This window comes from Bufo bufo, chromosome 7, assembly GCF_905171765.1.
Source record: "Bufo bufo chromosome 7, aBufBuf1.1, whole genome shotgun sequence".
In the NCBI taxonomy this organism is placed as follows: domain Eukaryota; kingdom Metazoa; phylum Chordata; class Amphibia; order Anura; family Bufonidae; genus Bufo; species Bufo bufo.
In genome coordinates, this window is record NC_053395.1 from 13,841,768 (window position 1) to 13,943,014 (window position 101,247).

Here is a 101,247-nt window from a genome sequence, read left to right on the forward strand (position 1 = left end):
CTGTCGTGTGAAAGAGGCCTTAGGCTTATTGCACACGAACGTGCGCGCTCCGTGGCAGTATTGCGGATTCGCAATACACGAGCACCATTCCGTGTGCATATCGAAGTTCATTTTCTGGGGGATTGAAACACCGCAAAAGTTTAAAAAAAAAGTACGATTCACATGATATGTGTGTGCACCGCAGTGCAGATGGGAAATGAGGCGATGGACTCCCTGTAAACCAGTCAATTCACAAGCAGCAAGTGACTATTTTGTACTGTGATGGAAAAATGAGCGATGAATGGTCCTTTGAGGTCCATTGTCCCGATGATAAAACAGATCTGTTAGTTCTCCACGCTTGATGTACCAATGAAAAAAAAAATGGCGTAGTCCGGAGTTCACATAAATGGGAATTTGACAGAAAAGAAAAAAAAAAACATTTCTCATTTCTAAACTTTCAGTCTGAAAAAATATGAAAATTTTGAAATAAAACAAAAATGCCAGATACAGACATATAAAGAGGCTTTATTAAAAATCCATTAGATACATTAACGTCTCACAGTTACATATACATTGTAGTGGGTGATCGTGGTACCATCAATGCAGAGAGGGGGAACCGCAAAGGTTCATGTCTAACAAATGTGCTGCAGACATTTATGCAACTATTCCATGCGCCTGAATAGTGCAGACCTTTCAGATGTACAGAATCCAAATCTACTGTGTGTGAACACAGTCCAAAGGTGATCGGGCAGAATCAATGTTGGAATCAGAGAGTATCACTCAGTACTGCATTATCCAGTTAGTACGTTGCTGATAGAACTACAGCTCTGGAGGATTTCATTGTCACTTAGTGTAACTTTATACACATTCTACAGAAGTTAGATCTGTCTCATCATAGATGTGCTTTAAAACATACAGTATGTAAAATCATAAGAAAGCCAGACAAAGTCACATTACACTACACATACATAGCTGGTGAGGCAGAGATCGCTCCCAGTGTAGCTGCTGGTCAGGGCTCCTCAGCACTGGTATCACTGGTCATGTACAACCGGTACATTGTTGCTGTGAAGTTGGGGGAGCGTGTCCTGTCTGTTATGTATAAGGTTATAGGTCAGTACAGCTGCAGGTATGTTATATAAGGGCGCGGGTCTCCATTCTGGATAATACTGAGTGAGGACTTCATGTTACATACATGTTACATACTCACAGATCACGCAGACATTACATTATAATACTAGCTGCATGCTGAGGACTTCATGTTACATACATGTTACATACTCACAGAACACGCAGACATTACATTATAATACTAGCTGCATGCTGAGGACTTCATGTTACATACATGTTACATACTGACAGAACACGCAGATATTACATTATAATGCTAGCTGCATGCTGAGGACTTCATGTTACATACATGTTACATACTCACAGAACACGCAGACATTACATTATAATACTGTTCTGCTGGTGAATTTCATGAACGTCTTTGTCACCGAAATCTGAATAATTTAAAGAAATAACTTTATTTTGGACTATGTTAAAGAAGACACCATTTACACTGTATATTCTCCATATCTGACTCTTATTCTACAGGATGAAAAGGTAGCCGCCTCCAGCAGTAGTACAAGATGAACGAGCCACTTCTCCACAAGTCACAGAAGATGCTGGAAGTGGTCCCCGTTCAGGTCTCTGCATCTCTGGACAGGTCGGATTCTGTCGGCTGATACGGCTTGTGATGCTGCGGATGGTGTTTGTGAATGTGCACAAGTCTGGGGACCATAACCCCTCGCTCACAGTTTGGTCGTCCATAAACCGTTCAGGAACCCGTCCAGTGAGGTCTGTGAGGGGCGGCATGTTGCTCCATCTTGTTGGAGAAAGCAGGACATATTTTCTTCTGCAGCCTCACTGCTGAAGAGCTGCCATCAGTATCAGCCAAGATAATCCGACCGGCCCAAAGATGCCGAGACCTGGACAGGGACCACTTCCAGCATCTTTTTTGACTTGTGGGTAATTTTAAAAAAAACGATCCGCTTACTCGTTCAACTTGTCATAGCTGCTCGTCAGTGGAGGTGCAGAGATGCATTTACAAGCAGAGATCACCTCCACTGTGAGGCCCCTTTCACACGGGCGAGAATTCCGCGTGTGTGCAATGCGTGAGGTGAAACCGGACCCATTCACTTCAATGGCGCTGTGCACATGAGCGGTGATTTTCACTCATTACTTTAGCGTTGCGTGAAAATCGCAGCATGTTCTATATCGTGCGTTTTTCACGCAACGCAAGCAAGCAAGTGCGGATGCGGTGCAATTTTCACGCATGGTTGCTAGGTGACAATTGGGATGGGGACCCGATCTTTAACATGGTTATAAGGGAAAATAATAGCATTCTTAATACAGAATGCATAGTAAAATAGGGATGGAGGGGTTAAAAAAAAATACAAAAATTGAACTTACCTCATCCACTTGTTCGCGTAGCCCGTCTCGTCTTCTTTCTTCTTCTTTGAGGACCTGGGAGGAAAATTTGGTGACGTCACTGCGCTCATCATATGGTCCATCACCATGCGCAAAGGTCCTTTTCCTCCCAGGTCCTGAAAGAAGAAAAAAAAAGACAAGCAGGGCTGCACGAACAAGTGGATGAGGGGAGTTTTATTATTTATTTATTTTTTAACCCCTCCATCCCTAATTTACTTTTATTTACTATTATTTTCCCTTATAACCATGTTTTAGGGCACTTTCACACTAGCGTTTTTCTTTTCCGGCGCTGAGTTCCGTCCTAGGGGCTCTATACCGGAAAAGAACTGATCAGTTTCATCCCCATGCATTCTTAATGCAGAGTAATCTGTTCAGGATGCATCAGGATGTCTTCAGTTCAGTCATTTTGACTGATCAGGCAATAGATAAAACCGCAGCATGCTACAGTTTTATCTCCGGTGAAAAAAACTGAAGACTTGCCTGAATGCCGGATCCGGCATTTTTCCCCATAGGAATGAATTAGTGCCGGATCCGGCATTCAAAATACCGGAATGCCGGATCCGTCCTTCCGGTCTGCGCATGTGCAGACCGGTAAAAATGTAAAAAAAGATACAAGACGGATCCGTCTGTCCGCATGACAAGCGGAGAGACGGATCCGTTCTTGCAATGCATTTGTGAGATGGATCCGCATCCGGATGCGTCTCACAAATGCTTTCAGTCACATCCAGATTCAAAATACCGGAATGCCGGATCCGTCCTTCCGGTCTGCGCATGTGCAGACCGGTAAAAATGTAAAAAAAGATACAAGACGGATCCGTCTGTCCGCATGACAAGCGGAGAGACGGATCCGTTCTTGCAATGCATTTGTGAGATGGATCCGCATCCGGATGCGTCTCACAAATGCTTTCAGTCACATCCAGATCGGATGTGAAAATAGCCTTATAAGGGAAAAAAATAAAATTTACACAACACCTAACCCAAACCTGAACTTCTGTGAAGAAGTCCGGGTTCGGGTCTGGGTACCAAACATGCCAATTTTTCTCATGCGCGTGCAAAACGCATTAAAACGCTTTGCACTCGCGCGGAAAAATCACACATTTTCCCGCACCGTACCCGCATCTTTTCCGCCCCTCAAACGCGACGCCCATGTGAAAGAGGCCTAAGGGGCCAAGCGATGTCTAGTGCAATCACTCGTCCAAACACCGCACAATCTGCTGCCCTGAAACAGTGATTGCGGCGTCTGCACCAAAGATAATTTCACACAATGAAGGAGCGCTACGCTTTTTCTTTGGGTGATCTGCGGCACCTTTACAGGCTCGTACCTGATAATCTGCCCGACAACCGGGCAGTGTAAGTGAGCCATTAGTCACATGTTGGTGTTCTGCATTAGGGATTGTTATCTAAAATCTGGAGCAAAATTAACCTCTTAAGGGCTCATGCACACGACCATGCCGTTTTTTGTGGTCCGTAAATTGCTAATCCAGAATAGGAGGCCCATTATAGAAATGCCTATTCTTGTCCACAAAATGGATGCCTCTTGCCTCATAATTTTTGCGGGGCCACGGAACTGAGCAACGGATGCGGACCTATTGAAATTAATGGTTCCGTATACAGACCGTATACAGAATCAAAATATGGCCCGTATACGGAACGCAAAAAACGTTTGTGTGCATGAGCCCTAACAGTCACTTTAAAATTGGAAAACCCTCCCAAAAATGGCACTTTTTTTTATTGTATATTTTTTAATGTGTGTCTGCAGTAAATCTTGTTGGCACACAACTCAGGGGACACTATTGCATTTTTAACCCCTTTGTGACTTCATTAATTTTAGCCTTAAGGACCAATAATATTTTCCCCCTTTGTGTTCTAGCAGTCACAACTTTTCAATTTTTTCTTCTAAATGTTTTTATTTATTTTGCGTGATTAGTTGTAGGTTTTTTAGGAACCATTTTGGGGTACATATAATGTATTAAATAACTTTTATTATTTTATTTTTAGCGGGAAAGATAAAAAAACAGCAATTTTTACATTATTTTGTGCAATTTTTTTTTACGGAGTTTACTGTGTGGTAAAAATTATATAATTTTATTATGTGGGTCCGTACAATGATGATAATGTCACATTTCTATATATTTTTGCCGTTTTTTTCTCTCCTCCTGCAGCGGTCAGCTCTGCTGCTGCTCCCTCATTCTCCTCCACACTGAAGGGGATGGGGGGGAAGCTGCTTTTATCTCCGGTTTGGTACCAGCTAGAAATATTGTTTGGAAGCTGACATTCCACGCATTTAGACAAAACCAGAATGACAGCAATCTGTTCAGTACAGGGGAAGATATCACTGATAGAAATCGCGATGCAGTGAATGCAGATGAAAATGAAAGTAAAAGCAGGTTTTACCCCAGATTATTCCAGACTCAATTTCTAACAGTAATATCTCTTCTGTTGCTTAGACTTTAGCTGTCATGTTTCCATCATACCTTATCCTGGTGGAAGATCCACTCCTAATTTTGCATCATTATCATTCACTTATGCAAAACACTGACATGTGAATAAGGCCTAGGGGGTGTAGCTACTTAGGCCATACAAAGTAGACTCTGCAAATAAACGGCAAAATCTGCAACGATTCAGCAACAGAATTCCTGTGCATGCTGTGAATTTTGCACAGATTTTTAATGCTATATGTGGATGGGGTATCGAAAAACCCTTCCTCATATACCGGACTGTGAACTGTTGTAATATATTTGTAACATGTGAACTCACTCCAACAGATGACTGAGATGCCAGAGATTACCAATACTCTGCAGAGGATACTACTACAACTGAGAAGTGATGATGGATATTCAATGTATTTAAAGGGAATCTGTCACCACCTAGATCGCTTCTAACTGTTCATACTGCACTGTAGATCTGCCATAGCCTTTTTCATATACACCTTAATGCCCAGAACAATATTCACTATCCCCCCAAAACACGTTTTTATAAATATGCTAAATGGGTTTAAAGGAGCCCAACGGCTGTACTTAACCGTCTATGGTGGTTACAGATTCCCTTTAAGACTGAAATATGCAGGTTAATTCTGATTTTTATTTGATATCTATGGATAACGCAGCGTCTGATACTCACCAGCTATCTGCAGCGCTCCCGTACTCTTTTGCATGGGCTGCTCAAGGCTCGGATGTTCCACCTGGAAAATGAATTCTGCGCCCTGATCCGATTCCGCAGTGGGAGTGAAGATCAGACATGACTTATAGCAGTATGTATTACTGGGCTGTCGGCCTAACTCCTGGTTGCAGATCCTGTACGCCCCTTCTCCAGCTATAGGATGAGTCTCTCCGGATAGTCTGTCCTTCTTCAGCCACATCCCATTCAATACACCTGGAAAGCAGTTGGAGATTGTACATTCCAGGGAGGCCTCAGTGTTATTATAAAGAGGGGGCACCTGTATCTTCACTTCAGGATGATATGGGAAATCTACAGGAAATCAATGAATTCTGCGTGATTCACATGATCCGATAAAAATTACAGCAGTAACAAAACATAAAAAAAAAACTGATGACAATTAAACTACAATATAATTACAATGGTGCTTGAAAGTTTGTCCAGTTTCCGTTATGCAGTAGACTCCTCTCCTGCATAACGGAAACCGGACAGATCCGTTATGCTGGCCATAAGCTTCTAGTTCCTCTAATCATGGCACTCCGTTATGCAATTCCGTCATTGAATTGCGTTTTTGTCCATAGTAACGGAATCCATAACATAATTCAGCAAATAGCCAAACCTCAAAACTTAAAGTTCGCTCATCCTTATTTGTGAACTCTTTAGAAGTTTCTATATTTCTGCATAAATTGACCAAAAACTACATAACGCTATGAATATTTTAGAATGGCCAAGTCAAAGTCCTGACCATAATCCAATTGAAATGTGATGGAAGGACCTGAAGCGAGCAGTTCATGGGAGAAAAACCACCATAATAACAGAGCTGAAGATATTGTGTATGGAAGAATAAGCTAAAATTCCGATGTGCAGGAATAATCAGCAATTACTGAAAAGTTTAGTTGCATTTATTGCTGCACAAAGAGGTCACACCAGATACAGAAAGCAAAGGTTCACATAATTTTGCCACTCACAAACATGATGTTAAAGGGGTTTTCCGAGAATTTTATACTGATGACTTATCCTCAGGATAGGTCAACAGTATCTGATTGGTGGGGGTCCGACACACAGGATCCCCTCCGATCAGCTGTTTGAGAAGGCAGCGGCGCTCCTGTGAGTGCCATGGCCTTCTTGCTGTGCTTCCTGGGCCAGGGACATCACGTTCATCGTTCACGTGGCCTAGGAGCAGCTCAGTCCCATTCAAACAGCTGATCGGCGGTGGTCCCGGGTGTCGGTCCAACACCGATCAGATACTGATGAGCTATCCTGAGGATAAAATCTAATATTTTGACTTATTAGTTCGATTTGGTTATCTTGATCCACTTTTAGGACTTATGCAGTCAAGTTTATGCAGAAATATTTAAAATTCGGAAGGGTTTACAAACTTTTAATCACTGTATAATGTTCACAAATAGATGACAATTATCACTAGAGTAAATTCTACATTGCACCCCAGGAAGGTATGTACTTACTGCACAGCCACTTACCGCCACTCACATACAGTCACATTACATTATATTTCTGGCTTCATTGAGTCCTGAGCTATAAGTACTTGGCTAGATTAGATAGATATATCCTAATATTTATACAAATTATATATACCATATATATATATATATATATAAAAATATACACACACACACTGGGATAAATATTAGGTGTCACGTGCCGGAGGTCCCGGGGGCACCTCTGAGATGCATTGCGAGCCGGGCGTGGACAAGGCATCGCTTGGAACAGGAATTCCACCTCCGGGGAATTCATGGAGCCCCCTTTTGGAGGCGGACCTGGTACCGTCTGGAGCCGTGTAGGAGCGCAGCCATGATGTCATGAACAAGAAACGCAACCAACATGACATCAACCGAAACTGACTAGGAACGCAACCATCATGGAACCTGGAGCCGAATGGAACCGCCTAGGAGCGCAGCCATGATGTCATGAACAAGGAAGGCAACCCTCATGAAATGAACATAGAATGGAAACATAAACAGGCATAGTGAGGTACAAGACACGGAATGGAACAGAAGACAACAATGCAGAACCAGGCGGCCCATACCGAGACGTAGGTGGCCGGACAAAGGCAAAACCTGGCAAAGCAAGACATAGACAGACATGACAAAGCCAAAAGGGCATGACACCCATCAGGCATGGACATGAACAGACATGAACAAAGACATAGCAGGGTACAGACACCCTCAAGGTATCGCATGGCATGGCGTGGCATGGATAGCAGAAACAGAAACATAGCAGGGTACTGGGCAGCCTGAATTAACAGAACTGGCCCCCAGAATGCACACAAGAACAGGAACAGCCTGAATTAACAGAACTGACCACAAGTTATGTAGACTGAGCCCTGAACCTCCAAGCTCAAAGATAGAAGTAGCAGCCTAACGAGCGCACCTGAAAGGACACACCCAGCAGGGAGGTACCTAATCAGGTCAGGGGTAAACATGAAACCACAGCAGAGAAGCTGCGATACAGGACGTTGCCCCTAGCAACCAGCAACCACGGAACACCGCAGCCAGAACGCAAGGGCGCAACAGACATTAATACCCACTGGGAGACGATACCACCTGAGAGCGGGCACAAACCACAACGTGACATTAGGTTAGCTAATCAATGGGAATTTGAGGAACCAAGTCTAAAGCAAACAGATAAATAGATGAAGACAACTTAAGGCTATGTTCACATGTTTAGGATTGGAAGAGTATTAAAGGCTGTGTACACCTTTGCATTGTACTCATTTTGAGCTAAAAATCATTTTTTCAATTGGTCTTTATTAATTATATGGAGCCCTTTTCTCTGTACAGAGCTGAGATGCTCTAGTAGCAGCCTTTGGATTTTCTCTCCTTTATGTCAGACCAGGAGCTGATGGCTCCTTATCTCTGCTCTCTGACATTATACACACTCATTATAGCTCAGTTCTTACCTTACTGATAAGAATGTGGCTTAAATAAGTGTTTATCACCTTTTAGTAATTTACAGATAAGGATTATTAGATGACCGGCACAAAGTGAAAGTACCAGTCAGTTAGAAAAACAGTTAAACCTTTGTGACAGAACAGCTCAATATTTTAATAAAGGCCAATCGAAACTATGATTTTAGCCAAAAATGAGTAAAATGCAATCATAACAAATTGCCTCCGAAGGTGTAGATAGCCTTTAAGGTGCAGATTCTGTTTCAAAATTCTTAGTGAAACCGTTGACATTTCATATCCAGAGCAAGTGAATGGAATATTTCATATCCCATTTACATGCAAGAAAAAGTAACTGTGGAATATGTAGCCGGAGATTACACAATCTAGATTATTAAATGGGGTTTATCCTTGAGCGGATTCGCAGCACAAATCCGAGGTCCAGTTTTGGTTTTCTGCCTCGGATGTACAACACACGTCAAATTTAAGCTTGACTGCAGTCCCTAAAATAGTTCACATATTTACAAGGGCCACCTACCACCATTATCATCTTATTCTGCATCAGGTAAAATAGATAATACATTCATAATAGTTTCCCCTAACTTATTATCATCTGTATTATATTATTATGGACTTGCACAATTCCTCCCCCCATCCCCCGCCAAATAATGGTGACCACGTACAGTGGAACAGGAAGTGACATAAGGGAGTGTGTCTTGAGCCGTGAGCTGCACCATATTTAATGGATGGTACATAAAATCTTCATCTCTTTGGAGCAATGTTCTCCAGCCTCAGTGTCTTGCTCTCCATTTGTAAAGTCTCATTGGTATAATTCTAATTATACCTGTTCCCCTCTGTTCGTCTCTCACCTTTATCTCTTATAGACACCTCTCTGCTCCTGGGGTCATCCATGGACTGATGGCTCCACGTCACACAGGTTTTGAAGTTGGGGTTCTTCATCATCTCCTCAGACACTGTACATTCACTGGTAACAGAATATGTTTTATCCATGTTATTTGGATATCTTTCTGTTGATGGGCAGGTCTGTGTCTCTTGGTCCGATCCACAAGTCCACTTTATCTGGATATCTTTGGGATAGAATCTCTCTAGAATAAGAGAATATTTCACCTCTTCTCTGCCCAGCGTTATTTTGACTGGTTTTCTATTCTTTGGCTGACCTAGAAAATAATGAAAAGATTCAAGGAGACTGAGTTTAGTGTATTTTTGGGGAAGAAGGCATGCAAAAACTCTGCAGCCAGATCTGAATTGAAAGTATATGCTGAAATCTGAAAAAGTCAATAAACAAGTCAACAAACATGCGATTATACCCTAGAGAGGATGTCCACTCCAGATCCAAGTCCCTGCGTGGTGTCATGCACTTACCTGCCTATGCTCCACTGCCAATTCTCCTCTCAGACACCAGAGCAAACAGTAATGGCAGGCAGCGCATGCATAGAGCATGAGTCTCTCCTGCCAATCAAAGTCCTAGGCGGACTATTTAAAGTTGTTCAATACCGGTGTGCTTTGATACTTGAACCGCTGCGATCCAGCTTCCCCTACTACGGTTTCAAATTCTTACTCTACCACATCCTAATCCAGTTTGACCTCCATTACCTGACTCCATGGCACTGCATTATTGTTGTGCCCGACTTACATATCCATTCTTGCAGATTGCACAGCTCAGAAGAGAAGATCTGTGGGTTGATTCTATCCCTGGTATAGCAGGAATCAGATAAATGTGCATGGACATAGCACTGAATGATTCTAGATGTTTGAATGGACAATAAATAATAACACAGTATGCAATAAGCTCCTGCGCTCCCCCTAGTGGTGGCTACAGGAAGACACATTTTAATCATGAAAATCTATCTGAATGCAAAGGATTTGGAGCTATGTATCAGAAGAAAAGTTTAAATCCATATAAAGATATATTAAGACACTAATGAGCAGAAATTTGATCTAAAATTATGTTAATGGTTGGATGCTTTAAACTTCTTGTAAAATGGACATGCCCGATGCACTCACCCTGCACACGTAAGGGTCCGCTGCTGCTCTCTAGTGGTCTCTCCAGGCTGGGATGCTCCACTCTGCAGATGATTTCTGATTCCTGGTCTTTCAGAGTCGGGGTGAACAGCAGACTGGCTGTACAGGAGTATGTGGAGTCCGGCTGTCTCTGGGACTCAGTGACTGATGTCTTATACTTATCATTGCCGTGTAATGGAGCAGATTCCAGAGCGTCCTTCTCCTTCTTATACCAGCTCACAGTCACAGCATCAGGGAAATAGCTGGAGATGTTGTACTGGAGAGTGTTTAATTGATTCATCAGGACATGAGGTACGGGAACCTCCTGGATTACAGGATGCCACGGAAAACCTTGAGATATTGAAAGAAAGTGAGAGCGTCTGGCACATTTGTCTTCACTTTACACCTATACCACATAGAAACATGGATGTGCATGTTATAGTACAGGGTGGGTAGATGTATCACACACTGAATTATCTATAAACTGTTACTGATGAGTGTTGTCTTCATGAAACAGATTTGCCCCAGTTCTCACCTGTCTTAACTAGACATTAAAGGGGTTTTCCGGGACTTTAATACTGATGGCCTATCCTCAGGATGGGCCATCAATGTCTGATTGGCAGGAGCCCATCACCCAGCTCCCTCGCCAATCAGCTGATCTGCAGTGGCTTCAGAGCCAGAAACCTGTAGTGTGGTGGACGGAGCTGGTAACTGCAGTGCTGCTCCCATTAAAGTGAAGTGAATTAAACCTTTAAAGGGGTTATCCCATGACTTATGTTGAAAATGAAAACGAGATATCATATAGGACATGACAACCTCTTTCTAACAAAGCTAGAACCAGCCCTGCACCTCACATGGATCCAGAGATCTCCACATTCATTGCTCTGCTAGATTTATATCAAGCTGACAGCTCAAGGGGAGTGTCCTTACTGCTGCAGCTCAGGGGGCGTGTCCATGCTCTCCCTATCACAGCTCAGGAGGCAGTTAGAGGATGAAACTGAGCATGTGCGGCCATCTCACTGAGTAGGACAAAGAAATAAGAAAAAGAACTAAGGGTCCATTCACACGTCCGTTTTGGTGTTCCGCATCCGTTCCGATTAAAAACGGAACGTTATGCGGATCCATTCATTTTCAATGGAATCCGCAAATAATCGGAGAGCACTCATGGTGCTCTCCGATTCCGTGATTCCGTTCCGTTCCGTGGGTTCCGTTATTCGGATCCTGGAAAAAAAATATACACTGTCCTACTATATGTCCGATTTTGCGTTCTGTCATCCCATTCTAGTCAATGGATCCGTCAAAAAATCGGATGACATGCTAAAAGCATCCTCATGTCATTCAGATTTTCGGATCCGCAAAAAACAGAAACGTTTATCTGGAAAGGTAAAAATACTGACGTGTGAATGCATCCTTACAGCAGGTGGTGCTATGCAGATACATTTTATGGAATAACTCAGTGGCTATGCTAAATTTGTAATTACATGCAACTACAAAATAATTCAGATTTAGGTGCTGGTTTGAAAACTGTAGAATATTTTTTGTGGGACAACCCCTTTAAACGTGTTTTCCTAGAATTTACATTTATCATCTATACATAGGATAGGGAATGTTTCTGACCCCTGGGGACCCCACCACTGGGACCCCCACTGATCACAAAAACCAGGGTCCAGTGTCCCCCGTTCCTCTTCACTGCATCCCCTGCACTAAGGAGAAGCTTAAATTAAGTGGCAGTCCAGCATACATGCTGCTACTCCATTCCAAGTCTGCAGGACTGGTTGGGACACTCAACTACAGCACTTTGCTAACTTTGTCAGTGCCACAGACATTGAATGAAGCTGCACAGCATCTGCTCGACTGCCACATTCAAACTCCCCCTTACTGCTATGTGCAGTGAAGAGGAATGGGGGACATTGGCCAATGCCAGGACACTGATGAGGTACAAATCTTTCCACTAGAGATTTTCTATAAGTCGGCTTACAAATACTGATACGAAACATTGACCATAAGTGTGAAGAGGCCAGAGGACCACATTGATTGTTTAGTTTATGCCTGATTTTGGAAGTTGCATTTACAATTGTGCCAAATCTACACATTAATTGATGCCATTTGCCTTATTACACCAAAAAAAGAAAATTGACAAGAAAAGTTGGCATTGTCAAGATGTACATTTTTTGTAAGGCCTCATGCACTCTGCCGTTGTGCGGCCGTTCCATGCATTGAGGTTCCTAATGCACGGGCAACATCCGTGTGGCGGCCGGGACGGATCGAGACCCATTCAACTTGAATGGGTCCGTGATCCGTCCGCAGTGTAAAAAAATAGAACATGTTCTATTTTTTTGCAGTGCGGAGGCACGGGCAGAAACACCATGGAAACACTCCGTAGTGCTTCCGTTCCGCACCGCATCTCCCGGATTGCGGACCCATTCAAGTGAATAGGTCCGCATCCGTGATGTGGGGTGCACACGGCCGGTGCCCGTGTATTGCGGACCCGCTGTACGCGGGCCGGCCAACGGCCGTGTGCATGAGGCCTAGCGGTTACAAACCAGCAAGTCACTGGTGAAAATGTAAATTAACTTAAAGCTGGTGCAAAAAATTAAATAAAAAAATACATAAAAAGGTCATACAGTTCCAAATGCTCCACACTTAGGAGTGTGTCTTCTTAACAACTGCTCAATTTTTTTTGTGCAAAATTTCATTATTAATAAATGTGGACCAAGGTGGAAGAAATGGCCACCAGCCTTGTAAACATATGAGAGGTATAGAGTCTTTCGTATCTTTCTTACTGTTAGCTAGGTCTCTCCAGGACAGGACTCTTCTCTTCTCCTTCATGGTTTTGTGACTCCAGGTCACGCTCAGTTTAAAGTTCGGATCTTTAAAGAGACTTCCTTGGACAGTGCACAGGCTGCAGACATTATATGTGTGATCAGCATTTTCCTGGAAATCTTCTTTGGATGTCAGTGGATTTTGTTCTGTTGCCCATTTGACAATTATATGTTTTGGATAAAAGTTCTGCAGAGTCAGAGCACAAATCACCTCCCCGGACTCCGTAAGAGCTGCTTTTACAGGATCTAACACTTGGGGCTTAGCTAGAAGATAATATATAACATATCAGATACAGTATATAAATGTCTGCATTGTCATTGGCTAAAGAAAAAACAGATTATACATATGTGTACAGGATCAGTCAGCAGGAATGACTTCATCAAGTCGTATACTCCATCACATCCAGAGCTGACTTCAAAGTTCTGCTTCTTTACTATTAGTATTTCTGCTGCACTTCTGGTGCTTTAAAGGCTATGGACACCTCTACAGCTTCACTTTCAGTCCATTTGTGGACTTGCAGGCTCTCTGTTTCACAGTGAATCCATCAAGTTGCCGCTATAATGGCTCGATCTGTAGCCCTTATCTCTGAACGCCTGACATCATAAACATTCACTAAAGTTGATAAGAATATGGCATAAATGAGTGTTTATTAGCTTCAGGAGTTCAGAGATAAGGGCTACCCAAAAACTCTCTACGGATGGCTGACTTTGCTATATTGCATTGTCAAATCTTAAGGCTTGTTGGGAAGTTGGATTTGACTCATAGGGAGCCAGTTCCAGGAAGCGGTGCTAGCAAGTTGGTTCTCTTCCTTTGGAGATACCTCTTTGAATATTGAGAGACTCAATTTTTAGGGGTACAGATAGGGCGATCAGTCACAAAGACCGGGATCATCGAACGGTGTGTTGTTTTCCTGGCGCTCAAGTTCGACACATCGCGGATCGTGTTGACAGATTACTGGGAGGGGCTGGAGAAGATCCAGCAGTCATGGTCCATATCGGAACCAATGACAAAGTTAGAGGTAGGTGGAGCGTCCTTAAAAATGATTTTAGGGTTTTAGGTCAAAAACTTAGGGCAAGGACATCAAAGGTAGTATTTTCCGAAATACTGCCTGTACCACGAGCCACACAAGAAAGGCAGTGGGAGATTAGGGAGGGGAACAAGTGGCTCAAGAACTGGTGTAGGAAGGAGGGGTTTGTGTTCCTGGAGAACTGGGCCGACTTCTCGATCGGCTACAGGCTCTATCATAGGGACGGGCTGCACCTCAATGGGGAAGGGGCAGCTGTGCTGGGGAGAAAGATGGACAGAAGGTTGGAGGAGTGTTTAAACTAGGGACTGGGGGGGAGGGAAATTACATTATAGGAGGGGAAGATAGTGCAGATAGAGACCGGTAATGGGACTAGGGGACTAGGGGAGGAATGGAAGGAGGGACTAGAACAGCTCAGAAGGAAAAGTGTAGGGTAAAAAATATACATAAACCTCTCAAATGTATGTATACTAATGCCAGAAGCCTGACTAATAAAACTGGGGAACTGGAATTAGTGATGTGTGAGGAGAACTATGACATGTGGGAATAACTGAGACATGGCTGGATGATAGCTATGACAGTGGGAATAACTGAGACACGGCTGGATGATAGCTATGACAGTGGGAATAACTGAGACATGGCTGGATGATAGCTATGACAGTGGGAATAACTGAGACACAGCTGGATGATAGCTATGACAGTGGGAATAACTGAGACACAGCTGGATGATAGCTATGACAGTGGGAATAACTGAGACACGGCTGGATGATAGCTATGACAGTGGGAATAACTGAGACACGGCTGGATGATAGCTATGACAGTGGGAATAACTGAGACACGGCTGGATGATAGCTATGACAGTGGGAATAACTGAGACATGGCTGGATGATAGCTATGACAGTGGGAATACCTGAGACATGGCTGGATGATAGCTATGACAGTGGGAATAACTGAGACATGGCTGGATGATAGTTATGACAGTGGGAATAACTGAGACACGGCTGGATGATAGTTATGACAGTGGGAATAACTGAGACACGGCTGGATGATAGCTATGACAGTGGGAATAACTGAGACACGGCTGGATGATAGCTATGACAGTGGGAATAACTGAGACATGGCTGGATGATAGCTATGACAGTGGGAATAACTGAGACATGGCTGGATGATAGCTATGACAGTGGGAATAACCGAGACATGGCTGGATGATAGCTATGACAGTAGGAATAACTGAGACACGGCTGGATGATAGCTATGACAGTGGGGATAACTGAGACATGGCTGGATGATAGCTATGACAGTGGGAATAACTGAGACATGGCTGGATGATAGCTATGACAGTGGGAATAACTGAGACATGGATGGATGATAGCTATGACAGTAGGAATAACTGAGACATGGCTGGATGATAGCTATGACTGGGCAGTTAATGTACAAGGTTACAGTCTGTTTAGAAAGTATCGCCAAAACCGGAGAGGGGGAGGGGTTCTCCTTTATGTAAAGTCCTGTCTAAAGCCCACATTCCGGGAAGATATAAGTGAGGGACATGAACATGTGGAGTCTCTGTGGGTAGAGATACATGGAGGCAAAAACAACAATAAATTACTAATAGGAGTTTACTATAAACCACCTAATATACCAGAGTCCACAGGAAATCTACTACTAGACGAGATAGACGAGGCAGCAAATCATAATGAGGTGGTTATTATGGGGGACTTCAACTACCCAGATATAGACTGGAAAACTGAAACCTGTACATCTCATAAAGGAAACAGGTTCTTGGCAATAACCAAAGACAATTACCTTTCCCAACTGGTTCAGGACCCGACTAGAGGGACGGCCATACTGGACTTAGTATTAACCAATAGACCTGACAGAACAACAGACGTGCAGGTCGGGGGACACCTGGGAAATAGTGACCAGAAAGTAATAACCTTCCAATTATCATTCAGAAGAGCGTTTCTTCAGGGAGGAACAAAAATTCCAAACTTCAAAAAAGCAAAATTTAGCCAAGTAAGAGAGGCCATAGGCCTAACTAACTGAGACAAAGTCCTCAAAAATAAAAATACAGCCACAAAATGGGATATTTTTAAAAGCATCCTAAAATCTAATTGTGAGAGATACATACCTTATGAGAATAAAGGGTTAAGGAACAAGAAGAAACCAATGTGGATAAATAGAACTGTAAAGGAAGTAATAAATGACATAAAGAAAGCATTTAAATCACTAAAACAGGAGGTTAGCGAGGAAGCACTGAAAAACTATAAAGGAAAAAATTGAATATGTAAAAAAAAAAAATGCCAAACTAGAGACCAAGTGACTAATTGCCAAAGAGAGCAAAACTAACCCTAAAATGTTCTTCAATTATATAAATGGTAAAAAGTATAACTCTGAAGGTGTCGGCCCTCTACAGAGTAATGAGGGGGGAGTGGCAGAGAGCGACGAGGAGAAAGCAAAGCTGTTAAATATTTTTTTCTCCACTGTATTCACTGAAGAAAATAAACTGTCAGATGAAATGCAGAATGTAAAAGTAAATTCCCCATTAAAAGTGTCCTGTCTGACCCAGGAAGAAGTACAGCGGCGTCTTAAAAAGATCAAAATAGACAAATCGCCAGGACCAGATGGCATACACCCCCGTATCCTAAGAGAATTAAGTAGTGTCATAGTTAGACCCTTATTTCTGATATTTAAGGACTCTATACTGACAGGGAGTGTTCCACAGGATTGTCGCATAGCAAATGTGGTGCCAATCAAAAAGGGTAGGGTACAAAAACAGAGCCCGGAAACTATAGGCCGGTAAGTTTAACACCTGTCATGGGTAAACTGTTTGAAGGTTTTCTAAGAGATGCTATTTTGGAGTACCTCAATGAAAATAAGCAAATAACGCCATATCAGCATGGCATCATAAGGGATCGGTCATGTCAAACTAATTTAATCAGTTTCTATGAGGAGGTAAGTTCGAGACTTGACCGCGGCGAATCAATGGATGTCGTATATCTGGACTTCTCCAAAGCATTTCACACTGTACCGCATAAAAGGTTAGTATATAAAATGAGAATGCTCGGACTGGGAGAAAACGTCTGTAAGTGGGTAAGTAACTGGCTGAGGGATAGAAAACAGAGGGTGGTTATTAACGGTACACACTCAGATTGGGTCACTGTCACTAGTGGAGTATCTCAGGGGTCAGTATTGGGCCCTATTATCTTCAATATATTTATTAATGATCTTGTAGAAGGCTTGCACAGTAAAATATCAATTTTTGCAGATGACACTAAACTGTGTAAAGTAATTAACACTGAAGAGGACAGTATACTACTACAGAGGGATCTGGATAGATTGGAGGCTTGGGCAGAGAAGTGGCAGATGAGGTTTAACACTGACAAATGTAAAGTTATGCACATGGGAAGGAATAATGCAAGTCACCCGTACATACTAAATGGTAAATCACTGGGTAGCACTGACATGGAAAAGGACCTAGGAATTTTAGTGAACAGCAAACTTAGGGCTCTTTCACACTTGCGTTGTTCTTTTCCGGCATAGAGTTCCGTCGTCGGGGCTCTATGCCGGAAAAATCCAGGATTATCCCAATGCATTCTGAATGGAGAGAAATCCGTTCAGGATGCATCTGGATGTCTTCAATTCCGGAACGGAATGTTTTTTGGCCGGAGCAAATACTGCAGCATGCTGCGCTTTTTGCTCCGGCCAAAAATCCTGAACACTTGCCGCAAGGCCGGATCCGGAATTAATGCCCATTGAAAGGCATTAATCCGGATCCGGCCTTAAGCTAAACGTCGTTTCGGCGCATTACCGGATCCGACGTTCAGCTTTTTCTGAATGGTTACCATGGCTGCCAGGACGCTAAAGTCCTGTCTGCCATGGTAAAGTGTAGTGGGGAGCGGGGGAGCAGCACACCCACCGTCCGCGCGGCGCCCGGGGCGCCCCAGAGTGACGCCAGGGCGCCCCAAGCGCATGGACCACGCGATCGCATGGATCACGCGATCCATGCGCATGGGGCGCCCCGACGCCACCCCGGAGCGCCCCGGGAGCCGCACGGGCGGCAAGCACACTGCTCCCCCGCTCCCCACCACTACCATGGCAACCAGGACTTTAATAGCGTCCTGGCTGCCATAGTAACACTAAATGCATTTTGAAGACGGATCAGTCTTCAAATGCTTTCAGTTATCTTGCGGTGTTACGAATCCGGAGGGCACCTCCGGCAACGGAAGTGCACGCCGGATCCCAACAACGCAAGTGTGAAAGAGCCCTAAGCAGTAAAAAACTGTGTCAGGCAGCTGCTGCCCAGGCCAATAAGATAATGGGTTGCATCAAAAGGGCATAGATGCCCATGATGAGAACATAGTCCTACCACTTTACAAATCACTGGTCAGACCACACATGGAGGACTGTGTACAGTTCTGGGCTCCTGTGAACAAGGCAGACATAGCAGAGCTGGAGGGGGTTCAGAGGAGGGCAACTAAAGTAATAACTGGAATGGGTGAACTACAGTACCCTGAAAGATTATCAAAATTAGGGTTATTCACTTTAGAAAAAAGTATAAATGTATGTATAAATATATCAGGGGTCAGTACAGAGATCACTCCCATCATCTATTTATCCCCAGGACTGTGACTGTGACGAGGGGACATCCTCTGCGTCTGGAGGAAAGAAGGTTTGTACAGAAACATAGAAGAGGATTCTTTACTGTAAGAGCAGTGAGACTATGGAGCTCTCTACCTGAGGAGGTGGTGATGGTGAGTACAATAAAGGAATTCAAGAGGGGCCTGGATGTATTTCTGGAGTGTAATAATATTACAGGCTATAGCTACTAGAGAGGGGTCGGTGATCCAGGGAGTTATTCTGATTGCCTGAATGGAGTCAGGAAGAATTTTTTTCCCCTTAAGTGGGGAGAATTCGCTTTTACCTCACAGTTTTTTTTTTGCCTTTCTCTGGATCAACTTGCAGGATAACAGGCCGAACTGGATGGACAAATGTCTTTTTTCGGCCTTATATACTATGTTACTATGTTATATTGGTTTCCCATGGATAATTACCAATAATTCTCCATACAGGACTGGTCTTTGTGAGGAGATTCAGCACCCTGTCTGAGCCACATTCAGTGCTTAAAATTACATATAGCGATGATCATTCTAGGAACCCATCTAACACAAGGTTAATACAGGAGATTCATTCACATGCAGATAGTTTTACCATTAACTGATTTCGGCTGAAGATTCTTGGTCTTGGTTTCACCATCAGAGGTAACTGTGCAGGTGATAAGAGATCCATAATGTTTCCTCACTGTTGGTATAAATGTCATTATACTGGTGATATGAAACAGTCCTTGTACATCAGACTCATCGGTTTCCTTTACAAGGAAATAACCAGAAGTCTTCAGAGCCTCCCTCCTCCCGAGCGGCTGTGCCGCAGAGCTGGATAATTCCTGGACGTTGCCGTCCCCCTCAGTCACCGTCCACACGACTGTAACATCCTCAGGACAATAAGACACTGGACACTGAAGAGACAGCTTTTTCTTATGCGTCCACTGATCACTTCCTCTGATGTCCCCAACAATAAGTCGCTGGTAATCTGACAGAACAAGAGATAAATGACAAACTAAGGTCAAATGGTCAAAAGGTTAAGGCCTCATGCACACGAACGTTTTTTTTCACGGTCCGAAAAAACAGGGTCCGTAGGTCCGTGATCCGTGACCGTTTTTTCGTCCGTGGGTCTTCCTTGATTTTTGGAGGATCCACGGACATGAAAAAAAAGTCGTTTTGGTGTCCGCCTGGCCGTGCGGAGCCAAACGGATCCGTCCTGAATTACAATGCAAGTCAATGGGGACGGATCCGTTTGACGTTGACACAATATGGTGCCATTTCAAACGGATCCGTCCCCATTGACTTTCAATGTAAAGTCAGGAGTTAATATACCATAGGATGGGAGTTTTCTCCAATCCGATGGTATATTTTAACTTGAAGCGTCCCCATCACCATGGGAACGCCTCTATGTTAGAATATACTGTCGGATATGAGTTAGATCGTGAAACCTCATTTCCGACAGTATATTCTAACACAGAGGCGTTCCCATGGTGATGGGGACGCTTCTAGTTAGAATATACTACAAACTGTGTACATGACTGCCCCCTGCTGCCTAGCAGCATCCGATCTCTTACAGGGGGCCGTGATCAGCACAATTAACCCCTCAAGTGCCGCACCTGAAGGGGTTAATTGTACTATCATATCCCCCTGTAAGAGATCAGGGCTGCCTGGCAGCAGGGGGCAGACCCCCCCATCCCCAGTTTGAATATCATTGGTGGCCAGTGCGGCCCCCCCCCCTTCCTCCCTCTATTGTAATAAATCGTTGGTGGCACAGTGTGCGCCCCCCCGCCCTTCCTCCCTCTATTGTAATAAATCGTTGGTGGCACAGTGTGCGCCCCCCCGCCCCCCCCCCCCTTCCTCCCTCTATTGTAATAAATCGTTGGTGGCACAGTGTGCGCCCCCCCGCCCTTCCTCCCTCTATTGTAATAAATCGTTGGTGGCACAGTGTGCGCCCCCCCGCCCCCCCCCCCTTCCTCCCTCTATTGTAATAAATCGTTGGTGGCACAGTGTGCGCCCCCCCGCCCTTCCTCCCTCTATTGTAATAAATCGTTGGTGGCACAGTGTGCGCCCCCCCGCCCCCCCCCCCTTCCTCCCTCTATTGTAATAAATCGTTGGTGGCACAGTGTGCGCCCCCCATCGGCCCCCCCTCCCTCTATAGCATTAACAACATTGGTGGCCAGTGTGCGGCCCCCCCTCCCTCTATAGCATTAACAACATTGGTGGCCAGTGTGCGGCCTCCCATCTCCCCCCCCCCCCCCCCCCCCCCCCCGATCATTGGTGGCAGCGGGTTACTAGCAATAGTACAATAGTTAAAGATTCATACTTACCTGTGAGCTCGATGTTCGTGTCCGGCCGGGAGCTCCTCCTACTGGTAAGTGACAGTTCATTTAGCAATGCGCCGCACAGACCCTGTCACTTACCAGTAGGTGGAGCTCCCGGCCGGACACGAACATCGCAGCAGCAGCCAGCAGCAGGTAAGTATGAATCTTCTACTATTGTACTATTGCTAAGTAACCATGGCAACCAGGACTGTAGTAGCGTCCCGGTTGCCATGGTTACCGATCGGAGCCCCAGCGATTAAACTGGGACTCCGATCGGAACTCCGCTGCCACCAATGATGGGGGGGGGGGGGAGATGGGAGGCCGCACACTGGCCACCAATGTTGCTAATGCTATAGAGGGAGGGGGGGCCGATGGGGGGCGCACACTGTGCCACCAACGAATTATTACAATAGAGGGAGGGGGGGGGGCCGCACTAGCCACCAACGAATTATTACAATAGAGGGGGGGGGGGGGGGGAGGCCGCACTGGCCATCAATGATATTCAAACTGGGGAGGGGGGGAGGTCTGCCCCCTGCTGCCTGGCAGCCCTGATCTTTTACAGGGGGATATGATAGTACAATTAACCCTTTCAGGTGCCGCACCTGAAGGGGTTAATTGTGCTGATCACGGCCCCCTGTAAGAGATCGGGTGCTGCCAGGCAGCAGGGGGCAGTCTTTTACACAGTTTGTAGTGTATTCTAACTAGAAGCGTCCCCATCACCATGGGAACGCTTCTGTGTTAGAATATACTGTCGGTTCTGAGTTTTCACGAAGTGAAAACTCAGCTTTGAAAAAGCTTTTATGCAGACGGATCTTCGGATCCGTCTGTATAAAAACTAACCTACGGCCACGGATCACGGACACGGATGCCAATCTTGTGTGCATCCGTGTTCTTTCACGGACCCATTGACTTGAATGGGTCCGTGAACCGTTGGCCGTGAAAAAAATAGGACAGGTCATATTTTTTTCACGGCCAGGAAACACGGCTCACGGATGCGGCTGCCAAACGGTGCATTTTCCGATTTTTCCACGGACCCATTGAAAGTCAATGGGTCCGCGAAAAAAAACGGAAAACGGCACAACGGCCACGGGTGCACACAACGGTCGTGTGCATGAGGCCTAATGGTGACTACACATTTACAGCCATTTCTCCACTAGGAATGGGGACTGGACCCGCAGGCTTATGTTTGGTGGTGGTCACAACAGTCCGATCCCCTATAATGAGAGGTGATATAATTACTGGATATACCGTAGACATCTTTTATCGGAAAACCTTATTAAGTGCACAATCCAATTTGGGGGAATTTATCATTCCGCTTGAGCCAGAAAAATGTTATCAAAGAGTGGCAAATTTTGGTGCATGTTTTTCTAAATTTACATTATATTCACCACTTTTTGAAATAGTGTGCAGGTCTTAGCGTGACCTGATAGACTTACTATAATTTATAGAAGAAACTGGCGTAGGCTATGGTGCAGTGTTTTTTTGTTTCAAATCTACTCAGCTTAGATGTCACAGGGGCACATATTTATTATAATATTTATATGCCTGTACCTTTTACTTCTTATTCTGCACTTTGGACTAAGGCTGGCATATGAAAAACCAGTCTTACTAAATTTCATGAATAATAGAAGCTCAGTTCTCTTTCCAAAACTAATAATCAGCCAGCGAGTGCGATAAAGCCAGCCGTAGACACCTCACCAACACTGGCCGGCTATCAGAGAGATATTTGCTTACCCTCTAAACCCCGACCACGCGGTGCTTCTATCCACACCAAGGTCTGATTTTACCTACAGTATATGAAAAAAGCAGAAGTGGCCGATTGTCTCTACAGTGAGGCTTCTGATTTGGCTCGGCAGAAAAAGAAAAACAGGGCACGTGTGGCAATACAGCAGTAAGGGCGGGTTCGCATTGGTACACAGAATTCCGTTATAGCTTCTGTTATAACGGAATATAAAGGAATTTAGGACATAATGCAAACGGAAGCCTTTAAGAGGCATTTTCCATCATGTATAATAGATACAAACTGAACCATTACGCTTCCCCATAGACATGTATTAGGACGGAGCAAAACGGAATGCCTCTTAAAGGCTTGCTATTTTGCATTCCGTCCTTAAATTCCGTTATAACTCTGTTATAACGAAACCTATAACGGAATTCCATAACGCCAATCCGAACCCGTCCTAACACTTCTTAAAATCAGAGTTGCTTTTGCTGCATCTAGACCCAGCAGTTCTACCACAAGACTGAAACCTCAGGAAATTCAGTCATTCTGGTTCTACAGAAATCCTGTGATAACCACAAAGAGGAAGCAGTAATACCACAGCCCGTTCCTGTGCCCATGGAAAGCAGTGTATAAAATGATGACCATATAACAATCTCCTCTCGCTAGACTCGAGCGCAGCTCAATTACAACCTCAGAAAAAGGCAGGTAGAGGGCACTCATTACAAATTTAGGCTCCTAAAAACGTGACTTTACTGGTTTAGAAAGAGTTTATAGATGGTGTCCCCTGTTCAGGGCAATCATCAGAAAACAGCCACAGAGGACCTCTCTCTATATATATATCTATATAATATGGAGCCAGGGGGCGGATTGGTCATAGACCTTACAGGGAAATTTCCCGGTGGGCCAATGCCCAAGAGGCCACCTGAGCCCTTCTCACGGCTGGTCAGTGGAAGATTTTGGGGATGTATTTTGTGATGGACTGTGGTATTTGGTTCTGTGGGGGTGGTATAATGTGCCACAATATAATATTGCTAGGCCTGCCTACTTGTGTTGGCCCTGCCTTCCATCAATTTGGATTCAACTACAAAATGGGGCCACTTTTAGTATTTTTTCCAGGGCCACTTTAAGTTCCCAGTCCGTCCCTGTATGGAGCACACAACAAGTTGATTTCAATAGCAATTTAAAGGGGTATTCCAATTATTAAAAGTTATCTTATATCCACAGGGTAGAAGATAATTGTTAGAAATAGATTGCCCAAAAACTCACTTTTCTGTGGTATTATGGATGCCAAGTCCTGCACCCTATCATCAGGAGAAGAATCTGTTTGACTTTCTTCCAGAGGAGCAGAATCTGTTTGACTTTTATCCTGAGGTGGAGCTGAGCTCTTGACATCTGGAAAACACATCACACGTCCATCTTATGGCACTCCAGACATCCAGACTGCCTCCATTATGCACCGGCCACAGATCCCTTGAAAAAGGTCAGTTTTGACCGAAACGTTGGGACTTTCTATATGGCCAATAATCTACCTATTCATTCTTTATATCCTGATGACAATTGATTATGTAAAGATATAGCAGATGTATTAAAACTACACTGTGCAAGACAAATCTCCGGTGTGCCATAGATTATTCTGAGACATCTTATGGCACTGACCTCAATATGTTTCATGTTGCAGAGTTTACTGTCGAAACACCGTATGATGAAGGTGTCCAGGACAAGTCTCTCATCACCTTCAATAAGTGTTCTTTCCACTCAGTGTCACACAGTAAACCACCAATGTGGAGCGAGGCAGACATTTATTACAGAGAGGTGATAGGTCCTGGGAGAGGCAGCTGTCCGCTGGTTCCCACACTTTCTACTCTTCGTTTTGGGATGCCGGCAGCTGCACCAGCAGGAAGGAGTTGGATGTGAGTGTTGTTCAGTCTGACTATGGTATATGAATTAATCTGGTAGGCATTGTGGACGGCAGCTTTGGCTGGCATTGGGGGGGGGGGGGGGGGGCGAATACCATCATGAGGTATTGTAGTTGAATACACACAATGAATGCTTATGATTGACATGAAGCACCATAAAAAAAGAGGTGGCCCAGTTTGTTTAATTCGGGGATAATCTCTTCGACCATGGTATAATTCTTAGAATGTATACAAGGGGGTACATTATCACTTATGTATTTCACTATGTTAAAGGGTTTGTCCAGACCTCAGCATATTTTATAAAAAGTTTATAATACTCCTTACTAATACTTCTGTAACCGATCCCCCTAGGCCTTCATTGATGATGCTTTTGACATGGAAGTGCGACCGCCAAGCACTGATCCATGTCTGAACGTCCTTGCTGGAAGCCGTACTATACAAAATGAGATTTTTGTGAAAGTCACCTGTAAAATCTCTTTCTCGCGTAGTTCATTGGGGGACACAGGACCGTGGGTATAGCTTACTGCTGCCACTAGGAGGCGACACTAGGCTGAAAAAAGACTTAGCTCCTCCCCTGCAGGCTATACCCCCTCCAGCCTGGAGAGAGCATGTCAGTTTGTGCTCAAGCAGTAGGAGCAGTAGAAAACATATGCCAAGTAAAGGAGAATGCAACAAACACCGGCGGAAGCGAACCCGCTAAACACCCGACCGGCAACCAGACATCCCTATCAACAACAATAAATACTGGGTGGGTGCTGTGTCCCCCAATGAACTACGCGAGAAAGAGATTTTACAGGCGAGTTTCACAAAAATCTAATTTTCTCGCTGGTATCATTGGGGGACACAGGACCATGGGACGTCCTAAAGCAGTCCACGGGAGGGAAAAAAGTCCACGCCCATAGAGTAACATCTTCGAGAATGCTTAATGCACTACTGCCTGCGAGACCCGGCGGGCCCGAGCAGCACTGGCGATGCCTAGGAAGCACCTGGCAAAAAACTTGGTGAACGCGCTACAGGAAGACCAAGGCACTGCCTTATACAACCGCGAAGCTGATACAGGGTGAAACATGTATCTCACAAAGAGTTGACCACTGGTCAGATGTCCCAAACTCCACCGGGCAGTGCCTTGCCCCGGGAGCGGAATTCCTAAGCAGCCGCCAAAGGATCCACCTGGAACACCCTTTGGAGACCATCGAGCCCTTCCAAGGACCTCCCGGAATGACCAGGTAAAAATCCGCAAGGCGGAAAGAGCTAGTCATAGACAAGCAAACCTCTGAGCTCGAATACATCCTGACGGAGAGCACACTCTCTCGAGTGCGGGGGAAAGGGAAAAACAATGTCCTGTCGACATGGAAGGCAGCGACTACAGTCAGCAAAAAAGAAAGTAATGGGCGGAGCACTGCCTTATGCAAGTACCTGACAAGAAAAAAATGTACGTACAAGAAAAGGCACTCCCAACTCCCAAATTCGTGGGATGGAAAAAACTTGCTCCCAGGAATGCCACCTTCCCAGAAATAAAAAGAGGGGAAGAAGATTTACAGAGAAAGGTCATATTCCTCACTGAAAGGCCACCAAATGACCCATCGGCCACCTGGACGAAACCAGGTAGCTGGCCCTAACTCTAGATGCAGAACCAAAAACCCAGGCCACGGGATACACCCCAGAGCCGAAGAGGCTTGCGGGGAGACTGAAAAGCTGGTTGATAACCCACAGAGAAAAAACGCCTGAATCAGACACGGCCCACCGCGGGCCAAGGAATCAATAGATGTGAGATAGGTAGAGTAAAACTGGTGCGAGAACCACCGACGGCGAGGAGCTCCGTCAGTGACCATATATTGACAGCGTGGCAACGCCGCTCGACGAATATTTTGACTAGACCAAGATAAGAGAAATACCCCTGCTAGATAGAGTGCGATGACGACATCCAACGCCCCACCCGTATCATGGAACACCGGTCAGATAGGAAAAAAATGATGAGGGGAGTCCAGAGCAGCGCCACGCATGGCTACTGGTCAGGTAGATAAAAGGGAGACAAGCAACCAACGGTTCGAGGAGGAAGAAAAAATAGAAAAGGAGTTCCACTCCCAGAACGAAACGTATGATCACCATCGGACTGATCTGACAGACAATACTCATGTCGTAAAAGAGATAATTGTAGATACCGGTAGCACACCCAGGATCGATAGGAAGAATTCACCTGTAGAAGGAGGGTGTGAAGGCGTCACAGTCCACCAGCCGGGACCGGAAACAATACCCCGTGCAAATGCAGATGAGGGAAAGTAGTAACGTAGGAGCCACCAAGGCTTGCGGGGTGGCCGTGAACCTGGAGCCAGAGAAGGAGAGAAGCTCATTTCCCATCTGGGACTGGCACTATACAGAAGAAGCCACGGGATGATAGTGGCGGTGCCATACTCCGCCTAAGAAGGACTCTATACAAGGGGAACCACAAGACTATGGCTAGCATCATATTCCAGCTGAGGAGGGGGCCACACGGCAGAAGCCACCGAATGCGGCGTTAGAAAAAACCGCCACCAAATGAAGGAGCTGTGGAGGAAGAACCCCAGTATGTCGAGACCACGCAAAGACCCTCTCATATCATTGTAGTCACAGTATATCCTGTCAATGCCGAGGGGAAGGTCTGAGGACTTGCAGTATAAGTCATGGAACCCTACTGCCCCAGGTAAGCAGAGCTAGCCTAAAACACCCAGACAAGGGCGCCGAACAGGAGCAATCGCCAAGCTAGCGCCAGGGAAGAACCCCTACCTGAGGGGGGACGCCCACTGCAACGGTTACGACCCTTAGCACCAGCGTAAAAGGTGCCATGCGGAGAACACTGTAAACCTTAAACCAGAGTGTCAGCATAACCACTTTCCCAGATAAGGAGGAGTGGGACTAGAGAATACAGAGTCAGTACGACCCTCGACTCGTCGGAGCGGAATCACCATGTTATGTGCAAAGGCGTACGCCCTTTACATTGTAGAGGACAAATACCATGACCAAATGAGATGTGGTCTCTAGGACACTAACGTGTTGCCGGGTAACACCCTGAGAGGACAGAGGGTGATATATTCAAGCCCAAACAAGTAGCGGCAAGAAAAAAAAAGGCCACAACAGGAAAATAGCCACGGTATCCAATGTAGGTATCCATAGTTACCAGATGAAGAATCCAGGGCACCAAAAGAAGCTAGAGCATCTAGAGCCCTGGCACCGTGGAGGTGCCGCATCTCAAGATGCTTAGTCATCCATCCGTTAGCGATCATTAACGAAAGGGAAAATAACAGTAAGCATGGAGATGTCAATGTGACTAAAGAAACAACCTCCAGCGGAAGTGTAGCATTCCGCTCAAGGAAGGGGGTAGCGCACCGTCAGAACCGTATCCAACGGTACTGTAAGTACCCCATCAATGGAGTTTGACAATGCCTACGTCGAGCACTGCCTCAGTGGTAGTGCAACAATTCCGCCCAAAAGGGGGAACAACGCATACTGCAAGAACTGTATCTCGAGGAAGTGTAAGCACCCCTCCTAAGGAAAGGGGTGATGCATACTGCAGGAACTGAAACCAGTGGCAGAGAGAATATGCCACTTAAGGAAAAGGGTATGCATATCGCGAGTCTAGTACCCGGTGAAAGTGCAATTACTCCACCTAGAGAGGGGTAATGCATACGGGAAACACTGTGCCCTAACGGCACCTATGGAAGAGGCTAATGCATACGGTAAGTATGGTACCCTGCAATTCCGCCACCTACAGAAGGGGGAACGCCTACTGCCGGATGGTAATGTCTAAGGCAAGTACCATATCCAGAAATAGTGCAAATACTCCGCCTAAGGAAGGGAGTAATGCATACGACAAATACTGCTGCCTACCGTGAAGGCAAACTGGGAAGATTGCGCTGGGTAATGACAGAGTCCGAATCAGTGATCCCCCCACCCCCTCGGACAGAACCTTCCCAGGGAGGAAGGGTGCGTCTGAGCGTGACCCTGGGGAGGAAGGTTGGGGTGCGGGAGTGACTGAGGAGGAATACATCCTGCTCTGGTCCGCTTGTGTGCAATCTTGACTCTCAGAGTCTTGTCCATGGCAGCCGCAGACTGTCCTGGTGGGATTTATCGACCAAACTACCCGGGGGGTGGAATGGGAACTACCAGAGGATCACTTACCGGACTGCGTAGGCGATGTCTTATCAACCAAACGACCCCGCAGGGTGGATTGGGAAGGTACGGCGATCCTCCATTGGACTGAGCAGGCGGTGCTTAATCAACCAAACGACCCCGGAAGGTGAGTGGGAAGGTCCGGAGATGCTCCACTGGAGTGCGCAAGCAGTGCTTATGAACCAAGCAATCCCGGAGGGTGATTGGGAAGGACCGGAGGTCCTCCATTGGATTGCGCAGGCAGAGCTATCAACCAAGCGACCCCGGGGGGTGATTGGGAAGGTTCAGTAGTCCTCCATCAGATTGTGCAGGCAGTGCTTATCAACCAAGCGACCCCAGAGGGTGATTGGGAGGGTCCGGAGGTCCTCTATTGGATTGCGCAGGCAGAGCTATCAACTAAATGACCCTGGAGGGTGATTGGGAAGGTCTGGGGGTCCACCATTGGATTGCGCAGGCAGAGCTATCAACCAAGCGACCCAGGAGGGTGATTGGGAATGACTGGAGATGGTCCACTGGAGTGCATAGACGGAGGTTATCAACCACACGACCTCGGAGGGCGAGTGGGAAGGTCCTGCGCGGTTGGTGCTCATCAATCAAACAACTCATGATGGTGGATTGGGAAGACACAGAGGTCCTCCTCTATCCGGGATGCACTTTAGTTTTCATTATATTTATTTATGCATTTTAAAATTGATGCCCAGCCTCAAGCGGTCAAGAGGCAGGGAGGGGATAAAATGCCCATTAATAAAATCCCTTGCCCTGCAGATAGCATAATCATGTGCCAGCCTCAATGCAGTGGCTAGTCATGAAGGGTTAACCTCCTGGAGGACCGGGGGCGGGGCTCAGCGAGGTACTGGGGAAGGGGGGGGGGCAGGCGGGAAGGATTCGCGCCAGACCGCGCCCCCCCCCACTCCTCACATAACCATACGAAGGCTGCGGTCTAGTAGGCCGTGAAGCCGGGGGCTAAAGTTGTGGAGTGCGGCCGACCGGGATGCCACTGCCGGCCGGCCGCGATTCGGAGCCGCTGGGACCGGAAACAGAAGGGAGGTAGGGCAAGTGAAGCCAGGATCCGAAGCGGCGCGTGCGGTGCCTGCTGCCTAGATGGGTGGATACTGGTGCTGGGGAGCCGGGAACCTCCTCCGCTCCCCTCCCTGCATAACGCTGGCCATAAGGTCTGGGCCTCAGCAGCGCGGACGGACGGCCGCCTGCCCGCTGTGTCCGGCAGTGTGGGACATGGCCATTAACCCCCTATGCGCCGAGAGGGGTAGTGGAGGGATGCCCTCTGAAATCCTGGGCACAAAAGATGGAGCCCGGCGTTTGCCAAAGAAACGGTGGGAGTGGGGGTGAAGAGAGAGAAGAGGGAGCTCGGTACTTGACCAAAGAGGGAGGGAGGCAGGGAGAGGGTTAACCTACTTACCTAGTCCCGTGTACTCACCCCATTTTCCTCCTCTTCTCTTCACCCTCCCTAGTGGACCGGCAGGTCAGCTTTTCCAGCAGGGTCACCTCCTCAGCTGCTGGCACCGGAGTGGCAGTAGTCTGGCATGGCGGGAGGGTCCTCTTCTTTGGTGGACCTAGGTGACGCCTTGGCTGGCGGGAGCAGGGGAGCGAGGCTGCCCTGGTCCTCCTTTTTCTTCTGTGGGGAGGTAAGCGGTGAAATTTTTTCACCGGTTTTGCTCCCTGGGATAACGGAGAGGCTGTGCCATTCTGTTTCCCAACCTAAAAGAAAAACATAAAATAAAATAAAAAATAAGAAAGCCGCCCTGCATAAAGCAGGGAGGTCTGCCTCCTACGACACTAAGCTAAAAACTGACATGCTCTCTCCAGGCTGGAGGGGGTATAGCCTGCAGGGGAGAAGCTAAGTCTTTTTTCAGTCTAGTGTCGCCTCCTAGTGGCAGCAGCAAGCTATACCCACGGTCTTGTGTCCCCCAATGATACCAGCGAGAAATAGGCAGAGGGCCCAGACAGCAGCAGCACAAGAGTGGCGGGGGACTGGAAAGGGGAGTACAGTGGTCCTTCAAGTTACAATATTCATTGGTTCCAGGACGACCATTGAATTAGTGAAACCATTGTAAGTTGAGTCCATAACTCTATGAAAAACTAGTAATTGGTTGCAAAGCCCAAAAATGTCATCCCAGAATAAGAAAAAGTAAAGTTTTAAGAAAAACAGGCAGATAACCAAAGACATATAAAGCAAGTCCTTAAGTAAAACAGACAGGAATAGATGCTGGAAGTTGTAAATGGCTTTCTACATTGAGGGCAGGAGCTTCTTCAGGATCTTGCATAGTACATACATCTACCAGAAAAATAAAATTGAGTTGCTGCTCAGCTGGTATCCAAAAGAGCAGCTCATCCTGGCACAGACGGGGGGCAGAACAGAACGTTCAGTACCGCAGAGGAGCTACTAGACAACCAGAAATGTTGAGTCTAGTTTCAACTTACGATGTCCCAGAAAAGACCATTGTATGTTGAAAATATTGTATCCTGAGGCCCTTGTATCTTGAGGGAGCACTGTATTAGTTTGTTATTTTACACCTTTGTAAGACACACAACCCCTTTGAGCTGTGAAACTTTTGGCTTCTCATAAATTAGGTGTTTATAATAAATATACATTTCTATAAAGGCGATATGGAAATGACAATAGAATACATTCACATGGTCTTTCAGAATCACCTTGTATAGAGAGGGGTCCGGTGCGCTTTTCTGCTGGTTTCTCTAAACTGGGATGCTCCACTCTGCAGATGAACTCTGTTCCATGGTCCGCGATGATGGATGGAGTAAACTTTAAGCATGCTTTATATGTGAGTGTGTTATCCGTCTGCCGCTCTGGTGTAATGTCTGAAATGCTATATTTGTCAATGAGAACCAGCGGGAATAATTCTTGACTGTCCTTCTCCCTCTTCAGCCACTTCACATTCATTACATCAGGGAATACGTTAGACACCTCACATTTCAGTATAGCTGTGATACCACCAAGAAGGTTGGGAATGGAAATCTCTTGTAATTTTGGCTTCCATGGAAAATCTACAAGATGACAAAGAAATATACAATGAACACATCAACAACAAAATGCATTGTACAAAGTTTTATAGCTAAACATGGGACACAGAGAAACATCTCCCACTAAGGCCTCATTCACACGACCGTTGTTTTGTTCCGCATCTGAGACGCTTTTTTTCGCGGCTTGGATGCGGACCCATTCACTTCAATGGGTCTGCAAAAGAGGAGGACAGCGCTCCATGTGCTGTCCGCATCCGTTGCTCTGTTCCTGCAAAAAAACACAAATAGAACATGTCCTATTCTTTTCCGCTTTACAAACAAGTATAGTAATTTCTATCATAGGGCGGGATGTTCCGTTCCGCAAAATACGGAATGCACACGGCTGGTATTCGTGGCAATTTGCGGACCGCAAAACACAGTATGGTCGTGTGCATGAATACAGTGTAATTCCTGCTACATATGCCGATTCCTGTATCTGCTTACAAGGTTTATATCTAGAAACAGCGTCCACTTGTAGTAAATTCATGTAATGTGAACTGAAGCGATTATCCGGCCCCACTGATCAGCAGACGCTACACTTGTACCTTTATCCACAGCAGACATCTGCCTCCAGTCCCAGCCATCCATGGACTCATGTTTCCAGGAAACTTTCACAGTGAATTGTGGGTCTTTGAAGAAGCTTCCGGGAAGTTTACATTCGCTTTGTACGTTGTAAGTGCCACCTGCATTCTTAACTGTTTTATCTGGACTCGGATTTTCTTGATGGTTCCATTTTATCTGGATATCAGAAGGATAAAATTCCTCTATGTCCAATGCACACAGAACATCAGCTGAATCGGTCAGGGACAATTTTATAGGATTTAACACTTTGGGCTTTGCTGTAAAATAAAAAATAAAAAGTATTAAAAATTCAAACATCTACTTTAGTATACAGTTGCAAGAAAAAGTATGTGAACCCTTTGGAATGATATGGATTTTTGCACAAATTGGTCATAAAATGTGATCTGATCTTCGGGGGCGTGGCTTGGCCGTCTGGCAAGATGGCCGCGTGAGAGAGGAGCTCCGCTGCCCAGCTAACATATAGGAGCTATTACAGCACGGTGCCCGGGTTCCATGGGGAAATCCTTACCATCTAGAAGAGTGAGAGGTAACCCGGTACCCCTCTTGAGGAACCAAGACATCGCGGTCTTCCTGGATCGCCGCACCATCGGTCCGCCTGCTACAGGAAGCCTGAGGCGCGAACCTACGGCGGGAACCACTGCTGGAGGTGAAGGGAAGGAAGCTCTTCTGGCGCAGCGCTCTGCCCGCAGCGGCTCCCTGACAGTAAGTGGCTCTCCCCTGTCCCCACTTGCGGAGGAATTTAGATACAGGCCGAGAGGGCAGAGGGAAAACTGTACCCAAGTGGTCCGTGACAACACGAGGCATTTGGATGACTTGGATAATAGGGGCCGTAGGCATAATATTAGGGTGTGAGGCCTGCCGGAATCGGACGCAGACGAAAACCTATACGAGATCCTGAATGGGTTATTCAACTCCATCTTAGAAGCTCCGGCGACCCATATTATCAAAATGGACCGTGCCCACAGAGCCTTGCGACCTAAAAATTTGTCTGCGCAACCACGGGATGTTATTTGCCGTGTTACGGACTTTCAGGTGAAAGAAGCCATAATGGCTAAAGCTCGTGCGCTACGGGCCATAGATTTCCAGGGGACACCAGTACAACTGTACCAAGATCTATCATGGCTCACTCTACAAAAAAGACGCCAACTCCAGCCTCTCCTACTATCCATGAGGCAGAAGAAAATTCCCTATCGCTGGGGATACCCGTTTGCACTTATTGCCAACAAAAATGGAAGAGCCATATCAATGCGGGCTCATGCAGATCTGTCCACTTTTTGTGGCAGAACCTCCTATTGATGATTGGGAAGTCCCTGATCCGCGGCCTGCGCCCTTTCCGATTTGGAGTCAAGTGAAGAACAAAAATCGCAGGTCCCCTCCAAGAGAAGAGTCCAGGGGACTTACTATGAGAAATGAACTGACCTGACTTGCGGTAGCATGAATCGTATATTGATGCTCGCCTCCAGCAGTTAACGTTGCTTTAATGGGCGCTTGATGCTCCTCATTTGTTTCTAATACCTAATTGTTCAAGAACACTATATTGTTGGGCTTTCAGGGAGCCCAGTTGTTTCAGCATATTGTTCATTTAATGTTTGGCTATTATTGTCTGGTTAGCCCAACCACGTTACCACAGGGGGGGTTGATAATATTAGTCCTCTTCCTTTTCTCAGCTCTCTATAGAGTAGGAGAGAAGAGAATGGGCTGTACTACATGTTTCATGCCTTCTTTGACTGCCCCCATCTGGACGTCAAGGTCCAATGTCTGGATATCTCCTGTATGTATTTCTTGTTTGTACTTGTCTGTTGTGTCCCCTCACTCCCTTTTGTATCGTATGTTTTTTTATGTGCTAACTGTGTCTAACAATATTAATGGCGCTTTTTTTCAGATTCTTTATAAGAAGCATTGGGATGGGCCCTCCTGGGGGTATGACAACTACAGCTTCAATAGCAAGTATATGGCGCAGCCAGTTCTTCCACTATGATCAAGTGTATGTCCTTAAACGTTAAAGGCCTGAACTCCAATGTAAAACGGAGACTGGCCTTGACGGAATGTCGTGCCCAGAGAGCGGATGTAGTCTTCCTACAGGAGACACACTATGACAACACTGGAACATTTAAATTTGCTATAGGAATGTTCCCAAGGGCTTATTCAGCCTCTAGCGGGCAGAAAAAAGCGGGAGTAGCGATCCTTTTATCTGCTAACTGTCCGCTTCAAGTGACCAACCAGATCTCAGACCCGCACGGTCGTTTTGTGATTTTACAGGCCACCCTATATGGATCTCCTATGGTACTGTGCAATCTTTACGCCCCAAATACCAAGCAGATACCCTTTATCTCCAAAGTGTTTACTAAACTGTCGGGGTTATTACCAGCGGCACTCATTGTGGGGGGTGATTTTAACGTCTCCTTCTCTGAAATGTTGGATAGACAGGCGTTGTCAGGGAAACCCCCTTCCAGAGAGCAAGCCAGACTTTCACGCCTTTTTAGACGCCAGGTGAGACGATTTGGGTTGTTTGACCTGTGGAGAGTGAATTACCCTACATCTAAAACATACACGTTTTACTCCCACCCTCACAGTATACACTCTCGCATTGATTATTTCTTAGGTAATGTTCCCACACTACGTTTAATGGTGGATGCGGATATAGGATCTATCTCATGGTCGGACCATGCGCCTATTTTTTTGAAATTGAGTACTAAGCATCCGATCACTAAGATTTGTCACTGGCGTTTGAATGAAAATCTACTTTCTAACCCGATATCCAAACAGGAGCTGGGAGAGGGTTTGTCCGAATATTTTAGTCTTAATCAACAATCAGTCTCCGATGTATCCACTCTATGGGAAGCGCACAAGGCTGTATTTAGGGGTAACTGCATAGCTATTGGCTCTAAACTGAAAAGGGATAGGAACATGCAATATAGCTCTGTGAAAAAAGACTTGGAAAACCTAGAAGGGCAATTGGGATCCCGTAGTTCTCGTCACCTTTTAAGACGCATAGTTCTCTTGAGAGCTAAGTTAAGAGACCTGGCATTGGTAAAGACGGATAAGTTGCTCTTATACTCCAGACAACGTTATTATGCCTGGGGGAATAAGTCGCATACACTTTTGGCGAAACAACTGCGGGATTCTAATTTAGTAAACACTCCGACAGCTATGAGACAGGCTGATGGCACTATCACCTATGACCCCAATAAAATTATGTCCCTTTTCCAGAAATACTATGAGAATTTATACTCTCTCCCTCAGCAGGTAGCGAGAGATCCTACACAGCAACGTGACCACTTCTCTGCTTTTTTAAAGAAATGTAGGCTACCTAAATTATCTAATGACCTAGCTGCTACCCTTAATACACAAATTGCAGGGGAAGAAATAGCTGAAGTGATTAAGAGTATGCCAAATCGTAAGTCCCCGGGGCCGGATGGTCTGACTTATCTTTATTATAAAACGTATGTAGATATTCTACTCCCGCATATGATTAAGGTCTTTAATTCCTTTCTGGAGGGCTCCCCAATACCTGACACGATGCTGCAGTCTTTTATCACACTCATACCTAAACCAGACAAAGACCACATGGAATGTGCGAATTACCGTCCTATAGCCCTCCTTAATTCGGACCTAAAGATATTTACAAAGCTATTAGCGAATAGACTTGTTAGTTTGCTTCCGTGCCTAATACACAAGGACCAGGTGGGCTTTGTTCCACATCGCCAAGGTGGGGACAATACAAGAAGGACTATAGATCTAATAGATGCTCTTAATAAGAAGAAGCAGCAAGCATTAGTATTGGGCCTGGATGCAGAAAAGGCTTTTGATCGCCTGAGTTGGCCGTTTATGTTTTCGGCGCTGCAGAGTTTTGGTATAGGGGAGTCCTTCCTGAATGCTATAAGAGCCCTTTATACCCATCCCACGGCCTTTGTAAAAATGACACATGCTCAGTCAAAGAAGATTTCCATCCACAATGGCACGAGACAGGGGTGCCCGTTATCCCCGTTGCTCTTCATATTATGCATAGAGCCGCTAGCGGCTCTAATACGGGCCCATCCTGACATTCATGGGATAGAGGTAAATAGGGTAGCCTTTAAACTATCACTCTTCGCAGATGACATTTTACTAACACTAACTGATTTACATATCTCATTGCCAAACTTATTCCAGGTCATAGGGGAGTATGGGAAACTATCTGGGTATAAGATAAACAGGTAAAAAACAGAGGCATTACCTATTAATCTCCAACCGGAAACCTTAAGTAGTTTACAAAGCAATTATCATTTCAGGTGGAATGATACTACCATTAAATATTTAGGAGTGAAACTGACAAAAACATATGGTACCCTGTACACTCACAATTTTGTTCCACTTTTTCAAGAACTTGCTGCACTTATGGCTAAGTGGATGCCCTTGCCTATCTCTTTGTTAGGACGCATCGCAGCGGTCAAAATGACCATATTACCCAAATTACTATACATGATGGAGACTGTCCCAGTCCGGATACCCAATAAGGACTTAAGAGCATTACAATCCTCCATCCTGCGGTTTGTTTGGAATGGTAGGAGACATAGAATCCCATGCAGTACCCTAACTGCGCTCAAAACGCAAGGTGGTCTAGGACTCCCTGATGTTACGAAATATTACTGGGCGACGCATCTGCGTCGGATCCCGGCGTGGTCGTCTCTCCAGGCATTCTCTAGATGGATGGAGATTGAAAAGCTCTGGCTAGCCCCCATTCACCCCAATGCTCTCCTATGGTCTCCTCTACCAACTGATTGTTCTATCCAATTATTGGGCCCTATGTCACATACGTATGATATTTGGAAATGTTGTAAGAGAAAATTTCCACTGGTTTCGGACAGACCTTCTTTAACCTCTTTTTTATTCAATCCGGTGTTCAGGGTGGGGATGCAGGGAACGCTCTTTAAACCATGGTTCTCTAATAAGCTATTTAGATTTGCTGATATAATAGATTATAGAACTTTGGAAATTATGTCATTTGACTTGCTTAGGGAGAGATATAATCTTCCTGAGTCCTCTAGATGGCAGCATTTACAAATAAAACATCTGCTTAGCTCTATGTTCAAAGACACGAAGGTGTCCACTCCGACACAGTTTGAAAGATTATGCAAACTCTCGACCTCTACTAAAGGTCTTATATCGGATATTTATATTCTACTTTCAACCCCGGAGGCGCCTCAGGTCCTACGTCATGCATACATGTCTAAATGGGAAGGATACCTAGGGCGAGACGTTTCGTCAACTGAATGGCAGATTATTTGGAGAAGGGCTACAATGTCATCCACATGTGTGACCTTCAGAGAGAATTCATATAAAATACTAATGTTTTGGTATCATACCCCCCAGATGCTTAGACATTTGAATCCTGCGGTTTCTAGCGCTTGTTGGAGGTGTGACACGGGCCAAGGGTCTCTATTTCACATCTTTTCGGATTGTCCAGTTATTGTTCCATTATGGAAAGAAGTCCAGCACCTTTTACTGCAACTTTTTAATATTACATTCTCCTTGGATCCCTATATGTTTCTACTGAACATGCCTCCAACGGTGCTAAAGAAACCAGTGCTTTGTTTGACACTTCATGTTCTGTCGGCGACGAAACGCCTTATTGCTCAGTTTTGGAAGAGGCGGGACATACCTACTAAATTAGACCTGTTCACTAGTATAACGGAAATTAGACGAATAGAGTACCTAACGGCAGTTATTAATAACACGGTGGATAAATTTAACAAGGTTTGGCAACCCTGGGATGCTTTCTCTGATAAGAGCGACTGATTCCTTTCGTATGTCTATCCTCTTGTGTCTAGTCTTGTTTCTTATTTGTTCCCTTGTAGTATAAAATATTACAATAGAGTGCGAGATTCCTTTTCCCGATTATCGGGATTTACTGTGACACGATGTCATTTGATTGGAACTCATATATTTCACAATCTAACATTGTATTAGCACTGTTATTCATGCTATCTTTTCCACTTATTCAGTTGAATTGTCAAATGATTGCAAGAACAATTGTAATTGTATACTTTTATCGATAAATATACTTTTTCTCAATAAAAAGACAATTATACAAAAAAAATGTGATCTGATCTTCATCTAAGTCACAACAATAGACCATCAAAGTCTGCTTAAACTAATAACACACAAAGAATTAAATGTTACCATGTTTTTATTGAACACACCATGTAAACATTAACAGTGCAGGTGGAAAAAGTATGTGAACCCCTAGACTAATGACATCTCCAAGAGCTAATTGGAGTGAGGTGTCAGCCAACTGGAGTCCAATCAATGAGATGAGATTGGAGGTGTTGGTTACAGCTGCCCTGCCCTATATAAAACACACACCAGTTCTGGGTTTGCTTTTCACAAGAAGCATTGCCTGATGTGAATGATGCCTCGCACAAAAGAGCTCTCAGAAGACCTATGATTAAGAATTGTTGACTTGCATAAAGCTGGAAAGGGTTATAAAAGTATCTCCAAAAGCCTTGCTGTTCATCAGTCCACGGTAAGACAAATTGTCTATAAATGGAGAAAGTTCAGCACTGCTGCTACTCCCTAGGAGTGGCCGTCCTGTAAAGATGACTGCAAGAGCACAGCGCAGACTGCTCAATGAGGTGAAGAAGAATCCTAGAGTGTCAGCTAAAGACTTACAAAAGTCTCTGGCATATGCTAACATCCCTGTTAGCGAATCTACGATACGTAAAACACTAAACAAGAATGGATTTCATGGGAGGATACCACAGAGGAAGCCACTGCTGTCCAAAAAAACCATTGCTGCACGTTTACAGTTTGCACAAGAGCACCTGGATGTTCCACAGCAGTACTGGCAAAATATTCTGTGGACAGATGAAACCAAAGTTGAGTTGTTTGGAAGAAACACACAACACTATGTGTGGAGAAAAAGAGGCACAGCACACCAACATCAAAACCTCATCCCAAATGTGAAGTATGGTGGTGGGGGCATCATGGTTTGGGGCTGCTTTGATGGGTCAGGGCCTGGACGGATTGCTATCATCGAAGGAAAAATTAATTTCCAAGTTTATCAAGACATTTTGCAGGAGAACTTAAGGCCATCTCTCCACCAGCTGAAGCTCAACAGAAGATGGGTGTTGCAACAGGACAATGACCCAAAGCATAGAAGTAAATCAACAACAGAATGGCTTAAACAGAAGAAAATACGCCTTCTGGAGTGGCCCAGTCAGAGTCCTGACCTCAACCCGATTGAGATGCTGTGGCATGACCTCAAGAAAGCGATTCACACCAGACATCCCAAGAATATTGCTGAACTGAAACAGTTCTGTAAAGAGGAATGGTGAAGAATTACTCCTGACCGTTGTGCACGTCTGATCTGCAACTACAGGAAACGTTTGGTTTAAGTTATTGCTGCCAAAGGAGGTTCAACCAGTTATTAAATCCAAGGGTTCACATACTTTTTCCACCTGCACTGTGAATGTTTACATGGTGTGTTCAATAAAAACATGGTAACATTTAATTATTTGTGTGTTATTAGTTTAAAGTGCTTCTGTCACCCCCCAAAAGTCATTTTTCATTTTTGGGCTAATTAAAATCCTTATAGTGCGATTTATCAATATATAGTGCTCTTACCCTTTTCCGTTGTCTAGTTTCTTTAAAAAACGCCTGCGCCGTACCGGTCTTCAGTCGGCGCAGGCGCACTGAGAGGAGGACGCTCGCTCGGCCGCTCCTCCCTCAGTGCGCCTGCGCCAATGACGTCACATCTACACCCGGCGCAGGTGCACTGAGGAAGGAGCGGCCGAGCGAGCGTCCTCCTCTCAGTGCGCCTGCTCCGACTGAAGACCGGTATGGTGCAGGCGCGAGATTTAGAACGCAGACAGGGACAGCCAGAGGAGGAGAGCGCTCGCTGGCCCTGTCAATCAACAGGAAGAGGGGCGTTTTTTTGAAAGGAGGATGCGGCGGCTACCAGCAAGTAACCGCCCTACTTGCTGGTAGAGAGGTAATTTACATATTATAAAAGTGCGTTTTTTAAAGAAACTAGACAACGGAAAAGGGTAAGAGCATTATATATTGATAAATCGCACTATAAGGATTTTTATTAGCCCAAAAATGAAAAATGACTTTTGGGGGGTGACAGAAGCCCTTTAAGCAGACTGTGATTGTCTATTGTTGTGACTTAGATGAAGATCAGATCACATTTTATGACTAATTTGTGCAGAAATCCATATCATTCCAAAGGGTTCACATACTTTCTCTTGCAACTGTAATTGTATTAATATTATAAAATATCTATATTCAGACAACAGACATGACTATAGGATTATATTCACGAACATCAACATAAGGAAGATTTATTAATACATGGAGTACAGGCAGCTGGAGAAGCCAAATACAGTAAGGCCCCATGCATATGACCGTCTCTGTTTTGCGGTCCATAAATTACAACTCCGCAAAATTTAGATGTGGCCCGTGTTGCATCCGCATTTTTGGAGTGAATAGGTCCCATGGTCCACATTTTGCGGACAAGTAATAAGATCATCTGTGTGCTTTTCGCATCCGTATGTCTGTTCTACCAAAATATAGACTATATCCGCAAAATGTGGACCACAGACTCATTGAAAGCAATGAGTCCGCAAATAAAATGCAGACAGCACATGGAGCACATCTGTATTTTGCTGCTCTGTGATCTGTGGACCACAAAATGGATATGGTTATGTGCATGGGGCCTAATCCTGATTCTCTGGGCGACAGACATGCAGGCAGCAGAAACCCCTCCATCCTTCTCCTCCAGTGATCTGTGCATAATTTCCAAACCTTCTGACTCTCCAGTCAAGTCAAGAGCTTCGGTAGAGTCATCATCTCACACAGCACTGGCGGAAGCTCCACCATGAATATGCAGTGATTTAGCAGGAACTACCTTGCCAGGTTGACATTTTCACCTATTCTGCTCCCTGAAAGCAGCATTGTGTCCTTCCTTTTCTCTTAACAATCACTAACATGACTGAAATATCCAAAATCTTAAAATGAAAAATAAAATATTGTGAAGTCCATATTCAGGGATTATACACAACAGATTACTGATCCAAGACCCCTTACGTAACATGTTCCAATGTACGCGTTCAGTTCAAATATCTTCCTGAAAGAGGATTCCAGACAAAATTTGTTTTAGAAAATTCTATCTGAATGCTTAGAAAAGTTAAGGAGAATCTGCACCGCCAATATTGATCCCGTTCCTCTGACAGACTATGCCATTAACCACCTAACTGTTTTCCCAGGGTCCAGCTCCGGCAGTGGGAAAAGTAGCTAACTGTTCTTCTGGAGCTGGACTCCGGCAGAAAATGGAGGGGGGCGAGCTGCTTTAGATACTGCTATCTCCTAAATGGTAGCAGCTAGAAACATGCAACTGGTATTGTTTAAAAGCTGACACAAGCTTTCATACAAGACCAAAATGACAGCATTAGCCCAAGCAACAGAGGAGAAGTCACTGTTAGAAATCGAGTCAGGAATAATCACAGGTAAAACCTGCTTTTGCTTTTACTTTCAACTGCATTCACAGCATCTCGATTTCTATCAGTGATATCCTCCCCTGTACTGAATGAATTGCTGTCTTTCTGGTATTGTCTGGAAGCTTGGAATGTCAGCTTTCAAACAATACAAAGCAAACCAGAGATATGAGCGGTTAAAGCAGCTCCCCCCCCCCCTCTCAGTCTGGAGGAGAATAAGGGAGCAGCTAGAAATGGGGTATTATCATCAATGTACAGACCCACATAATAAAATTGCATTATTTTTACCACACAGTGAACACCGTAAAAAAAATTCTGCAAAATGTAAAAATTGCTGTTTTTTTATCTTTCCCCCTAAAAATAAAATAATAAAAGTTATTTAATACACTATATACCCCAAAATGGTTCCTAAAAAACCTACAACTAATCCCGCAAAATTAAAAAAACATTTAGAAGAAAAAATTTAAAAGTTATGACTGCTAGAACACAAAGGGGGAAAATATTATCGGTCCTTAAGCCTAAAATTTATTATGTCACTAACGGGTTAAAAATGCAACAGTGATCCCTGAGTTGTGCGCCAACAAGATTTACTGCAGACACACATTAAAAATCTACAATAAAAAAAATATAACATTTTCCAATTTTAACGTGACTGTTAGGAGGTTAATATTCAGTTGATAAGTTAGCGTTTTAAAGTCCTGTGTAAAACAAGTCACATCATCCTGCTCCACTCACCTTGGGGCTACAGTCCTTCTCTCTCCTGCCCACCCATACTGAAGTGCCTCCATCAGCCAGCGCTTGCCAATACATCCGCTTCCCAACCACTGTTCTGTTGGCACTGATTCTTTAAGGACCTGACCTATGGGTGAGCACCTTTGTGCCAGAACGCTGTCTGCCACCAACCTTTGCCTGACAAGTATTTACTACTTCCCGGTGTCATCTCTTGGTAATGTGGCTACTTCGGGGATTATCAATCCAGATCCGGCACAGGATTTAAAGGCTTAACACAGGGGAATCTCCTACACTTTGCATCTTTGTTTAGCCAAATCCGTTGCAACTATTGGACCCACATCATTTCCAGCAAGGAGTGTCACACCCATTCACAAATTAAAGCAGAGTCGAAACCTATAGTCCGTATACTAAATCTTCATGTAACAATTATTTTCTGGTATTAGTAAATGTTTCTCACCAAAAAGCTGTTTCCGCTGGAAAGTCTTCTGCTTGCTTCTCCCGTCACAGGTAATTTTGCAGCTTATTGTGATATCTTTGTGTTTAGAAACATAAGGTGTGAAGCTGAGACAACTGGTGACATCCAGGAGACCTGGTATATCAGATATGTCCGTCCTCTCTCTATGAGCCACGTAGCCTGGACACTGACCGCCATCTTTCCTCACACCTCCAGAATCCTCACATATTTCATGTTCTGCCCCATCTTTTCCCGTCACAATCCATATCACCTGGGTGTTCTCGGTACAATATGAAGCTGCACAGTACAAGATCACCTTCTCCCCTCCATACCACTTCTGGGGTCCCTGGATGTTGTTAACAAAAAACGCCTGGACCCCTGTGGAATAAGAAAATGAATGGAAACCAATTGTTTTTATATTTGGTTAGGTTAGATTTACTCCAGGAAAAGTGGAGAATTTCTGAAAAAAAAAGGCTAAATTTACTATAAAGAATTTTATGGAAGATGTTATAACCTCAGTGACTATAAAAACTTCTTAAATAATGTTATCCTTGATGAAGTTGTTATAACCAGAGAAATAAAATCTGTGCATTAAATGGGGAAAAACGTACTTCCACTTGCTAGATGTACATTGTATTTTAATTAGCATTTAACTAACTGGAGGCATTTAAGCCATAGAGAAGATTTACCGGTGTCTCTGGGCTGCACTGATGCAGTCTTGGCCTCGATTGGTTTTTCCAAGCTGGGGTGATCCACTCTGCAGACTAGACCCACGTCTTTATCTGTCACTAGTGATTTCTTCACAGACAGACGAGACATTGCAGTGAAAGTTTTCTTGTCTGTTCTGTTTGATATCATTTTTGGAATTGTATATTTCTCAGATTCTGTAACTTCTATTAAATCTGGACAATCTTTCTCCTTCTCAAACCACTTCACAGTCAATGCATCAGGAAAATAATTTGATACACAACACTTGAAAATAATCGTATCATCCTGGCTAACACTTTCTATATAGTCTCCAATCTGGGGACGCCAGGGAAAATCTGCAATAAAAAAAAGAAATTAATTATTGTAAACCTGCAAAAAAATTTGAGACCAGTATGATATCTGGTGTGCTGGAAAGTCGCAAATTAAAAATTCAGCACAAGGTTAGAATGTCACCAATAAATGTATGAAATGGATGCCTCTGGGAAAAAAGTAAGAGAATATATGTCACTTATCTATATCATCCTTTTAAGGGCCTATTCAAAGTTGAATTAAAAACCACAATATGACAGTAAAAGGCCAACAAGTGAGTTCTAAGTATGTCCCCAAGTCAGCCATGGTACCCCAGGACAAGGTATTTGCAAACTGTTATTAATTGATCTGTTTATGCATTATTATTATTATTTATTATTAAAGAGCCTTTCATTACATTGCGCTATACATATGAAGAGGGGTATACATACATAATACAAAACAATTGCAATAATCACGAACAAGACAAGTTACAAACTGGTACAGAAGGAGGGAGGACCCTGCCCAGGAGGGCTTACAATCTAAGTCCTCCAGGGCGTGTGGTATAAAAACTACCCTCCCACTGCTGAAAAGCAGGAATGCTTCAGACTAAGGCAACTTTCTCATGGTCAGTATTTCTCATCAGCATTTGTAAGTCAAAACCAGAAATGGATCCTATGTAAAAAAATCTATAAAGCAAAGATTTGTATATCTTCTGTGTTTCGGACCCGTTCCCGTTTTTCACTTACAAATACTGACCGTGTGAAGATGGCCTAAGGGCCCATTTACAAGGGTCAACAAATGAGGCAAAGAGAATGATATTTCAAAGCTCAACACATATCCAAGTTTTTACCTTTTGCAGAGAGCTCCTTGGTTTGAGAGTTATCCATGGATTCATGTTTCCAAGTAACGGTGACTTTATATGTCGGATCTTTGAAAAGTTCTCCAGAAACTGTACATTTACTTGTGAGGTTACACGTGGCATCAGGATTCTTCATGACTTCCTCTTCTGATGGAATTTTCTCATGAGCCTGACCTTTCTTAGATGCCCAGGTAATCTGCAATGGTTGGGGATAAAATTTGTCTAAACTGGCTGCCAGCTGGACATCTCCTTGACTGGTAATGGTGAATTGTACCGGCTCCCTGAACTGAGGTTTAGCTGCAGAAAACAAAAAGAATATATTGAACTCGCCTTCAGCACTCGTACTAACCAAAACTGTTACCATGACTGGATGTTTTCTGTAGTAATACGGATCCTCTTATGGGTCAAGTTAATCTAAAGTAGGACTCTAAAGCAGACTGAAGTCAACTCAAGAAGTAGGAAGCAATGAGGTAGTTTAAAAAATAAAATAAATATCTCTCACCACAAATGTCTTTGAGCTCATGGGTTTTCTCTTCAGACTTCTTGTCAGTAATAAACCTGCAGGTCACAGTTGACCCCAGATGTCTGGATACTGAAGAAATAAAGGTCAGTTTGGTAGTAATGTCATGAAGAGATGTCCTCTTTTGGCTGGCCACCTTCTCTGTTGAAGTCTTATACTCCATGGACATTAGCGGCTGCTCTTCCTCGTTATTTCCCAGTTCGTTCTCAGTGATCTCACAGGTTGCGCCGTCTTTGTTTTTGATGATCCATTTTACCCGGGTCTCTTGGGAACAGTTACAAGCAGTACAATACAGGGTGGTGCTCTCACCGTCGATCATTTTGGTGCCATGAATTTTAGATACTAGAACGTCTGAGGGTCCTGTTTAGAACAGAAATTTTTATTGTACTGGATGTTTGAAGGCGAGCATTGACTTATACAGTATTAAACCCATGAAGTGTCCCTGTAGTTTAAACATACTTACTATGTCATAGCAACATATCAAAATTTGATCAGTGGGAGTCCACTGGTGGGAGTCCACTGGTGAGAACTCCACTGGAACTAGGAGAGAGAAGCGCTCACACATAGCACTCTCTCTCTCATGGCTGCAGGAGATAGATTTGAGAAAGGCTCATAGACTTCCTATTTAGCCTGTCTCCTGCAGAGAGGAGATAGAGCTCTCTGTGTGAGTGCTTCTCTCTCTTCATTATAGCAACTGGCGGTGGTCTCAGCACTCGGACCCCACCAGTCAAAACCTTTGACATGTCAACATGTCACCATGATATATCAAAAAGTGTAATTACACTTACTGATAATTGGATATCCTAGAAATCTCCACAACAGCACACCTGAGATTGCTACTCCCCTGTTAGGGACAGGAAAAACACATCCAGAGAAGTTAAATCCCCTCCCCTTCCTGTCTATTTTCAATGCTTTACCAAGAAGCAACAGCAGCTTATACTTATACCACAATCTTTAATTAACCAGGTTTATACCTCAAACCAACTTGGAAACAACAAGAGAACAAAAATAAAAGAAGATAGAAAGGGAAAGAAATTCAGGGTGCTGTTGTGGAGACTTCCAGGAAACCCAATTACCGGTAAGTATAATTACACTTTTTCCCCAGTCGTCTCCACAACAGCACTGTGAGAACCAACAAAGATATATTATAGAGAGACAGCAGCCTGTGAAGGCTGTATTACACAGCACAATGTGGCAGACAATTGTCGGGAGGGAAGCGTTGCTTCCCAGCAATATCCTGCTCGCTAGCGGAGGAGACCGCTGCTATTACATGCAGTGATCTCCTCTGCAGCATGGGGAGGAGCGATCACTATGCCATCATATTGGTTTGCCAGTGTTATTAGACACCACGATCTGCCGCCTGCAAATGATAATTTTTTTAACATGTGAAAAGATTTGGATTGCCCGATGATCGAGAATTTGCTCATTTATCGGGCAATCGGTGGCAGTATTACACTGCCAGATGATTGCTAATGAGAGTTCATGCAAACGCTTGTTAGCAATTATTTGCCAAAAAATCGGGCAGTGTAATACAGGCTTTAGACTTTGTGACCAAAGGCACAGTCCTGATCAGACAATACATCTAGTCTGTAATGCAAATCTGTTCAACTGAAGCTTTTCCTGACGTTGCTCTTATAGAGCAGGTCTTTATCCGAGTAGGAGCTTCTTTTCCTCTAGCCTTGTATGCCTCTGTAATAAGATGTCTTATGCATTTGGAGATGGAACTCCTTGCAGCTTTCCTACCTCTAATTGGACCTGCAAATCGTAACAGATTTCTATTGTTTCTCCAGAACTTAGTAATCGGAATATAATGCAGAACGGTTCTTCAAACGTCCAGGTTATGGAAGTGTCTTTCCCTTTGATTCCTCGGTCTGTTGCAAAAGGAAGGTATAGCTATATCTTGTGACAGTGGAAAGATGTTGATACTTTAGGTAAGGATTCTGGTTCTAGCTTGAATACTAATTTGTTCTCAAAAACATGAAAATATGTAACGGTAGTAGACAATGCCTGTATCTCACTAACAACTCTCCTTGGTGAAGAAATGGCCACAAAAAAATTTGTTTTTGATAGTAAGTAATTTAATCGATGACTCCTCTATATGCCTGAAAGGAGGAGACATCAAAGCCGTCAAAACTAAGATTCCAGAAGGTATCAAATTTCTAATGGTAGGATTTATTCTGTCAGCTGCTTTAAAGAGGCGATTTGGTTCAACTAGGCGGGGACTTGAATTTGTTCTGGGCATGGTTATCTTCTCCCTGGCTGCGAGCGCATCCAATTAGATCACCCCGCTCTTAGCCAGGAGGAAGGAGCTCAAGTTCTCGCCGGAGAAGGAGCTGCGATTCTCGCGAGAACTTGAGCTCCTTCTCCCTGGCTAAGAGCGGGGTGCTATGATTGGATGCGCTAGCAGCCAGAGAGAAGATAACCGCACCCAGGACAAATTCAAGTCTCCGCCTAGTTGAACCACAGCGGATGAAAGGGGGGGGGGGGTCTGTAAAAAAAAAAGGTAATATAACATAGAAACATAGAAACATAGAATGTGTCGGCAGATAAGAACCATTTGGCCCATCTAGTCTGCCCAATATACTAAATACTATGGATAGCCCCTGGCCCTATCTTATATAAAGGATGGCCTTATGCCTATCCCATGCATGCTTAAACTCCTCCACTGTATTTGCAGCTACCACTTCTGCAGGAAGGCTATTCCATGCATCCACTACTCTCTCAGTAAAGTAATACTTCCTGATATTACTTTTAAACCTTTGCCCCTCTAATTTAAAACTATGTCCTCTTGTAGCAGTTTTTCTTCTTTTAAATATTCTCTCCTCTTTTACCTTGTTGCTTCCCTTTATGTATTTCAAAGTTTCTATCATATCCCCTCTGTCTCGTCTTTCTTCCAAGCTATACATGTTAAGGTCCTTTAATCTTTCCTGGTAAGTTTTATCCTGCAATCCATGTACCAGTTTAGTAGCTCTTCTCTGAACTCTCTCCAAAGTATCAGTATCCTTTGGGAGATATGGTCTCCAGTACTGAGCATAATACTCCAAATGAGGTCTCACTAGTGCTCTGTAGAGCGGCATGAGCACCTCCCTCTTTCTACTGGTAATGCCTCTCCCTATGCACCCAAGCATTCTGCTAGCATTTCCTGCTGCTCTATGACATTGTCTGCCTACCTTTAAGTCTTCTGAAATAATGACCCCTAAATCCCTTTCCTCAGATACTGAGGTTAGGACTGTATCACTGATTTTATATTCTGCTCTTGGGTTTTTACGTCCCAGGTGCATTATCTTGCACTTATCAACATTAAATTTTAGTTGCCATATTTTTGACCATTCCTCTAGTTTTCCTAAGTCCTTTTCCATTTGGTGTATCCCTCCAGGAACATCAACCCTGTTACAAATCTTTGTGTCATCAGCAAAAAGACACACCTTACCATCGAGGCCTTCTGCAATTTCGCTGATAAAGATATTAAACAATATGGGTCCCAGAACAGATCCCTGAGGTACCCCACTGGTAACAAGACCTTGGTCTGAATATACTCCATTGACTACAACCCTCTGTTGCCTGTCCCTCAGCCACTGCCTAGACCATTCAACAATATGGGAGTCCAAGCCCAAAGACTGCACTTTATTGATAAGCCTTCTATGTGGGACAGTATCAAAAGCCTTACTAAAGTCTAGATAAGCGATGTCTACTGCACCTCCTCCATCTATTATTTTAGTCACCCAATCGAAAAAATCAATAAGATTAGTTTGACATGATCTCCCTGAAGTAAACCCATGTTGTTTTTCATCTTTCAATCCATAGGATTTTAGATGTTCCACAATCCTCTCCTTAAGTATGGTTTCCATTAATTTCCCCACTATTGATGTCAGGCTTACTGGCCTATAGTTGCCCGATTCCTCCCTACTACCTTTCTTGTGAATGGGCACAACATTTGCTAATTTCCAATCTTCTGGGACGACTCCTGTTGCCAGCGATTGGTTAAATAAATCTGTTAATGGTTTTGCTAGTTCAACGCTGAGCTCTTTTAATAGCTTTGGGTGTATCCCATCAGGCCCCTGTGACTTATTTGTATTAATTTTAGACAGCTGACTTAGAACCTCTTCCTCTGTAAAGACACATGCATCAAAAGATTCATTAGTCTTCTTTCCTAACTGAGGTCCTTCTCCTTCATTTTCCTTTGTAAAAACTGAACAGAAATATTCATTGAGGCAGTCAGCTAGTTCTTTATCTTCTTCTATATACCTTCCTTCCTTTGTTTTTAATTTGGTAATTCCTTGTTTTAGTTTCCTTTTTTCATTTATGTATCTGAAGAATGCCTTCTGGCCTTTTTTCCCTGACTGAGCTCATTTCTCTTCTGCCTGTGCTTTGGAAGCTCTTATAACTTGTTTGGCCTCTCTCTGCCTAATCATATAAATTTGTCTGTCATCCTCGTTTTTTTTTTTTTTATAATTCCTAAATGCTATCTTTTTGTTTTTAATGATTTTGGCCACTTCTGCTGAGTACCACAGTTGTCTCTTCCTTTTTTTGCTTTTACTGACAAGCCTAATGCAATTTTCTGTTGCCTTCAATAGTGCCACTTTTAAGTAGTCCCATTTCTCCTGGACTCCAATGAAACTGTTCCAGTCTGATAGGGACTTGTATACCACTAATCTAATTTTATAAAAGTCTGTTTTTCTAAAATCTAAAACTTTTGTTTTTGTGTGGTGTGACTCAGTCACTGTACTTATAGTAAACCACACTGACTGGTGATCACTAGATCCCAAGCTTTCCCCTACAGTAATATCAGATACCAAATTCCCATTTGTGAATACTAAATCTAAAATGGCCTCCTACCGGGTTGGCTCCTCCACTACTTGCTGTAGAGATAATCCCAGTAGGGAATTTAGAATATCTGTACTCCTGGCAGAACTAGCTATTTTGGTTTTCCAGTTTACATCTGGAAGATTGAAGTCTCCCATAATGATAACTTCCCCCTTCAATGTCATTTTAGCTATTTCCTCAACTAGTAGATCATCTAATTCTTTGACTTGGCTAGGTGGTCTATATATCACACCTACACGAGTTACCTTATGATTATCAAGCTGCACGGTAACCCAAACTGACTCTAAATTGTTCTCGCTAACTTGCATCAAATTAGATTTTATGTTATCTTTCACATACAGGGCCACCCCTCCCCCCTTCTTGCCTTCTCTGTCTTTCCTGTATAGAGAGAACCCTGGTATTGATATATCCCAGTCATTACTCCCCTTGAACCACGTCTCAGTAACAGCCACTACATCTATATTCTCAGATGCCATTATAGCCTCAAGTTCATTGATCTTATTCCCTAGACTGCGAGCATTTGTAGACAAGACTCTGAGCTTGTCATTTCTTAACCTTTGTGCTACTGGCCTCTTCTGGCATTGTTCCGGGGGGCAGTTGGAATGCTGGATTATCACTCTTTTGCCCCCCTTTCCTAGTTTAAATGCTTCTTAGCAAATACCTGGAACTGTTCACCGAGGACATTCGTTCCTTTGAAAGAAAGATGCAAACCATCTTTCTTGTACAGTTCTTTTCCATTCCAACAAGAGCTAACATGAGACACAAAGCCAAACCCTTGGTTCAGACACCATTCACCAAGCCATACATTGAATTCCTTAATGCGCATCTTCCTGTCATGCTGAAGGTTATGCACAGGCAAAACTGCAGAGAATGAAACAGTTGATGCAACCTCCCGTATATCCTTTCCAAGTGTGTGAAAAGCTTCTTTCACCTTTGAAACCTCATTGCAAGCCAGATCGTTTGTCCCAAGATGGAGAATAACATCTTCCCTTTCCTGCTTTGCTTGCCTAACAATATTAAGGATCCGTCGTCTATCCCTGCTAGCGGTAGCACCAGGGAGACATCTCCCAACACCATTCTCCTCAAACTTCACACCTCTTGTGATGGAATCGCCCACCAACAGCTGCTTACTATCAATCCTCACCTTCTCCTTTTTGTCTTTGGCTGCAGTCTTACATACTTTAGGCATGGGAGATGATTGTTTCTCACCCACTGTGCTTGAGCCATCCTCCATGTTGCTCTTGCACTCTGAAAGTGCTGCAAATGAATTATGGAGAGCCACAGACTGTGGGACATGCCTTCTATCCACAACTCTCAGTCTACCAGAACCTACAGTAACCCATCTCCCTATTCTAGGGGACCTCTGTGGCAGTGGCATTGCAATGTTCTCAGCCTGAGTTTGTTTAGTGGTTAATTTACAAATCTCATATTTCAAAAAGGTAATTTCCTGCTGCATTATGGAGAGCTGTCTACAGATCAGACAGTATCCAAACCTCTGAAGAGTGGAACCTGAAATAAAAGCACAACAATTCCTGCACAGAACCAGGTCTGCCATTGTAAAGAGGGGAACGATTTTAAACAAACAAATCTTACTTGTTTAGATTGTATCCACCTCCAGATTACCTCCTGAGTATCTCCTGAATATCTCAATGCTCTTGTAAATCAGCTCTTGGTAAGCAGTCTTGGAAAAGCAGCAAGCTATAATTAGCAAGCTAATACTGGGTTAGCAAGCTAATACTATTTCAATACATGTATCCTGGTGAAAAGGTCCTCTTTAAAGAACCTTTCCACCATATATCATCGGGCAATCCAAAACACTAAGCGCTGCAACCTGAACTCTTAACGTATTTGGTCTTAACTCCCTGACTAAACCCTCCTGAAGAAAATCTAAGAGGATGGGAATCTTGATCTCCTTAATGGACAAAACGATTACCACTGTAAGAAGCACATTTCCTCCAGACTTTACTGTAGATAAATCTGGTAGCGGGTTTATGGTTCAGGACTAAAGTGTCAACTACCTTGTTGAAGAGGCCTTTCGCCTTCAGTAGCTCCCTTTCAGCATCCTGGCCGAGAGACACAGGGGTTTCAAACCCAAATGTAAAACCGGGCCCTGTGTCAACAGAACCTTTTTATGTTGGTAATATCATCAGAGATTGAACACACATGGATTCTAACATCGTGAACCTTTTTGGCCAGTAGGGTACCACTAGAATCACTGAAGCCTGATCCTCTCTTATTTTCCTGAGGATCTTTGGGTTTATTGGAATTGGTGGGAAAGCATACAGTATGTCAGCTGGAACCTCCATGTTATTGACATTGCATGTACCGCCAGAGGCCTGTCCTGAGGATTTAGGGAGTAGAATAGAATTCGGTTGTTCCTGTTTGCGAACAAGTCCAGCTCTGGAACTGGAGATAAGGTCCATTCTCCTGGCAGGAGTGCCTTCCTACTTAGATAACCTGCCACTGTATTCTCCGAGCCCTTGAGAAGTACTGCAGAAAGTGAAGGAACATGAGTCTCTGCCCATCTGAATATCATTTGATCTAGAAGAAAAGGATTTCTTGTGCCACCTTGATGATTGATAAAGGCTACAGCTGTTATATTGTCTGACTGTCTTGACACATTTCAGAGTCTCCCAACCTGCTCTGAGTTCTCCATAATTGGACAATCTTTTGCTTATAATCTGGGTCCATATTCCCTGTACTAACATCTGGTTCGCATGCACTCCCCATCCCCAAGCACTGGCATCTGTTGTTATCTTTACCAACGGTACCTGCTTCTAAGATATTTCTTTTGTTAGATTCTCCTTTTTCTTCCACCATGGGAGAGACATCTTTACCTTTGTTGACAAGATCATTGGCCTGTCTAGGGATGAGAGTGATCCATTCCAATTTTGTAGCATCAGGGCTTGCAGTGGTCTTGTATGTAGCTGCACCCACTGTACTGCTGGGATACAAGATGTCATGGGGCCTAATATCCTCATAACCTGTCTTATTTTCATTCTCCCTATTACCGATAATTCTCTGTCTTTCCGGCTCAATTTGAATGCTTTTTCTTCTGGTAGAAAGGATCTCTGGGATAAGGAGTCGAGTTCTATCCCCAGAAACCTCTTCCTTGTAGATGGGTTTAACAAGGACTTTGAAAATTGATGATCCATCCTCTTTCCTGTAAAGTCTCTATTATAAACTGTAACTGTCTCTGAACATTTTATTTGACATTCTGTATTAACTTCTCAGAATGTGTTTTTCCTGTCCCTAACAGGGGAGGCGCAATCTCAGGTGTGCTGTTGTGGAGGCGACTGGGGGAGAGTTTGTTTAAAAGACAGGGCCACTTTAAGTGTATATCTATTGCAGCACTAAAGAAATTCACACTCACTTCTATCACAAGTCTACACGATAGAGGCAGAGACATGTGAACGGTTCCTTTCTGCTCTAGAGGCTCATTCACACTGTGTATCTAGAACAGCTGGTGTAGAACACATATACAGCCTAAGGGCTCATTCACACGACCGTGGTTTGGTTCCGCATCCGAGGCGCATTTTTTGCGGCTCGGATGCGGACCCATTCACTTCAATTGGGCCACAAAAGATGCGGACAGCACTCCATGTGCTGTCCGCATCCATTGCTCCGTTCTGTGGCCCCGCAAAAATTATAAGTCATGTCCTATTCTTGTCCGTTTTGCGGACAAGAATAGGCATTTCTATAATGGCCCGTCCCTTCCGTTCCACAAATTGTGGAAGGAACACGGGACGCATCCGTGCTTTGCGGATCCGCAATTTGCGGACCGGAAAACACAGCACAGTCGTGTGAATGAGCCCTTATACAGTACAGTTCTGCACAATTGGTGCATATTCTTCTGCTGCAGAATTCCGGCACGTTCTCTGAGGTCCCGTGCTGGCTGCATCATTGCCTTCTTCAGTGCAAGATCTGGAAACTATGGGGGAGATTTATCATTCCCTTTACGCCTGAAAGTGGCATTGAAAAGTCGTAGGCGAGACTTATTAACTGCAACTTTAAAAAAAAATGGCCTCACCTCCCCTTTTTCGCCGTCCTCGCCACTTTTCTAAAAGAGGGTGTGGCAACAGTGGTGAAGGGGGTGTGGCCAGACACAGTGACAAATGTATCTTCATTTACGCTAGTTTATTGGCGTAAATGAAGATAGAAATCTACGGATGTCGTCGATTTCTGGTTAGGGTACTTTCACACTTGCTTTGCTGGATTCCGGCAGGCAGTTCCATCGCCGAAACTGCCTGCCGGATCCGGCAATCTGTATGCAAACAGATTACATTTGTAGACGGATCCGGATCTGGAGCCGTTTGACAAAGGCATTGAAATACTGGATCCGTCTCTCCGGTGTCATCTGGAAAAACGGATCCGGTATTTATTATTTTCACATCTTTAAAAGGTCTGCGCATGCGCAGACTGGAAGAAAGGATCCGTCAATACGGAAATTTTAATGCCGGATCCGGCACTAATACATTTCCGGCAAGTGTTACGGAATTTTGGACGGAGAGAAAAATACTGCATGCTGCGGTTTTTTTCTCCATCCAAATACCGTGAAAGTACTGAACTGAAGACATCCTGATGCGTACTCAACGGATTGCTTTCCATTCAGAATGCATTGGGATAAAACTGATCAGTTTTTTCCAGTATTGAGCCCCGAGAACGGAACTCAATACCGGAAAACTTTGATGCAAGTGTGAAAGTATCCTTAGGCACACGGACTGCAGTAGGATACACATCGTCCTACGCATTGTCATAGGTTAGGCGCAAAGGGATATCAAGACAGGCACAGAAAGCGCCAGTCCAGATAAATCTCCCCCTATGAATTTATGGAGGTAGGACTTGGGGTGCTAAATTACTTGAGAAGGGTAATCATTAGCTCCTCACCCAATCCATACTCCCTTTATCATAAAACTACTAAACCTACCATCCCCTAGTAAATTATTTACAGACTGACTTCTGCTGGAGATATAGAAGAGCAGCAGCCAGGTCATAGGTTGTTTACCAGCAGTTTGTACAATATCTCCCATTGTAAAGTAATAGATGTAATAAAACCGATCTGATAAACGTATCACGTATTCACAAAGAGTTTGTAGTTACAGAAATGATCACATCTACAGTAACCAGGCCGGCAGGTTCAAGACACTCCCCATACACTTTACATTCACCATGACATCGCTGTAACATACCTGATTTCTTCTTGTATAAAACGGCGCCAATGATCAATAGCACGATCAATATGACTGCTCCAGAGATCGCACCCACCCCCAGGCCAGTGTTTCCACCTCCATTTTCTGCAGGGAGATAGGAAATAAACTTTACTTAATGTAATATAATATAATCTGAAGCATTCTGTGTCAGCAGTCAAGTCATAGTAACTGCAGGCACAAAGAGGCAGGATACAGCAAGAGTATGGATTGTGGTGATGCTCATCTTGGATGGAGGCATAACTAGCTACAGTCAGGTCCATAAATATTGGGACGTCAACACAATTCTAAAATTTTTGGCTCTATACACCACCACAATGGATTTGAAATGAAACGAACAAGATGTGCTTTACCTGCAGACTGTCAGCTTTAATTTGAGGGTATTTACATCCAAATCAGGTGAACGGTGCAGGAATTACAGCAGTTTGCATATGTGCCTCCCACTTGTTAAGGTCCCAAAAGTAATGGGACAATTGGCTTCTCAGCTGTTCCATGGCCCGGTGTGTGTTATTCCCTCATTATCCCAATTACAATGAGCAGATAAAAGGTCCAGAGGTCATTTCCAGTCTGCTATTTGCATTTGGAATCTGTTGCTGCCAACTCTCAAGATGAGATCCAAAGATCTGTCACTATCAGTGAAGCCATCATTAGGCTGAAAAAAAAAAAAAAAAAAACATCAGAGAGATAGCAAAAACATTAGGCTTGGCCAAAACAACTGTTTGGAACATTCTTAAAAAGAAGGAACGCACCGGTGAGCTCAGCAACACCAAAAGACCCGGAAGACCACGGAAAACAACTGTGGTGGATGACCAAAGAAATCTTTCCCTGGTGAAGAAAACACCCTTCACAACAGTTGGCCAGATCAAGAACACTCTCCAGGAGGTAGGTGTATGTGTGTCAGAGTCAACAATCAGGAGAAGACTTCACCAGAGTGAATACAGAGGGTTCACCACAAGATGTAAACCATTGGTGAGCCTCAAAAACAGGAAGGCCAGATTAGAGTTTGCCAAACGACATCTAAAAAAGCCTTCACAGTTCTGGAATAACATCCTATGGACAGATGAGACCAAGATCAACTTGTCCCAGAGTGATGGGAAGAGAAGAGTATGGAGAAGGAAAGGAACTGCTCATGATCCTAAGCATACCACCTCATCAGTGAAGCATGGTGGTGGTAGTGTCATGGCGTGGGCATGTATGGCTGCCAATGGAACTGCTTCTCTTGTATTTATTGATGATGTGACTGCTGACAAAAGCAGCAGGATGAATTCTGAAGTGTTTCGGGCAATATTATCTGCTCATATTCAGCCAAATGCTTCAGAACTCATTGGACGGCGCTTCACAGTGCAGATGGACTATGACCCAAAGCATACTGCAAAAGCAACCAAAGAGTTTTTTAAGGGAAAGAAGTGGCATGTTCTGCAATGGCCAAGTCAATCACCGGACCTGAGTCCGATTGAGCATGCATTTCACTTGCTGAAGACAAAACTGAAGGGAAAATGCCCCAAGAACAAGCAGGAACTGAAGACAGTTGCAGTAGAGGCCTGGCAGAGCATCACCAGGGATGAAACCCAGTGTCTGGTGATGTCTATGCTTTCCAGACTTCAGGCTGTAATTGATTGCAAAGGATTTGCAACCTAGTATTAAAAAGTGAACGTTTGATTTATGATTATTATTCTGTCCCATTACTTTTGGTCCCTTAACAAGTGGGAGGCAGATATGCAAACTGTTGTAATTCCTACACCGTTCACCTGATTTGGATGTAAATACCCTCAAATGAAAGCTGACAGTCTGTAGTTAAAGCACATCTTGTTCGTTTCATTTCAAATCCATTGTGGTGGTGTATAGAGCCAAAAATATTAGAATTGTGTCAATGTCCCAATATTTATGGACCTGACTGTATACTACGCTGATTCCATTGTTCATATGCACTGCAATTGGAGCTACTGAAACACCGGTTAGAAGGCCTGCTTAACTTGGTCGGGGCCTTAGTAACAATAGGATGAGATGAGACAACCACTTTAAGACTAATTTCAGGACCCTGATGCTACAAAAGGGAAGATGCACCTAAAGTAAAGGCCTTTTACATGGGCTGATGACTGGGAACGAACCAGGTCATCGACCCAAGTAAACATGTTGCAGATCACCCAACATTCTCTTGTCTGCCAGGGAACCACATCTTGTATGCACCATTAAAAAATGTAGTTTTTAAGTGGTACATCACCCTGTGTAAACAAAGGATGTGCAGCCAACAAATGACAACTGTATATGGACAGAGGATCGTACTGCCGGTCATTCATCCTGATATTAATGCTGCATATGTTTGCAGGTCACAAGTGGCGATCGACATGCTGTCATCGTAGTGGTGTTTGTTACTGGGCAGAATATCGGTTACATAGGTACATATGATCGGCAGGATTATTCTCCTCCATGTTTTTTTACAAAGTTCACTTTAGTACAGCGTCTACAGCAACAGGGAAAATAATTCAATTATCCCTAGACAAGCAGATAATTGTTACGATTGCAACACTAGCGATAGAAGATGAACGCTTATCATTTCATGTAAATGTTTCTAGCGATTGAGCATTCTGACCAAAAAGCTCGCTCAACGTCTGTGAAATTGTTACTGGGAGCAAGTACAATCATCAGTTGTCGTTAATGAAATGCACGATAATCGTTTCATTTAACTGCTAGTTGTCTGCTAGTTGGTCGTTTAGTCGCTGGTGCCTGTGATCACTTTACAACGTGGGAGGTAGAGGTGCAGCCCAGCAAATAGTATTCACCTACATGAATGGCCACTCAGTGTATGGAACCTGAAGGGTACGGCCGCATGTGTGCCTTTTTTTTAATGCAATTTTGGAGGCCAATACCATGAGTGGATTGTCTCCTTAAAGGGAATCGGCCACCCAGATTTTGGACAATTTTCTATAGCTATACAGGAGTAGTCCTGCAGATAAGGAGTCCAGATCGTTTTTTTTTTCTTACTGCCCCCCTTTCCCCGCCATCAGCGCTCAGAACTGCTTTAAAATACAATCAGGACTGGCATGCGCATCTGAATCCTTTCCATTATGTTGCCACAGCACAGTGCCTGCGCCTCTACATAACTTCGGCGATCCATCGACAGCGCAGGCGATTTATTAAGACCGGCGTCTAAAACGCCAGTCTATATAACTGACCCCCCTAGTGGTTATTTCTTGTAAGACAGATTCACTAAACTGGTCTAAATAGTATGATGATCAATCTAAAACTTAACTTTTAATTGATATACAGTTAGAAAAATAGGTCCCAATATATGGATACTAAGATAAATTATCTTAGTATCCATATATTGGGACCAGTTTTTCTAACTGTATATCAATTAAAAGTTAAGTTTTAGATTGATCATCTTCCAATTTGCTACATGATTCAGGTGGTCTTAATTTGTTATCTAGTTAATAATTTGATTTTGTACATCTAAATAGTATGAACATGAAAATGTGGCTCAAGTGAGCTGAATTTTGGAGCATGTTTCCATGAAAGTTGACAAATTGTGGTGCAACTCACCACTCATAACAGAGACAGAAAAGTTTGCCAGCCCTGGAGTGGAGTAGAAATTAGACTGTTTTTACAACAAAATCTGGCACAAACTGAGGAGCACCTATATAAATAGGACGGAAATTAGACACAAAAGTTTGAAAACGTTTGAAATTGTCTTAAAACTCAAAATAGGTGCAAATGCCTCCAAAACAAGTGCAAAAACAGTTAGTAAGTGAGACTCAAAAAATAAGACAGTGGCAAACTGGCTTTTTACACAACAGGTGGTGACACTTTTGTAAATGTGCCCCAAGATGTCTATTTTCAAAACAGATATGACTATGGGGGTATAATGTGATTTCATAATTCAGGTATTGTGTATTTCAAGTGTGAATATTGCCCTGGCCACAAAAGTAAAATAATATTAATTGAATGAAAAAAAAAGTCTTAGTGTAAGAATCTCACCGTTATACACGAGCCGGATGTCTTGTTGCATATCTGCCTTGAGAGAATAGTGTTGGACTTTACATGAGAGGGATTTTGGTTTCTCTGTGGATGGTAATATCACTGAGCTATTGATGGAGAAAGTATTATCATTATTCTTGTGAAGAGAGGATACAACAGAGCCGCTCATGACTGTCCCGTCCTTTATCAACTGCACAGTGATCCGTTCAGGGTAAAACCCAGTCACCAAGCACAAGATCTTCTCCTGCTCATCACCCACATTAATCTTCTCAAGGGCTGAGATGGACGGACGAGCTGTGAGAAAAGAATAAAAATGTGAAATCATTGTGATGTTGTGCACTACCTGTGTGTTGGTGTAGTAATCACCTATATACTGGTTTTAATAAATGCAACAACTCAAAAAAAAATTGGAACCATGTGGAGACAGAAATAGATTGAGGCCTGATGCTTAATATCATGTTATCAATCAGACATATTCTAATGTATCTCATCAGTGCAGATGACATCATGGAAGGGGTTGAAACACTTCCAGTATGTGGTCAGCTGCTTCCATAGCTCAGCTGTAGTCGATGGTGTATCCCTCTGGGATGGGGACAATGTTTTATGCAGTTTTTAGGGATTATCAGTCACTGCTGTAAACTTACCATAAACTAGCAGATCAATGTCCTTGTGAATGATATCATGGCTGTAGATTATGGTGCACCTATAGATCCCAATGTCACTGACAGAGATATTATGGATGTATAAATCAGCTGCTCCTTCTGCAATGTTCTTTTCATCAAAATGCATCCTTGGCTGAATGTGAAGCCCCTTGTTGTCGTACTTTACAATTTCAGTTCCCTGAAATTTCCACAAAACAGCAAGATACTGACGGTTTATTGTACTGCTGTGCACCTTGAACGTACAAGGTATCATGACATTAGTTCCCAGCTCTGCTTTTCGGGAAGAGGGAGCAAAGACGTCCAAGGCGGATCCAGCAGAAGTTAACACTGAAAAACAGACAGCATTATGTAGGCTTTTTAGGGTACTAGTAGCAGGCCAATCACAATAAAATACATGAGCATTCGGGAAAAAGGTCGGTGTGATGTCCACATTTCTAGGACTGACCCCTGCTTGTATAACCTAAGCTGTGAGCTTCTACCCCATGGCGGGTCTACTCTACCCATGACTCTGTGGACAGAAATTTCTTTGTTGAGACTTTTCCACATCAGTGATGAGATAATGAAAACTTATTGCCAGACGTTCAATAACAGAAATCCATATTTTCTCACTGCTAATTGTGTTTATTAGTAAGTCAGATGGGTTTGTCCTTTTGCATTTAACTAAGTGTTAAAGGGGTTCTCCCATGATTAATGTAAAAACTGAAAAATCAGACATCATATAGTACATGACAATACTTTTCTATGGCTACTTTCACATCTGCATTTTGGCATTCTCGTTTTGAGATCCGGCAGAGGATCGGTTCTGTTTTTGTCCCCATGCATTCTGAAAGGAGTATGCTTCGTTCAGTATGCATCAGGATACCTTCCATTCCTTTGTGTCCGGTCATCGAAACAGAACAAACGGATCCGTCACTAAAAACAGTGTAAGTCAATGGTGTCAGATCCGTTTTGTTTAGTTTTGAATTCACACAACTGCATCCTAACGGAACGGATGCATACTGATGTGTAATCAAATCGGATCCGTTTTGGTCAGGTTTTGAGATCCTCTGCTGGATCTCAAAACCTGAGACCAAAACACAGATGTAAAAAGTAGCCTAAGAAAGCTAGAACCAGCCCTCTACCTCACAGGGATCCAGAGATCTCCACGTTCAATACTCTGCTAGATATATATCAAGCTGACAGCTCAAGGGGAGTGTCCTTACTGCTGCAGTTCAGGGGGCGTGTCTTTTCTGCTACAGTTCTATACCTATTTGTCGTAAAATAAGAAAATGGTGCAGGTGACGCAAAACACAACAAAACAGGTGCAACAATGTTAATAAATTGTGCGGATACAAAAGAAAACTACATGGGTATCAAGGAGAGAATACAACAAAAAAGTGGCGCAGACACTTTAGTAAATGTGCCCCAGTAGGTGCTGTCTGCTTTAAATATGGACAGCACCTGTGAATTAAACGCACACATCTGCATGAGACCTATGAAGAGAGTTGCCAAATACACTGCCCGTCAAAAACTAAAGTCGCCACCAAAAATATTTCGTTGGACCGCCTTTAGCTTTGATTACGGCACGCATTCGCTGTGGCATTGTTTCGATAAGTTTCTGCAATGTCACAAGATTTATTTCCATCTAGTGTGGCATTAATTTTTCACCAAGATCTTGCATTGATGATGGCAGAGTCTGACCGCTGCGCAAAGCCTTCTCCAGCACATCCCAAAGATTCTCAATGGGGTTAAAGGTCTGGACTCTGTGGTGGCCAATCCATGTGTGACAATGATGTCTCCTGCTCCCTGAACCACTCTTTCCCAATTTGAGCCGGATGAATCCTGGCATTGTCATCTTGGAATATGCCCGTGCCATCAGGGAAGAACAAATCCATTGATGGAATATCCTGGTCATCAGTATGTTCAGGTAGTCGCTGACCTCATTCTTGGAGCACATACTGTTGCTTGCTGAACCTAGACCTGACCAACTGCAGGACCCCAGATCATAGCACTGCCCCCACAGGCTGGTACAGGAGGCACGAGGCATGATGGGGGCATCACTTCATCTGCCTCTCTTCTAACCCTGATGCGCCCATCACTCTGGAACAGGGTAAATCTGGACTCAGACCACATCACCTTCTTCCATTGCTCCAGAGTCCAATCTTTATGCTCCCTAGCAAATTGAAGCCTCACTGATTATTGGTTTTCTTACGGCTACACAGCTGTTCAGTCCCAATCTCTTGAGTTTCCTTCGCATTGTGCGTGTGGAAATGCTCTTACTTTTACTATTAAAGGGCTTCTGTAACCCCCCAAAACTCATTTTTAATTTTTAGGCATATTAAAATCCTTATTGGACGACTATTCCCTACATAGGGCTCTTACCTTGTTCTGTGGCTTCGTTTAATTAAAAATCGATCTTTTAAAATATGCAAATGACTTCACTACCAGCAAGTAGGGCGTCTACTTGCTGGTAGCCGCCGCATCCTCCTTTTAGAAAAACGCCCCCTCCTCCAGTTGATTGACAGGGCCAGCGAGCGCGCTCCTCCTCCGGCTGGCCCTCCAGCATTTCAAATCCCACGCCTGCACCTTACGTGTCTTCATACGGCGCAGGCGCTCTGAGAGAAGGACGCTCGCTTCCTCAGCACTCCCTCAGTGCGCCTGCACCGATGACGTCACCTCTAAACCCGAAAGAGAAGACGTCATCGGTGCAGGCGCACTGAGGAAGTGCTGAGGAAGCGAGCATCCTTCTCTCAGAGCGCCTGCGCCGAATGAAGACACGTGCAGTAATTATTCAATAGGAGGCTCAGAACTATCTGCTTAGTTAAATCCAGAAGGCAACTTTTTTTTTTGGGGACAGGCAGTGTATATCTTGCAAAGGTTACATTTCTGGGACTAGGCAATGCTGGCGTTGCAGCTATGGAGGCAAAAACTGCAAGCTCCTGCTATACACGAGGAGACATCAATAGAAGCAAAAGTAAGTGTCAGGACCCTGCTCCAGCTATCCGTATGGACAGTGCATCTGCTATACTTACATGTACGGCACAGTGAGAGCAGGAACAAGGCTCTGAGCTCCGCCATTCCACAATCCACGGATGAAATTAGCCCCGTAATGTCTGATTTCTATTTTCACTTTTATTTTTACTTTAGGAGGTTGGAAGCTGCAGAAGACTCTGCCGTGTAGTCACACCTCTTGTCACCAGCCATAGACGCAAGCCAAAAGCCTGATGTACTCCTGTACAACCGCAGCAAGCATCATCAGATAAAGGGGGTCATTTATCACACTCGTCTGTTTTTTTTGAGTGCGTAAGTGGATTAGCTGCCAGTACTTTGCATAGTTTTATGCCTCATTCACACATCAGTGATTGTGAGCCAAAACCAGGACTGGAGCCTCCACAAAGATAGGGGAATAAGAGAAAGATCTGCACCTGTTCAGTGTTTAGAGCTTAATATCACTGACCAAACACTGGGGGTCATTTATCAAGCGCGCCTGTTTTTGGCCATAAAATTAGACAGGCATACTGTATTTCATTCGTGTGTCTTTCTTTTGCCGAATATTTATTAAAAGTGGCACAGCGGTTAATGGATTACTCTGTGTATTGGTATTAGGGCTCATGCACATAAACGTATTTTCTTTCCGTGTCCATTCCGCTTTTTTTTGCGGAACCATTTTATAGGGAACCATTCATATCAATGGGTCCGCAAAAAAAACGGAAGTTACTCCGTGTGCATCCATTTCCGTATGTCCATTTAGCAAAAGAATGGAACATGTCCTAATTGTCCACACAACAGACAAGGATAGGACTGTTCTATTAGCGGCCAGCTGTTCCGTTCTGCAAAATACAAAATGCACGCTGACCGCACAATACATATAGTCGTGTGCATGAGCCCTTAGTCTGCTCTCTCTGAGTTGTTTTTCAGTTAGACAGGTCCATATTCACTTAGACTGGCCAAATTTATTTGAGCATGAAAAAAGTCACAATTTTGTGAAAAAAGTCGCATGTCTCCCGGAAACTATGACTTAATTAATGCAAAAAAAGTACACCAGTCTTGGGGTGGCGTACAAATTAGACTGCTTTTGCAACAAATGTTCTTTAGGCCTCATGCACATGACCGTTGTTTGGGACCACATCCAAGCCGCACTTTTTGCGGGTCAGATGCGGACCCATTCACTTCAATAAGGCCACAAAAGATTCGGACAGCTCATATGTGTGCTGTCTGCATCCGTATGTCCGCTCCACGTCCCCGCAAAAAAAAAAAAAATAGAGTATGTCCTATTCTTGTACGTAACACGGACAACACGGACAAGCATAGGACTGGTCTATTGACGGTCAGACCTTCCGTTCCGGACTGCAAAACATTCATTAAGACAGACGTTTTAAATGCAGATCTTAATAAAGTCCTGCACTGGTGGTGGATTCGCCGCAGTTAGGTGGAGGTGCCGGCCTCTACATAACTTCCGCAGATCCACAGCCCTTCTAAATGTAACATCCCACACCACGCCCCACTTTTCACACTGACTTGCGAAAATTTTGCGAGTTTTCGCATTTTTACACCACTCACTCCAGTTTTGTAATATGGGTGGGGAAAGTGGGTGTGGTTAGTTATGTTAACGCCTCCTAAGAAATAAATGTCCTCCCACATCCTTGCCGAACTGTGCCTCCCCCTCCACTACGTCATTTAATTTATTCACTGCACCTTCCTTCCTTCCTTCTCTCTTGGCCTTCGAAATCCCGCGCAGGCGCAGTATTGCTGAGTGCCTGCGCCTGTACGATACTCCTGCTTCAGAGGGCAACAGCCTCAATAGTGTCACTGGGCATGCGCCGAGCCCAGTGATGTAATCAGAGCGCTGTTGCCCTCTGGAGCAGGAGTATCGTACAGGCGCAGGCACTCAGCGATATTGCGCCTACGCGGGATTTCGGAGGCCAAGATAGGAGGAAGCAAGGACGGTGCAGTGAATAAATTACATGACGTAGTGGAGGGGACAGCGCCGTTCGGCAAGGATGTGGGAGTACATTTATTTCCTAGGAGGCGTGCTGTGCTTGGAAGAAAGGCGGGCTGGGCACTGCAGGGGGGCGTTACTGGGCACTAGAGCAGAGTAATAACGCCCCTCTGGGCACCATTGATACTTAATTTGCCTATCAGAAAAATCACTTTTTCATCTGAATGAAAAGTTGAATAAAAGAAAGAAGACACATGCAGGAATGAAGGTACTTTATTGCACATTGCTATGTTAACAGTTTTATAGGCTCAAAATAGGTGACAGATTCCCTTTAAGGACAAGCCAAATTTATCGAAAAACCTGTGAAAATTAATAAATGTGGCACAAAGTACTCCAGCACCGACTGAAGCAAAACTGACTTCAAATATTCCCCTGCAATCCACAAGATACAGGCAAAGATGGGACATGTCCTATATTTGCCCATATCTTGCAGATCGCTGACTCATTTAAGTCACTGGGTCCACATCCACACTACAGAGGGCACACAGCTGGTGCACATAGAATTTCCCATTCTACATCCATAGGCATTAATATGGAGAAGGTCTCCCCTCTGCTCATCTTCGAAGCCCCCCCTTTGCTCTTCTGGGAAGGCGTTCTACAAGTTTTTGGAGTGCGTCTGTGGGAATTTTTGCATTTGTGAGGTCAGACCCTGACGTATGAAAGGTCCGGGCTCGCAATCCCTGTTCTAGTTTATCAGACGTTGGACGGGGTTGAGGTCCGGCTCTGTGGAACCAGTCAACTTCTTCCTCTTTAATTTGTTGAGATAAAATTCCTAAATCACTGATCACGGGGGCTCGTGCCGGGAATCACTCCAATCTGTAGAATAAGCTCCATTGCAGTGGGAGGGGCTAAACTGGAGCGGAGGTCCACATGTGCCTGCCGCTCCTATCACGGCCCATGGGGTTGAAGAAACGGTCAAATCCAGCGCTGTACTGATCCGTGATCCAGAACCAGCAATCATCCGCGGGCTCGTACAGCGCCTCCTTTCACACGTTTTCTGATGGACTCTCGTAGACCTGTGTTCACACAACCAATGTTTCTGCTGGAAAAGCCCCATTCAACAATACGGGTTCTGACAGTAAACAATGGGACGTGGATTCCATGCAAAATACAATCCAAAAACTACTGGAAATTTCTGCTGTGTGAACATAGCTTAACCCCTTACTGACCAACCGTTTTTCTTCCTTTTTTAGTCGTCTCCTTCCAAGATCTATAACTTTTTTATTTTTCCGTCTATATAGCTGTATGATGGCTTGTTTTTTGAGGGACAAGTTGTAGTTTTTATTGGTGTCATTTTGGGGTACACATGACTTTTTGATTAACTTTTATTAAAGGGAACCTGTCACCAGGATTTTGTGTATAGAGCTGAGGACATGGGCTGCTAGATGGCCGCTAGCACACCCGCAATACCCAGTCCCCACAGCTCTCTGCGCTTTTATTGCGTTAAAAAACCTTTTTGATCAATATGCAAATGACCTGATATGAGTCCTGTGTCCGGAGATGAGTCAAGCGGAAAGGATCCCAGCACCGCCCCGCGTCCTCCGAATCTCCTCCTTGCTGGCTGACGTCACAGAGCTGGAGCGCCGAAATCTCGCGATGCGCGAGCTAGCGCATGCACAGTGTCGGCATCATGTTCATTCCCTGTGCTGGCATCAGCACAGGGAACGAACTACGCATGCGCTAGCTCGCGCATCGCGAGATTTCGGCGCTCCAGCTCTGTGACGTCAGCCAGCAAGGAGGAGATTCGGAGGACGCGGGGCGGTGCTGGGATCCTTTCCGCTTGATTCATCTCCGGACACAGGACTCATATCAGGTCATTTGCATATTGATCAAAAAGGTTTTTTAACGCAATAAAAGCGCAGAGAGCTGTGGGGACGGGGTATAGCGGATGTGCTAGCGGCCATCTAGCAGCCCATGTCCCCAGCTCTGTGCACAAAATCCTGGTGACAGGTTCCCTTTAACTGTTTCTGGGAGGGAAATGGGAAAAAACAGCAATACTGCCACTGTTTTTACATTATAAATTTTACAGCGTTCATTTTTCGGTATAAATATCTAAATTTTATTCTCTGGGTCAGTACGATTACAGTGATACCAAATACATATTGTTTTTTTTTTTTACTACTTTTTTGCAATAAAACCCATAACTTTTTTTATTTTTCTTTCTATGGTGCGAGTGCTTGATTTTTGCGGGACAACCTGTAGTTTTCATTGGTATCATTTTGAGGTAAATAATTTTTTTGGTGACTAAGAATAAATGAGCAATTCTGCAATTTTTTTTTGTTTACGTTCTTCACTGTAGGGGATAATTTACATGATATTTGTGTAATGAGGGTTGTTACAGACGTGGCAATACCAAACGTGAGAGAGAGGGTTTTTTGCAATTTTTTTTCATTAAAAAGAATATTTTTTCCATGGAAAAAAAAGTTTTTTATTGGATTTTTTTTTTTTTTTACCTCTTAATAGTCCCACAAGGGGACTATAACAGGCAATATTTAGATTACTTTTAACCCCTTGAGGATGCAGCCATTTTTCACCTTTAGGACCAGGCCATTTTTGCAAATCTGACATGTGTCACTTTATGTGGTAATCATTTTGGAACACTTTTACGTATCTAACCGATTCTGCGATTGTTTTCTCGTGACACATTGTACTTCATGACATTGGTAAATTTGTTCATTAAAAATCAATAAACCTATATCTAGCTGTAATGCAGCACATAATATTTGTTTATTGGTATCAGCTTTGCACTCAGAAATGCTCTTCTATGATTTTTACTCCCTGTTCTCATCTCCTCTCAGTGTGGGTGTTCCTTTTGCTCTGGCCGCATGGCCTCTCCCCTGTCTGTTGATGTCACATGCACCAGCACAGCTCTGCCCTGCCTTCTCTGAGATACAGGAGCTCTGGCCCCACATCCTGTTACACAGCACAGTCTCCAGTATCTCCTTGAACAGCCAATTACATACAGACTACAGGAACCAAACACCAGAGTCTGCTCCTCCTATATTATAGCGAGCAGATACAATCGGTTATAGTAGATCTCCTACATATAGTAACATATTATATACTACTGTACATGCAGGATATCTACTATCGATACATACTATATGACAGGATATATACTCCATTTATTTATTTATTTTACGCAATTATATAGCGCTGATATATTCCGCAGCGCTTTACAGACATTAGCAATTAGAAACAAGAGAACCCGGGAGGAAACATACAAACTCCATGCAGAGGTCGTCCTTGGTCGGATGTCAACCTAGGACCCCAGCGCTGCAAGGCACCAGTACTGCCCTTCATTTAGTGCATATATAGTATTATGTGTGCAGGATATCTACTATATGTACACTGTGGGGGAGATTTATCGAACTGGTGTAAAGTAGAAGTGGCTTAGTTGCCCATAGCAACCAATCAGATTTCACCTTTCATTTTCCAAAGGAGCTGATTGATTGCTATGGGTAACTAAGCCAGTTCTACTCTACATCAGTCTGATAAATCTCCCCCATAGTGTATATATAGTAGATATCCTGCACATATACTACTATATATGCACTAAATGAAGATCTACTATACATATAGTATACATTACAGATATATACACTATATGCAGGATATCTACTATAATCAGGAAATCTACTATATATATACACTATATGCAGGATATTTACCTTATCTGTACTAAATATATAGTAGATCTCCTGCATACAGTGTATATAAAGTAGATCTCCAGCACATATACTACTATATATGCCCTATATGCAGGAGATCTACTATACAGTATATACAGTCAGGTCCATAAATATTGGGACATCAACACAATTCTAACATTTTTGGCTCTATACACCACCACAATGGATTTGAAATGAAATGAACAAGATGTGCTTTACCTGCAGACTGTCAGCTGTAATTTGAGGGTATTTACATCCAAATCAGGTGAACGGTGCAGGAATTACAACAGTTTGCATATCTGCCTCCTACTTGTTAAGGAACCAAAAGTAATGGGACAATTGGCTTCTCAGCTGTCCCATGGCCAGGTGTGTGTTATTCCCTCATTATCCCAATTACAATGAGCAGATAAAAGGTCCAGAGGTCATTTCCAGTCTGCTATTTGCATTTGGAATCTTTTGCTGTCAACTCCCAAGATGAGATCCAAAGAGCTGTCACTATCAGTGAAGCCATCATTAGGCTGAAAAAACACAACAAACCCATCAGAGAGATCGCAAAAACATTAGGCGCAGCCAAAACAACTGTTTGGAACATTCTTAAAAAGAAGGAATGCATCGGTGAGCTCAGCAACACCAGAAGACCCGGAAGACCACGGAAAACAACTGTGGTGGATGACCGAAGAATTGTTTACCTGGTGAAGAAAACACCCTTCACAACAGTTGGCCAGATCAAGAACACTCTCCAGGAGGTAGATGTATGTGTGTTAAAGTCAACAATCAGGAGAAGACTTCACCAGAGTGAATACAGAGGGTTCACCACAAGATGTAAACCATTGGAGAGCCTCAAAAACAGGAAGGCCAGATTAGAGTTTGCCAAACGACATCTAAAAAAGCCTTCACAGTTCTGGAACAACATCCTATGGACAGATGAGACCAAGATCAACTTGTACCAGAGTGATGGGAAGAGAAGAGTATGGAGAAGGAAAGGAACTGCTCATGATCCTAAGCATACCACCTCATCAGTGAAGCATGGTGGTGGTAGTGTCATGGCGTGGGCATGTATGGCTGCCAATGGATCTGGTTCTCTTGTATTTATTGATGATGTGACTGCTGACAAAAGCAGCAGGATGAATTCTGAAGTGTTTCGGGCAATATTATATGCTCATATTCAGCCAAATGCTTCAGAACTCAATTGGACGGCGCTTCACAGTGCAGATGGACAATGACCCAAAGCATACTGCAAAAGCAACCAAAGAGTTTTTTAAGGGAAAGAAGTGGAATGTTCTGAAATGGCCAAGTCAATCACCTGACCTGAATCCGATTGAGCATTTCACTTGCTGAAGACAAAACTGAAGGGAAAATGCCCCAAGAACAAGCAGGAACTGAAGACAGTTGCAGTAGAGGCCTGGCAGAGCATCACCAGGGATGAGACCCAGCGTCTGGTGATGTCTATGCGTTCCAGACTTCAGGCTGTAATTGACTGCAAAGGATTTGCAACAAAGTATTAAAAAGTGAAAGTTTGATTTATGATTATTATTCTGTCCCATTACTTCTGGTCCCTTAACAAGTGGGAGGCACATATGCAAACTGTTGTCATTTCTACACCGTTTACCTGATTTGGATGTAAATACCCTCAAAATAAAGCTGACAGTCTGCAGGTAAAGCACATCTTGTTCGTTTCATTTCAAATCCATTGTGGTGGTGTATAGAGCCAAAAATGTTAGAATTGTGTTGATGTCCCAATATTTATGGACCTGACTGTATGCAGTAGTAGATCTCCTGCATAAAAGACAACATGGAGATCCCTACCTGATCCTGGATCGGGCTGCGGCACTCACAGGAGTGCAGATGTGATCAGGCAGGTGGACAACAAAAGGCAGTCAATCAGGTACATGGTCGGATGGCCAGGCGCACCAGAAATGTGGACAGACATTAAGGTGGACTGGAGGACAGGTGGGCAGCCAAGTTTCCCAAGACTGCTTAGTCGCTTCTTTCTTGCCGTGTGCAGGACAATCTTCTTGTCTATAAGTGGATTGTGGTGGAGCGGCAGTGAGTGAGATAGACAAATATACACTGCCTTACTACCCCTTGTAATATATATGTACACACACTACTCACAAAAAGTTAGGCATATTTGGCTTTTGGGTGAAATTTATGGAATACGTAAAATGTTCAGGCTCCAGTGATATTATATCATGAAAGCAGGGCATTTAAGTAGAAGCAGCAACAGTGATTTCCTCCTCTCAAACAATTTACTTATCACGACCGGCGTGCCGATCACATACGTGACGCAAAGGGAGGGAAAAGGAAGGCCCTGTCCAAGGGAGAGGGAAAGATGGTGACCCCTAACTCACCTTGAGGCTGGCACCTGACTGCCCTGACGTCCCTATACGGGTTTCTCCCCCGTATGCCGATCACGTGCCTAAACCCTGGCTTTCCCTAAGATGAGCCCTACGTAGTGAATAGGGCGGTGGGATCACTAGTCCGCACCACTAACACTAAAGGGAAACACTAGGGGGAGGACAGACAATACTGACAAAACATATAATCCCAGATGAGCGACAACAAACAACCAACAGGGATCCGGAGGGTAATGCTCTGGTACGACAACCAGGGATAACAGCAACTCAGCTCCAGAAGGTCAGAATAGAAGTCCAGGCAGGAAGCTCTATATCTGGCAACCAGAGAAGTGGGAGAGGGGAATATAAGGAGGTTGGGATTGCTGGACAAGAAACAGCTGAGGAGGAGAAGCTACGGATCCCTGAGTGAGACAAAAAGGATTGCAAGGCAAACCCAGAAAGCTACCATTGAGTAACAGCGCTATCTTTAGACATACAGCGCGCAGCCACCCGCTGCGACTTCCTGACCCCGGGTATAACGGAGTCAGACGTGGCTCTTGACACCCTCGTGACATTACTAAAACAAAAGCCAACACTAGAGATGGCCTTGCGGTTCACCCGTCGGTCGTTTTGCGGTGAACTTTGCTCGTTCACGATTCGCTGAACATGCGAACATATGGCGATGTTCGCATGCACCATATTCTTTTGCATTGCGCCGAACTTTGACACATGACACATCCATCAGGTGGGACAGGACAGCCAATTGAGACGTTTCAGCACATGGACACCCCTCCACCCTATAAGAGAACCCGATCTGGCAGCCATTTTACATTCTGTGTTTTGCTAGTGTAGGGAGAGGTTGCTGTGTGGAGCAGGGACAGACTGTTAGGGACACCAAACACTAGCTAATAGGGCCACAAAAGTCCTTTTAAGGACTGGAATAGGTGTGCTATCGATAGGTGTGACTTACTGAGGGGTGTAATATACTTATAATATACTTTCTAACATAGAAAGTATATTATAGTGCATTTGTATAATGCAGCAGTTGTGTGCGGTTCTGCTGCGATACCGCAGGTATATAGAGGGACAAGCGCTATTGGAACAACTATTTGTAACGTGTGATATGGTGTGATATACCAAAACTGATTGAGGGGTGCAATATACCTGCTTCCACAAAATATTGATTGAGGGGTGCGATAATGATCATTACACTTACCGGTAATAGGATTTTCCAGACCCCACGACAGCACCACAGAGAGAGGGATCCACCTCCAGGGACAGGAAACTTACAGAATAAAAAGGTGGAGCCTCTCTACCCCTTCAGTGGATTTCAGAGCAAGAGAGGGACTCCTACACAATTAATCATTCTGAACCAGCATATAAACACTTTTTTTTTTGCTACTCCATGTGAACACACAGAACCCATCACCAAGGGAGGGAATTAGGAAGGGTGCTGTCATGGGGTCTGGAAAATCTGATTACCGGTAAGTGTAATCATCATTTTTCCCCTCCTCCACGACAGCACCACAGAGAGAATTACAGAGGAATAGAACCCTTCCTAGGGAGGGACCACCGCTTGTAAAACTTTTCTACCGAAAGATAGATCAGAGGAAGAGTGCAGATCCAAACGGTAGGGACGGAAAAAGGTACAAGGCGAAGACCACGTGGCCGCCTTACAAATTTGCTCAATTGAAGCCCCCGACCTTTCAGCCCAAGAAGTGGAAACAGAGCGAGTAGACTGAGCCTTCACCGAGACTGGAGGAGACAGACCCTCCTCCATGTAGGATTGTATAATACCCAGTCTAATCCATCTAGACAAGGTACTCTTGGTAGCCTTCTTCCCTTTATTCAATCCTGAAAAGAGAATGAAGAAAGCAGGAGACTTTCTCCAGCCTTCCGTAACTTTGAGATATTGTAACAAGCATCTCCGGACATCCAGAGTATGAAATGCCATTTCCCCAGAAGTTTTAGGATGGTCACAAAAGGAAGGAAGAATTATTTCTTGGGACCTATGAAATTTAGAGGACACTTTGGGTAAAAAGGCCGGATCAGGTTGAATAATGACTCTGTCATCCAGAACCCTAGTGAAGAGAGGATTAATGGAAATAGCCTGCAACTCGCTTATTCTTCTAGCAGTGGTAAAGGGGTACCAATAAAACTATTTTGTAAGTAAGATGTTTTATGCTAGAAGAATCCAGGGGTACAAAGGGTGCCTTGGTTAAGGAATTAAGCACAAGATTAAGATCACACGGGGGGACCCTGGGGGATAAGACTGGCATCATCCTATCAACTGCTTTAAAAAATCTAATGATCCATGGATTTGAGGCAAAGTTTTGTTCAAATAGTACCGACAGGGCAGAGACCTGTACTTTAAGAGTACTCTTTGCCAGACCTAATGAAAGACCGTTCTATAAAAATTCCAGGACCTGGGAAAAAGGGACAGATAAGGGTAAATTTTTTGGGTTAAGTTTACCAAAGTCTATAAACTTCTTCCAGGTTCTAGCATAGATTGAAATAGTCACAGGCTTTCTGCTTTTAAGCAAAGTCGCAATGAGTTCCTGAGAGAACCCCTTCCTGATTAATAGGTTCCGCTCAAATTCCAAGCAGTCAGATGGAGACCACTGACTGCTGGATGAAAAACCGGACCCTGGGACAGCAGATCCGGGATGTCTGGTAGAATCCAGGGGTCTGATACCAACATGGTCCGGAGAAGAGCAAACAATGCCATCTTGGGCCAGAAGTGGGCAATGAGGATAACTCCCTGGGATTTAGCGAGCAAAAAAGGTCTACTTTCTTGTTCTGGCTTGAACCAAATAGATCTATTACCAGCATGCCCCAAGACTTTGTGATCATGGTAAATATTGAATTGTTCAGGGACCACTCCCCTTGCTTCAAGGGGTACCTGCTTAGGAAGTCTGCATGAACATTCTCCTTCCCTTTTATATGGAGAGCTGATACATGACTGACTTGTTTTTCTAATGTTCCTAGCAATCTTCTCGCTTCCCACCCTAGGGTTATCGATCTTGTTCCCCCCTGGTGATTCACATATGCCACGGTCACCTGATCGTCTGAGAGAATCCTCACGTGACCCGTGCCAAGAAGGGACTGAGAAGCTTTCACGGCCAGTCTTACCGCCACTAATTCTTTCCGATTGGAAGAGAACAATCTCTGACTTGGGGACGATAGACCCTGAAAACTGTACCCTTCAATATGGGCTCCCCACCCCCAAGGGCTTGCATCCGTGGTCAGGCCAATAGGATCTTGATAGGACCAAGGGACTCCCTGTACTAGATTGTCCCTGTCCAGCCACCAGGATAGACTCTTTACTGTCGTGTTTGAAATTTTTATTCTGACATCCAATGCCCCCTTGTATTTTTTAAAGGCTGTTAAAATCTCTGACTGTAACTGGCGGGAGTGAAGTTGTGCCCACTCCACCGCAGGGATGCAGGAAACTAGAGACCCCAGAACCGACATTGCCTTCCGAAGAGTCAGAGAGGTGGAGGAAAGTGACCTGATTTGTTTCCAAATTTTAGAAACTTTTTCCTCTGGAAGATATACCTTCTGTGTTTCTGAATTCAAAACCAGGCCAAGAAACCTCTGTATTTTTACCGGTTTTAATCTGGATTTTTTGCAGTTTATTATATACCCCAGTTCTTGAAAAGTCTGCACAACCATCTGAATGTTCTTCTTGCAATTAAGCCGGGAATCCGCTATGATTAAAAAATCATCCAGATATGGAACACATTCCTGATCCTTATGAATGAAACCATCTCTGCTACTACCTTTGTGAATATCCTTGGGGCAATGGACAGGCCAAAGGGCAATGCCTGGAACGGATATTGTTGAATGTGACCCTCCATCGGAATCGCCACCCTGAGGTATTTCTGAAATTCCTGGTGCATAGGAATATGAAAATAGGCGTCTTTTAAATCTATCACTGCCATGAAACAATGAGGAAAAAGAAGCTGGACCGTATTCCTCGTTGTCTCCATTTTGAACTTTTTGTACACCAGAAATTTGTTCAAATCCCTCAGATTGATGATAGTCCTGTGAGAACTGTCTGGCTTTGGAACTAGAAAAAGATGGGAGAAATGGCCTTCGGATTGCTCTTCTAGGGGAACAGGAATCAGGACATCTTTCTTTATAAGGTCTAATACTTCCTTTATTATGGGAAAACAGCCTTTTACACAAATGCTTTTTGTAATAACGAACCTTTGCGGAGGCAAGGAAAGGAATTCTGGTTTTAGACCTGAACGAATGACCTCCAAGACCCAGGGACCCGCAATCTTTTCCCAGGCTGACTGGAAGAATTTTAGCCTTCCTCCCATTCTTGACCTGGCGTCATTGTTGAGGCTGTTTCTTATTTGTAGAGGAAGAGTTTCCAAATAGGAATCCTCTCCCCCCCAAATTCTTGGATCTAAATCTCTGTTCTTTATCTCTGACTTGTCTTCTAGCCGCGTTATTCTTATAGGGACGAAAGGACTGCCTATTCCTAGAACCAAATACCCCGGAAGGGTTAGGGACCGGAAACCTTCTTTTCCTATCGGCTGCTTTCTCTAAAAGGTCGTCTAGCTCAGGACCGAACAAAAATTCTCCCTGGCAGGGGATGCCACATAACCTTTGTTTAGAGGCTATATCCCCCCACTCCAACTCTTAAGCCAAAGGGCCCTCCGAGCGGAATTGGTAAGGGATGCCGACTGAGCACTGAGCTTGATAGAATCGACTGAAGCATCTGTTAAGAAGTCATCCGCTTTCTGTAGTGTGGGCAAGGAAGATAAAACTGTTCCCTAGGGGATCTTTCTTTTAATTGCACTTCCAGTTGCTGCAACCAAAGAGCCAGTGTTCTAGCCGTAACAGTAGCGGCTATAGCAGGGCAAAAGGATAACGTGGAGGCCTCCCAAGCTCCCCTAAGGAAAGACTCATCTTTTTTGTCTAAGGGTTCTTTAACCCCTTCCCGACCGCAATCTGTATATATACGCGATAGCTGCACATACCCCGTGCAGCTACCATGTGTATAGACGTCATGGCAGTTCTTTAATCCAAGCGCTGCAAAGCGCTTGGATTAAAGCTTCTTCCCCTGCCCTGCTGCTGTCAGGGACAGCATACAGTCTAGTAATGCCGGCAAGGGACCAATCAGAGTGGCCCCTTGCCGGCAATCGATTCATTTGGTTAGTCTGTGCAGACTAACCAATCGGATCGTGGCAGTGTTAAAATGCCGGTTTCAGGCTCTGATCTGCGCTCTGCAGATCAGAGCCTGAAATCAGGTAATGTGTAATGAAGCCTCCCATCTGTGCCCCCGATCTTTGCCCCCTTCCTGTGCACCTCCAACCTCCCCACCCCTCCTGTGAGCCTGGCCTCCGATGCGATCCCCGCCCCCCCATACATTTTTTGTACCCCTGATGCGGTCCGCCTCCCCCCCCATACATTCATCAGACCCCCAAATATGCCCCCTCCGGCTGGCCATGCCCCCCCTTTAAAGCGCTGCCCCCTATCTGTGCCTCCTGCCCCGATGTGGTCCCCCTGCTTTATTTGATGTCGGCGGCTCCATTCCTGAGCAGCCGACATCAGCAGCAAGTGTCAGCTGTATGCTGACACTCTGCTGTAACCCCTTAGATTCCGCGGTAGCGGCATCCATGGGGTTAATAGAGGGAGGGGCTGCCTCTCTCAACTATCGGGGCTGCCGCGCTGTGATTGCAGCGTCCCGATGGTTGCCATGGCAACCGGACGCTTTGCAAAAGCGCCCGGTGTTGCCATCTACAGGACATTTGATAGTATTGTACTTTGCAATGCAAAAGCATTGCAAAGTATAGTACAGGCATCAGCCCCACTGGATCTTCAAGATCCAAGTGGGACTTGATAAAAAAAAAGTGAAAATAATAAAAGTAAAAAAAAAAAAATGTAATTAAAAAAAATAAATTGCCTTTTCCTATAAAAAATGAAAAAGAAAAAAAAAACTAGACATATTAAGTATCACCGCGTTCGTAACGACAGTCTTTATAAATATATCACATGATCGACCGCGTACGATAAACACCATAAAAAATAAAAGCTGTAAAAAAAGCCATTTTTGTCACCTTACACCACAAAAAGTGCAACACAGAGCAATCAAAAAGGCGTATGTCCCACAAAATGGTACCAATAAACCGCAAAAAATGAGACCATACATAAAGTCTCTCAAAAAATAAAAAAAACTATAGCTCTCAGAACACTGAGACACTAAAACATCATTTTTTTTTCTTCAAATATGCCATTATTGTGTTAAAGTGAAATAAAAAAATAAAAAAGTGTACATATTAGGTATTGGCGCGTCCGTAACAACATGCTCGATAAAAATATCACATGACCTAACCCCGCAGGTGAACACCGTAAAAAATAAAAATAAAAACAGTGCCAAAAAGCTATTTTTTTCACCTTACATCACAAAAAGTACAACACCAAGCTATCAAAAAGGCATATGCCCCCAAAAATAGTAACAATAAATCTGGCACCTTATCCCCCAGTTTCCAAAATAGGGTCACTTTTTGGGAGTTTCTACTGGATGGGTGCATCAGGGGGGCTTTAAATGGGACATGGCATCTAAAAACCAGTCCAGCAAAATCTGCCTTCCAAAAACCATGTGGAGTTCCTTTCCTTCTGCGCCCTGCCGCAGTGGCGTCTCTAGCTTTCAAATTTTGGGGGGGCACACTGGGGGCCAGGACAAAAGTAGGGGGGGCAGCTATAACAACGATACATTTACACAAGTACGCTTAGAAATGCTACAATACTTTACCCAATACCTAAAACCGCAACAGGGAAGAAAAGTCCAGCTGTCTGTGGATGACACTTTTATAGAGAGGGGGATCTGTGGATGACACTTTTATAGAGAGGGGGATCTGTGGATGACACTGCTATGGGGGGGATCTGTGGATGCCACATACCGTATATAGCATCTTATGCTATATGTGTCATCCACAGATCCACCCCATGACAGTGTCATCCCCATTTCCCCCTCCATAACAGTGTCATCCACAGATCTCCCTCCCCGCCTCTCACAGGAGTGTACATATATAAAATAAACATATTTCACATGAAAACGTACAGTTACTTGGCTTGGCCCTTGGGGATCTCGGACACCACTTCAACACTTGGCCGGGGGCTCGGCGGAGCTGATGTTGTGTTTTATCCTAATGAGAAAGATTTCATAATAAGGATTTGGAGAAGGGGCAGAGGGATAGCAGAGCAGAGAGAGGCTGGTGCTGCTACTAGGGGGTCATACCATGGGGGAGTAATAAAACCCACCATAATGCCCCCCAGTAGAAATAATTCTCCTTATAATGTGCAAAACATACCCCCTTATGCCCCCAGTTGAGCTAATTTCCCCCATAATGTGCCAGTATAAAATACCCCTATATAGTGCACCAGTAAATGCCTCCATAGTGCTCCTCTCCCCCCTTCCTGCTAGTGCCCCCCATAATGTACCAGTATAAAATGTCCCATATATCGTGCCCCAGTAGATGCCCTCAGTGTCCCCCATAATTTGCAAGTATAAAATACCCCTTCGTAGTGCCCCCCGTAGATGACTCCATAGTACTCCTCTCTCCCCTTCTCCATAGTACCCACCATAATGTGTCCCAGTATAAAATGCTACTGTACAGAGCCCCCCATGTAAAACACCCCTTCTTTGTGGCCTCAGTAGATGCCCCTATAGTGCCCACCAATAATGTGCCAGTAATAAGTGCCCTCAATAACGTGCCAGTAACAAGAGACCCCCAATGTGCCAGTAATAAGCCCCCATCACGTGCCAGTAACAAGAGCCCCCATCACGTGCCAGTAATAAGCCCCTATCACATGCCAGTAATAAGCCCCCATCACGTGCCAGTAATAAGCCCCCCATCACGTGCCAGTAATGAGCCCCCCATCACGTGCCAGTAATAAGCCCCCCATCACGTGCCAGTAATAAGCCCCCCATCACGTGCCAGTAATAAGCCCCCCCATGTTCCAGTATTAAGTCCCCCCATCATCATGTGCGAGTATTAAGTCCCCCCATCATCATGTGCCAGTATTAAGTCCCCCATCATCATGTGCCAGTATTAAGTCCCCCCATCATCATGTGCCAGTATTAAGTCCCCCCATCATCATGTGCCAGTATTAAGTCCCCCCCCATCATCATGTGCCAGTATTAAGTCTCCCCCCATCATCATGTGCCAGTATTAAGTCCCCTCCATCATCATGTGCCAGTATTAAGTCCCCCCATCATGTGCCAGTATTAAGTCCCCCCATCATCATGTGCCAGTATTAAGTCCCCCCCATCATCATGTGCCAGTATTAAGTCCCCCCCATCATCATGTGCCAGTATTAAGTCCCCCCATCATCATGTGCCAGTATTAAGTCCCTCCCATCATCATGTGCCAGTATTAAGTCCCCCCCATCATCATGTGCCAGTATTAAGTCCCCCCATCATCATGTGCCAGTATAAAGTCCCCCCCATCATCATGTGCCAGTATAAAGTCCCCCCCATCATCATGTGCCAGTATAAAGTTCCCCCTCATCATCATGTGCCAGTATAAAGTCCCCCCCCATCATCATGTGCCAGTTTTGTAATAAGCCCCCCCCCCAATGTGCCAGTAACACTATTGTAAAAAACAAAACAAAAAAAAATCACTTATACTTACCTAAGTGTCAGCGATGCGATGCAGCCTCTTCCTGTGTCCCACGCTGTAATGTAAGGCTCAGGCGACGCGATGACGTCATCGCGCTGCTTGCGCCGGCCTCTGATAGGCTGCCGGCCTAGTGCCTGCAGCCAGGGGCGTACATAAAAATCACTGGGCCCCATAGCAGGAATCTAAATTGGGCCCCCATTCCCCTTTTATAGCCCCTCCCTTTGTTCCATGAACTATTCTTGCTGCTGCGTTTTATAATTTATGCCATCAGGGCCGGATTGGGATTACAAAACAGCCCTGGCACACAAAAGAGGTATAATAGATGCAGATGTATATTATATACAGCAGTGTACAGTTATGTGAGGTACGCGGTATAATATATGCAGTGTGTACAGGTATATAGTATATACAGCAGTGTACTTATATGTGAGGTACGGGGTATAATATATGCAGTGTATACAGTATATACAGTAGTGTAATATGTGAGGTACGAGGTATAATAGATGCAGTGTGTACAGATATATAGTAAATACAGCAGTGTACTGACACCTCGTACCTCAGATATCAGTACACCGCTGTATATACTATATATCTGTACACACTGCATCTATTATACCTCGTACCTCACATATATAGTATATACAGAAGTGTACTGATATCTGTACACACAGCATCTATTATACCTTGTACCTCACATATCAGTGCACTGCGGTATATACTATATATCTGTACATATTGCATGTATAATACTGTGTAATATATGCAGTGTGTGTGCATGTATGTGTGTGTATCTATATATATATATATATATATATATATATATATATATATATACACACACAGAGCAGTGTATTGATGTGACACATAGAAGGTATAATACTGTAGATGCAGTGTTTACAGAAATATGTGGTCAGTTATGCATTATAGTCACTGTGAGGTACATGAGGTAGTGGTAACTGTCTAAAGTAGTATACATGAGTGAGCAATGAGTAAAAACAGGGCATGGAGGGGGGGGGGGGTAAATGATGAAAAGTGGAGGACCTCCTCTTACCTCTCCATTCCAGTCTGTATGGATCAATGCAGAGCTGCTTGTGAACTTTTAATACTTGCTGTTAGGGGTTGAAGGACCTGTGATGATGTCATCACAGGTCCTGGCAGATGTACCTTTGAAACCTAGGAACTACACCATTTTTGGTGCAATTCCTTTGCTAGATTCTGCAGGACCTGTGATGTTGAAGATGATGTCATCACAGGTCCTGGCAGATGCACTGTTCTAACCTGGGAACTACACTTTACACTGTGCAGTTCCCTTACAGGACCTGTGATGACATCATCAAAGGTCCTTTAGCTTTAGAAAGGTAAACAGGAGTAATTAGGGGGCGGGGCCTCTCCTCCACTTCGGTGCCTGCCTGCAGCCTATCAGAGGAAAGGGAAGGGACACGCCTCTCCCTCCCCTGCACCTCAGTAGGCACAGGCAGTTTACAATGGAGATGAGCGCAATGGAAGCGCTCATCTCCCTGTGCCCGGCGGCGGCGGCTGCTCACTTGGGGGGGGGGGGTGTCATTTTAGTTGGGGGGGCACATGGGGGGGCACAGCATGATGTAGGGGGGGCCGTGGCCCCCTCTGGCCCCCCCCTGGCGACGCCACTGCCCTGCCGTGTGCCCTTACATCAGTTTACGACCACATGTGGGGTGTTTCTGTAAACCGCAGAATCAGGGTAATAAATATTGAGTTTTGTTTGGCTGTTAACCCTTGATTTGTTAAATAAAAAAATGTAATAAAATGGAAAATCTGCAAAAAAAGTGAAATTTTGAAATGTATTCTCCATTTTCCTTTAATTCTTGTGGAACACCTAAAGGGTTAACAAAGTTTGTAAAATCAGTTTTGAGTAACTTGAGGGGTGTAGTTTCTACAATGGGGTCGTTTATGGGGGTATCAACTATGTAAACCCCACAAAGTGACTTCAGACCTGAACTGGTCCTTAAAAAGTGGGTTTTAGAAATTTTCTTAAAAATTTTAAGATTTGCTTCTAAACTTCTAAGCCTTCTAACGTCCTAAAAAAATAAAATGACATTTCCAAAATGATGCCAACATAAAGTAGACATATGGGAAATGTTAAGTAATAAATGTTTTATGAGGAATCACTTTCTGTTTTAAAAGCAGAGAAATTGAAATTTTGAAAATAGCTAATTTTTCCAACTTTTTGGTAAATTTGGGATTTTTTCATAAATAAAGGTGAAATATATTGACTCAAATTTATGACTATCATGAAGTACAATGTGTCCCGAGAAAACAATCTCACAATGGCTTGGATAAATAAAAGTGTTCCAAAGTTATTACCACATAAAGTGACGCATGTCAGTTTTATAAAATTTGACCTGGACACTGGGGCATCAATGACCCTTGGTCATGAAAGGGTTAAGCACACCAGTATCCTCAAAGGGAAGTGAAGATTTCTTCTAAACCTTAGAAATGGCGACGTAAATTTTTGGGGCTTTCCCCCAGGAGGAGGAATTAACTTCCTCAAAAGGATACTTGCGCTTAAAGGACCTAGTGGCAAAGACTTTCCTGCCTGGCTTTCTCCACTCCCTCTGAATTAAGGACATGATACTATTATGTACAGGAAAACAACGACCTTTCCTTTCCTGTAACCCTTCAAACAAAGAGTCCGCTACTGATTTATCTTCTTTAACGTCCTCAATGTTCATGGTAGATCTTATGACCTTTAGTAACTTATCCGTGTCTTCCGGAGGAAAAAAGGAATTAGCCATAATCTTCTGAAGAAGAACCAGAAGACGACTCCTGTGGAGAGTCACTGTCGTCAGATGAGTAATTCTGAGATAGGCTAAATTTAGAACTTTTCTCCTTCACTGATGTTCTAGCCCTCTTGCTTGGCTTCAAGGAATTTTTAACTTCCGTTTTAATGAGGGATCTTATATTTTCTAACAATGAAGGTGACTCGTCTGATATGGTCTTGTCGATCCAAGCTTGGCATAATTTCTTCCCATAAGAAGAAGATAGCGATGTCCTACACAGCGCACACTCTTAGTTTTTTTCTTTTTGCCAGCATCTTCTTAGGTTTAGGCTGGAAAAAAGAAAATACAAAGGGCCAAAAATGAGATGGAGTATCATAAATGAGCCACTTACCCCAAGGAAGATTGATCAACTAACAGGATGGGATTCACCATTTCTCCCTCTGCAGATTCTTGTCTTCTTTCTTCCTCCATGGCAGAAAAGAGGAAGTAGAGAGCCTATTCACTAAGAAAAAAATGAATAGTTAACCCCTAATCTGCATTACTAATGGTGAGGGAATCGTTTAGAGGAAAGCATACATTCAGTAAAGCGCAGACTGTCCTGTAATAGCTGAGGGACTGGTCTGGCTTGTTCTCTTACATACCGCACAAGTGGTGTCCCCCACAGGAAGCGTGTCATCACCTCAAGGATGCCCGCATGTCGCGTCCGCTCCCGGATGGAGCTTTCATGGGGCAGAGTTCTCCCTGAGAGGTAACCCACATGCCTGCCGCAAGATACAGAGGGCCCCCGGAGCACCTCCATATCCTAGGGTCCTGTCAGCCTGCCCAGCAGCGCGATGGACCCCGGCAGCTACCGTCAGGCCCTGTATGGCCCCCTAGGAAACATAGACCGACGGTAAGAAACCTAAAAGGAAAAAACTGTAGGTCTCCCACTCCAGGGACAGGAAACCACTGAAGGGGTAGTGAGGCTCCACCTTTTTATTCTGTAGGTTTCCTGTCCCTGGGGGTGGATCCCTCTCTCTGTGGTGCTGTCGTGGGGGAGGGGAAAATACCTGCTTCCACAAAATACTGATTAAGGGGTTTGATATACCTGCTTCCACAAAATGCTGATTAAGAAGTGCGATATACCTGCTTCCTCCAAATATTGATCAGGTGTTCTATATACCTGAAACAAAGTGGAACTGGGCACTCAAGGTATCCAGACCATAAGGAGTTTATTAACACATAAAATAAATGAATAAAAAGTATCAATATGTGCAACCCATGATATACAATGACATCCTGATAAAACAATGCAATTCCCAGCAGGACGCCGCTACCTCTGTCTGCATATATTGTTTCTACTGTGGCATTCAGGACCTTCTTTTGTGGTATCATACCAGGATTACTCATTGGCTTTATCCCAGGACATTTTTACTAGTATATTTATACTTGGGGCTATTCACTATTGGAGCCCATACGTCATTCATCTCATTGTTATTATATCTATTATATCTACTGGACCTTGATATTGCTTTTATATACTGTATTTTCACATACTATTTATTCTCATATATTATCAATTGCTGATTAGTTTTGTTTTATCAGGATGTCATTGTATATGATGGGTTGTGCATATTGATACTTTTTATTCATTTTTTTTTATGTGTTAATAAATTCCTTATGGTCCGGATACCTTGAGAGTGCCCAGTTCCACTTTGTTTCACGTTTTCCATTTACAAGGGGACAGGGTGAGTCCTTTTTTATTGAGTGCACCTCTGTTGGTCCTAGTTATTCCTGTGCGCCACATTCACTATTTTGTTCTACAGTTGTGTTCAAAATTATTCACCCCCCAATGCTGTAAAGGGTTTTAGGGAATTTAGTGTACATTTGTAATTGTGTTCAGAATGAAATCTTACAAGGACTTTTTAAAGAACCAAATGCAACTAAAATGACATCAATTGTTTTTGTAATACAGTATTAAATGGTTTTTTGGTGATTTCTTCATTGACACAATTATTCAACCCCTTAAAGACTACCACTCTTAAGAACAGAGGTTCATTCAAGTGTTTTCGATCAGGTATTGAAAACACCTGTGGATGTCAAGGAGCAGCAATCAAGCATAATAAGCACCAATTAGGCAGATGTAAAAGGACTGTGATACTCAGCTCCTTCTAGACATTTACTGGTGTGTTTACAAACATGATGAAGTCAAGAGAATGGTCCAGGAAGACAAGAGAAGAGGTGATTTCTCTTCACAGGAAGGGCAATGGCTATAAGAAGATTGCAAAGATGTTAAACATACCAAGAGACACCATAGGAAGCATCATTCGCAAATTCAAGGCAAAGGGCACTGTTGAAACGCTACCTGGTCGTGGCAGAAAGAAGATGCTGACTTCGATTGCTGTGCGCTACCTGAAGCGCAAAGTGGAGAAAAGTCCCCGTGTGACTGCTGAGGAACTGAAAAAAGATTTGTCAGATGTGGGTACTGAAGTTTCAGCTCAGACAATAAGGCGCACACTGCGTAATGAAGGCCTCCATGCCAGAACTCCCAGGCGCACCCCCTGGCTGTCTCCAAAGAATAAGAAGAGTCGACTGCAGTATGCCAAACGTCATGTGGACAAACCACAAAAGTTTTGGGATAGTGTTCTGTGGACTGATGAAACAAAATTAGAACTGTTTGGGCCCATGGATCAACGCTATGTTTGGAGGAGGAAGAACAAGCCCTATGAAGAAAAGAACACCTTGCCTACTGTGAAGCATGGCGGGGGGTCAATCATGCTTTGGGGCTGTTTTGCTTCTACAGGTACAGGGAAGCTTCAGCGTGTGCAAGGTACCATGAATTCTCTTCAGTACCAGGAGATATTGGATGAAAATGTGATGCAGTCCGTCACAAACCTGAGGCTTGGGAGACGTTGGACCTTTCAACAGGACAATGATCCCAAGCATACCTCCAAGTCCACTAGAGCATGGTTGCAGATTAAAGGCTGGAACATTTTGAAGTGGCCATTGCAGTCACCAGACTTAAATCCAATTGAGAACCTCTGGTGGGACTTAAAGAAAGCAGTTGCAGCACGCAAGCCTAAGAATGTGACTGAACTGGAGGCTTTTGCCCATGAAGAATGGGCGAAGATACCCGTAGATCGCTGCAAGACACTTGTGTCAAGCTATGCTTCACGTTTAAAAGCTGTTATAACTGGAAAAGGATGTTGTACTAAGTACTAAGATTGAATGTCACTTGGGGGTTGAATAAAACTGATAATGATGTGAGCACAGAAAAGACATTTGTGGTTATTTCATTATAAATGTTATGTTCTATTTGTCTGACTTACAAGGGCCTCTTTGATTTAATTGTAAACAAGATGACTGAAATGATCAAAATCAATGTCAAACTGGGGCCAAAACACTCAATTTCAGTGGGGGTTGAATATACGATATACGGTATATGCGATATACCTCAGGGCTCCAGACTAAAAAAAAATATCAAGGAGCCATTGGCTCCTAACCTGAAAAATTTAGGAGCCAAATTAAAATTTTCAGTCGCAAAATTTAATAATAAATAATAATAATACATATAATTACGGTATAATAAAAAAAAAAGACATGTCTTACCTAGGGTTGTCACGATACCAAAATTTTGACTATATTTCGATACTATAAAAAAGTATTGCGATACTCGCTACCACGTGAAAAAAATAAAACACCAAAAAAGCCGCACTGCGCCACCAATGATTATAATAGTTATAATACTGGGGGGGGTGCACTGTGCCACCAATGATTATACTTTATAATACTGGGGTTTGGGGGGAAGGTGCGGTGCACTGTGCCACCAATGAATATAGTTGATGCCTGAATACAAACGCAGGCTGCGGGTGCCGGCCATATCCCATACCCGGCACCCAGCCTCTATGACTGCGCGCTGTGATCTGCCGCTATAAACCCCTCAGGTGCGGCCCTCCTCCTCCTCGCTTCTATCAGCCCATTGGTGGCAGCAGCGGCACAAGGGGAGGGACTGCCTCCTTCTCCCCTGTGCTGTTGAGAAGAACATGGGACGCGCAGCGCGTCCCATGTCAGTTCAACTCCTGTGTGACAGGCAGAGCAGCAGAGGGTCTAGGAGCAAATGGCGACAAGACTACAAATTGCCATTTTGCAATTCTAAGTCGCATTGGCGACCATTTTAGTCGCCATCTGGAGCCCTGTACCTGCTTCCACAAAATACAGATTGAGGGGTGTGATATACCTGCTTCCACAAAATACATAATCACTTGTTCTTTTCTGTCAGGTGAATGCCTAATGTTTGGGGCCTGTACTCCACTGGCCTGCAGTAAAATTGTTATCCATTGACTGTCTAATATACCTCCAGCCACATACTCACTTGTTCTTTTCTGTCAGGTGAATGCCTAATTTTTGGGGCCCGTACTGCCGTGGCCTAGAATAAAATTTTTATAGTCTCCAGCAGGGCACATTTTTGAGAGTTTCCCTTTAAGATGCATAAAAATTGCCCCTGATTAACCCCTTAAGGACTCAGCCCTATTTAAGGACTTAGCCATTTTTTGCAACTCTGACCAGTGTCACTTTAAGTGCTGATAACTTTAAAACGCTTTGACTTACCCAGACCATTCTGAGATTGTTTTTTCGTCACATATTGTACTTCGTGACACTGCTAAAATTGGGTCAAAAAAATTAATTTTTTTTCCATAAAAAAATACCAAATTTACAAAAAAATTGAAAAATTAGCAAATTTCAAAGTTTCAGTTTCTCTACTTCTGTAATACATAGTAATACCCCCAAAAATTGTGATGACTTTACATTCCCCATATGTCTACTTCATGTTTGTATCATTTTGGGATTGATATTTTATTTTTTGGGGGTGTTACATAGCTTAGAAGTTTAGAAGCAAATTTCGAAATTTCTCAGAAATTCTCCAAATCCCACTTTTTATGGACCAGTTCAGGTCTGAAGTCACTTTGTGAGGCTTACGTAATAGAAACCATCCAAAAATGACCCCATTCTAGAAACTACACCCCTCAAGGTATTCAAAACTGATTTTACAAACTTTGTTAACGCTTTAGGTCTTCCACAAGACTTCATGGCAAATGGACATCAAATTTAAGAATTTCGATTTTTTGGAAAATTTTCCAATATAATACATTTTTTCCAGTAAAAAAGCAAGGGTTAACTGCCCAAAAAAACTCAATATGGGTTGCCCTGATTCTTTAGTTTGCAAAAACACCCCATATGTGGTCCTAAACTACTGTTTGGCCAAACGGGAGGACATAGAAGGAGGGGAACGCCATATGGTTTTTGGAAGGCAGATTTTGCAGGACTGGTTTTGTTTATACCATGTCCCATTTCAAGCCCCCCGTTGCACCCCTAGAATAGAAATTCCAAAAAAGTGACTCCATCTAAGAAAGTACACCCCTCAAGGTATTCAAAATTGGGTTTACAAACCTTGTTAACCCTTTAGGTGTTAGTGGGTTTTTGTTTGTCCACCCGCCTCTTGAGGATTGACCACAAGTTCTCAATGGGATTAAGATCTGGGGAGTTTCCAGGCCATGGACCCAAAATGTCAACATTTTGGTCCTCGAGCCACTTAGTTATCACTTTTGCCTTATGGCACGGTGCTCCATCGTGCTGGAAAATGCATTGTTCTTCACCAAACTGTTGTTGGATTGTTGGAAGAAGTTGCTGTTGGAGGGTGTTTTGGTACCATTCTTTATTCATGGCTGTGTTTTTGGGCAAAATTGTGAGTGAGCCCACTCCCTTGGATGAGAAGCAACCCCACACATGAATGGTCTCAGGATGCTTTACTGTTGGCATGACACAGGACTGATGGTAGTGCTCACCTTTTCTTCTCCGGACAAGCCTTTTTCCAGATGCCCCAAACAATCGGAAAGAGGCTTTATTGGAGAATATGACTTTGCCCCAGTCCTCAGCAGTCCATTCACCATACTTTCTGCAGAAGATCAATCTGTCCCTGATGGTTTTTTTTGGAGAGAATTGCCTTCTTTGCTGCCCCTCTTGACACCAGGCCATCTTCCAAAAGTCTTCGCCTCACTGTGCGTGCAGATGCGCTCACACCTGCCTGCTGCCATTCCTGAGCAAGCTCTGCACTGGTGGCACTCCGATCCCGCAGCTGAATCCTCTTTAGGAGACGATCCTGGCGCTTGCTGGACTTTCTTGGACGCCCTGAAGCCTTCTTAACAAGAATTGAACCTCTTTCCTTGAAGTTCTTGATGATCCTATAAATTGTTGATTGAGGTGCAATCTTAGTAGCCACAATATCCTTGCCTGTGAAGCCATTTTTATGCAACGCAATGATGGCTGCACGCGTTTCTTTGCAGGTCACCATGGTTAACAATGGAAGAACAATGATTTCAAGCATCACCCTCCTTTTATCATGTCAAGTCTGCCATTTTAACCCAATCAGCCTGACATAATGATCTCCAGCCTTGTGCTCGTCAACATTCTCACCTGAGTTAACAAAACGATTACTGAAATGATCTCAGCAGGTCCTTTAATGACAGCAATGAAATGCAGTGGAAAGGTTTTTTTGGGATTAAGTTAATTTTCATGGCAAAGAAGGACTATGCAATTCATCTGATCACTCTTCATAACATTCTGGAGTATATGCAAATTGCTATTATAAAAACTCAAGCAGTAACTTTTCCAATTTCCAATATTTGTCATTCTCAAAACTTATGGCCACGACTGTAGTTAGCCGGCTACATGACAGACACTTCCCGAGTGTCTATCCTGGTACCCCAACTCAGCGTTCCCCAAGGAAAAGATGTAGTGTCTGTAGCAGGGGTGGAATAAGGCGTGACACCACCTTTTTTTTTGTCCTGACTGCACTGACCACCCTGCCCTATGCATAGGGCAGTGTTTCCGCAAGTACCACACACAGGTACACTATTAGTGTAGGGATCGCGTGACACAGGACAGGCCCACAGGGGTCTTAGGGCCCTTTCACACAGAGCTGCCACAAACCTCTCCTTTCACCTGGGACAAAGTGCATAATGTACTTCGCCACATCTCTGGGCGCTTTGCGCTTTGCACATTGTCCCATGGGGAAGGAGAGGTTTGTCCTCTAAAGGTAAAAAAAAAAAAATCACAGGTAAGCAAAAAAATTTAATGTTCTGTTTTAAATGTTATATAAAGTTTCTAAAAGTTGATGTTAATATTGTTAATAAAGTTGATGTTTTATTATTGTTAATAAATTTATTGCGTTGCTGCCCGTTTTTTTTTTTTTTAGCTTCTAGGTGGACCAAGCGATGAACCAGCTGCAGCACTGATGTGCATTCTGACAGAAGCATTGCGCTGCTGTCAGATTACACAAAGTCAGTGTATGCGAGATTTCTCCTCTGCAGTAAAAAAGATACGTTTGCCGAGGCTTATGAGCTGAGGGGCGGCGTTCATATGCTTTGGCAAACATTTTTTATATAAAAAAAATAAAAAATTACGGCAATGATTTATTCATCCACATCGATTGATGTGAATGGAGAAATCGGGCATACGAGCTGAAGTGGGTTAGGATGTTGGGCGGAGTTCCTATGTCCTGGCAGACGCCTTTCCCCTCTTTTTTTTTTTTTTGCACATTTTTTGGCAGAGATTTTTTCATCCACATTGATTGATGCGAATGAAGAAATCTGTGCCGTTCATTTTTTCTTTCATCCCAGAGGCTGAACGGAAAAAGAAATCTCATTACCCGTATGCTCAATATAAGGAGAATAGCAGAAACTCCTAATGCTGGGCATACATGTAATGATTGTGGAGACCCTCAAATGCCAGGGCAGTACAAACACCCCACAAATAACACCATTTTGGAAAGAAGACACCCCAAGGTATTCGCTGAGCGGCATATTGAGTCCATGAAAGATTGAACTTTTTGTCACAAGTTAGCGGAAAGGGAGACTTTGTGTGAAAAAAAAATCAATTTCCGCAATTTCCGTGAGAAGAAGTCTGGAATCCAAATGTCTAAAAATGCCCTCCTAAAAGGTACTCATTGGAATTTGGGCCCCTTTGCGTACCTAGGCTGCAAAAAAGTGTCACACATGTGGTATCGCCGTACTCAGATGAAGTAGGGCAATGTGTTTTGGGGTGTATTTTTACATATACCCATACTGTGTTGAGATATTTCTCCCACCCAGCATGGGTATATGTAAAAATGCACCGCAAAACACATTGCCCTACTTCTTCTGAGTACTGCGATACCACATGTGTGACACTTTTTTGCAGCCAAGGTGCGCAAAGAGGCCCAAATTCCAATGAGTACCTTTAGGATTTCACAGGGCATTTTTTACGCATTTGAATTCCAAACTACTTCTCACGCTTTAGGGCCCCTAAAATGCCAGGGCAGTATAAATACCCCACAAGTAACCCCATTTTGGAAAGCAGACACCCCAAGGTATTCCGTGAGGTGCATGGCGAGTTCATAGAAGATTTTTTCTTTTTGCACAAGTTAGCGGAAAATGTTTTTTTTTCTTTTTTTTCTTACAAAGTCTCATATTCCACTAACTTTTTATTCCATTCTCACTCATGTTGCAGTGTAGTTGTGCCTTATGTCGTCGTGTAGACCTAGCCTTACACTTTATCTTTGTGGAGGCTTCACCACTGGTTTTGGCTCTCAATAACTGATGGAAATCACTGACCAAATAACTGAAGTGTGAACTTGGCCTTAAACCCCCAGCATCATCAAGGCCTGAAGAAACCAAGTGATCCCGTCTAGAGTTATTTTTCATTACTGCCACTGATCTGTCACTTTCCACATATGATCCCAAAAGTGCGCCCATAGCAGAAAGCTGAGAGAAGTCTGGTCTAGAACGTACTGCCCCTGAGGTCTAATGCTGGGGTTTACTGTCCGTACAGCCCCTGAGGTCTAATGCTGGGGTTTACTGTCAGGTACGTCACAAGATTTATTCCTAATATTTTATTCTGCAGGAATCCGAGCAGTAATTGTGAGCAGAAGTTGTACATTGCATCCAGAATGAGATTAAAATCACATGGAGCCGACGTATGGAAAAAGATAAAAGCTACAAAGTCTATAAAAAAAACAAAAAATCTACGAAAAGAGAAAACAGTGATGGCTCCTGCACAAGTGTCAGTGAGATGACATTCAAGTCTCATTCAGTAATTACTCAGAAGGATAACAAATATTATAAAGTGGCTGTGGAAGACAAAGCATCGAATGCTGTAGTGGAGAAGATCATCCTACGAGAGAACCGTAAGGAGCAAGGATACTTATAAGTGCTGTATGGTTCAGTATTAGGACATTTGGGGGGTCATTTATTACACTGAAATATTCCTATATTAGGCATATTTTAGGCACAGATTGCAGCACAACAGCTAGTTGTCTATGGCCTCTTTCAGACGGGCGAGATTTCCGAGCGGGTACGATGCGTGAGGTGAACGCATTGCACCCGCACTGAATACCGACCCATTCATTTCTATGGGGCTGTGCACATGAGTGGTGATTTTCATGCATCACTTGGGCGTTGTGTGAAAATTGCAGCATGCTCTATTTTGTGCGTTTTCCACGCAACGCAGGCCCCATAGAAGTGAATGGGGCTGCGTGAAAATCGCAAGCATCCGCAAGCAAGTGCAGATGCGGTGCGATTTTCACGCACGGTTGCTAGGAGACGATCGGGATGGGGACCCGATCATTATTATTTTCCCTTATAACATGGTTATAAGGGAAAATAATAGCATTCTTACTACAGAATGCTTAGTACAATAGGGCTGGAGGGGTTAAAAAAATAATCATAATTTAACTCACCTTAATCCACTTGTTCACGCAGCCCGGCTTCTCTTCTGTCTCCTTCTTTGCTGTGCAGTTGGAAAAGGACCTGTGGTGACGTCACTGCGCTCATCACATGGTCCGTCACATGATTCATCACCATGGTGATGGATCATGTAATGGACCATGTGAAGAGCGTAGTGACATCATCAAAGGTCTTTACCCAGCTCCTGAAGAAATAGGACAGAAGAGAAGCCGGGCTGCGCGAACAAGTGGATTAAGGTAAGTTAAATTATTTTTTTTTATTTTTTTTTAACCCCCTCCAGCCCTAATTTACTAAGCATTCTGTATTAGGAATGCTATTATTTTCCCTTATAACCATGTTATAAGGGAAAATAATACAATCTACACAACACCGATCCCAAACCCGAACTTATGTGAAGAAGTTCGGGTTTGAGTATCAAACATGCCGATTTTTCTCACGTGCGTGCAAAACGCATTAAAATGTTTTGCACTCGCGCGGAAAAATCTTGCTTTTTCCAGCGACGCACCCGCATCTTATCCGGCCCAAAAACATGATGACTGTGTGAAAGAGGCCTAAATGTAAGTCAGCTACAGGAAGGTGGCTTACACTTAGAACTGGCAGAGGATCTGCCCAGGTAAGGAAGAGGCCGGGGCCTCTTCATAACTTTGGTGGAAACACCTCCAGCTATGGGGCTTTATTAAGACTGGGGTCTAATACGCCGGTCTTAATAAATGTGCCCTTTGGTGCAGATTTATGAATCCTGTCCGATTTTCAGACTGTGTAAACTGCAGCAGATTTCTCACCGCGGCTGATGCTGGATGATAAATCTGTTGCACTTTTATACTGTCTGGTCTAAGGGGGAATATATAAATAGTGATGAGCAGCAGGTCCCATATTCAAATTCGCAATATTTCTCGAATAATCACTAGAATATTAGTTTCATATTCGCGAATATTCGTATTCGAGATTATTTTCGCGATTGCGATTAATCTAAATTGTAAAAATAGCGTAATGCGAAGTTGGGGCGGCTTGTAGTTACACTGCTCTCCGCTGTGATGGCGAGCAGGTAAACAGAGAAGGGAAGGCAGCGCTCACACGGAGCACGGCCTTCTGTTCAACCAGCCGATCTGCAGGAGTGTCGGGTGTCGGAATCCTGCTGATCTGATATCGATGACCGATCCTGAGGATAGGTCATCGATATTGAAGTCTCAGAAAATCCCTTTAATAAATGTAGAGCCCGGCATATATGCTAGAAATCTGCCCCAACCTGAGTAGTAAATCTGCCCAGAGTGACTACAGAATGATCGGTCATTCATGATTCCAGCAAAGGCAACATGGTCAGCACTGGGGTCCTGGGTGTAAATCTGACCAAGGGCAACATCGCATGGAGCTTGTATGTTCTTCCAATGTTTGCGTGAGATAAACTGGTTTCCTATGAAAGTGATCCTAGTAAGTACTGGGGATGAGCTCTGATATGGCGGCCGCTGGCTCACCTGCCCCACAGCCTTCCCTGCTCTTTGAGTCCCTTGTGTTGTCTGTCTTCATCGCAGTCTTTTCCACACTAAGGTGCCGGAGGTTTAGGACGCCCGCACCCATGGTAAAAATTCACAGGTGCGGATTTGAAGTTGTGAATTTTTTGGTGTGAAATATGATGTGGATTTTGTCCCAGATTTCCTGTGTGACGATCTCTCCATTCGTTTTAATAGGAAATTGATTCTGCAGTGGAAAACGCTGTGGAAAATGAAAAATTCCACGCAGATTTTGTTTAATTTTTCCGTAACGTTTTCCTCAGCAGAATTTATTTCCTAATGAAACGAATGGAGAGATCGTCACACAGGAAATCTGGAGCACAACATTATTTATGCTGTGGAATGTAAATTCTGCGGCAGAACGCAACGCAGGGATAGACAATTTTCAGTTCCTTAGAACAACATGGGGAAAGTTTTGATGTTGTGGATTTTCTGGTGAAATTTTCCGTCATGTGTGAGGATGCCATTGCTAAGCTAAATGCTTAAAGGCGTTATCCAATGACTAATGTAAAAAAATTAAATCAGACATCATATAGTACATAGCAACATCTTTCCAACAAAGCTGGAACCAGCCCTGTACCTCACATGGGTCCAGAGATCTCCCCATTCATTGCTCTGCGAGATTTATATCAAGCTGACAGCTCAAGGGGAGTGTCTTTTCTGCTGCAGCTAAGGGGGCGTGTCCATGCTCTCCCTATCACAGCTCAGGGGGCGTGTCCATGCTCTCCCTATCACAGCTCAGGAGGCAGTTGAAGGATGAAACTGAGCATGTGCGGCCATCTCAGTGAGCAGGTCAAGGAAATAAGAAAAAAACAAACAGCAGGTGGCGCTGTACAGATACATTTTATTGAATAGCTCAGTGGCTATATTAAATTTTTAATTACATGCAATTACAAAAGTGTTCAGATCCAGGTGCTGGTTTGTGGGAGAACCCCTTTAAGAATTCTGCCTCCATATGAGCAAAAATAAAACCTTTCATATATGCCTCGCACCACATTTTATTATGTGTTTACATGCTTTTTCCCCCTCCTCAGTTAGGGGGTGTGGCTTGATGGGAAGGGGTGTGGCTTAATCTGATAACTGACCCAAGGTTAGCCACCCAATGGGTGGTATAAAGTTAGACAAGAGTCTCTAACAAGTCTAGCAATTGATTCTAAAGGTTATTATTGGAAACGGAGCATCACTCACGGAGCTGCTACGATGTAGCTCCTGCCCACACTCCAGATTAGAGCAGATTTCACAAAACCTGCAGAATTGTGATTCATTAAATGTGGTCCCAGGACTGTAAGTGAAGGTGTTGGTCTTCTGCTACAGGACGTGAGTGTGGGCGCACTGTATGATAGGGCTGCAGATGACGAGTCGGTATTATTGAATATGAATATTTAATATTGTTTCTGTGCAGATGAATGTTATTTAATTGACAATGAGAACAAGAAGACTCCTTTGGCTGAAACACCTGAGCAACAAGGCACGAATGTCAATGAAGAAAATGAGGAGCCTGCGGCAGGTAAGAGAATTCAGGATGGTAACTCGTACGACGCAGATCATGTCCAGATGTGGCAATCCCCGTCCATGTTCCCTATTAGTGCATGCTGATGTCATAAGAGATGGGGGTCTCCAGCTCTGGACTCCCCTCTATGAGTGAGAGCAGAAAGACGATCCCACTCTGCATTGTATTCATAGTGCTGAGATCCCGGCTGCCGGCATTGATGGGGAGAAGCTGCTCGGCGGCTGGCATGCCATTCCCCGTCTCATCCTGAAGATGAATCAGATTTTTTCTATATAAATGTAAATCCTCTGTAAATGGCTGCTGGGAAATATATGTAATGAGGTGTATATGTTCTTACTGCAGAGACACAGAGGAAAGAAGAAGAAACGTCTCATAGCAAGGAAAAAAAGAGCAAAAAACCTTTGAATATTTTACCCAAAATAAAAAAAATTAAAAAAAAAAAACATGAACTTTTAAAGCTGCAAGACCGCCCCCCCCCCCCCTCCCCACCCCATAATGAAGAAGGAATCATTCTGCTTTTCGGTCTATGGATAAATCTTTTGTAATGTGCTGACAGTGAGCCAGCAGCATGATTCCATATCGTAGCTAACACCGTATCTCATATTGGGTATAAAAACAAAGAAAACAGAAGCTTGCCATACGGTAGCTGATGAAGAAATGATGGCGGTATGCATGCCCAGAGGTGTATGTAGCTAGGCTGTCCAGCTCCCAGGGCAAGGATTTAGCATTTAGCTCTAACTCCGCCCCATGCATAAATGTACTCACCCAGTCCCACCTAATAAACTCTATCATAGGGTACACGGCGGTACCAATACACCTTACGATAAATGAAAGACCCAACTGGTCCTACTTCATCCAGGGTGTCGCTGGCATCGGCGTGATGTCCTCTGGATCAGGAACAAGGTCCCTGTGGTGATAGAGAAAAAATAATAATTACATAAGGAAGGGATGGTGACTGCCCCAGTGAAATCCCCAGCAGGGGGCGCTGTGCTGCCCTGTAAGATCGAGCCATCCCCATGTATAACAGGGTAATCTAGGGCATTGCTTTCCCCTTAGTGCTACCACACAGTACTAATGCCTACATTGTGCCCCTCACAGTAGTTATGTCCTCCCTATGCCCTCTCACAGTAGTTATGTCCTCCCTATGCCCTCTCACAGTAGTTATGTCCTCCTTATGCCCTCTCACAGTAGTTATGTCCTCCCTATGCCCTCTCACAGTAGTTATGTCCTCCTTATGCCTGCTGCCTGACTCTGGTTTCTACAGTTAATTCCTTTCCATGTCAGTGTTACCGAGTGTTTTACCATTTAGTATGTACGGGTGACTTGCATTATTCCTTCCCATGTGCGTAACCTTACATTTGTCAGTGTTAAACCTCATCTGCCACTTCTCTGCCCAAGCCTCCAATCTATCCAGATCCATCTGTAGCAGTATACTGTCCTCTGTAGTATATATACAGTATACTGTCCTCTGTAGTATATATACAGTATACTGTCCTCTGTAGTATATATACAGTATACTGTCCTCTGTAGTATATATACAGTATACTGTCCTCTGTAGTATATATACAGTATACTGACCTCTGTAGTATATATACAGTATACTGTCCTCTCTAATATATATACAGTATATTGTTCCCTTCCTTGTTAATTATTTTACTCAGTTTAGTGTCATCTGCAAAAATCAATATTTTACTGTGGAAGCCTTCTACAAGATCATTAATAAATATACTGAAGAGAATGGGGCCCAATACTGACCCCTTCGGTACCCTACTAGTGACAGTGACCCCTCCAATACTGACCCCTGAGGCACCCCACTAGTGACAGTGACCCCTCCAATACTGACCCCTGAGGTACCCCACTAGTGACAGTGACCCCTCCAGTACTGACCCCTGAGGTACCCCACTAGTGACAGTGACCCAATCTAAGTGTGTACCATTAATATCCACCCTCTGTTTTTTATCATTGAGCCAGTTACTTACCCACATAGACATTTTCTCCCAGTCCGAGCATTCTCATTTTATATACTAACCTTTTATGTGGTACAGTGTCAAATGCTTTGCAGAAGTCCAGATATACGACATCCATTGATTCACCGCTGTCAAGTCTAGAACTTACCTCCTCATAGAAACTGATTAAATTAGTTTGACATGACCGATCCCTCATGAAGCCATGCTGATATGGTGTTATACGCTTATTTTTATTGAGGTACTCCAAGATAGCATCTCTTAGAAAACCTTCAAACAGTTTACCCACAACAGATGTTGAACTTATCAGCCTATAGTTTCCAAGCTCTGTTTTTGACCCCCTTTTTGAATATTGGCAAACATTTGCTAAACGCCAATCCTGTGGAAAGCTCCCTGTCAATATAGACTCCTTAAATATCAGAAATAAGGGTCTGGCTATGACATTAGTTAATTCTCTTAGGATACGGGCGTGTATGCCATCTGGTTCCGATGATTTGTCTATTTTAATCTTTTTAAGACGCCGCTGTACTTCTTCCTGGGTCAGACAGGGCACTTTTAATGGGGAATTTACTTTTACATTCAGCATTTCATCTGACAGTTTATTTTCCTTTTCTTGTTCCTTATTCTTTTATTCCCATAAGGTATGTACGTATCACAATTAGAGTTTAGGATGTTTTTTTTACAATATCCCATTTTGTGACAGCATTTTTATTTTTGAGGACTATGTCCCAGTTAGTTAGGCCTATGGCCTCTCTTAGCTGGTCAAATTTTGCTGTTTTGAAGTTTTGGTATTTTTGTTCCTCCCTGAAGAAACACTCTTTTGAATGACAATTGGAAGGTTATTACTTTATGGTCACTATTTCCCAGGTGTCCCCCGACCTGCACATCTGTTGTTCTGTAAGGTCTATTGGTTAGTACTAAGTCCAGTATGGCCGTCCCTCTAATCGGGTCCTGAACCAGTTGAGAAAGGTAATTGTTTTGGTTATTGCCAAGAACCGGTTTCCTTTATGAGGTGTACCGCTTTAAGTTTCCGAGTCTCTATATCTGGGTTGTTGAAGTCCCCCATAATAATGACCTCATTAGGATTTGTAGCCTCATCTATTTCCCTTAGGCCTCATGCACACGACCGTTGTTTTGGTCTGCATCCGAGCCGCAGTTTTTGCATTTTGGATGCAGACCCATTCACTTCAATGGGGCTGCAAAAGATGCGGGCAGCACTCTGTGTGCTGTCCGCATCCGATGCTCCGTTCCGTGGTCCGCAAAAAAAATATAACCTGTCCTATTCTTGTCCGTTTTGCGGATAAGAATAGGCAGTTATATCAATGTCTGTCCGTGCCGTTCCGCAAATTGCAGAACGCACACGGACGCCATCCGTGTTTTGCGGATCTGCAATTTGTGGACTGCAAAACACACAAAGGTCGAGTGCATGTAGCCTTAGGCTACTTTCACACCAGCATTTTCCCTTTCCTACATTAAGATCTGTCATAGGATCTCAATAGCGGAGGAAAACGCTTCAGTTTTGTCCCTATTCATTGTCAATGGGGACAAAACTGAACTGAAGGGAACGGTGTGCACCAGAATGCATTCTGTTCTGTTTCATTGAGTTCCCATGACAACACAAAAGTGGAGCAAGCAGTGTTTTTGAGTGGATCCTGGGATGCGGAGCAAGACTGATCCGTCATGACTCACAATGTAAGTCAATGGTGACTGATCCGTTTTCTCTGACACAAAAGAAAAAATCCGCCCCCTATTGACTTACAATGGTTTTAGAGCCGGATCCATCATAGCTATTTCAGAAATAATACAACCGGATCCGTTCATAACAGATGCAGATGGTTGTATTATCAGAACGGAAGTGTTTTTGCTGATCCATGATGAATCCAGAAAAAACGCTGGTGTGAAAGTAGCCTAAGGGTACTTTCCCACTTGCAGCAGACGATTCCGGCAGGCATTTCCGTCGCCGGAACTGCCTGCCGGATCAGGCAATCCGCACGCAAACACATCCGGATCCGTCTGAGAAATGCATTGAAATACCGGATCCGTCTTTTCCGGTGTCATCCGGAAAAAACAGATCCGGTATTTATTTTTTTCACAGAATTAATAGTCTGCGCATGCGCGGACCGGAAGAACGGATCCATCAATGCGGCAATTTTAATGCCGGCACTAATACATTTCAATGGAAATGAATGCTGAATCCGGCAAGTGTTCAGGATTTTTGTCCGGAGAGAAAAATGCAGCATGCTGCGGTATTTTCTCCGGCCATAAAATGTAAGAGGGACTGAACTGATGCATCCTGAACGGATCGCTCTCCATTCAGAATGCATTAGGATAAAACTGATCAGTTTTTTTCCGGTATTGAGCCCCTGTGACGGAACTCTAGGCCGGAAAAGAAAAACCCTGATGTGGGAGTACCCTTAGTAGCAGATTTTCTGTGGACTCCGGTATATTAGGTGGTTTATAATAAACTCCTATTAGTAATTTATTATTATTTTTGCCTCCATGTATTTCTACCCACAGAGACTCCACATGTTCATGTCCCTCACTTATATCCTCCTGGAGTGTGGGCTTTAGACAGGACTCTACATAAAGGAGAACCCCTCCCCCTCTCCGTCTTGTCTGATAAAGGCCTCATGCACATGTTTGCGGACGATAGGCATTATTACAATGGATCCGCAAAAATAACGGATGCCATGCGGACGTCATCCTTTTTTTATGCGGATCTGCAATTTGCGGACCACAAAACACATACAGTCGTGTGCATGAGGCCAAAGCTTCATCAGCAGACACTTCTCCCATATATTGTTGCAGAGAGCAGCATGCAAGCACAACCGCCTCTAGTGCATCAAGCCCTGCTCTCCAGGTAGGTGAGGGTCTCAGAGGTGGGTACCGCTCCGAACGCTCCTGAAGAACTATTGTACCAACGTCTGTAGAACAATTCACGGCTCTCTGTTCACAACTAAACCCTACATCTCAGCTCATTATGTAAGGATTTCAGAGATATTGTAGCTCTCATCTATGATATGTGTAACTGTGAATGTTTTCCTGAAATATTAACTTCATATAATTTTTAACTTTTTATATTATCACGAATGTTATTAACACATTGTACGACATAATCATCTGAATGAAATAAAGCAGTGTTATACTAGAAGTGGTCTGATCTCTTTCTAATACTATGTGCTCTTATTACTATTGTATGCGGATAATCTTTCACCCCCAGCCCTGGCAGAGTCGTCCACATACGATCACTGCTTGCAGTACGGCAGTGTTCTTCTCACAGGGTACAGCCACACACAGGGCGGGTGGATTTTGCTGGGATTTCAACTCTACACAACGTGTGAAATCAGTGGTGAAAATCCACAGTAGATTTCACAGTAAATCACATGTGACAGATTTCTTTGCAGGAATGTCTGCAGCTGAAAATCAGTTCCATTCATCTGAATGGGGCTTGGGGAAATCCATGTGCTTCCTGCCAAAACAACCCCATTCAGATGAATAGGACTGATTTTCAGTCACAGAAAATTCTGCAACAATATCTGCCTCCTGTGAAGGCGCCCTAAACTTGCTTTTAAAATCAACACCACAAGTTAAAGGGGTATTTCGGTTTCGTGATATTGATGACCAATCCTCAGGATCACTATCAGATCTGTGAGGGTCTGACCCCCAGCTGATCAGCTGCACGAAGAGGCCACAAACCTCATGCGGGCGCTGTGTCC

General features: G+C 43.9%; 2 protein-coding genes across 2 annotated transcripts; both read right to left on the bottom strand.

The window, feature by feature from the left end:
* Positions 1 to 932: 932 nt before the first annotated feature.
* On the bottom strand, positions 933 to 19,718 carry LOC121008482. The gene is made up of 6 exons (XM_040441071.1): positions 19,590 to 19,718; positions 13,318 to 13,620; positions 10,538 to 10,885; positions 9,382 to 9,690; positions 5,572 to 5,919; positions 933 to 1,481 (listed from the first exon to the last, which is right to left on the bottom strand). The coding sequence occupies exons 1-6, from the start codon at positions 19,696 to 19,698 to the stop codon at positions 1,426 to 1,428; spliced, it is 1,473 nt and encodes a 490-aa protein (XP_040297005.1). The 5' UTR covers positions 19,699 to 19,718; the 3' UTR covers positions 933 to 1,425.
* LOC121008693 lies at positions 19,698 to 63,491 on the bottom strand. The gene is made up of 13 exons (XM_040441390.1): positions 63,423 to 63,491; positions 60,394 to 60,738; positions 59,750 to 60,043; positions 55,757 to 55,861; positions 45,726 to 46,103; positions 45,215 to 45,520; positions 44,055 to 44,408; positions 43,369 to 43,743; positions 32,667 to 32,960; positions 31,756 to 32,106; positions 24,290 to 24,415; positions 19,764 to 19,967; positions 19,698 to 19,702 (listed from the first exon to the last, which is right to left on the bottom strand). Exons 1-13 carry the CDS (start codon positions 63,466 to 63,468, stop codon positions 19,698 to 19,700), a joined length of 3,183 nt encoding a protein of 1,060 aa, XP_040297324.1. The 5' UTR covers positions 63,469 to 63,491.
* Between the last annotated feature and the right edge of the window lie 37,756 nt (positions 63,492 to 101,247).

Bases quoted from the DNA above. Each gene is read 5' to 3' on its own strand.
- LOC121008693 (XM_040441390.1), bottom strand. From the start codon at position 63,468: ATGGCGGAGCTCAGAGCCTTGTTCCTGCTCTCACTGTGCCGTACAT. The intron at 60,044-60,393 runs GTAAGTTTACAG...CTTTTCTCACAG, and splicing joins CATTGATCTGCTAGTTTATG to CTCGTCCGTCCATCTCAGCC. The intron at 55,862-59,749 runs GTGAGATTCTTA...ATCTCCCTGCAG, and splicing joins CATCCGGCTCGTGTATAACG to AAAATGGAGGTGGAAACACT.
- LOC121008482 (XM_040441071.1), bottom strand. From the start codon at position 19,698: ATGACATTTATACCAACAGTGAGGAAACATTATGGATCTCTTATCACC. The intron at 13,621-19,589 runs GTAAAACTATCT...ATTATCTTCTAG, and splicing joins TCAGCCGAAATCAGTTAATG to CTAAGCCCCAAGTGTTAGAT. The intron at 5,920-9,381 runs GTGAGAGACGAA...GATTTCCTGTAG, and splicing joins GGTGTCTATAAGAGATAAAG to ATTTCCCATATCATCCTGAA.